Source organism: Rattus norvegicus, chromosome 2, assembly GCF_036323735.1.
Source record: "Rattus norvegicus strain BN/NHsdMcwi chromosome 2, GRCr8, whole genome shotgun sequence".
NCBI lineage: Eukaryota > Metazoa > Chordata > Mammalia > Rodentia > Muridae > Rattus > Rattus norvegicus.
The window spans coordinates 229,612,616-229,735,534 of record NC_086020.1 but is presented as its reverse complement, the minus strand read 5'-3'; the positions used below and the strand labels follow the sequence as shown (position 1 = coordinate 229,735,534).

At 43.4% G+C, this 122,919-nt stretch overlaps 3 protein-coding genes and 2 long non-coding RNA genes across 7 annotated transcripts; 2 read left to right on the top strand and 3 right to left on the bottom strand.

Moving 5' to 3' along the window:
• Positions 1-9,927: 9,927 nt before the first annotated feature.
• On the bottom strand, positions 9,928-15,734 carry LOC102556448 (uncharacterized). 3 transcript variants are annotated; one of them, XR_005501338.2, is made up of 3 exons: positions 15,520-15,734; positions 13,037-13,166; positions 9,928-10,176 (listed from the first exon to the last, which is right to left on the bottom strand). It is a non-coding gene; the product is annotated as an uncharacterized LOC102556448 (long non-coding RNA). The 3 variants fall into 3 exon arrangements; XR_352076.5 differs by having other exon boundaries at positions 13,028-13,166; positions 15,520-15,730; XR_005501337.2 differs by having other exon boundaries at positions 13,028-13,163; positions 15,520-15,730.
• Positions 15,735-37,804: 22,070 nt separating this feature from the next.
• Metap1 (methionyl aminopeptidase 1) lies at positions 37,805-70,858 on the top strand. Its single transcript, NM_001106476.1, has 11 exons — positions 37,805-38,003; positions 43,623-43,674; positions 46,371-46,483; positions 48,400-48,460; positions 52,378-52,469; positions 53,880-53,963; positions 56,611-56,749; positions 60,810-60,941; positions 62,776-62,919; positions 67,318-67,383; positions 69,305-70,858. Exons 1-11 carry the CDS (start codon positions 37,890-37,892, stop codon positions 69,466-69,468), a joined length of 1,161 nt encoding a protein of 386 aa, NP_001099946.1. The 5' UTR covers positions 37,805-37,889; the 3' UTR covers positions 69,469-70,858.
• Positions 70,859-74,570: 3,712 nt separating this feature from the next.
• On the bottom strand, positions 74,571-86,978 carry Adh5 (alcohol dehydrogenase 5 (class III), chi polypeptide). Its single transcript, NM_001126120.1, has 9 exons — positions 86,952-86,978; positions 84,828-84,929; positions 82,964-83,105; positions 82,242-82,329; positions 78,827-79,046; positions 78,456-78,716; positions 76,085-76,220; positions 75,450-75,588; positions 74,571-74,842 (listed from the first exon to the last, which is right to left on the bottom strand). The coding sequence occupies exons 1-9, from the start codon at positions 86,961-86,963 to the stop codon at positions 74,818-74,820; spliced, it is 1,125 nt and encodes a 374-aa protein (NP_001119592.1). The 5' UTR covers positions 86,964-86,978; the 3' UTR covers positions 74,571-74,817.
• An 8,436-nt stretch (positions 86,979-95,414) lies between these two features.
• Positions 95,415-113,443, bottom strand: Adh4 (alcohol dehydrogenase 4 (class II), pi polypeptide). Its single transcript, NM_017270.2, has 9 exons — positions 113,382-113,443; positions 112,081-112,182; positions 110,930-111,068; positions 109,472-109,559; positions 107,416-107,647; positions 105,858-106,118; positions 98,040-98,169; positions 96,905-97,043; positions 95,415-95,595 (listed from the first exon to the last, which is right to left on the bottom strand). Exons 1-9 carry the CDS (start codon positions 113,397-113,399, stop codon positions 95,571-95,573), a joined length of 1,134 nt encoding a protein of 377 aa, NP_058966.2. The 5' UTR covers positions 113,400-113,443; the 3' UTR covers positions 95,415-95,570.
• A 3,332-nt stretch (positions 113,444-116,775) lies between these two features.
• LOC134485688 (uncharacterized) lies at positions 116,776-120,342 on the top strand. The gene is made up of 2 exons (XR_010063957.1): positions 116,776-117,862; positions 119,907-120,342. It is a non-coding gene; the product is annotated as an uncharacterized LOC134485688 (long non-coding RNA).
• Positions 120,343-122,919: the final 2,577 nt, after the last annotated feature.

The window sequence follows — 122,919 nt, the reverse complement described above, 5'->3', positions numbered from 1 at the left end:
AATGCAATCAAACCATTTTTCTCAACTTCTGGATTCATACTTTCACATCACAGTTGCTGTCTTCCAATTAGGTCTTCCCGATGGTGCCAATTCATTGAAAACTTTTAATTTATTTTTGATGTTTCTGTGTGTGATAGCCTGGGTTGGGGGAGTCCTGTGGCAGGAAATGAATTGGAGATCAGAAGGCACTGTAGAATCAAACCCAAAGTTGTCAGGCTCACCTTCACCAACTGAGCCATCTCCTTGGCTCTCTTCAAAGCCCTTTGGATTACAAGTTCATTTACAGGCCTGACAAAAAAGTCTCCAAGAAGTACTAAGTAATAGGAGCCATGTAGTCAATTAAAGCTACTTAAAGACACGTGAAGTGTAGGCACTTCCTGGATTTTAAAATCTGGTTGGTATACTAAATTACAGAAGTATAAATAATTTAGTACCCTTATAAGAAATGTGACTAAGAACCAAGAAGTTGCCACTAACAAGCACTGCAGGCATCCCCATGGTGATGGAGGAGGCATCCCCATGGTGATGGAGGAGGCATCCCCATGGTGATGGAGGAGGCACCCCCATGGTGATGGAGGAGGCACCCCCATGGTGATGGAGGAGGCACCCCATGGTGATGGAGGAGGCACCCCTGTGCTGATGGAGGAGGCACCCCCAGGTGATGGAGGAGGCACCCCCAGGGTGATGGAGGAGGCACCCCCAGTGTGATGGAAGAGGCACCCCCAGGGTGATGGAGGAGGCACCCCCAGGGTGATGGAGGAGGCACCCCCGTGCTGATGGTGGAGGCACCCCCGAGCTGATGGAGGAGGCATCCCCGTGCTGATGGAGGAGGCATTCCCGTGCTGATGGAGGAGGCAGCCTCATGATGATGGGAAGCATCCTCATGGTGATGGAGGAGGCATCCTCATGGTGATGGAGGAGGCAGCCTCATGGTGATGGAGGAGGCATCCTAATGATGAGTGACACAGTCATGTAATTGCTTCCCTCATTTCATTCAAGCCTCTGTCCTGTGTCATCAGAGAGATGCCATCCTTGCTCACCCCTGTAAACTAGCTTCCCCATTACTCTGTCCCAACCCTGCTTTATTTTGCCCTTACTCTTAAGCTTGGCATCATACCAAACATTCTTTATTTGTTGATCACCTCTGTTACAAAGATACTAGCCTTTAATGTTCGGTGGGCATAGTGCAATATTTAGAGGAAACCAAAAGTCATTTTTCTTAAAAATCCCAGCCTTAGGGCTAATTAACTATCAGGGAAAAAAGTCCTACTACATATGTTAGTTCTTAATGCTAATCCATTTGTGTGAATGGACTTAGAGTACTCATTCAAAACAACAGTCTTAGGTAGGCATGTCTGGTTTTCATGTGAGGGAGAGCTCTTAACCAGTCTATGAGATTGACCAGAGTATGACTGTACTGTATATTGAAGACCACGCTCCAAAATGATGAGAAAAGAAATAATCTCTGTGTAACAAGAAAAATTAATGTAAGTAGTACATTAGCCCAACAATAAGGTTAAATAAATATAATTTATACAATTGAAACCTGGAAGAAATAAAAATGTGTGGGATAAAATCTTTGGAAAGAAATCAAGATTACAAGTACTTGTCAGGGGGCAAAATACAACAGTTGGATTTCAGGGTCTTAATTGAGTCCTTTTTCAATGCCAGAGTCAGATATAACAGTTCGTTCTACAAAGCAGGAATGCTCTCATGAGCCAAGCAAAGGAGGTTGGATTCATAGACATGGGCTGATGCAAACAGAAACAAGGCAGAAGCAGATTGGTCATCCAGAGATTGGTCCACCTGAGACAGGAAGTGGTGATAGGAACTGACAAGCATCAGTTCATTTCCATGGAAAGATTAAAGTAGGAAGGTTTCCTTGTTGCACTACCTCAGTCTGGTCTTTGGGGGCTCTTACCTCCCCGGTCCTGATTTCTCCAGAGGTTTGATCAACAGCTTAGTTTCATTATGGTGACGTGGAACATTAGCATAACGGACCGTTACTGGGGTACAGGGTGGGAACTCGCTCCAAAACCACAGCAGCCTTTAATTTTCGTTTCCTGTACCCAAGATTTAACCAAGATCTGGGTGTGGGAAACACAAGTCTTCATCTCTCTATGCTGCCTTCACCACACAGCGCTCGCATTGGCCACGTGTGCGTTAGGAGAAGCTGCTTGACATCCATAAGAAGTGCAGACTGGCAATGCAGACTGGCAATACTTGGGCTGTGTCCAACCGTTCCAGGGCCAAGATTTCCTGGTGTGGAAACAGAAATCCAGTCCTTGGAGACATTGCCTCGGGACCCAACTAATTCACCCTGTCACTTCAGGCTTATTTAGCAACCGTAACGATAAGCCTATATTCCTATTTTTATTTGAATATAGGCCTCATCAGGAAAATCAAATATATACACAACAGTAGTTGGGTTTTTTTTGGTCACTTTCCAAAAGGGCATTTGGCTTCTAGGGTTATTTGCTTGTAATTGCCTTTGTGGGAGGGGCTGAAGAAAGTCTGCTCGTGGCCTGCATATCCTCTGTATCCAGAGACTGGGACAACTCTCTGAGGTAATACCATCCTTTGGGGGTTGTCTGGATGGCTGCCGTCCTTACCAAGACTTGCTAAATGCTGTACTGTCTACTCCAGCTCTTTCACTAGACACCCACAAGTTAGGGATCTTTTTTTTATAGCAGTGTAGTGCCTTCTAGTAGCAGATTTACAAAAGAACACAGAAGACAAAAACAGTAAAGAAAAAAAAGTGTGTGTGTGTGTGTGTGTGTGTGTGTGTGTCCTTGCATACAGGACAACTCATGTTTGACAAGTGTAGAGAACAGAAGCTATTGTGTGGTGAAGGTTTTAGAAATAACATGTCAGACATCCTATCTCATAGGAAGTTTGATTATTTAAAGAAGGAAGCCAAATGTAGGGTTGGAGAGATGGTTCAGCACTTAACAACATTTGCTGTTCTGGCTAAGGATCTGAGTTCGGTTCCCTGCACCTACATGGTGGTTTACATCCATCTGGAAGATGGATGCCCTCTTCTGGCCACTGCAGGTACCAGGCACACATGTGGTGTACATGCATACCTGCAAATAAAACACATAAAACCCTTTACTTTTCTTTCTGGTTTCTCTGTGTAGCCTTGGCTGTCCTGGAACTTACTCTGTAGACCAGGCTGGCCTCTAACTCACAGAGATGCACTTGCCTCTGCCTCTCTAGTGCTGGGATTAAAGGTGTGCTGTGCCACTGCTGCCCGGCAGAAAACCCTTTTAAAAGACATCAATGTTGGTGTTACCCAGAAAAAAAGTAACAAGTTTATAATAATTATGATAAACTATTGAAATTTAGTTGTATTGTTTGCTTCACAAGTGTTCTCATTTCATCTATCATACTGATGAAATGCCCTAACAAAAGCAACTTTAAGAGAGGCTTATGATTCTTGATTCTCAGTACTAGTCAGTCACTGAAGTTAAGGAAAGAACTTGAAGCAACTAGTCATGTCCACAGTCAAGAGCAGGAAGAGAAGGAGGTGTGCGTGCTCAGCCTCTCTACCATTACACAGTCCAAATTCCCTGCTTAGGGAATGGTGCTGCCCACAGTGGGTTGGGGTGTACCATCTTGACTTTAATTATCAAGGCAATCCCCCACAGACATGCCCAGTGATCAACCAGACGTAGAAAATCCCTCATCAAGACTCTTCCCAGGTGATTCTAGAATATGCCAAGCTAACAAATGAAACTATCTGTCACAATGAGTGCCTATATCTTTATTTCAGGGTTTGAGAGTCACTACCTTTTATTCTGTATTCATAACATTGCTTTAAAAACTAAGATATGGGCTAGAGAGATGGCTCAGTGGTTAAGAGCACTGACTGCTTTTCCGGAGGTCCTGAGTTCAAATCTCAGCAACCACATGGTGGCTCACAACCGTCTGTAATGAGATCAGATGCCCTCTTCTGGTGTGTCTGAAGACAGCGGCAGTATGCTTATATATAATAAATAAATCTTTAAAAAAAAAACCAAAAAACTAAGATATGCTCAAAGCCTACTGAGACAGCCCTATGTGTTTCAAAGACTTAATGGCTAGAGATTTTCACAAGTAGTACAGCTGGACACAATGGTGTATACCTATAATTCCAGTTTAGGAAGCAGAAGGATCAGAAATTCAAGGCCAGCTTACATACAACATAGCAAGTTTGAGGGTGTCTCAAAAAATAAAAAAGAAATTAATGTTGAGATAGTTTTTTAGAATATTTTGGAGTAAAAACAAAATCAATACTCCGAATATTAATTAAATTGACTTAGAACTTACCGAGAGATGTATTTTTTTTTAAAGATTTATTTATTTATTATATATATAAGTACACTGTAGCTGTCTTCAGATACACCAGAAGAGGGCATCGGATCTCTTTACAGATGGCTGTGAGCCACCATGTGGTTGCTGGGAATTGAACTCATGACCTCTGAAAGAGCAGTCGGGTGCTCTTAACCGCTGAGCCATCTCTCCAGCCCCCGAGAGATGTATTTTAAGCTATAAAAATATGGCCATCATACAAGAAGGAGGGACTCACATGTTATTCTTTTTCATTGAAAATAGAATTTTTTTAAAGCCAATGTTTACTTCTGGCCCAAATGACAAAGATATTCTGGCTGTGACTCTGTCCCCTGCACGTTGTCAGTCTCATACTCTGTACTAGCCTTGTTTCCTTGGTTGGGTCTGCCCGCCTACTGTGCGTGAGTTACCCCAGTTACAGGTTTTGAGGGTCAAAGCTCTGAATAGTTATGGAAACTGAACGACATACCGGACATTTTTGGTTACTGGGCCAGCTACGTGGCTGAGCAGACAAAAGCACATTGTTGCGCAAGTTGGGTTGGACCCTTGGACCCACAGAAAGCCAGATGTGGTCGGTCACATCTGCAGTTTCATCATCTCTGTGAGAGATCTGAGCTAGAGATACGAGAATGGCTCGAAGCCCTCTGGCCAGCTAGCCTGGAGTAGAGAAAGTCACAGAAACAACCAAAGATACATCTCAACAGGGTTGGAGGAGAGAAGTCACATCCACATGTTACCTCTGGGATGTGAGTACATACACACACTGAAGTAAAAGAAGGTAGAAAGTCTCTAGATATTGACTTACTCATTCATTTAGTGATTCACTCAAAGCCCTGCCTGCACTGCCCACTTGCCAAGCACGGCTCCACTTGCTACCTGGAACACAGTGGCCTGGAGAAAGGGCTGAAACAATGGGTGCTTGCCCCTACCAACCTGCTGAGGGCTGGGGAAGCCTCTGTAAAATCTCTCTCACTGACCCTGCCCCCATTACAGTTTTAGAGTACAATGTAGGGATACAAGCTGTACCCAGGATGGGAGCCTTTCAGAAGCTGTCCTGCCACAGCCCCACTGGTGACATCTCCTCTCTCCCATTCGTGCTGAAAATGCTTATTCCAGAAAGAGTCCTGCAACAACATAAAATAATAAAAATATCTCGTCATCACAACTAAGCAAAGCAATGTTTCAAAGGCGGGAGGAGCGAATAGTCAAGTCTCCATAAACTGGAGATTTGTTCCTCAGAGGCACAGCATAAGCAGAAGAGGAATTACTCAGAGTCTTAGAGGGAATAACTAAAACAAAAGACAGTAGTGTAAGTAGAGACAGAGAGCTTGAATGACTATGCAACTTCCCCTCTTCCCTGGGCTCTGCGTGTCTGTGTCTTTCTCTCACTGAAAACTGGCTTTCTCCAAACTGGAAGAGACCATGACCGCCAAGGATTCTGAACCTCGCATCCATCTTGACAACTTTGCCACAGCATTCACACCGATTCACATTGTCTGTGAATCCTTAGAGCCAAGCAAAAACAGGAATAGCTCAGGGTGCTCACACCTGGACCAATCAGTGACGGCTGGCAGGAATGGGTGGCAGAACCGGCCAAACTTTTGGGCCAGTCAACTCCGCCTGAAAGTGAGACGACATTTGCACTAACCAAAAGCCTTCTCTCTGAGTCAGAGAGTTGGAAGAGGGAGAAGCCAGTTACAGGGGAGCAGAGGAGTGACCCATTACCAGCAAAGTAGTGTCTGCTACAAAAGATGACCCCAGACAAGTGCTTAACATCATGCAGAGAAGAGTTAACTAGCCAGAATGACCAAATAAGTAAGACCTTGTAAAATGAATGATCTCGGGTAGCAACAGAATGAAAGAGAAGGTTGTTTTCCAGGGGTAATTCGAGAACATGGGAAAGATACACATCAGTGTAGCAGCAACAGTAATGTCTGAGAAACAAGCGGTTGAGGGGTCATGGAAAGATGCTGACATTTTGTGCTTGTGTAGGTGTTTGAATTTTTAGAAATCTGTGGCTATATGCGTTTGTAGTATATCAAAATTAGTAAACAGCACGGCCCAAATTTCCTTCAAAGTTTTGTAGGCAGTAGTAACGGGAATATGGTGTCCTGAGAACAGAACGGTTGTCGTGTGTAATGAATAGCACACCAGAATCTACAGAATGTAATGTCATGCATTTGAAGTCTTTGAAATTGAGGTGTGGGGGGGGGTGCAGTTCTACTCTGTAAAGAAGAGAACGGATAAATAACATTCAAGTGGCTATGGTAGGTAAGGTGGTTCTGTGTGATCTGTCTGAGAGATTGTATATTTATACAGTGAAAGGAATTCCAGTCAATAAAAACTTTGATGAGGAAACGGTAAAAATATTTCTTATAACAATTTTATTCATTTTATTTTCTGTGCATTGGTGTTTTTGCCTACATGTACGTGAAGGTTTTGGATCCCCTGGAACTGGAGTAGCAGACAGTTATAAGCTGCTATGTGGGTGCTGGGAATTGAACCAAGGTCTGTCGGAAGAGCAGCTAGGGCTCTTTAACCACTGAGTTCCCACCTCTCCGGCCTGTAAAAATACTACTATGACTGATAGATCTATAGCAAATAAATTAAGTCATTGCCACCGAAATGCTGAGGGTGGAGACTTAGCGTTTACAGAGCTACAGAACAAGGCACGTTGGGAAGAGACAGGGGCGCATAAGGAAACGTGTTGCCTGGTTACTAGGAAATGACCTTTGTTTTACAAGCTTGTAGCCAGCCTGTCAGATGCTACTCCAATCTGAAACAAAATTTCACTTCAGAGTGGCTCCCTCCTTCCTTTTCCCAAAGAATCACTAAACTGATTGCTTTTCATTAAGTGAGGGTAAGAGCCCGGGCGCCCCTTGCTTTTTATTGCGCGCCTGGCAAATACTGCTCCTCCTGGTGTCTCCCCGAGTGCAAATGTTATAGAGAGCACAGAGACCCCCGGGTGAAAACGAGCCAAGACCTTGACCCTTCCTTTCTGGTAATTCTAATTTATTAGCTCTGTCTGATTGGATGGACCTAAAAGATGTGATGTGGCAGAAGAGAGCAGTAAATCCACAGGAATTCATCGCTTGGAAACAGCCATAGGGGCGTGGCAAGGCCGAGTGATTTAGCACACTGAGGACCAAAAGCCATTCACCACCTCACATCTTACTTGCCTTCCGGGATTTGCTTTCCAATATAAGTCAGAATGCTACAGCAAGACCGATCTGGCGCAGTGGCAGATAACAGCCTGGGGTGCTACTGAACGCCTTTACTTCCCCAGTTCTCTCTGACCAGCGAATATCCTGGAATTAAAGCAGCCCCTCTTGTACCAGTAAGTTTGTAGGCTTTTAATTAATTCATGGGAAATTAAAAAAACTCTCCTCCCCAATAATAAGTAGAAATTACCAAAATTCAGTTAAAAATAGGTGTAATTTTTGGTAGACAAAATTGAATTGTGATTTTTTTTTAAAGATTTATTTATTTATTGTATATAAGTACACTGTAGCTGTCTTCAGACACACCAGAAGAGGGCACCAGATCTCATTGCAGATGGTTGTGAGCCACCATGTGGTTGCTAGGAATCAAACTCAGGACCTCTGGAAGAGCAGTCAGTGCTCTTAACCATTGAGCCATCTCTCCAGCTCCGTGATTTTTTTTTTTTAACCTAAGATCCGAACCATATTTTTTTCTGAAAAATTCTTGTCATTCCAACAGTGAAGGTCTTTCCTCTTATTACTTGTCAAAGAATAAGAAAGAGTATTTTAAGATAGATAGATAGATAGAGATAGATAGATAGATAGACAGACAGACAGACAGACAGACAGACAGAGACAGATAGAGTGCGTATTGAGAGAGAGCAAGAGATCGAGAGAGAGATCGAGAGAGTCCATATGCGACCCAAGGATGGACCTCAGATTGCCAAGTTTAGTGTCAGTGGCAAATGCCTGTGTAGACAGACATCTCATCTCATCTTACTCATTTTACTCATTTTAATTGATTTTTTTATCATGTGTATACACATTTGCATTTTTCACGTGTACACGCTGAGAGTCAGTCCCATACACTTCCTCTTTGCATCCCGATGTTTCTTCCTTGGCATGCAATAATCTTCATTTGTCAACCTAACAGGACTTGAGATGACCTAGGATACTCTTGTCTAAGGAGGTCTAGTCGAGGAGGAAAAGCCAACCCAAGTGGGCACGGCACCGTTCTATCATCCATGATCCAGGATTGAGGAAAAAGGAGCAAAGGAGGGCTGGCTGTTTCGATGGCTTAGTGTTTGCCATTAAACTGGCAACCTGAACTCAATGCCCAGGACCCGTGTGCTGGAAGGAGAGAACTGACTTACTCAAGTTGTCCTCTGGCTTACGACAAGTGTGCATGTAAGCAAACGTGTGTACCCTCATACACAGACACACTTAAAGAAATTAATTTCCAAAAAAAGAAGAAGAAAAGAAAGAAAGGAAAGGGAACAAACAAACAAAAAATGATAGAGAAAGAGAGCACCACCCAGCATTCGTCTGTCTCTGTGAGCAGACTGCAGGTTTTGTGGCCAGAACTACTCTCACCACCAAGCCGTCTGCCTTAGTTAGGGCCTCCATTGCTGTGAAGACGCCATGACCAAGACAACTCGTATAAAGGACAACATCTAATTGGGGTTGGCTTATAGGCTCAGAGGTTCATTCAGTTCATTATCATCAAGGGAGCATGGCAGTGTCCAGGCAGGAATGATGCTGGAGGAGCTGAGAGTTTTACATCTTGTTCAAAAGGCCAACGGGAGAAGACTGGCTCCCACATAGCTAGGAGGAGGGTCTCAAAGTGCACCCTCACAGTGACGCACTTCTTCCAACAAGGCCACACCTCCTAATAGTGCCACTCTCTGGACCAAGCATATTCAAACCACCACACCTTCCCTACCCTGATGGACTTTACACATGTAAGTCTATGGTTTTCAACCTTCCTAGCGCTTTAATAGAGTTCCGACCCCCAACGATAAGAATATTTTTCTTGTTACTTTATAACTGTAATTTTGCTATTATAAAATGTAATAGAAATCTCTGATATGCGACCCCCCCCCAAAGGGGTCACAACCCACAGTTGCGGTTGAGACCCTCCAATGTAAACGGTGAGACAAAGTTAACCATTCCTAATCTAAGTGGGTTTTGCTGGGTAGTTTATTACAGCAATGAGAAAAAGAAACAGTCACCTCTGTCCTCCCTCTCAGACAGAGGCTGTAATACTCCCCCACTTTCTCCAAGGCCAGCCTTGTCGCTGGCTTGCTAAGCTTTGCCCATGTCTGTAACTAATCCCCGTATTACCATTCCCCCTAACTACTCAGGTTAACATCCCCTCCCCCCCACTTCTTGTTACCCTGATACTGTAGTGGTGACTGTAAGCAGGTAATATAGCTTTGCGGCGTAGTAATTGTGAAATCACATTGTTTTGTTTTGTTTTGTTTTCATATTCATAGGTTCCATCCTGTCTCTTGGTCCCTGACCCAAAATTGCTTGTTAAGCCAATATTACGTTCACAATCAGTGGCTGTCTAGCACGTAGTAAAATATACTCTGCTGAGAAAACCTACCTTGGATTCTGTAGGAAATATGCAATTCGAATTTTATTCTGTAGTCAACAGAGAGCAATTGCAAGCCTATGAAGAGTGCCATAATTAGGCTGCTGATATAAGATCACACTTGCAGCTGCGGCATGGAGGGAGGACTGAACGCAGGAAGGCCAATTAGGCTGCTGTTGCTATAATTTAGATGAACAAAGCGATGAAGGTCCCAGAGTGCAATTAGAGTAGAAATAAGGACAGGGCAGGTATCACAGGCTGTTGTTGCTGCAATAAAAAGACGCTGAGTCAGAATAGCCCGGGAGCTGCCTCAGGGGCGCAGGGACTCTTGCCGGCCCCAGACCTACCTTCTCCTGCCTTCCAGGGATCTCATCAACCCTTCCAAGGGCTGTGAAAGAGGGACTGGAGAGGCGACTTGGAGGTTAGGAGCGCATATAGCTCTTCCAGAGGACCAGAATTGGGTTCCCACTGCCTACGCCAGGAGGCTCACAGAAATTACAGCTGTAAGGGATCTGATGCCCAACACACACACACACACACACACACACACACACACACACACACACACACACACACACATCATTTTACAGGGACCAAAGAGATGGCCCAGAAGTTAAGATCCCTTGCTGCGGGGGCTGGGGATTTAGCTCAGTGGTAGAGCGCTTACCTAGGAAGTGCAAGGCCCTGGGTTCGGTCCCCAGCTCTGGAAAAAAAAGAACCCAAAAAAAAAAAAAAAAAAAAAAGATCCCTTGCTGCTCCTACAAAGGACCTGGGTTTGGTTGCCAACGCACATATGGAAGCTCATTACCACTTGTAATTCTAGTTCCAGGGTATCTGATGCCCTCTTCTGACCCGCAGCATGAGGCCAGTGCACATAGTGAGCCTAGAGGCCAAACAATCCTACACATAAAGCAAAAATAATAACAGTAAATAAATCTTCAAAGAACTCTGATTGACATAAGAACATACTAGTTACCAGTGGAACATGGTATAGACTTACTGCTGCTTTATAGATGCTTTTATGATATTCATGATAGTTTCCACATTAAAAATAATATATTTAACTTCTAAGATATTTCTCAAATATAGGCTAAACTGGAGAAAAAGTAGGCAAGACCATTAGAGGTTGTGAAATCAATCTCTAAGCAAGACTGTCTGAGACGATTTCTAAATTACATGCCAAGGCCTACAGAATTGTCAGATGGACCAGACTCTCACACTGTCTCTTCCAAGGCTCACAGAGGCAATTATGCTAACAGCCCACATTTGCAGAGCCTTGGCCCTGTGCATGCAGAGCCTTGGCTGAGTGCCAAGCCCCACTGTATGCCTGCTACAAGGATTAACTCATTTTAATCCTAACAGGCTCACTTTACAGATAAGGAAACTGAGCCTCACAGAGACTTTAAAAGGCCCAAGAGCAAAACCTAACAGGCAACAGAATAATCGGACATATCTGGTTTTAGAAGTTGGTTTTGTGCACCGGATGTTGCAACCTGCTGCAGTGGCCATTGTGAGGAAGCATCTATCCTTGATATTATGGAACATGAAGAGATGATGGGAAGTCACGAATTCACCAGCGATATTGGAGGACGTAAAACTCAGACTCGTACAGAATTACCCAGGGATGCAACGAACCTAGTCTGATGCCCAGGTCAGAGTCAGAGAGAATCGGTTCCTACAAATTATCCTTTGACCACCACATAACACTGTAGCATTCAACAACCGCCTATAGAATAGACAAATAAAGTTTAAAAAATTAGAAAGTACAATTTATGGCACAAAAAATTCCCTAAGACAGACAGACACAGACAGACAGACACACAAAGCAGTTAATGCTAATGTCTGTAGGTGCGTGCCACGAGTTTCTAACATCATAAACATGTGACCATTAGTCATTGTCATAGAAAAACGGGCAAAGAAATGAAATCCTCAAAAGTAAATAGACCAAGGCACTGGGTTGACCAACCCCAATTGGGTTGATGGGAACGGTATCTGACTGGTTTTACAGTCTCTGAAAATTATATGCACACAGACATTTCCATCTAACAAATCTTCTTATGGAATCTATTCAACAGACCCACGTGTAAGAGGACACATGTATGTCGAACCATTCTACCCATTAAAAAGTTTCCTTTATCTCTCTTTCTTTTCTTTTTTTGTTGTTGGTTTTGTTTTTGTTTTGTTTTGTTTTTTGGTTGGTTGGTTGGTTGGTTGGTTTTGTATCTTTGAGGCAGAGTTTCTCTGTGTAGCCCAGGCTGTTCTGGAACTTGCTCTGTAGACCAGGCTGGTCTTGAACCTGGAGATCCCTCTGCCTCTGCCCCACCAGTGCTGGAATTAAAAGCATGAGTCACCATCACCCAGCTTAAAAAAGTCTTTCTTAAGTGCACTGAAGACTCCAAAGTACTGATCATAAGTTATTCTTCATCTACAAAACAGAACTGTTCGTAGTCAATTCCAAAGCGAGACAGCGCTCAGCTGGCCAGATGGCTCAGTGTGTGAAGGCGATCTCTATCCAACCTGACCTGATCCTCAGGACCCGTGTGGTGGAAGGAGAGAGCTGACTCTCAGGAGCTGCTGTCTGACTCTACATTCTAAATAAATACATAATAAATAAGTAAAGATGTAAAATAAACGATTTTAAAGAAGACAGCTGGCAGTATTTGGTGGTGTTTCTTATAGATATTATGCAAAAGGCAATACAACCTAAAATATTTATAGAATATTGGAGTACATGTATATATTGGACACGCACACACACACACACACACACACACACACACACACACACACACACACACACACAGCAGTTAGTGCATATTCCTGTAGGTGCATGCCAGATCCTCAGTTCAGTATGTAAAGAATATCCATTCTTCATGTTTCCCACCTTACATGCTGCATTTCTCCATCCCCCCACCCCCTATACTCTTCATGCGGAAGCTTGGGAATGCTGGCCGGAACAGTTACATAGTTACACCCGTTGACAACCGCTAATCAGAAAAAGATGCTCTTGCTTCAACTCTACTCTTTAAGGGATTCTTCCCAGTGGCCCTCTAGTGGACATCCCTTTAAGGCTACTTGGGGCTGTTCAGTCTTAAACTCAAAATAGAAGGAAGATTACCAAAAATACCAGACTAGTAGGTTTCAACCTGGGGTGGGTTTTGCGTTTCTTTGCTGTCTGTCTTCTCTAGAGAGTAATCAGCAGGAAGTGGCGATTTCTTCAGCTGTTAGAACTCAGGGAAAGGTGCGCCTGGTATCTGCTGAACAGAACACAGAGATTCTATTAAACACTCTACTATGTACCACATGGACCCTACATCCAAATGCCAACAACTTGCTGATCATTTGGTGAGCAGCTCCCACTGGGTCGTCATCCTCTGTGACTAGGATGACTTGGACTGGCCAAAGGTCAGTTTTCTGTGTCCACAGTGTCACTGACGCTTCCCTTTCTACCTTCCTAACCTTCTCTCTCTGTCTGAGGCCAGGGTACAGGTATTGTGAGAAGACCCCCCAAGGTTAGAATAAGAGGGGAGGGAGTAGATCCTCAAAAAATGAGAATTGCTGTTACTGGGAGAAAGCTAAAAATATGAGTACAGTCCTGAGAAGAGAAAATAAAAAGAAATACTGGAATTTTCTGATTTACTATGTGTGAAGGAGACCCAGAGCTTGGGAAGAATCCAAGGGAAGCCATGCTGTGTTTTTAAAACATAGCTCCAGTCTGGAAGTTCCTCAGAAAAATTGGATATTGCACTACTTGAGGACCCAACTATACCTTCTCTTGGGCATAAACCAAAAGATGCTCCAACATACAAAAAAGACACACGCTCTACTATGTTCATAGCAGCCCTATTTATAATAGCCAGAAGCTGGAAAGAACCCAGATGCCCTTCAACAGAGGAATGGATTCAAAAAATATGATACATCTACACAATGGAGTACTACTCAGCTTTCAAAAACAATGACTTCATGAAATTCATAAGCAAATGGAATGAACTAGAAAAATATCATCCTGAGTGAGATAACTCAATCACAGAAAAACACACGTGGTATGCACTCATTGATAAGTGGATTAGCCAAAAAGCTTGAATTACCCAAGATGCAATCCACAGACCACAGGAAGCTCAAGAAGAAGGATGACCAAAATGTGGATGTTCCCATTCCTTCTTAAAAGGGGGAAAATATTCATACGAGGGGATATGGAAGCAAAGTTTAGAGCAGCGACTCAAGGAATGGCTTTTTCAGAGCCCGACCCACATGTGGCCCATATATATACAGCCACCAAAACTAGATAAAATTGATGAAGCTAGAAAATGTATGCGGATGTAGATCTCTCCTGAGAGACACATCCAGAGCGTGTCCAATACAGAGGTCAATGCTAGCAGCAAACCACCGAACTGAGAACAGGACCCCCTTGGGGGAAATTAGAGGAAGCTTTGAAAGAGTTGAAGGAGCTTGCAACCCCATAAAAACAACAATGCCAACCAACCAGAGCTTCCAGGGACTAAACCACTGGACTGACCCAGGGCTCCAACTGCCTATGTAGCAGAGAATAGCCTTGTTGGGGCACCAGGGGAAGGGGAAGCCCTTGGTCCTGCCAAGGTTGGACCCCCAGTGTAGGGGAATATGGGGGGCAGTAAGGGGGATGTATAGGAGGAATACCCATATGGGGGAGGGGAAAGGGAGGGAATGGGGGCTTATGGACAGGAAACTGGGAAGGGGAATAACATTTGAAATGTAAGTAAAGAAATATATATAATAAAAAAATTAAAAAAAAACATAGCTCCTCTCTAAATGTAGTAGTAGATTTCTGCCGCTCTCTCTGTTGATCCAAGCTACTTCTTACTACAGTGGGTAACGGTAATGTAGACTTGTACCTGTTCAAAGTGCTGAGAATATGTAGTAGGACTCTCTGTATCATACCCCCACCTCACCATGGATCAGGGAGCATCATGGAAGACGACTGAGAAGAATTAAGAGCCAGACGATGAGGACAAGTGGTGTGGAATGGTGTCCTCTGGACAAGACATGGTTGTCAATGCTGTCCTCCGTCCAGGACATTTAAACCTTAAAAGAATGTTCAAAGTCCGTAGTTTGGGGGTTGGGGGGCTAGGTGTGGTGTCTTATCTCCCTCTCCTTTGATAAGTTATTTCTCTTCCAGTAAAATAAGCCAATTCAAGCCAAATTAGATTATATCAAACACGGGTTTGTTGGGAAGCTGCTCTAGGGCCAGTTCACTGGCCTGAGGCGACAGGGAAGACAAAGAGAGAAAGAGCATGCGCACAGAGAGGGATGGGGAGGGAGGAGAGAGACAGAGAGACAGAGCGAGCACAAAATGTCTGAATTATATAGGAAGAGCCTCTGGGGAAAGAGGGTTGGGGACAGGGTATGCCAAGAAGGCACTGAGGAATGCTGGGAGAACCCAGAGGCCAGGTGTGGTTTGGTATGCAAGATATGTACCTCAACTGCTTGTCTCCAGGGTCTGAAACCAAACACCCTTGTTTGATCTACCTATGGATTTCCAATGAGACTTTGTTTCAAAAAGCTAAAAACAATTTTAAACGATACATTGTTTTCCCCATTTTGGTCAGTTGTGGATTTCTGTGGCAGACTCACTCTGCTGGAAGAACAAGCTTCTGAGACACCTGGTGGTGGTTCCAGCACTCCAGAGGCAGAGGCAGTTGGATCTCTGTGAGTTTTGAGGCCAGCCTGTGCTAGAAAGTGAGTTCCAGGACAGGCAAAGCTACACTGAGAAGCCCCAATCCCATCTTGAAAAACCAAAACCAAACCAAACAAACAAAACAATCAATTTATATGTGAATACAAGGGTAGGTATTTAGAATGTTACCTATGATTTTTAGAATGTTATAGATAACATTTTAACAATGGTTTCTTGTTCAAAATTCCCTCTCCAAGGCAGGTCATAAAAATTAGAATTTCTGTTCCCAAAACAGGTCATAGAAACGGTTACCTTGTTCTAGGCATGGTGGTGCATGCCTAATTAATCCCAGCATTTGGGGTCGGGGGAGGGCCAAAGGCAGGAGGATCTCTATGAGTTAAAAGTCAGCCTGATCTATATAGTAAGTTCCTGGACAGCCATAGCTATGTAAGGAGCTGAAAAATTTCCTTTCTGCATTGGAGTTGGCCAAGAAGAAATTCCATGGCATGTTTTATAAATTTTCTTTTTAAACTTATTTATTTAAAACTATGTATAAGAATATTTTGCCCATATATATACATATATACCCATATATATGTATGTGTATACACACACATATATATATATACATATATATATATATACATACATATATGCACGCTACATGCATGCTGTGCCCATGGAATTCAAAAGAGAGAATTCTATGGTTCTGAGCCACCATGTAGATGCTGTGAACCAAACCAGAGTCATCTGTAAGAACATGTTTTTGTTTGTTTTGGCTTTTTGTTTGTTTTGAGATAGAGTTTCTCTGTATAAGAGTTCTGGCTGTTCTGGAACTCATTTTGTAGACCTGACTGGCCTCGAGCTCACACAGCTTTTCCCCCGAAGCACTAAGATTAAAGGCGTACACCACCACGTTCTGCTGCAACAAGCACTCTTAACTGCTGAGCCGTCTCTCCAGCCCTCAAAGGACACATTTTTTGAGACAGACAGAAACACAGATCAACTATAATAGGTGACATTTGACAAGAACATTGTATGGCAAAGCTCTCGAGACTGGAGAGATGTGTTTGATGCCAGAACAACTGTGTTTATGAATAAGATACTGACAGAAGTCCACCTGAGAGGTAGGTGGTAGCTTGTGCATATCTGTGTTATCACCGTTAGGGTAATAATCAGGCCCAAAGGATGTGGTGTGAGGTGTCCTACGTGTGTGTTTTCAAAATCCACTTAAGAAGTGGAATCAATCTCTCAGTAATTAATAATGATGATGGTGGTGGTGGTAATTGTGGTGGTGGTGGTGGTGGTGGAGGAGGTGGTGGTGGTGCCATTGGGAAGGAGGAATAAGAAGACAGGTGATGTGTATCCTCACAGTACTTGGTTTAAGCGTTTTTTGGTTTTTTTTTTTTTTAAGGAGTTTTTGATTTTTGTGCAGGCCCATCAGTACCAGGTTTTGGCACAAGGATGTCCCCCAAATCCTGGAACTCTCTCATTCTAAGCTCACATCTGTGGGTATCTCTTCAGTATGCATGACATTTTCACATTTAAGTTTTTTCACACTGTATTCACGGGTTGTAAGATGGCTTATCTGGTAAAAGCACTTGGCGCCAAACCCGATGACCAGAGTTCAATCCCCAGAACTTGCTAGGTGGAAACAGAGAACTGACTCCCCCGGCTGACCTTTGACCTCTACTCGAGTTCTAGATAAAACAAGTTAATCATGGATAATTTTGAAAGTCTGAAAATCCTATAAACTTGTTTTTAACTTTGAGATTATTCATACAACAATAAAGGCATATCAGACTAGGTGTAGTGGCTCATGCACCTTTGATCCCAGCACTCAGGAAACAGAGACTGTCTGAGTTCCAGGCCAGCCTGGAGGCCCTGTCTCAAATAAAATAAAAAGCAAGGTACTAATCATTTATGGTTTACTATTAGGCAATTTGCTAGAGACTTGGAATGAAAAATTCCATATAATATACTCACCATAGCTCTATGAGGTATCAGTATGAGTCACATTTTCAGATAGGGAAACTGAGGCACGGAGAGGTTAAGTGCACTGGGTAGGTCTGCACTGCCGACACTTGCCGAGATGTGATGTGAACACGGCTAATCCGCATCTGTGGGTGTTTTAGGGGTAAGTGTGATGGAGGAGGGAGCACACACGTAAGGGCCTGGAGAGTGAGGTAGAGATATGGCCAAGCCTGGAAAAATCTCATCTTGAGACCGGAAGGAGGAAGGATCGCTCCCTTCCTGTTCTAGGTTTCCTTGCATGTAGCCCTAACAACACTACCTCCTCCTCCTCCACCACCTGATGGCCAAATTACAGCCTTAAGCAACTGGAATTCCTCTTCATGCCAACAAAGCATTTCCAGCACCTCAGCCCCAACCAATAACATACGCGGTCCCTGAAAACCTCTACCCACTCCCCAAGGTTTATATAGCCCTAATTCACCGAGACTGAAGAAGAGTTGTTTCACTGAACTCCTTCTAGAAGACCGGTTTCACTCCCTTCTCCATAAACACCACGCCCCTACTTCCCAATCACCTTCCCCCTATTTCCCCCACCCCATACCCCTCCCACCTCCGGTCTATAGCAGTCATTAGGTCAGACCCTTCTGGGCCAGCTAAGCAAGGGTGCCTGCATACCCCAAGGGCAGAAGCCTAGCTGAGCCTGAAGGAAATTCTAGCCACTTTGTCTCACTACCTTGAGAACATTAATCAAAGACTGTGAGGTCTACGTTCTGTTTACAAATGCTGGTCGCTTGTTTGCTCCTTTTGACCGTTCATGCTATTACAAGTACTCTTCTGCACCGTTGCTCTTGTAGAGAACCTGGGTTCAGTTCCCAGCATCCACGCGGTACCTCATAACCCTCTGTAATTCCAGTTCCACAGGACCAGACACCCTCTTCTGCCCTGTGAGGACGCCAGGCATGCTTGTGGGAATATACGTGCAGATGAAACCCTTATGTAGCACATACGATAAAATAAATAAATAAATATTTAAAAAAGTGATTTGGAACATTTAAAAAAAACTTATAGACATTTTAGAAAGCAAACTGTGACACCATCTAGATATGTGAGTTTATCTGTAGTTCTTGATTTGTAATTCACTCCTCAAGGCAAAATAAACTAGAATTTTTTTTTTCTTCAAGTCAGGCCATATAAGCTATAATCTTCTCTCCTGCATTGAAGTTTGCCAAGAAAAAAAAAAAAAAGAATTACTTTCTCTAATCTCTCCTTCTCCTCCTCTTTCTCCCCTGCCCCTCCCCACCCTTGCAAGGTTTCATTGTGTAGCTCTGGTGGGCCTGAAACTCACTATAGAACAGAATAAACTAAAACTAGAGGGGCTGGAGAGATATGGCTCAGCGGTTAAGAGCACTGACTGCTCTTCTAGAAGTCCTGAGTTCAAATCCCAGCAACCACATGGTGGCTCACAACCATCTGTAATGGGATCCGATGCCCTCTCCCGGTGTGTCTGAAGACAGTTACAGTGAACTCATATACACAAAATAAATACATCTTTAAAATATTTAGGGGCTCGAGACCCCAAAAGTACAACAATGCCAAGCAACCAGAGCTTCCAGGGACTAAGCCACTACCTAAAGACTATACATGGACTGACCCTGGACTCTGACCCCATAGGTAGCAATGAATATCCTAGTAAGAGCACCAGTGGAAGGGGAAGCCCTGGGTCCTGCTAAGACTGAACCCCCAGTGAACTAGTCTATGGGGGGAGGGCGGCAATGGGGGGAGGGTTGGGAGGGGAACACCCATAAGGAAGGGGAGGGGGGAGGGGGATGTTTGCCCGGAAACCGGGAAAGGGAATAACACTCGAAATGTATATAAGAAATACTCAAGTTAATAAAAAAAAAAAAAAAAAAAAGAAAAAAAAAAAAGTGAAAAAAAAAATAAATAAAATATTTAAAAAAAAAACTAGAATGGATCCTCCTCGCCTCTGGCGTCTGAGTGATGGGATTACAGGCATATGTCCCCATGCCAGGGTAAACATTTTATAATATTTTCTTAGGTCTTAGAGACAGGTGGTCTTATGTAGCCCAGGATACCCCAAAACTCATTTTGTAGCCAGGATGGCTTTGAACTCTTGAACCTCTGCCCTCCACTTCCTGACTGAAGGGATGTACTACCACGACTAGCCCTAGGACTGTTTTGATAGTGGATGTTAAAAGCTTCCTTTGGGGGTTGGGGATTTAGCTCAGTGGTAGAGCGCTTACCTAGGAAGCGCAAGGCCCTGGGTTCGGTCCCCAGCTCCGAAAAAAAAAAAAAAAAAAGAACAAAAAAAAAAATAAAAAAGTAAAAGCTTCCTTTGAAAGCTGGGCAGTGGTGGCCCAGGACTTTAATCCCAGCGCTTGGGAGACAAAGACAGATGCATCTCTGAGTTTGAGGTTAGCTTGGTCTCAGAGCAAGTTTCAGGATCCAGGGCTACACAGAGAAACTCCGATATTTCTGAAGCAAGAAAGAAGGAATGTGGGAGAATCTGCATGGGAATACTTTACTAGGCCACTAAGACTTATCAGCGTTAGCTTTTTGGGGTTCAGGAAATTGGCACAAAGCAAGGAATCTTTGTTGAACACACACCATAATACTGGACGTCTAGGACCACAAGAAGGAAAAACCTGATTGTGGCATTAGTCTGCTCTCAGGGTAGACTTTTTATATGAGAAACCATGCTCAGATGTTTAAAGGGCAGGGAGGGGAGCAGTTGTCTTCCTAGACAAAAAGAATTATCAGCTAAGCTTAAGCTCATTGGTCCTGAGTAAGGTAAGGGGCAGATGGGTGGTGAACAAGAGATTTCAGAACACTGAGATAACAGAGCATGAGTATTATAACCATAACTCTTGGCTTATTAGTAGCCAGAGTCAGCCACAAAACACCAAGTGAGCTCCCGTGTAGATGCAGGAAGGGCTGCCCAGTGGTCAGCTCTGAGTCAAGTTATTTTAGACATAACGGTTCATACTGACCTTTGATTTGACAGTCGTACATAAAGCTTTATGGAATTTCTTAAGATTAGCAGCAAACCCCATACAGAACATTCAGAACATGCAGAACTAAACAGGGTGTGTGGTCAGCACGTCCTCGAGCCATCTGTGTCAACGACTGGCAGGCATGTTACAGTGAGAACACGAAATAGCTGGCGGGCATGGAACAAAATGGCTACAGCTGTGCTGGGGGAGGGGGTCAGACCACAAGAGTTCATACCTGTGTTTGGTCATCGTCTACATGGTTGTTTGAGCTTCAGTCAGTCAGGATTCTGAGACTTTGCAGACTGCTAATACGTGGAGCGATGTGCCAGGGTGACGTTGCCCAGAGATCTCATGGAGGAAGCTTCACGACTCTTCCTGCAACCCCCCAGCCCCATGCAATTCTTCTATTCCATTCGTAATTATCCCGTGTAATGGACCTATAGACGTTGAAGTGTTTGCCTGCATTCTGTGAGACACTTGAGCAAACTACTTGAGGTTCAAGAAACCCCAGTTTATGATCTGCCAGAAGCACAGGTAACAAAACTCAGGGCTGTGATGGGCCATGGAAGTTGAGGGGAGGGCACGCCTTGGGAACTGGTTTCCTTCACTGTAGGATCTGCCACTTTCCCAGTACGGTGTAAGCACTGAGACAGATGAGAGGACACCCAGCTGCTGCAGAATCTATTGTTGGCTTTGTATGTGAGAATCCCCGTTGTTGTAAAAATATAAAAAATAAAACAGTCTTTTTATCCCCCACTAGGTCCGTCACCACAGTGCCCCAAGATATCTGCTAGATCTCTTAAGTCTCAGTCAGAAAGCCTGACTGCTCCATCCCATATCACACTGCCGAAGGCCTCTGTCTGAGCCTGGGAGCAATCTCTCTACTTATCTAGTTCCCAAAGCAGGTTTCCATGCCAGAAACACATATCCCAACTCCGCAACGGCCCTTGTCTCTCGATGCCGCACACTTTCTTACACTTAAATCTGCACATGAAAGAACACAATACAATAACCTCTGATCCAATTGGTAAGATATAATTGCCCACCTAAACATACAAAGCCCTGTACACATCCATCCCTTAAGAACATTCATAACAACCTGTAAAGGTACAGAGTGGAATCTTTTTTTTTTTTTTTTTTTTTTTTGGTTCTTTTTTTCGGAGCTGGGGACTGAACCCAGGGCCTTGCGCTTCCTAGGCAAGCGCTCTACCACTGAGCTAAATCCCCAGCCCCCAGAGTGGAATCTTAACATCAGCTTCCACGTTGTCTCCGCCACGGCTTCTCTCCTTCCTCCTCTCCGTTCCCGTCTCCTCCTCTTCCTTCAAACTTTTCTCCTGCCCATCCTTCTTCCTTCTCGTCCAGGGACAGGCCTCATTCTATCTTGTACCTGCCTCACCTGTGACATCACCTCACAGATCCCTCTGTATTAGTCAGGGTTCTCTAGAAGAAGAGAACTGATAGAATGAAAAAAAATATATATTCGCATATAATATAATATAATCACTCGGTGGGCCCCGAGATTACATACTGGAAAAAACGACTGTGTTTAGCTGTGTTGTGGCTCAACCCTAGCCACACTCCTTTTGTTCGGGTCCAAGAATTGCTGAAGAATGACGCTACAGACACAAGTCGTACGCAAAAGCAAAGAGCATTTATTCAGCTGAATTTCCTGCACGCAGGGATCTCCCCATTTGGGAATGAAGACCCCTAGTGGGTCCGCAGGCCCAGCTTTTCTTGTCAGTTAGGGGAATTCCAGGGAGGGTATGTTTTTACCTTGATTGGTTAACTCTGTCTCTAGGGGTCTGACTGACTCTCCAATTGGTTAGGCTCTAGGGACCTCCCTGGGGGGGTCACTTACTCATTCTGGCTACCTAGTCTTGCTTCAGGCCAGATGACAAGGTGTTCTTGGATTGGCTGCCTGAGGCTGTGGTTGGGTGACCACAGATTCCTGGATCCAGGTTCTCATTTCTGGGAAACAAAAACTCAGGCCTGGTCTCTCAGACTGCCAGTTTGCAACCTGTCATGGAGTCAGCCTGGCTCTGACGGGCTCAGTCCTCTCGCCTTAATTCAAGAGTGTTGCAAGATATTTTATCACAGCGTGAGACTGGATCCTGGATAAACCCTTTACTAGTTGTGTGTGGCTCAGCCCTAGCGCATGCCTTTAACCTGCAGGTTTTCTGTGTATTGTGAACAAGGTGGAATGAAGTCAGCCGTAGGTCAGGAGGAGGGACAAGCAGCCCGTTGACAGGGAGTGAGCATACGGAAAAACCAGAGAGTGAGAGGAAGTCAGGAATGTGGATAGAGATGAACTGAAAGTAGAAAGGAGGGACAATCCGTTGGAAGGCTTTTGGGGACAGTGTGGAGAATAAGAACTGACTCCTCCAGTAAAGATGGGTTTCCCAACCTCAAAAGGTCTGGATTGGAAGTGAGTTTTCCCATGTCAGATTCTTTAATTAAGAAGAAAATCTCTCACAGGCGTGACCAACTGCTTGGGTTTTATTAATTCCATATAGCTATTATACCCTCCGAATATAGTCAGAGGTGGTCTTTGTAATTGAGAATGTAGATGAAGAAACTGAGATTAAGTCTGGGTCTGTTCTTCCTATATACAAATAAAAAGTGCTTCACTGTAGAGGATTTTTAATTCATCAGTGTGGCTGCTCTGGCAAGTTATCATAGCCAAAGACCCCTTAGGTCTGCGTGATCTGCTGGAACAACACACACACCTTTCTTTAATCCCTCTGGCTGGAATACAGGCGTGTTCTCAGTACACACCTTTAATCCCAAACAATGTCAGTAAGGTTAGTTTGTAGAAGGAAGCAGTCATGTTTGAAAGTGAAGTCTGAATGAGGGGCAGATAAAGTGACAAACCAGAGAAAGTTTTTGACAGAATGAGTCAAAGGAGAGAGGGAAGGCAGTTTTACTGGGAGAGTTTTACAGAGACAGGTTGCAGGTGAAGACAGAACAAGCCAGAGAATGAGGGGGAGTCAGAGATTGGAATAAACGGCCAGAGTAAGAGGTCAAGCAGAGCAATTCAGTGGGAAGTTGAGAGAAGCCAGGTTGAGTCAGTCAGCTTGGAGAGGAGTTTGAGTCAGAACAGCTGAGTTGAACCAGCCAGCCAGAGTTCAGGAAGAACTAGGAAGGATGAGCTTATTTAATGAATAAAGTTACTTTTACCTTTTATAGACAAGAACTATTTAAACAATACAGACTAAAACCATTTAATCAACTGGATTAGTTATTTATTTTAATCAGACTTAAGGTTAACTTTCACTTAGTTTGTAATGAATTGTTCTTGAATCATCAGTGAGCACTTTTGGTAATTTCATCCAAACTTCCCCACTGTCCCATTTAATTTTGTTTAGTTTGGGTAAAATATTCTAGGAAAATCTCATCTAGTCAGTTTCTATGGGTTATCATGGCATAATCTTTCTTTTCCTTTTCCCTTTCTTTCTTTCCTTCCTTCCTTCCTTTCTTCCTTCCTTTCTTCCTCTCCTCTCTTCTTTCTTTCTTTCTTCCTTCCTTTCTTTCTTTCTTTCTTTCTTTCTTTCTTTCTTTCTTTCTTTCTCCCTGTTCCATTAATTATTGACAGCTTTCCAAGTTATTCGAACATTCAAGTGCCAGATGCCTTTGTTGTGAGGTATGCACCAGAAAAGACTACTTAAACATGGGTTAAGCCCATAGAAGTTCTTTATTAGCCAGCCAGCAATTACGCGGAATGTTCAGGACTCCAGTGCAGTCCTGAGCCTTTTTTAGGGTTAGCTTTTAAGCCAAAAACCCACACACATCCTGTGTTGACACATCAGTTAGCAAGAACAGTTAGCTACAAGCAGAACTAAAAAAAGACAAAAGGCAAGGTTAGTACGTTCGGGGACTTTCCAGGAACTGTGGACTTTGATGGATTATGTCGTTGTTCTGGCAGATGTTGCTGCCTCTGTGCTGTGTTCCAGGGACTGAATGGTGCTTCCACCTTGACATTAGTCTTGCTGAGGTCTGGGTCCTTTTAAGGCCAGGGACCCTGCAACAACTTATTATTTGTGACAGCATTTGTACAAACTTGCTGAAAATTGATGAGCCTACAATATTATACTGAATTGAGTAGGTAACCTAACAAACATAGCAGAAATTCTCCTACTTTTTTTTTTTTTGAAAATTTTTTATTTATATATATGAGTACACTGTCGCTGTCTTCAGACACACACCAGAAGAGGGCATCAGATTCCATTACAGGTGGTCTTGAGCCACCATGTGGTTGCTGGGATTTGAACTCAGGACCTCTGGAAGGGCAGTCAGTGCTCTTAACTGCTGAGCCATCTCTCCAGCCATCTCCAAGATCTTTTTTTGGGGGTGGGGGGAGCTGAGGACCGAACCCAGGGCCTTGGGCTTGCTAGGCAAGCGTTCTACCACTGAGCTAAATCCCCAATCCTTCTCCAAGATCTTCTAACCTGCCATTTATAACCAGAAAGACCAAGAGACTTGATAGCATCTAAAACAACAGGAAATGCCAATTTGAAGTTAGCTGAATTTCAGACAAGAACAGGAGTGTCTCACACCATTGGAACCAGGATGCACGAGGGCAGTTGCCTCTCCGATGAAGCACGGCGCTCGGAATGATTAGTGCATTGGGAAGAATGCCTTCGTAGGAGGAAAGCAGACCTGCGGGCAACTTGGTGGCTATCATTCCGCTCATTCTTATTTTTAAGTTTGCAGAGGGGATGTCTGAGACTTAGAACAGGGGTGAGCTGTGATAAAAACTGAAAACGCTTTTCACTCTAAGCGCTTAGATTTATCCTATCAGAAGTGAATCCCAGAAGAGAGGCCTCCTTCTCCGGTACGTTTGTAGCGGTGTTTGGAACCATATGGCGGTGAAGTAATTTGTGGAAGACAGAGGCAGAGGTGAGATGTGTAGAAGCTTGGTGCCTGTGGTGTCCATGCAGGGGGTCCCAGACTTCCCTGGATATCAGGGGAACCCAGCAGACATTCCAACGTAGCAGAAAGGCACAGTGCTGGCAGGCGCCTGGTGGGTTGGGAAGTCAGTGTTTGCGAGATACCACTCTGAGAAACTGAGATTGAAAAAGGGAACCGCGTTGTGGAGGTGATGTCATGAGCCAGAGACTACTGAGTTCTTTCACCTTCTGTGGCCTCATTTACATCAGCGAGGCAGAGGAAGCTGGGCAAGTAGATACCTAAGATAATCTCGAGATCAGAGGTCATCTTTGGAATCTTGGAAGACTTGTGCGGCCATCTGGACGCTCCTGTCATAACTGGATACATTGGAAATATGATCTTTCTTTATGTTTATAGCTTTCCACATTGCATGTGTTCTTGTTGAAGACTTGTCCAGAGTTTGGGAAATCTACCCAAATTCATTGTCTCATAGAGGTCATCCGGCTTTATCAATCAGTGTGGATTTCATTCCAGAAGGATCCCCCCCTGTGTGCGTGTGTGTGTGTGTGTGTGTGTGTGTGTGTGTGTGTGTGTGTGTGCGCGCGCGCGCACATTTGTGCGGTGTGCAGCGCGCAAGCATGCTGAAGGTCAATGTGATCAGTGTTTTCCTTAACTGCTCTCCACTTTATCACTGGAGTCAGTGTCTCTCAATGAACCTGGATCTCGCAGATTGGACTAGACTGCCTAGCCAGGAAGCACCAGGGATTCTCCTTCCCCTGCCTGCCTGGTGCAGGGATAGTGAGTGTGTGCTGCTCCATCTACCTTTTAATGTGGAAGATTGTATTTTCTACTTTTTATATTTATTATTATTATTATTATTAATTTATTTGTTTTTTTTGGGGGGGGCAGGGTTTCTCTGTATAGTCCTAGCTGTCCTAGAATTCACTCTCTAGACCAGATTGGCTTTAAACACACAGAGATGTGCCGGCCTCTGTCTCCCAAGTGCTGGGATTAAAGGTGTGCCCCACCACTACCTGGAATCAGATTCAATTTCTATGCTTAGAATCCAGAACCTGAATACTGACCACTAATTCATCTGCCTTAAAACTTGAAAAGATGACCAGAAACCTGTGGGGCTTTTTGCTACCCATCTTGATTTAAGTCCAGGGACCTGAGGGATCCTGACAAGGTCTCAGTCACACTCTAAGAATAAAATACACCTCGGGTAGAGGGATCATGGTACACGAGTGCAGGCTGAAGTAGAACATCTTTTGTATGTCTGTGTCTGAGCCCTGAGGCTCCCATCCTCTGCATCCACACTATTAATACAGGGAAAAGAACCGAGCTGGCTTCTGAGTTCCCAATGAATCACGGTCACTGCTGTGGCCGGCTCTCTTAAACCACAAACCATATAGACGAGACAGGAGGATCTTATTCTCCCAGATCAAAGAAGACAAATAGCCGTGTTAGAGCCTGACCCTTCCCCGACCGGAGCCGATGCAGATCAGTCCAGTCTTTACCAGTGCTAGCCACTGTGCTCTCTTGCTGCTGTGAGTCGCGGGCGCCGTCCTATACGGTTCTGGCAACTCAGCTACTCTCTAGAGCTGCCATTCCTGCTGTTGTGCAGTGAACTGGCGTCCGTCCATTGTCTTTCTTAGCTCCCACCATTCATAGTTTCTGACTACTCTTGACTTTCATTGTCCTGGAGCTTCTGATCATTGCCTTTTCTCTGGCTTTGGCCTTTTCACTTGATGAGCTCTACTCAGCTGCTTTTCTTTGTGTGTTACCTACTCAGCTTTGTAAGAGTGAATAGTGACGTGGTCGTTCCACTATGGCCACCTCAGTTAGGTAAGGCTAGTATCCCAAAGCGTACGCTTGTCCTAAAAACTAAGTTGTGGCTAGGGTTGGGGCTTGCAGGCATCTCACAAGGCAGTTGACTCTACAACCTCGCAATGATGATGATGATGATGATGATGATGATGATGATGATGATGATGATGATGATAAAAACAGCAGCTTTTACTTCGAGGTAATTGTGGGCCAGAATTGTTTCAAGTATTTCGTCTTTAGTCTCTTCAAACTTTGAAATCATAGTCCCACTTCACAGAGGAGGAGGGGAAGATGACTAACATGGAGCGATGTTTCTGGGATCATGTACCCAGTAGCACAACCCTAGGATTTTAGCCCGTTAATCTAGCTTTTAACCACTGCATTTCTGATGCCAGTGAGCTTCCCCAAGCCTCTGCTGGAGCTTCTGTGCGTGGCAGAGAATAATAGTAGGAGAATGCTAAGGACTCCAACTCCATGTTAGCTGCGTCCAGTTGTAACGAGGGAGGACTTACCCAGCTGAGGACCCTAGAGGAGGCCAGCAGATTTTACTTCCCTGCAAGGAGGATGGGGTGGGGTAGATAGGTCTGTCTGATACCTATTGCTACTGATGACAGTGGGCAAATGAACATTTATTGAGCACTTATAATGTTAGATTAAATGTATGCCACTTTACATTTTTTTTTCCGGAGCTGGGGACTGAACCCAGGGCCTTGTGCTTGCTAGGCAAGCGCTCTACCACTGAGCTAAATCCCCAACCCCCACTTTACATTTTTTTAATGAATTTTCTCCACATGAGGTGGGCATTATTGTTTTTAGTGTTGTCTCTTTTTTCTCCCTTCCTTTCTTCCTTCCTTCCTTCCTTCCTTCCTTCCTTCTTCCTCCCTCCCTCCTTTCTTCCGTCTCTCCCTCCCTCCCTCATTCCCTTCCTTCTTTCCTCTCTTATTCTGATACTGAGAACAAAATTAACCCCCCCCCCCATATTGGAGGCAAGCACCCTGCTTCTGGGCTAAATCCTAGCTGCCCTCGGTTTTGTTTATTGTTCTTTAAAGAAAGAAGTTGAGCCCTGACAGACTTATCACTAGGTTCTCTTAGAATCTAATAGGAGGAATATGGGTACTAGCCCATGGGAACAGGCTGGTGTGCTCTGCCTACAAGCCAAGGGGGTGATCGACTCATGCTCTGGTCTACCATTGAGACCTTATAGCCCGTCTGATTAAGATTGCAACTCCATGGCAAACCGTCTACTAGTCTTTGAGTAAGGAAGAAATAAACTCTTAAAAATTTGACTATCGGGGTTGGGGATTTAGCTCAGTGGTAGAGCGCTTGCCTAGCAAGCGCAAGGCCCTGGGTTCAGTCTCCAGCTCCAAAAAAAAAAAAAAGAAAAAGGAAAAAAGAAAAAAAATTTGACTATCATTTTTTGACACAGAGTCCCTATTATGTAGCCCTGAAATTCTCATGTAGACCAAGATGGTCTCCAAGTCACAGAGATGCACCTGTCTCTGCCTCCCAAGTGCTGGGCTTAAAGGTGCTTGCTGCCAGGTCCAGCAGTTTAAAGTACTGGGACTTGAAGACAGTTATAGCAGTTAGTGTAAACTGTGGGCGGGGCAAGTGAGCTATGCCGTCAGACAGAAAAGCTGGTAAGGTTGAGTTAGCCCGAACGCTGTGAAATTCAGAACTGAGTATGGTAGGCAAGGGGCCAGCTCCCTGCCAAACTCTACCTGCTCTGGAACAGGTAACCAACACACCCACTGGGAGGCCCATAGATAGCAATCAGTCACCGGGAAAACGCCTGCGCTAGCATCTCGTACTGAGCCAATGGGAAGCGTCTACCCCTATCGCACCCTACTCCTCAATGTTTATCAAGTCCCCATCCACACTGAGAATCGTCTGGGAGTGGCTGTTTTACTGAGCTGTAACATTCTGGGGAAGAGTTTTCTCTCCGGAAGCATTCATTGCTGGAACTTAGACTTGCATAGTAGGCCAGGCTCTGCCATTCCTACTGCACATCTTAGCCGCCCAGGATTGCCTGCTGTCTACACCCCCCCCCCGTACCCCCCCACCCACCCCGCTGCCGCCACCAATGCCACTGCTGCTGCTGGCTTTGGCATTGCCACGGTAGCAGGCGAGACCTGGGACCCAGGCTACCGGTTAAACTCATTTTATGAGTAATATAATAGTTCATCGACAAATAGAGAAGTTGTAATTATGTAGGCGGTCGTCTACCAGCCCAAACAAAGGCCTCTGAAGAAATGAAACCTGCCAACACCATAATTGCGAATTCCTGGCCTCTTTGACTGTGAGAAATAAGCTCGTGTTGGCTGAGCGTCCAAGTCGGTAGTGTTTCAGTACGGCACTGCTTTACGTTTCAACTATGGCTTTATTTTGGGCAGTCTACGCCTGCCTCCCAGGAATCCATAGACACTGCTGCCCCTCCCCCAGCCAGGCCAGTCCTCTGACAGTTCCAGTCTTTTGCCTGTTGCTGACAACACTCACAGGAAGGCTTTGCTAATAAGCCACGAATTCATCAAACACGTTTTTTCTTGAGAGAGATAGAAGATGACAATTTGATTCTTCTAAATATTTTCATCCCACCATACTGTCAGGAGCATGTCACTTCTCCGGTCAGCGGTGTCTGTTTTTATTTCTTCTCAAGTAGGGTGGAAGCCCTGGAAGGCTGTCTCGTTGGTCCTGGACTTTTCGGAGTTTCGCAGAAGCATTTTATCTACTCTTATTTAGTTTATAGAAATGCAGGATCAAGGGCTTATAAATAATGCCAATGGTTTAAATTAAAAATGATGCTAGGACTTACAATTCAGTGCTGTTCATTGTTATAAAAGACCTCAACAGTAATGAACACAGAATCACTTGAGAATCCCTAGAGATGCATTACTGAGATTCTTGTTAGAAAGGCTGTTACTGAGAAAGAACGTGCCTGAACGTAGCTAGTGTTTGGAAGAGAAACACGGTTTTATTGTGAGGTGGAAAAGGAGCTTGTGTCATATTATTCATTGTGATGTTGATGAGACTGGGCTAAAACAAAGCAAAGTGGATGGGCAATCCAAGGTTGCCCGTTGCTAGCTTTTGAATCACGGTTAGATTAAATAGCATCGCATAGTCCCCAAGGCCATTCTCACAGGAGCAGCTGTACTCACAGGGATGAAGTTGTGTTCTCACAAAGGCATCCTGACCTTGGTGGTACGCTTGACCTCTTCTTTGAGAACCTCTTAGCCAGTGCCCCACGGATTTCAACTCTTCGATGGCTTTTAGACATGCCCAGAATACAGCTGAAACACAGCCCTGCCATAAATCAATGCCTATGAATGCCTACTATAAAATCCTGATTTACATGCTACATGGTGTGGCTGTGTGAAGCTTCACAAACACTAACTAGAAAGCAACGGCCAAAGAGAACCACTTTGCTAAGACAGGGACCAACAGAATGCAGCGAGCTCAGCACTGCCACAGTGTAAGGCTGTGACAGAGGTGTCTGTCGGAAGCTGGCAGATGTATTTGCCAAATAGATGCTCGTCTTTTATTTCCAAGCCCATTCAGTATTGTGTGCTTATCTAAACCATCTACTCGGAAGACATAACAGATCCTTAGTACAATTTGCAGCCAAGTTGGAAGTATGAAAACGGGTAGTGTTTCCTCTCTCTTCTTGCTAAGCCATTGCTATAAATATCCGCGGACTGTCAAGGGCTGTCAACTCTGAGTAACCAAGGGCTAGCTCCTAGCAGTGTCTTCTACCCTACAGATAATATATATATCTTTCATAGTTAAAATGAGAACGTTTGGGGCTGGAGAGATGGCCCAGCGGTTAAGAGCACTGAACTGAGCGCTCTTTCAGAGTCCCTGAGTTCGATTCCCTTCAGCCACATGGTGGCTCACAAGCATCTGTGATGGGGATTCGATACCCTCTTCTGGTGTGTCTGAGGACAGCGACAGTGTGTTCACATGCGTGAAATAAATTAATCTTTTAGAAAAGAGTTTTAAAAAGTGAGAAAGTTTGAAGTTTGCATTGAATTGATGATGTATATGTCAAATATGCTATAGTTTTGCTTAAGTCCAGTGACTCAGTTTCCCGTCTTTATTGCAAGCACTCAAGACAGAAAACCAGAGCAGGGCCGACTCTACACCTTAGCTACAAACCCACTTGAAAAATTACTTTTAGTTCAACTTGTCTGTAATCGATCTTGGAATTGTGTTGTGATATGCTGTAGACTGTGTCGTGGAGAGGAAGTAAATCCTCTGGGCCTCTTGCCAACCCAACCGGGCCAGACCATGCTACCTGCCATCTTAATAGGCTTGATGGCGTTGAGGGAAACCAGATGTGAACCACGTATTTCCAATGAAACGTTGCTGGGCTTGACTGACATTTACCTTCAGCACTCCATTTCCGACGACAGAGTTATATTTAACACAAAATTCGTGTCAATCCATTTCCAGGCTGAATTATAGAACAAAGCCTTTTTTTTTGTTGTTTGTTTGTTTTGTTTTTTTTCTCTCTTTCAGAAACATACTTTCACTAAGACGCTAGATTTTCTTTCTTTCTTTCTTCCTTCCTTTCTTTCTTTCTTTTTTTTTTTTTTTGATGCTAGATTTTCTAATATTTTGGGCTTCCTTACTCTCTCTCTCTCTCTTTAAAGCCCCAACCCCACCCTCAATGTGGCCGCTTGCTGGTCTGATTTGCCAGTTTAAATATTATGGCTTTTTCCTTCTCTCCTATCTTATGGGCAGCTACAGAAGTTTACATCTTGATTGCCCTGAAGTTTTCTATTTTAAACTCTAATAAAATTGCCCTTGAGCTTCTATTTGAATCTATGATTAAATTCTTTTATTAACCAGACCGAGAACTTCGAGAGCACCCAGATTTCACCTGTATCAGGAAACCCTAGAGATGGATTTACAGGCAACGCTGAGTCATCTAATGTGGGTGTCGGGAACTGTCCTCTGCAAGGCTAGTAAGCCTCCTAGCTCTGAAGTCATCTCTGCCCCCTGACTTTTTTTTTTTTTTAAGTAAATGTTACCTAAAATTGTTGCTAACTGTAACAACAGCACTGTGTCCTAGGTTTAGAAGTAGCACAGAATAGACATTGTTAGATATTGATTAACTGGAACCCAGAAGGTCAGCAAAAGTTTAATGGGCTAAGTAGTCTTAGTGCTAGGCTGGATCTTAAAGAAATAGAATCAAGTGTGGTATCCCACATTTGAAGTACTAACATTTGGGAAGCTGAGGTAGGGCTGGCATAATTCAAGGCCAGCCTGGGCTACAGTTAGTACAGCTGTCCAACCATATCATGAAAGGACCAAAACCGGGAGCTGCCTGCAGAGATCATTAAGGTGTAGTCCTAACTCAGAAGAATGTAACTTCACATCTCTTTTTATTTTACACACACACACACACACACACACACACACACACACACACACACACAGAGTAGTTGTTTCCAGACTCACCAGAAGAGGGCATCGGATCCCCATTACAGATGATTGTGAGCCCCATGTGGTTGCTGGGATTTGAACTCAGGACCTCTGGAAGGAGTCAGTGCTCTTAACCACTGAGCCATCTCTTCAGCCCCATGTTACATTTCTTTATGCCCCTCTCTCCCCAGTACTGGCCAAAGGCTTTCCCTGCCACTCTGAGTTTTGTCACTATTTCTCCTATGCCCTTTATCCTTTTGCCATGTAGACAAGAAGCCTCAGGTGCCAACGGTGTGGTTGTCTCCCTCTTTTCTGTTTCCCTTCTAGTGGCTGCCAACATTTACAGCTTTCCTGCCTTGTTTTTCTCTAAACTCAGGTTTCCTCTTGGGTCGATTTTTAAATTTTTATCGGAAAGACTGAGGGTAATAGAAGTAATGTATTTTCTATCAGAAGTGACCTACAGGAAACTTAACCTTTGGAAGGCTACTTTTGAACCGTCACCTCCTTGTAAAATGGTGTTTCCACAAAGGACTGCACTCTTGAAACTTGGTGGCCTGGAGTGCCTGACCTGGTTCCTTATTTTCTTCATTTCCTTCCCTCTGATTGTTTGAAAATTAGGCAACTTCCAAAGCATATGGGATCAGACTCCACCCAGTGGGGAAAAGACACACTACACTGGAGTTACGATAGAAACCGATCACATTTCCTGCTCTGCACTTGCTGCTTGAATGAAGCAACACACTCTTTTGTAAAAGTAAATGCTGCCTTGCCAATGGTGAAGAAGAAGGAGGAGGAGAAGGAGAAGAAGAAAGGAATGATAGGAGGTCAGGAGGAAAGAATGATGAAGAAACTGTAAGGATGAAATTGAAATTGCAACGTATTCAGCTGACAACTAGGCAATTAGAGATTACGAAGAGGGGTAAAGACTCATGACAGAAGACGCTCACAAATTAAGCCAGAGCCATACATAAACATGTTTTGAACATTGTAGGTGACGATTTTCAATAGCTTTCTGTCTTTTGAAATATGTGAATTTTCAGAGTATAGGTCAGTTATGCTACACACACACACACACACACACACACACTCCACAGTTTTGGTTTGATATTTCCTTCTGATTAGGATTGGTTATGTATTTATGCCAGCTTCTTCATGGTTCACATAAGAAAACGTACAAAATTGATTTGTACTTTCCTGTACGGTTCACTTAGACAACGTGTATCTCCATTATAAAGTTATTCTCTTTCCTTCTCAGTGTTTTGTAGGGAATTACGTAATGAGAAGATATGGTGAGCTGTAAAAGCTCTTTGATCCAGCAAGGGATAGAGGAGGAACACAAAGTTCTAGGCTATTTATTGATACCTTTATAGTAAATAACAATTAAAAATAGCCTATATTTCTATTATTAGTGTATTTGGTTTAGTAAATTATTCATATACTAGAACACATGCAGTTACTAAAGTATGAGACAAAAGTGTATTAGTAACAATAAAAGTAAGTTTACAATATAGTAAAGAAAGCAAGCAAATACACTGCATTATATGGTCTGGTTAAAAATATATTTTATAAATTTATTTATTAGGGCGGTATATGTGTGCATTTGCACTATGGGATGTGTGGTGGTTTGAAGAAGATTTGGCCACAATAGATCTAGGTGTTTGAAGGCTTGGTCCATAGGGAGTGGCACTATTGGAGGTGTGGCCTTGTTGGAGTGGGTGTGGCCTTGTTGGAGTGGGTGTGGCCTTGTTGGAGTGGGTGTGGCCTTGTTGGAGGAAGTACATCACTGTGTAGGCGGGCTTTGAGGTCTCCTATGCTCAAGGTTCACCCAGTAATGGAAGTTTCTTCTTGGCTGCTTTCCAATCATAGTACAGAACTCAGCTCTTCCAGCATCACGTCTGCCTGCATGCTGCCATGCTTCCCGCCATGATGACAATGGGCTAAACCTCTGAAGCTGTAAGCCAGCCCCAATGAAGTGCTTTCTCTTATAAAAGTTGCCTTGGTCATGGTGTATCTTCACAGCTATTGAACACTGGCTCGGACAGGATGCATGTTGGGAATCAGAGGACAACTTTGTGCAGTTACTTCTCCCCTTCCACCTTTACATATGTTCTGGGACTTCAAGTGAGGTTGTCATGTTTGAAGGGCCAGCAGTTTTCCCACTGAGCCATCTTGCCAGTCTTCTCAATATATTTTATACATACCAGGACTTGAGCCTTTCCCAGTTGTGACCCTATCTACCCGACCTTAAGTATAGAGGTATATACAACGGTATACAAACCAGACATTCACTGGTAGTGAATTCCAAAACATTTATTTTGATTCTTTGGGCCCAGTGAGATGGCTCTGCTAGAAAAGGCACTCAATGCCCAGTCACTCGGATGCTGTGTGTATTCCATCCCTGGGACTCACAGGGTAAAAAGAGAAAGACTCTCCAACTTGTCCTCTGACCTCCAAATGCCTGCCACAGTGTAGGTCAACACAATATACACACACTATTTTTTTCTGTGTGTGTGCGTGTGTGTGTGTAGGATATTTTTTAAAGAATATTTAAAATATATTTTAATTATGTGTACTTTTGTGAGTATATGTGTATATACAGATCATCACGGGAGGCAGAAGAGGAGTAGGATCCCCAGGGGCTACCTCACAAGGGTGCTGAGAATTGAATTCCAGTCCTCTGCAAGAGCAGTGAGCTCTCTTAAATGCTGAGCCATCTCTCCAGCCCCTAGAATAATTTAACATGATGCTTTTTATTAAAGATAAAAGCAAATTTGCTCTATTGAGACATGTGTGCTTGTTTATTCTCCATAAAGAAATCTTGAGCTGGGGGTGGTGGCTCTTGCTTTTACAGCCAGCACTCAGGAGGCAGAGGTGGATCTCTGTGTTAGAGGCTCACCTGGTCTATAGAGCAAGTTCTAGGACAGCCAGACCAGGACTACACAGAGAAACCCTATCTAGAAAAACCAAGGAACAACAACAACAATGGAAGAGAGAGAGAGAGAGAGAGAGAGAGAGAGAGAGAGAGAGAGAGAGAGGAAGAAGGAAGAGGAGAAGAGGAGGAAAAGGGGAAGAGGAGAAAGAAGAGAAGAGGAAGAGGAGAGGAAGAGGAGAGGAAGAGGAGAAGAGGGTAGGGGGAAGAAGAGGAAGAGGAAGAGAAGAGAAGGAGGAAGAAGAGGAAGAGGAGGAGGAGGAAGAGGAAGAGGAAGAAGAAGAGGAAGAGGAAGAGGAGAAGAGGAGGAGGAGATCTTGGCTGAATATCTGGTCATAAAGTATCTTTAGTTTTTCATAGTTGATTAGTATCTTGATTTATAGTCGTCAATGCTGAGAATGCAGCTTCTCATGGTACAAAATAGCAGAAGTCTATTTTGGTCTGTTTTAAAAATTGTTGGGAATTCTGTCTACTCCAAACCAAAATCCACTGAACCATTTTTAAAAATGAAATTCAAGCCAGCGACTCAAGCAGCAATGCATGGAAACAAAGATTCGATGCTCTATGCAGAGTTTTAGCCACCACAGGATTGCTGCTATTGAGGCAGCTCAATCCAAAGATAACCTATTTGATGCACAATGAAGAATGACGGCAGGAGAATACTAGCCATCTTCGTCTTCTGTAATGAAACCACGATGCTTAAGAGCAAATATGGTGAAAGTACGGCGATTCACAGCACACACTGGTCTCCAGCAGTCTCGTCCAGGCAGTGTTTGTTGCTGCCTATGCGGCAGCACCCTCGATGCAGAGTGTACGTGCAGTGGGTTCAGAATCAAGGCTGCAGAGGCCACAACGCACAAGCTGAGTGCTGCCAAAATCTCCAAGCAGTTTGCGTTTAATTTTGAAATAACTTTTGGTTGTTAGGCTTTCAAAAACTTTACTATTCCCAAATACTCTGTGACTCCACATTTAGAAGTCGAGAGCCACAGTTTAGGAAGCTGGGATTTGTTCAGTTACATGTCATATTCAAACATATACACATATGTAGTCACTAATTTCCTCAATGTATACATTTTTATTAGATGTTTTTACAGTGGCTATACAGCAAAAGTTACTAAAGAAAATAAGAGCTTTTCTGGTTTATTAAGGTGGGAAAGATTAGAAAACAACAATAACAACAACAACATCAAAATTCACGGCATTCTTCTAGCCACAAACGCAAGATAGAAAACGGTAGTTCTGTTGTCTACTGATTTTGTGTATTGATGTTTGTATCTGATAAACTCTAAAAGCCTTTTACTCTCCCATTTCTTTTCATTTCTCTTTTGGTTTGGTTCTTGAGACAGGGTTTCTCCTGGTAACCCTGGCTATCCAGGAACTTGTTCTGTAGACCAGGCTGGCCTCCAACTCAGATCTGTCTGCCTGTTTCCTCAGTGCTAGGTTTAAGGCATGTGCCAGCACTGCCTGGGTAACCCCCTCAGCTCTTGATTGGTAGAATTCTCTCAAACTATAAAATCAGATTATAATATATATATATATATATATATATGTATATATATACATATATATATATATATCACTAGTATTGAACAATCTGGCAGTTACTACATTACTGATTTCAATGGCCGGGTGTGGAAAGAAAGGCACGAGGAAGGGCGGACTTCAGTCCCATCTCGGCCCATTGATGATTTTTTAAGAATGAGAGTATTTTTTTCTTTTTGAGGCAGGCACTGACAAAGAGAAGCGGAACTCAGAAAAAGGAAATACTTTCCAAGAAGCGCCAGGTGAACCAACCAGAGGAACCCACGCCCTTCCCAACCACTTGCAAGTCAAGGAAACACGGAAGGCTCAAGAATTTCACCGTCGGAGTCCCGTCGTCACTCCCGAGGCGCCCAGTGGACAGAAGTGGGGTGTGGGGTCTCCGTGGACCCTACGTGGCATCGCCACCGCTGCAAGGCTTTGTGCGGGGAAGGCAGAGGCTGCGGGAGGTTGCGGGAGGCTGCGGGAGGGGCACCACTACGCGTGCGCGGAGAGGGCGGGACTGTCGGGGGTCGGCTGGACGGGAGGGGCGGGACAGCAGGTGAGCGCGCGCTTAGGGGCGGGGCGCTGGGCGCGCGTGCGCGGAGTAGGCGGGGCGCGCTGCGTAGGGGTGGGTCCTACTCCTCCGGGTCCGGCGCTTAGGCCTACAATCTGAGTTCCTCCCCCGGCTGGGTCGCTCTCTCTCTCTCTCTCCCCTCCCTTTGGCGGTTCCTCCCTCCTCCGGCAGCCAGGCAGCATGGCGGCGGTGGAGACACGGGTGTGCGAGACGGACGGCTGCAGCAGCGAGGCCAAGCTCCAGTGTCCCACCTGCATCAAGCTGGGCATCCAGGGCTCGTACTTCTGCTCGCAGGTAGCCGCCCACCCCGCGCCCCTCCGGTCCTCCGCCTCTGGGCCTTGTCGCCTCCCGCTTGGGCCTCGGAGCGGCCCGGGCCTCGGGAGCCGGCCGCCGGGGCTCGCGGGGGCGGAAGCTGACCTGCGGCGGGTTCGGGCCACGCATCCGCGGCCCCGAGGGCGGCCAGGTGTGTGCGCAGGTAGGGACGCGCGGGAACCGGTAGCCCACGACCTCCGCCCGAGCCGGGGTCGGGTCTGGACGCCGCGGGCCGCGCTCCCGGGGCTTCTCTCCCGTGCCTGTGCAATCCCTGTCGGAGACGGAAGCGACCTGCCGGGGCCTCGGGGTGGCCGCAGTCTCCTCCGTAGAGGAAGAGCTAGTTTCAGCCTCACTTCTTTTGTGTTTTACTACCATGCTTTGACATTTAAGCAACTTTGAGTGTAGGCGTGGGGGGGGGGGGGTCTGTGTAATTCATTCTTTTCCGTTGGCATCTTAGATTATTAATTTGAGAACTGGTAAGGTAAAGGGATGAGTCACTTCTTCTATTACTGAAGTTCCTACGGAGTAGAAAGGACAGTTCCCTCAAGGGTTGTGCTTTAAGGCTCCGAGGTGGAAGTTTTTGTGCAAGTGAGCAAACCCAGCAGTGAGTGGGGCCCTGACAGAAGTGTGTGTTTATTGAACGGTATTTGTGTTGCGTTGTGTTTCAAGACTCAGAATAATGGCAAGGCAGCCGTAGATAGTTATTATGCTCTTAGTTACAGTTTGTTGAGGACAAGCGTATAAATACGTTGACAATAAACTGACAGGTTCCTGGGAGATGAGAGTTAATCAATAGTCTAAAGGCTTTGGCATGCTAACTCTTCTGAGATCTTGAGTAAGTGAAATTAATTTCCCAAATTCCAGTGCTACTCTTTACAGACAGAATGAGGATACTTTCCCTTCTGTATTCTATAAGATTGTGCTGACAATAAAATTAAGGAAGACACTGTAGCCCTGTAATTTATGACGTTTTGTTTTTTTAAAGGATTCCAGTACAATTTAATGCTGGTATCTAGATAAAGTTAAATAAGACTAATTATGTCATCAGCTGTAGTGACATATGCCTTTAATCCCAGCACTTGGGAGGCAGGCAGGCAGATCTCTTGAGTTCTAGGCCAGCCTGCTCTACAAGCAAGTTCCAGGACAGCCAGGGCTCCATTGAGAAACCCTATCTCTGAGGTGGGGTGGGTGGGGGTTGGGTAGGAGGGTGGTGAGAGAATAGTTATATGAAAATAGCAAAACAACTATTTTCTAATATAAAGTAGATGAAAAAAATAAATGTAAGGTAAAACCTATGACTGAAAGCCTCAGCAGTTGTGGATAAACCATTGCAAGAGAGCGTCACTGTTGTGTGGGTCTTGCTTTTAGAGAGCATATGATCCTTGACCTTGGCTGCCATCACTTTCCAGGCGTTGAACATGGCAGAGAGAGACATATTGCTTGATCTGAAAATAACCTTGGAGCTATCAACCCAGCTCAGGGCCTCTTGTGGTGTTGACATTTTCCAGTTTAACTTACTGAGTTCTGTGTGGAACGTGGATATAAAACAAAAATTGGTTATGAAGGTTGGGTGCCATCTGAACAGATCAATGTATCAATATATCCAGTTTATACAGTGTAAGTTGGGAGGTGCTGGGTGTGGTGGCATATTTCTTTAATCCCAGTGCCTCAGAGGCAGAAGCTGATAAAGCTCTACTAGGCCAACCTGGTTTACTTAGTGAGTTTTAAGGCCAGCCCTTCAAACATGATGAAACTCTTATCTCAAAAAAAGGAAGAAAACAAACAAACAAACAATGGCTGGGCTGAAGAGATGGCTCAGTGGTTAAGAGCACTGGCAGCTTTTCCAGAGGACCTAAGTTCAGTTCTCAGTACCACATGGTTCTCACAACCTTCTCTGGCACCAGGCAACCTGGTACACAGGCATACTTGAAGGCGGAGTCCCCTTACACATAATATAGAAATGAAATCTTAAAAACAACTGGGTGGCATGCATGGATTGATGTGTACTGACGACAGCTCCCAAATTGATTATCCAGTCCCAAGAGGTCAGCTCAGAAGTCACATACACATAAGGATCATTGTATGGACTGAGACAGTGATATTTATGTTTAGACACGAACACACACAAGCACATGCACACACACACACACAATTACAAAGTAATAGAGACAGTGGAATTAAGAGCAAGGTGGTTTATGGGGAGGGTTGGAGGGAGGAAAGAGAAGGGGGAGAGCAGCATAGTTATAAATGAAGAAATTTAAATGCTTACCAGCTTCCTGTTCACCAGGCATAGGTGGCATTCTGTTGTAAAGAATAGGACATCTAAGATTGACTCAGAATGGTAGAATGAGTGTAGCCTGTACTGGAGTCTGTGTGTATATTACTAGTATTCCTGTTATCCATGTAATTAAATGTAAAGCCTAAGGCTTTCCCTCGCCATTGGGCATGCTCTCTTCAGTTTTCCCCCTTCCTCTCATTCTTCAGTTCCCTAATCCTGGAACACTAGTACGCCATGCTAGTGACCTGCAGTTACCCTGGCTGGTGAGCTGTCCTTCTAGCCGAATGCTCCTTCCCCGTTTCTGTACTTTGTAGGCAGTGAGTGGTCAGCACATTTGAATGAATGAGTAACTGTGTGAGAGGGAGAGCAGGGGCTCCTCTGCCGGGTGAGGCCATGTATGTAACTTCTGGTTTTCATTATCTTTGGAAACAGGAGCACTAAGAATTCCTGTCATATGGTTTTGATAGGTAAGGGACTGACCAGAAAAGTAAACTATATAAATAATTTTAATAAAAAAATAAAATCGTTTTTATCTGAGTTGTTTCATTTTAAGAAATTTTCTTCCTTCAATGGAATAAGACCCATTATCCTTAAAATTGAGCTTTCTGAAGGTTTTGTGTTTTCTACTAAGTTAACAGCAGTTCTCTTCACGGGCAAGGGTGCTGTTTGGTTTTTTGAGGTGGGAGCTGAGGTGTATTCTTTGTTGTGTTTTCTGAAGTTCCTTGTGTCAATGTGTGCTCAGTTCATTAAGCGAAGATTAAAGCAGTGGGCCTGATGTGGAAAGTGGGGTTCTACCCTTGCATCACCCTTCTAAAGGATGGATGGTATGCTAGACAAGGTGTCTGCTGACTGTGACGGGACTAGCGTTTCCTTCTCTTCCTTCTCTTCTCTCTTTTTTTTTTTTTCCTTTTTTTTTTTTTTTTAAAAGCAGGATTTCTCTGGGCAGCCCTGGCTGTCCTGGAACTCAGTGTGTAGAGCAGGCTGGGACTACGCAGGTGCTGGGACTGAAGGCACACCCTCTGGGCCAGCTAAAGTTTGACTCTCTTGACTGCTGTTACGTAGCTTCTGTTCTGTTCCTTGTCTTGCCCTAAGCTACATACATCAGCCGAGAAGGACATAGTGTGCTACTGTTTGTGGCCTTCAGAACTTAGAAAGTCAGTGACTGTAGCTAAGTGAGAGGAGATGGCATTGCAGTGAGCTGTGGGGTCAAAGTCTTCCCTGTGTCCTTCTGGGTGGATGGTGGATCCTTAGAGTTGGGAAGAGGGTTAACAAGAACATGTAACCAGTTATATACCAACCAGTGTTTGCTATATAACTTTAAGATGCTGATCGCCTTGTTTATTACTTACCATGTGTGAGCGTGTTGGGTCTGCATGTTTGTATGTGTACAGCAGGGGTGCTGGTATTCTTGGGAGTCAGGAGTGGTCATCAGAACCGCTGGAACTGGAGTTAAGGATGGTTGAGTGCCCAGGTGGGTGCTGGGAACTGAACTAGGGTCCTCCACAACCTCAACAAGTGTTCTTACCTGCTGCCCAGTTGCTTGGGCTCCAGCCTCATGTATCGAAAACAGATCTAAAGAAATAAAAATATTTGACAGTATTGGCTAGGACATTTGGGTACTTTTTTTTTTTTTTTTTTGAGATAAATTCTCATTATATAGTTCAAGCTGGGTCCTCTCAGCTTTTTTATGCTGGGATTACAGGCACATGTCCAACTTATATTCTGGACAAATTCTTACAACTAGTTCTTTCAAAATAGCAAGGACAGAATCCTAACTGTTTAGTCTGTAGATTACTAGTTCATACTAGATGTGCGTGTCAGTGAGCTGGTCATCACCCCCACGGCTCTCCCTGGTCAGTGACGCTACTGCCTCTGTCTCTCGGCTTGCATGGAGCAGGTGCTGTCTGTTTGCTTCTCTCACATCCACAAATGTCCTGTACCATTTCACAGAAGAGGATGGTCAGAAGGAATTGACCAACCAGAAATGAAAATAAGACAAATGATAAATGGGATAATGTTGATATGAAAATAAACCAAATAGAGAGCTGTAAAAAAAACATGTTTTTGGGGAAGCTTGATAAATGGCGCAGTATAAAGGACATTTGCAGCTCCTGCAGAGGACCTCGTTTCTAGCTCCCACAATGGGTGGTGACAACTGCCTTACAATTTGAGCTCCTGAGGTTCTCCTGTCCCCTACAAAATAATGTTAAAAATTATTTAAAAAATGTTGGTGATGTGTGATTTTTTACATTGCAGGCTTTCCAAAGACCATAGATATGCAATCAGAGGGAAGGGGAGTGTGGTGTGCCTGTGTGTGTGTGTATGTGTGTGTGTGTGTGTGTGTGCAAGCAATAAATGTTGCAAGTATACCATCTTTGGGGAGTGGCACCGACTCATGCTGAGGTAAAGTACTGGGTTAGGCATTCAGCAGTAAATATAAGACGGTTCCTCACCATCTTACAATGCATGAAACAAGTAGTAAGATGAACATTCCATAACTAATTCCATAGTTTAAGTTATAAAGAAGTACATAGTGCTTTGAGAAGGGAGGGATATGGGAGGGTGAGATTATGTTAATGATGAGTCTGTTCTAGCAATAATAGATACCACAAAGGCTTCAGACTAGAGAACACCTATAGACTTGAGCACTTGAGAGAGCTGGTTTCCAGATGTACCCAGAGTTAAGACCTGTTTTTTTAAACTTCCTGACAGAAGAATTGTAGAGGTGGGATGGTTGTTTTTGCCTTACAGTTTAAGAAGGGATATTGTCTATTATAGCAATATATAGTAATAACTGATGGGCCAGACATGAGGTGGGCTGGTCACATTGTGTCTGCAGTCAGGAAGTGGGACCAGGCATCAGATCTCAAGGTTAGCCCCCAGTGACCTACTTCTTCTCACAGGGCTCCTCCTTAAAGGTCCTACAACCTCCCCAAACAGTAATACCAGTAGTTAGGGGTAAGTGTTCACACAGTATGCAGGGGTGGGGCGGGGTAGGAATACTCAGGTATCAAAGGCACTATATACTCCATGCAAATGCTCTGCCACTGAACTGAATTGATACTATGAGTTGATGTCAGTTATTAAGCTTTCTCTAAATATTTATGTTGCAAACCTTTGTGTTTTAGCCTCTGTGTTTGTTTGTTTATTTTTGAAGTGTAGTCTCAATGTGTAGTCTTAGTTGGTGTAGAACTCAACGGCATGCCCCTGCCTCCGGAAGTGTGGGATTGAAGAGCTGTACTACTGCCTGACCAGTACTATTTCTTCTGTGTAACAGTCCTTAAAGGAAGGCCTGACACTGATGTCCTTGTTTGCTCTTTTAGGAATGCTTTAAAGGAAGCTGGGCGACTCACAAGTTACTACATAAGAAAGCAAGTAAGTAACATTGCTTATCCTTGTGTCCTTTGCCGTGAGTGGGGCTTTTGTCTTAGTGTCAGGACTTCTTTTAGTTCAGAAAGTATTGTTTGAGAGTTCTGAAAGCATGATCCTGACATCTGGAATTACTATTTTTTGGTATTATGTAATAAAATATGTGAATTATATCTGCTTACTCTTGTTTTGTAGTTTAATATGAAAACATGAGATCTTTGCTAAGATAGGTGGATCTAGCTAGGCCAGTGCCTGATAGTGCCCTAATCTTATGACACCCTCTTGTCTTTGCTAGAGATGTTTGCGTATTATAGGCTGAGGATGTGGTACTTGTTGATTTTACTTGGCCAAATCTCTGTTGCCCTGTAACTGATAGTGGTCTTAAATTCCTGGCCTCCCTGTTTCTACCAGGCATGTGTCACCGTCCATACCCTGCTCATTTTGGGAGGTATCTTATATGACCCCCAATGAAACTATCAACTGTGTCTTAGCTATTGTCAGCCTCACTGACGAGATGTTTATTCATGATAGCCTTTCTGTGTCAGCTAGCTCCTCATCCTGTAAGTTTAGTCATTAGTGTGGCTGACCTGAGACAGCCTGCCACGGTGACCTGGAAATTGACAAGGACTTGCTATGCATAAAGCAGTACCATCTGATGGGATGGCTTGCCCAGGTGGTGTGTGGAGGTTGGTGTGAACTCTGTCTTAATGGTGTTGGTGCTTTGTGCTCATCTGCCTGTCTCTGGGTGTTAGGTGGTCTAATAAAGCTTATTAGATTGCGTTATCTGAGGGTAGGCAAAACAACTTTGAAGGAAAAGGAAATAAAAGTCTGAAAAGATATATTTTTCATGATGGTATAAAGCAGTATCTGTGTTTAGGGAGGGAATTTAGTCTGTGAGTGGGACCTACTGTAAGCGGAAGTTCACCAAAGCATAAAGGGAAAGATAAACTGCTTTTGGCTTGTTTCCTTGAATGGATGTATATGGCTTGGAGGTCATGTATTTTGGGCCTAACACTGAATGAAGTCTGATGCTCTTGGCACACTGCCTGTATCTTATGGACCTGTGGCATTGTGGTTTTTGAGAAATAGTGCAGCATCCTTTGCTTTCAAAGCAAAGCAGTTTACAAAGTTTTGCTAGCAGCCTCAGTTCATCTCAGGATATTAGTGCTTGTCTAGCATTTGGGACAGATGACATGGATCCTGAAATGAAAGCTTACTTAAATTTTCAGGTGTAAATTTCAAGTGAGCTCTGTACAGAGATTAGAAAAGAACCCTGTGTTTCAGCTCTTGTTTGTCTGGGTGGCTTTGTGTTGTCTGTCTGGATGGCTTTGTGTTGTCTGTCTGGATGGCTTTGTGTTGTCTGTCTGGATGGCTTTGTGTTGTTTGTCTGGATGGCTCTGTGTTGTTTGTTTGTGGTCTGCTTTCAGTTCTTTGAAAATAGACTTGTAGAAGGGCAGGAGTGCAGATCATCATGGAGGTTTGGATGTGAAAGGTTTCCCTGCCTTCCTTTTTCCTCCTCCCTGGGAGTGTGGCTAAGCGGTTTTTTTTTTTGTTGTTGTTGTTTGTTTGTTTTGTTTTTTTGTTTTTTTGCATTTATCCTTACATGCAACATGTAAGGAAGGAAGTCATTTGGGGGGGGGATATGGTTTTCTTTGTCTACCGTGTGGGGTATTGGAGACCAGATGTAGGCTTGGCAGGCAAATGCTCCTTTGTACCCTGAGCCACCTCAACAGCCTTGGAATCTAGAGATGTAGCACCTGCTATGACTTGAACTTCATGATCCTCCTGCCTTGGGCTCCCAATGCTGGAATTACAGATTTATACAGATTTATATAGGCTCAGCAAAAGCCTGAATCCCAATTGTTCTAATCTAGATTTTTTAAAATATTTCCAGAACATATTCCCAGAGGCTCCTGTTTCAGACAAACCATCTCATGCTAATCTTACCTAAAGCAAGCATCAATTGTCATTTTGAAGAATTTTCAGTAGTACTTGAATCTAGTGACAGTGAATGGAGTCTCTTTTTGTCTTTCGGTCAGAAATAGTTTATTTTTTATTTTTTTTTTTAAGATTTATTTATTTATTCCATGTATGTGAGTACACTGTCACTGTCTTTTGACAGACCAGAAGAGGCCATCGGATCCTATTAGAGATGGGTGTGAGCCATCATGTGGTTGCTGGGAATTAAGAGCAGTCAGTGCTCTTAACCACTGAGCCATCTCTCCAGCCCCAGAAATAGTTTTATATTGATTAAAAACCTTCATTTAAAAGCCAGTGAATGGTTAAATTGGAAATGGTTTTTTATGTAAGTCTGCTTTGAGGTGATTTAAAGATCACCGATTTTCAATAATAAGAGAATAGAATTCAGCTGTTAAGTCTGATTTCAGATGGGAAGGTATTGTTCCTATTTGATTCCTAAAATTAACTTTGTATGAGTTGATATTATAGAGTATAATATCAACACACACACACACACACACACACACACACTCTCACTCACCGTTGAAAGCTGTTTTGTTTGAGACTGTACAGTATGTGTCTAGGTGGTGCTTCTTCCCTGAGATCTGAGAGTGTTCGAAAGCTTTGTTAGGTTAGATCGGATGCTTGCTGGGTTTTTGTTCCACTAAATGAAAATTAAAGTAAGCCACTGTCTGAAGCATCCTTTCTCTTCTTCTGTTTACGTCTGTCTATCTCTCTTCCAGAAGATGAAAAGGCAAAGCGAGAAGTATGTTCCTGGACTCTAGAAGGTGATGTGAACACTGACCCGTGGGCAGGCTATCGGTACACTGGTAAACTCAGACCACATTATCCACTGGTGAGTATGTAAAGTAATTAGAATGAAACATTGTGTTTAAAGCAATTTTCAGTCTTCTGAAATTGCTGCTTGTAATTTTATTCCAGTGGTGAATTGTGAGCAGGGCTGTCTTCAGAAAGGAATGTCCATTCTAGCTTTCAGGTCGTATTATTTAGGAGCTAAGAGTGACAATTGGCAGCTGTGGAAGAAGTGGAAAGGTTTTAGATGTAAAGACGAAAACTTCATTAATTCCATAGGAGAATGGTGTATGGTACTGCATTTCTACAATTCTTTAATATGACCCATTGTAACCTAATTACAGTGGCTTAGGTACTACTCCTATCCCTGTAGAACTCAAAGTTATTTTAACTGTTTGAGAATTTCATTCATAAACACAATGTGTTCTGTTCAGATTCTCTTCTAACTCTTCCATTGTTTCTCTACTACGTTTCCTTCCTAACATCATGGACTTTTAAAACAGTGACTGACTCCACTTAATTCTGTCTTAGTACGCATGGGTAGGGCTGCCCACCAGAGCAGTGCCCGTCGGGGACTCATTTCTAGCAGGCATCTGCTGCCTAGAGCTCCTCTGCCAGGGGTGGGACTTCATGAGCCCCTCCTTCAGCCCTACTGCAGTTTCTGCTGGTTTGATCTTGCAGGAGTTGTTTGCATGCAATCACAGCTGTTGTCAGTCCTTGTGTGCAGCAGCCTCTGGTGCACAGTAAATGCTGCCTCGCTGCAGATACACACAACCTCTGACTTGTTGGGGAAAACCTTAAATCCAGTGATAAATTGAGTCTTTTTTTTAAAAAGATTTATTCATTTATTATGTATAGAGTTCTACCTACATGTACACTTGCACACCAGAAGAGGGCATCAGATCCCTTTACAGATGGTTGTGAGCTACCATGTGGGAATTGTTGGGAATTGAACCCAGGACCTCTGGAAGAGCAGCCAGTGCTCTTAACCAATGAGTCATCTCTGTAGCCCTGATAAATAGAGTCTTTACTCCCAAAGCATTCGTGCCATTTTTGAATTGGGTACATGGAGTGAGCCTGCTCATTACTATAGCTGGAAGGGTTCATAGCTAGCTAAGACTGTCGTTATTTTCCAGAACTATGAAAACTAGACAGTAGATGAAGCTTCCACTTCAGTACAAAATTAGTTTCTTCTTAGGACGAGTGGTTTGATGTTTGGAGACAAGGTCTCTCCATATAGCACTGGCAGTCCTAGAATTCACTTTGTGTAGACCAGGCTGGCCTCAAACTCACCTGCCACTGACACCCTAGTACTGGGACTAAAGGCATGTGCAGCCACATCCTCTGGGGTTTTCTGGAGTTTTGAAATTTGCTATCCTTATATATTTGATTGGTACCTTTAAAAAGACAAATGTGTCTTCAATATAAAATTTGGAAGAATTCTGTATTCTCCCTCTAAGAGGGTTTACTTTACTCTGAGATGCCACTTTAATGCTATTATCTATCAGTTTGCCAGTTTGGAGCAACAGGGTCCCTGCTGGTGATTTCTAATTTCTTTTTAAAGATTTACTGCTTCTATTACTTAAATTATTATGTGTTTATATCTCTGTGTGGGTATGAGCACAGGAGTTCTGTATCAGGAGAGACCAGAGCAGAGGTATTGGGTCTCCATGGAGTTGGGGTTACAGGTGATTGTAAGCCACCTGATGAGCATGCTGGGAATTGAACTTCTGTCCTCCTGAAGAGCTGACTCTTAAACACTGAGCCATCGCATATATGTGTCACTGAGGCTTGAAGATAAACTTAATCCCAGTGAGCAAGACACGAATGCTATGACATTAACATGTCAGCCAGAACTAACTTTATTAAAAGCTTTGACTTGAGTTCTTTAACTGTCTTCCCAGATTTATCTTCCTTATTAGTTAACTGGTGTCGAACTTATTTCACTCTTGCTTTTAGATGCCAACACGGCCAGTGCCCAGTTACATTCAGAGGCCGGACTATGCTGACCATCCCTTAGGTAAGCTCTTCTTGTACAGAGTTTCCAGTGCTGGATATAGAGTAAACATAGTTTCTTTTTTAAAGCCACATTGGAGCTTTTAAGGTAAAGTTTTCTCGGGCTGGAGAGATGGCTCAGCTGTTAAAGGCTAGGCTCACAACCAAAAATATAAGATAAAGTTTTCTCCCCTCATTAGGAATATATCCAATTCTGAAAACAGTGGTTATGTGGCTACTAAGGAATACATTCAGAAAAATACTGTATTTTGTGTTAAATGAGCTGCAGGATGGGAGGAAAGGTTTGTGTTCTCTTTTTGCTCTTATCTAAATTAAGGCAAATTAAGTAGATTTTGGAGGCCTGAGCAAATGCCTAAAAACCGTGGGCTGTAGCAGTGAAAGGAGGACTAGTAATGGTGGTGCTAACAGTAGCTGTGATGAGCGTGATGTGACGGTGATTCCGTAATAGTAACCCATGTTTATTTTTGCTTAACTGTGTGTCAGGCACTGTGCCAAGTTATTTGCACGTGTTGCTCCATTTAATACTTTGAACATTTCTGAGGTAGGTTCTGTTGTGTTCTCTGTTTTATAGATAATATTAGTGAGACATGCAGAGAAGATGGGTAATTTGCCACACAGGTCAGTGGACTTAGTCTCTGACCTTTGGATGTGTACAGTATTTAGGTTGGACTAGGTGCTAACTGGTTTTGCATGTCAGAAAGGAGGAATGGTTGAATGCCAGCAGTTTTACATGATTTATTTATTTTAAAATTTAAAACATTACAAAATTTTGGTCTGGAGACATGATTTTCCTACCTTGCCCAGGCTGGCCTCACGTGTACGGTCCTTTTGTTTCAGCCTCCCGAGTGTGGGATTACATGTCTGTCACTGAGTGCAGCTAGTGTGCCTGCATATAAACTTAGTTAGCTGCATTGCTCTTTAAACTCACGGAGCCATAGTGTTATTTTTCTATATGTAAATTTTTCAAAATTTAGTTAAATTCATTATAGATAAAATAAGGAAAAGACAGTAAGAATGATAGAATAATGTGGACTTTTGTAACTTTGTTATTCTTTTGAGTATAGTAATAACTTATATTTTAAAAATGTATATAGCAAATAGAGAAGTGTTTTGCATTGAAGAGAAGCCCTGCTCCCTAGAGGCAGCTGCTTTAAGAACATTCCTCAGATATTATGGGCATACATTAGATCCAGTGCTGTTTATATGCGTGCGGAGTGAACACACCACATATACCTTCTGCATTTTAGTTTTCTTTTAATGTTAATCTATTATCTTGGACATATTCCATATGAGTTCATGTAAGTTCTTTGGTTCTATAATTTTAATTTCATCGTGTGGGTGTATCATAATTATCAACTAGGTTCCTTAATAATGAATGGTTGGATTAGATTATTTGCAGGGTTTTGCTTCTGTGAATTTGATTGTAGTTTCTATTTTTGTGTTTTCATCTTTGTCCATATGTAAGAAAGAGTTTTTTTTTTTTAGGTTAATTATCTAAAGTAATTGTTTGAATTAAAGAATGTATATTTTTTTTCTTTTATTTTTTTCTTTTTTTGGAGCTGGGGACCGAACCCAGGGCCTTGCGGTTGCTAGGCAAGCGCTCTACCACTGAGCTAAATCCCCAACCCAAGAATGTATATATTTTTATTTTGAGGTATTAGAAATTTCAGAACATTTTGCCAGTTATTGCCCTCATTAAAAACCCGAGCATGCTTCTCTGATGGAGCATATGCTAAAATTGGAATGATTCAGTGAGGACCACTGTGACCCTGTGTGAGGATGGTCCAATTGAGAAAAGCAAGCGGGAGAACTGGCTTCTCTCCCACTCTCACCATGTTGTTTTCTGTCATGTTAGTCTTGTCTTTATAAATCTGAGAGTTGAATCGTTGTACCTATATTTTGTAGCTTGCATCTTTAAATTCTAAGGCTTACCATCTTTTCATGTGTTAGAGGTTGTATTTTCCATCCTTTTGAATGTCTACTCATAGACTACTGATTCCCCACCCCCAAATTCCTAAAATATTCTTTCAGTTCTCAGCTGAACACTTCTATTTTGTCATTATATAATGACATACTCTCAGTGCTTGTGTATGTTAGCAAGATAAATGTATCTTGTATTATTATATTTAATTCTTTTTTTTTTTTTTTTTGGTTCTTTTTTTCGGAGCTGGGGACCAAACCCAGGGCCTTGCGCTTCCTAGGCAAGCGCTCTACCACTGAGCTAAATCCCCAACCCCATTATATTTAATTCTTACATGTCTGTGGTTGACGTTTGATTAATCTGTTTGACCAATCATGTGCCATGGCCAAAGTTGGCCATTAGGAATGTTTTCATATGTGCACGCCTTGCTGCTGTCACCTTTGCTTTTTTTCAGAATTTTCCTGGGTATCGTATGTTTCTTTTACTGTACTGTTTATAATAAGCTTGTCTTGATATCAAAAATATCTCGGGGCTGGGGATTTAGCTCAGTGGTAGAGCGCTTACCTAGGAAGCGCAAGGCCCTGGGTTCGGTCCCCAGCTCCGAAAAAAAAAGAACCAAAAAAAAAAAAATCTCATTGGCATTTTTAATTAATTAGTAATACAGATTAATTTTGGAAGCATCGATGTCTTGATAATATTTAAGTGTTCTGTTTAAGAATAGGGTATGTTTTCTGTTTTATTAATCTTTTTTGGATTAAAGTGGAGTTTCCAGAGTTCCTTTTTGAAACTCTTACTTTTTTATTTGTTCTGGGTACTTTAGTGTTTACTAGTTTTTAGCTTGTTTGTATTCTGGTAAAGTTACTGATTTTTTTTTTTTTTTTTCCGGAGCTGAGGACTGAACCCAGGGCCTTGCGCTTGGGCTCTACCACTGAGCTAAAAATTTATTTTATTCTATGTATATGAGTTACACTGTAGCTGTCTTCACATACACCAGAAGAGGGCATCGGATTCCATTACAGATGGTTGTGAGCCACCATGTGGTTGCTGGGAGTTGAACTCAGGACCTCTGGAAGAACAGTCAGTAAAGTTACTGATTTTGACATTTTAACTGCTAACTTGATAAATGCTTATTTTCATCCATATACCAGATGCTTCTTTTCTTCTTGGGCTATGTAATATCTGAAATTGATAAAGCTTTTATCTTTTCCTTTAAGTTTTATGTTTTTCTTTCTTTCTAGTATTGCCAGAATCACACTGTGCCAGTGTTCTCTAGTGTTCATTCCTGTCTGACATTTATATTTTAAGGTGGTTGATGCCCACGTTGTGAGGATTATCATTCTGGATAGTCATTTATTTTCTAATATTGAATTAATAACCCTGTATACTGATGTGGATTGGGGGCTGGAGGGCTAGGCCGTATGAAAGGACCCAGCTCCCCATAACTCCTGTTTCAGGTGGTCCAGTTCTCTCTGTCCTCCACGGCAGCACACACATGTGCTATACACATAAAAAAAAATTACAGAAAAATTTGTTTGGGGAGCTTTAATTTTAGAGAATGGCAAACACGATTGATTTGTTACATCCCTCTCTACCCCCAGGATTTTGAAGTAATTGCTATGTTGACTATTTCTTTTAAGTCTCTGTAAAACTTGAATTAGACTAATAAATTCATTAATGATTATTTGGGCAGTATTTTCCAAACTTTTAATTATAACTCAAGTGAGAAATGGGTTTTATGACATGATCTATGTGCATAAGAACAGAAATCAGATATTTCACAGCAGTATTTACCTGGGGCTATGTAATAGAATCTGATACTTTCTATACCTTTATAATTTCTTTTATTAACTTTTTTGTGTTGAAAATACTAAGAAAATAAACTACCCTCCCCCTGCCCCCGCCCATGTGAACTAAGTGTACGTAGGAGAGTCAGCTGCGGCCACCTTCTGCGACTTATGTGCTGCCGTTTGTACTCATGTGTGCTGTGGTCTCCATTCCAGGAATGTCTGAATCCGAGCAAGCTCTTAAAGGGACTTCTCAGATTAAATTACTCTCATCTGAAGATATAGAAGGGATGCGACTTGTGTGCAGGGTAAGACTTGTTCTTTCTTCCTGGGTACAGCAGGGTTAAGAGCACAGACGGGGAGTCTGTGATTTGTTTGCCTTGTAAATGCTTACAACCCATCCCTTTCACTTTCTTTCTTTCTTTTTTTTTTTTTTAAAGATTTATTTATTTATTTATTATATATAAGTACGTTGTAGCTGTCTTCAGACACACCAGAAGAGGGCATCAGACCTCATCATAGATGGTTGTGAGCCACCATGTGGTTGCTGGGAATTGAACTCAGGACTTCGGGAAGAACAGTCAGTGCTCTTAGCCGCTGAGCCATCTCTCCAGCCCTTCACTTACTTTCAAAGCATCTTTTTATATTTAAATAATCTATTTAAAATAAGCTAACAGCAAGTCATCTGTAGTCACATTTTTTATTAACTTCGTATTGTTTGCATGAACATTTACTGAACTGAAAAGGTTGGGAGATGAGCATGACTTTACTCCTCCATCGAGCTTGCATCACTATCATCATCACCACCACTTCCACCATCATCATCACCATCACCACCATCATCATCATCACCATCACCACCATCATCATCACCATCACCACCACCATCATCATCACCATCACCACCATCATCATCATCACCATCACCACCATCATCATCACCATCATCACCATCACTATTTTATTTGCTTATATTTTGAAGGGTCTCTCTCTGTAGCCCTGGCTATCTTGGCACTCACCCTGTAGACCAGGCTGGTCTTGAACTCAGAGCTCTGCCTGCCTCTGCCTCCTGAGTGCTGGGATCAAAGGTGTGCACACCACACCTGGCTTTTTTGTTTTTCTTTTTTGCAGCATTATTTTTTAAGTAGAATTTTTATGCTACTTGTCATTCTGAATTTACAAATATTCTAGCACAGGACAGAGTCCAAGGCTCCTACCCACAGGGTTATACTAAAGTCTTGTGAGATACTTGGAGTATGGAGGGATGGGTGGACTAGTTAGCTGGAATCACATGCATATATTTTTCTAAAGAAGAAAAGCCTTAGATGTTCATTTATGGCTTTTGTGCAGCAGTATTTGAAAAGTGATTTAATGCTAATTACTTGGAGAGTTTTATATTTTTTCACTTGCTATGATTTTTTTTGAGGAAATCACTGTTTCCCTTGATGCTCCCCATTTTAGAAATGTCAGATTAGACCTTCATCAGTTAATTGTTTACCTGATTTAAGATATACATCTTCATTAGTTTACTTATAGTAAGTCTGTTTATCTCAGCTTTTATGTAAATTTGTTTTTACATTTATATATTTCTGACAATTATTATTGCACACAAAATGACTTCAGATGACTTCATCTGACTGATGTTTTCACAGGACAAAGGCAGTACAGTGTATAGGTTCTTTTATTTCATCTTGAGTGTATTTAGTTTTCCTTTTCAGCTTGCCAGAGAAGTTTTGGACATTGCTGCTGGGATGATTAAAGCAGGTGTAACTACTGAAGAAATTGACCACGCTGTACACTTAGTAAGAACTTTACTTTCTTACTTCAGAAGCTTCAAATTATTAGATTTTTATAAACTTCATTTTATAATGCGCAGAATAACTTTTAAACTAGTTTAAAAGCTTACTTTTGCATTGTTTTAAATATGAGTAGCATTCCACAGCTTTTATATTGGTAAGTACATTCTGACACCTGCAAGTGGGAAAAGTAACGTTTACATTTGTATGGACATGTTTGTGTCCTTTATTCCTCGCTACTGTTAGCTAATAGGGAGTACTTAGTGTAATAGTAAGAGATCACAGTGGTGGCTTAAAGTACATGGGAAGATGTGTGTGGCTTCTGTGCAAACACTACTGGACAAAGGACTGGCGTATCTACAGATTTTGATAGCCAGCCAGGAGTTGAGGTGTCCAGTCCTCCACAGAGGACTTAGGCAAGGCGGGGTCTGAGATGCTGAGGTCTCCGAGGGTGCTTAAGATACCTTATTCCGAAACCTCGACCTTTTAATTCAGCTTCTGTAGAATTGATTAACCAGTGTTTCCAACAAACTGTACTCCTATGCCAGGTATTCTGAAGTGCAGAATAAGCTGCAGGAACTGGGCTAGAAACCAACATTCCTTTTGCACACACAGAGAAAGGAAATATGCAGATCACATAGAGGGGTCCTGTCTGAGTCAGTTTCTCTTGCTGTGAAGAGACATCATGGCCACAGCAGCTCTTACAGAGAAGCATTTAATCTGGCCTTGCTTACATTTGTAGAAGGTTAGTCCATTACCATGGTGAGGGTAGGGGGAGGGGGGGAAGAGGAAGAGAGGGGGGGTAGTATTAGGGGAGGGGAGGGAGAGAGAGAGAGACAGACAGGCAGACAGACAGAAAGGGGGAGAGAATCTAGGGGAGGGGAGGGAGAGAGCCACCCCTAATGACACAGATCATCCTCCAGAATTCTAACTGGTGACTCAGCATCCAAGTATGTGACATACGAGGCTTATTCAGACCAGCAGATTATCTTTAAAAAAATCTTCACTAACAAGACAAGAATAGATCAGAAATATTTGTAGTATATATGACATGGATATATCTTTTTGTTTTAAAATAAAGATTGCTTGTTAGCGTCTTTAAGATGTGGACTAGTGCATCCGTCCTATGTCTAAGTTCATAGACAGGTGAAGCAGTGTAAACATGGACGCTGGGTTCTGACAGTGTCTCTAGCCATCCATTATGTGTGAAGTAAGGGTAAGGAGGAAGCAGACATCCCTTGGCATTTCTACGTTGAAGCAAATGTAAATGGGGACAACTTTCCTGAAGGGATTTGACCACATGTCTCTCTTGAGCTTCTAAAAGTAGTTTAAAAATTAAAAATGCTGCTGGAGTTTTTGTTTTTTAACAGTTTAGAATTTATTATATTTATTTATGGTTTGGTTTGTGTGGGTGGGAGTGGGTCAGAAAAAAACTCAAGAAAGTTAGTTCTGCCCTGTCCCGTGGTCCTGAGGCTGGAACTCAGGCTGTCAGGCTGCTCCCAAGTCCCTATCTCCCAAGTCAGTTGTTATGCTGGCCTGAGGCAACTTTTGATATGGGGTATTGTACACGATGATATATCATGAGTAGGCCTTTGATCACCTCCCGTGTGGGTCAGGTACCTTCACATTTAGTCATTTGATGTCGCCAGCATCCTCGGGAAGTAGGTGCTACTGTCACCTCCATTTTATAATTATTCAAGGTCATGTGACTTACAGAGGACGGAATCTGTGACACGATAACAGCAGAAGTGCTCCCACATCAGGGAGGCACCGGAGGGATGCAGTTGTTGCGGTGAGAGTATTTTCTACCTGAGGGAGCTTCAGGTAGACTGTAAGGTAGAACTTTAAGTAGACTGGCTACTTAAAGATTTCTAGAAGTAGAATTGCTAGTAAAGTTATGGACTACTCCACAATTAGTATTTTGTGCAGCCGTTAGAAAGTTACTAGACTGAAAACCACACAGTAGCAGGACACAGTATTTACAGCAGCGCACCGATGGCTGCTGCAGAAAGATTCAGACAGAATTGTTTTCTAAGTCCATGGAATGTAGTGATGTCAAATGTTGCAGGGGTACTTAACCGTTTCTTAATCATACACATACTCGTTTCTGTTTGTGTGGATTAGTGGCCTTAATATAAGAGGCTGTTGTTGAAAGTGCATGTTAATGTGTTATTTTTCCTAAAAATATGTTTCACAAGCAGTAGTTAAGTCAGAATAGAATCTTCATATATATTTTTATTATGTCAGTTTCTCTTTAGCATGCAGACCACTAAACTGGTTTGCATACAGCCTACCAGGCACTGAACAGATACTTTCTGCCAGCCAGGCATGGTGTCATCAGATGTGTAGATAGTTCCAGTTTCTCGGCCTATAAGATCTAAAGAAAGCTTGAGGGCCGTAACACGTGTGTGTGTGTGTGTGTGTGTGTGTGTGTGTGTGTGTGTGTGTGTGTTTGTTTATGTGTTTGTACAATTCATACACATACACATGCACACACATACATATACATGTAGACCTATCAATATTCTCAAGTAAAATATAATATCAGTTCTTTATAGTAGATCTGTCACAAAATTCTTTAGATTTTATTGCATATGTAGTTTTTTCTTTTGTACATTCCAAATTATTTTCTCTGTATTTTCATTTACTATAGGCATGCATTGCAAGAAACTGCTATCCTTCCCCCTTGAATTACTATAACTTCCCAAAGTCTTGCTGTACCTCAGTGAATGAAGTCATCTGCCATGGGATTCCAGACAGGCGGCCTTTGCAAGAAGGTGATATTGTTAATGGTAAGAAATGTGACATTTGTCATTGTGAGCAAAAAAAGAAAAAAACCTCTAAAATTTCAGGAGTCTGTTAAGTGGTTTCTGTTTTCTTGACTTGAATTTTCCCTATTTAAAACTCAAGTGTTGCTCAAAATTGAAGGAACTTTTATTTCCCTTCCCTTCCCTTCCCTTCCCTTCCCTTCCCTTCCCTTCCCTTCCCTTCCCTTCCCTTCCCTTCCCTTCCCTTCCCTCCCCTCCCCTCCCCTTCCCCTCCCCTCCCTCCCTCCCTTCCTCTTTCTTTCTTATTTATTGTATTTATTTACTTTTTCATTTACTTATTCTGTTTATTTATCTACGTACCTAGTATCTCTGTCTGTCTGTCTGTCATAAAGATCTGCCTGCTCCTACCATACAGAGTGCTGGAATTAAATATATCCAACACTGCCACCCAGAAGGAGATCTATTTCTAAGGATTGTATTTGTTGTGTTGCCTTCAGCATATATGTAGTGTGCATTCTCTACAGCCTGTATTTCTTCGTAGCCTATTTTACATGTGATTGGTGAGTAGGCAGAAGTTGTCAATGCAGGAGTAGTGTTTGAGCCTATTACATACTTTGTTCTTTTACCAGCGTTTACTAATGATTATGCAGAGGTCAGGGTAGGTTTTCAGGAGAGATGTTGGGGAGACTCTTCGTTCAGTTTATAAAGACCTTAGGTGCAGAGGAAAGCTCCCACAGAAGGGCCTTGTGGAATGCAGTGGCCCTGGACTCCTGCACACTGCTGCTCTGGAAGCACCGCCCGTGTGGAGGAGCCACAGTAGCGTTTCCCTCTGGGATTGAGTGTCAGGGTAGGACTCTCCCCAGAGAAAAGCAATCAGCAGTCCCACTCAGCAGTGAGGCCCTCGAGCTACACTATGTCTTGGCCCGGATGTGCTTTGGTGCAGTAGTAGCACAAAGGTTGTGGGAGTAACCAGCCACTTTGACTTGATTTAAGAAACAAATGCGTGATAGATAGTGTTACTGGGTCAAAGAGCCATGACTGCCCAAGTCAGAGGCCACAGGGAGAACATACCCTTCTGCTGAGTGGACAGTAACAAGTGATACCTAGGTAGGTTCCTACCTTTACACCCACAGATTAGTACATCTCTCAGCTCTCATCAGGGAAGCTTCTCTTTGTAGTACATGGTGATTAATACAGAGACTCAGAACTAGCCATCATGCAGAGACATATATGAGATTGGAGTGCTTAGCTTTAAATGGGCTATCTGTATAACACCTTCATCCCTTACCTACCCCTGCCCAGGCTCAGGGATCATGTCAGAAGAGGGGACAGAAAACTCCCAAGAGTCAGAGGCTGTAGACATCTGCAGTGAAACAGCTTTGACTGGATATGACAGGGACATGAATTCATAGCCCTTGTGACCGTATACACAGACCTTTATAGGATCAAGTCAGCCAGAATTGCAGCAAGAGGGGCGGAGGAGACTCAGGAAAGGAAGTTCCCCCCTGAGCTGAGCAGCATCAATGGCTTCTGAGTGAGGAATGTGGTGCTGGAGATGTTACTCATGCTGCAGGAGATGGGCCTCCCCAGGCATAGGCTGCAGTACTAGGAGGGCTCTGTGTAACTAGCACTGAGTAGGGAATGGGAGAGAGGAAGGAATAGAGCACGAGTTTACTCAAAGCACATTATATTCATGTATGATGTTCCCAAACAATTAAAAAAAATTAAAAATGGTAGGCTTCCTTAGACATAGTTGTGTGCATATAATGTATAATTATATATGTATATAATTTAGCTTATATGTTGAAATGCTTATAATGTAAAGCTTGCATGCATGAGTGGTCTTTTTATAGTTTAATGTATTTTAATAGCAAACTTACAGGAACAGCACAGAAGACAGACAATATTAAAAGCATGTATTTGCATGTAGGACAGCTCTGTTTGTAGAGTACAGTGAATCTACTGTATGATAAAAAGGCTACAAACACCATTTAGTTGTCCTTAATAAGACACTTACTTATTTAAAAAATCCAAATGCTGGCATTGTCCAGAAAATTTTAACAGGTTTATTTATAATTGTTATAAAGTTGAACTGTTGAAATGTGTTCACTGAAGCATTTTGCTTGCATTAATGCTTTACATCTTGCATTTATATTAAAAATTCACACACAAATGAACGTGGAGAAACTGTCAATTCCTGATTCTGTCCCCTGTGTTTCCACTCAATATCATAGACTTAGGTACCTTTGACCTCATGGAAAAAATATATAACATCTAGAACTATTGATAACAGGAAGAAGAGGGAAAATTTTTCTGAGAATGAAATGTTTCCCCTCATAGTGGACTCTTAAGCATGTTCTCCCCGTATGCGGCGTGCTTGCTGGATATCTTTTGGCATAATTGTTTCACGTTTGGCATGGATAGCACACAGATTGGTCTCTTCAAAAAGGCCAATCAGATAGGCCTCGCTTGCCTCCTGCAAAGCACCAATCCCTGCACTCTGGGGCGCAGGTCTGTTTTGAGGTCCTGAGCAATTTCTCGCACCAGACGCTGAAAGGGGAGCTTGGGAATCAGAAGTTCAGTGGACTTCTGATAGCGTCTGATTTCAGAGTGCCACAGTACCGGGCCTGTAACGAAGAGGTATCTTCACCCCTCCAGTAGAGGGCGCACTCTTGCGAGCGGCTTTTATGGCCAGTTATTTCCTGGGTACTTTACCACCAGTGGATTTTCGGGCAGTCTGCTTTGTACGAGCCATGGTATGGGCACCTCCTTACTTACCCCCTTCTCCTTCGGCTGGAGCTCAGCAAGCGAGAGGCTGTGCTGGCGTTAGAGCGGCCCTGATGACAAGTGTGCTCTTGTCTGTGTTCACCTGTGCATACTTAATGTGCACATAGAGATGACCTTCGGGTGTTTCCCTCTACTCTCCACAAAGTTGTCTGAGGGCACTCTCAACCTGGACCTTACTATTTTAAGTAGCTTGCTGTCTAGTGCATTTCCAGGATCCCCCTGGCTGCTGTTCCGCTGGGGCTGGGTCCCAGGCATGTGCTGCACACCTGACTTGATTTACATGGATGCTGGGGCAGGAGCTCAGGTCCTCATCCTTTCTCAGAAAGCACGTTCTCCATGGAGCCCATCCACAGCATTTCTACTCTCAATGAACCTAGTGTTTTTAGGATCCAAAGAAGCAAAACTAAATGTTAGAGGCCATACAGACTGAGTGGATTAAATATGATACTGCCTTGTTATAGTTGTTATTACTGAGTTAGGTTCCTTGTTCATAAACATTTCATAGGTTTTGAGTTCAGCCTTGATTTTCATATAAACTTACTTACTTTCTCTTTTTCTCTTTCTTATTTGCAACAGGGTCTCACTGTATAGCTTCACTAGCCTTGAATTCAAATCCTTCTGACTCTGCCTCCCCTGTATGGGATTAAAGACGTGTACCACCACACCTGGCTAACCTCATTCTTTCTGTGTTATGTATACAGATTATGGCTTTAGTGAGGAATGACTTGTCTACTCTGCAGGGTCACATGGTGCCTGAAATCTGTGATGTAAGGATACTTATTTAGTGTGTTCTCTAGATAGATACGGAGTTTATTGTAGTGAGACCATGTAATGCAGTGGTTTCTTTAAGCCTAGGGTGAAGATGGATGGTACTTACAGGTGGGTGAAAGACAAATGGGGCTTTAAAGATAAACTAGAACAACGTGAACCTTATTCTTGTGTTCCAGGTGGAGGAAGAGTGAGCTGAAGATAAGTGGAAATGTTTTCTGTTTAATCATCAGTTCAGTGTCACTAACTGGGTTATTACTCTGAACTGCTGTCTTCTATGTAATGTCCTTCTGCCACATGGACCTCATTGCTAGCATAAGGCCCTCATCTGCTTTGCACTGCGTGGCCATATTCCTCTTCTCTACAGTTAGTTTCTTGAGTTGAATCTCCACTGAGGGTTTTCTCTTAGGCAGCTACACTCACTGGTGACTTAGAGAATGCAGATGGAATTGTCCCGAGGTCACATGAAGATGTTCTGCTTGCTGAGAATACAAATGAACATGGGCTCTCTCTGCCTTCTCCTCCCCAGTGGACATCACTCTCTATCGGAACGGCTATCACGGGGATCTAAACGAGACCTTTTTCGTTGGAGATGTGGATGAAGGAGCACGGAAACTCGTTCAGACTACATATGAATGCCTGATGCAAGCCGTCGATGCAGGTCAGCCCAGCATGGCTCGCACTGCTGCTGCATTGCGGTGGGCCAGGTGCACCAGTGTTCAGCGCTCACCAATGACCTGCCTTTAGACTCTTCACTTCATTTTTCTCATAGGGAAAACAGGACAGGGATTGGGAGGCTGGGGACGGATGAGCCTTCTTTATGCCTCTTCTGTTCTTTTCACGGCTCTTTACTGCAGGCTCCTTAGTACCTTAGGGTCTTTCTCTCTCTCTGTACTCTTCTTTAAGCTGTGTACAGGTAGAGTATGGAGGTCGGAGCGCTCAGTCTCTCTTTTTTCTTTACTTTTATCTCATGTGCACTGGTGTTTTACCTGCGCGTATCTGTGTGAGGGTGGCGGGTTCTCTAGAACTGGAGTTGCAGTCGTGAGTTGGGTGCTGGGAATCAAACCTGGGACTTCTGGAGGAGTAGCCAATGCTCTTCATCACTGAGCCATCTCTCCAGCTGTACCTCCTTTAAAACACTGTTTAAAATTAGACCTCTATATGTGTGAACATGGGCATATAAGCCACTGTAAGCCTGTGGGTGTTGGAGGACAACCTGTGAGTTCCTTCCTGTCACTTGGGCTCTGGGTTTGGACCTCGGTTCCCGAGGCTTGGCAGCAAGGGCTCCTGTCCAGTGGAGAGGCTCTGAGGGCCTTGTGCTCGCCTCGGCTCCTCATCGCTGCCCTTTTCTTACCGAGTTCCCTTGGTTCATAGGCATCAGGACCGTTTAACGTTATTTTGGACATTGGTGGTTTCCTGCTATTGCACATAAGTGCGTTTCTCAGGCTTAGTCCGTATGACTTGTCTTGGCCTTTTTTTGTTTTGGGGATGGCAGAACAGGGCTCATGGTGAGGCTACTGTTAAAAGGATAGTTGGGAGTAATTTTCCAGAAAGTTCCACGGCCTTTGAAATTTTATGTTTGTTGTGTTATCCTCACCACACACTAAAACTCTGGCCTGTCATCAGCAGAGTATTGAATAGAGTGGGGTTCTTTGACCAAGGCATGGCTAAGTCTAATAACATTGGTCCTTTCGATTGGTTTCAGTGTACTGCTTGAGATAATAAGAAATGATGAAGCTTTTACTGAGTCTTTAAAGGCTACATGGGTTCAAGTAAAGATGATAAGTACTTGTGTGGGGAAGTTACCTTCCCCCAAGTCTAGTCACTCTTGATTACTTAGAAACTTTAGAATTTAGGTGATATTATAAGAACTTTAATGTTATTATTGATTTTATTTATTCATTTTCCACTATTTTTTAGGTTTTTAACTAAATAATTTGTTCAGCAATGTTGACTATCCCTGTGGCTGGTTCCTCAGACATTTAATTATATTACTAATTACATGGGGAGGATTTGTATCCTGTAGGGGAAGTTTTACTGAACCCTCTGGATGAAGTAGCTTAGTAAGCTGAGGAAGAGAGGAGGGTGTGGAGGAAGGGAGTCCTCTCTCTGCCTTCCTGTCCTCATCTGCTGGTGAGCCGTTCCTTCGCTGGCCTTAGAGCCCGCCTGTGGGATTCCAGCATACATTGAAAACCAGTTGTTCTTGGACCTCTCGTTGGTAGACGGTCATAATTGGACTAGCTGAGCGACAGCTGTTAGTGTTTGTTCTTAGAGAAAACAAAGGGTGCTTGCCTTGGCCCTCTGGTGTTCTCTTTTTTTTTGCGTTAAAGAATGTTTTCCTGATTTTGAGTCAGCCTTGTCATTTACTGGCCATCTGGACTTCCCTGGGCCTTCATCGTAGATTGAGGCATGAAGGAATAGTGTTAACCAAGATCCTCGCCACAAGGAAACCAACCGCTCTGCCCTTCCTCACAGCTCTTTCCTTTTCCTTCCAGTGAAGCCTGGCGTCCGATACAGAGAACTGGGAAACATCATTCAGAAACATGCCCAGGCAAATGGATTCTCAGTTGTTCGAAGCTATTGTGGACATGGGATCCACAAACTTTTCCATACAGCCCCCAACGTACCACACTATGCCAGTGAGTGCTGTCCTAATGCTGGTTATTTCTATTTATGAACAAATACTCAAATATGAGTCAGGGTCTTTTACTTGGTATTCACTGAAGTAATGTGTAAGCTGTGAGTATACCCTTTTCCTCCCGATGTTACCTGTTCAAACACAAGCTGAGTCTGTCTCGCATGACAGTCTAAAGTGGGTGGTCTTCACCTCATCTCCTCAGGTCACCCTGGGATTATCTCCTAGTAGAGGGAGAGTAAGTATGTCAGGAGAGGAGTGCTTAGACTTGTAGTCCGCCATCTTGGGGTTGGCATAAATCACCTGTATTTGTTTCTACTTGGAGAACTTCAGTGTTAGTTGTGTCGGGCTGTGGGGGATGTAAACAGGAGGTGCACTCCAGTTAAGTACACCTTGAGAAATGTAAATGGATTTTGGCAGTCAGTGTAGTTGTCCTGTGAGTGTCCTATTTCTGAGGTGAAATCAGTTGATCTTACTTGGTTTGCTGGGAGCTGTTTGTATATTACTTACTGGTTTAATAAAGGAGAATAAGGTATTTATTTCCTGTTGAGAGTGGTGTAGAAGAAAATCACAGGAAGTCTAAGACATTGCGTTCCAGCCATTTGCAGGCGTGTGTCTGTTCTCAGTGTTACAGGAGTGTATGCAGTTACACACATAATTCCTGTGTCTCAGAACTTCTGTGAGAACACTCAGTAATGTCTTTGTGTTGAGTTTCTCATCCTGCAGTAGTAGGGTATGATGACATCCAGGGATTGTTAGCGATTGAATTGATACCTGGGAGCACTTAGAATTCGGCCTGACATTTGTGACCTGGGTGTGGAATGACAGTGACGGTGATACATGTTTGGTCCTTACATTTCTATTGCATATTTTTTATTTACATTTCAATATTTTATTTATTTATTATATATGAGTACACTGTAGCTGCCTTCAGACACACCAGAAGAGGGCATCAGATATCATCACAGATGGTTGTGAGCCACCATGTGGTTGCTGGGATTTGAACTCATGACCTCTGAAAGAGCAGTTGGTGCTCTTAACCACTGAGCCATCTCTCCAGCCTGGTCCTCACATTTCTAAACCATCACTCTCAGCGTTGCCTGTTATCCCAGTGTCGAGTTGAGCGAGGACTGTGCCTGCTGGTCAGGCAGCACCTCTGAGCTGCATCTCCAGTGTCTTTCAGCGCCTTGTCAAAACATATGACAGGCTCATGTAGACACTGAGCCATTGCTCAGAATTAGGCAGTCTAAGGAACAAATGCCAGGGCTGACCTTTGGGACCAGTTTTTTCTCCTGAGTTTAATGCTTCCCACAGTGAGGCCTGAGTCCTGGGCATTAACTGAAGCATGTGGCTGCAGGAATGAGAGAGCAGTGCAGCGGAGGGGCACTGTAGACTCCGAGTTGGGACCCAAGCCAGACTTGGCTGCAGGTTGCTTGAGGACTAGGAACAGGCAGTGTGAGAAAGAAAAGGTGGGCAGGGAGGACGCTTTAGAGCTGCTTTGGGAGATGCTCTCCTACCCGTGACACCACAGTCGAAACTTGGAACACACAGCAGATGTGACTGTTCACATGGGTCCGAGGAAGCTAGGGAAGACAGCGAGAGGTGGAAAGGATGGCCCAGTTGGGAAGCAGAAGAGGACTGGCACGGAGGGGGCAGAGAGAGTCTAGAGGGCTGAGTATAATCAGAGTGCATCCTGTAGAGATGTGGTACTGTCATGAAGTGAGATAGGAAAATGTTCATAGACACACATGCAAATATGAATGCACGCAGCTGTAGTTTGGGAAGACTGAATTGGCAAAGGGGTCTGGGTTGTCTTAGAGTGGAAACCATTCCATATAGCTGGTCTCGTGGGCAGTGACACTGTGACCAGCTGTGTCCTAGGTGCATGAGGACGGAGAATGAGAGGAGACCCCTGGCCGAAGCTAGAGTGTTGCTGTGGTGCAGCAGGCAGGGTATCCAGTCGGCGCTCACTTGTTGGCCACGTCATTGCATGAGCATTGGAAATAACTAGCAACTGTGCATGTTAAATGCTGAAGTAACCTGAGTGCCCATTCTGTTCTCAACACTGAAGTGCGGAGACTACAGAGAGGGAATGAAATTGTCTTTCCCAGTACAGGGGCAACAACCTGTTTTAAGTCTGGATTAGTGAGGCTGAAGACAGTGACGTTTGTGGGAGTGGGGGTCCATAGTGGTGATGCAGCTGAGACACCTTGGATGTTAACACGTTTACATAGCTATACACAAGGAAGGAGGCCTGGAGAATGGCTTCCTGGCTGAGAGCACTGGCTGCTCCTCCAGAGAACCCAGCTTGTCTCCCAGCGCCCACATAGTAGTCATTACTGTGTGAAGCTCCAGGTGTGATTCCAAATCACCGTGGTAGAAATTGGGGTGACAGCGCCCTGCATTTGCATGTGCACTGAAGCTGCTGTAGAGAGGTAGAAGACACGAGCTTTTGATTTTTCGTTTTTTAAAGACAGGGTCTTTCTGTGTAGCCCTGACTGTCTGGAACTCACTAGACCAGGCTGGCCTTCAACTCGCAGAGCTCCTCCTGCCTTTGCCTCCCAGGTCTGGGGTTATAGATGCTTGCCGCTATTCTCGGCTCACCCTCAGGTAACCTGTGTTTGTCGAGTGAGTTGTTATCAAAACTGGAACTTTGATTCAACATTCTTTGACATGAATAGTGAAACAGCGGGACCGGAGTGGAGTTTCTACCTTAGCTATGTCTGTAGCAGCAGTCTGAGGTACAGAGTACTGTCACCCTGTAGTAGCTGTGTTAAACGCACTCAGTGGGGTTTAACCCGGTATCCTTTGGAACCCATTCTACTTCATATATCCTAATACTTAAAGTTATGTAAGTTACTGAGATCCACAGTACCCACTGTCTTAGTTTTGAGTTTTGCAGTGTTCTTTACATCGAAAGTCCAGCTCTGCTGGTGTAGACAGCACAGCTGCAGGTCCCTTCACGTAGGTCCCTTTTCTGTGACCACCACACAGGAGTTCTTTTTTTTTTTTAAAGATTTATTTATTTATTATATATAAGTACACTGTAGCTGTCTTCAGATACACCAGAAGAGGGCATCGGATCTCTTTACAGATGGTTGTGAGCTACCATGTGGTTGTTGGGAATTGAACTCATGACCTCTGAAAGAGCAGTCAGGTGCTCTTAACCGCTGAGCCATCTCTCCAGCCCCACACAGGAGTTCTTAACATTTTGCTTTGATAAACCAACCAACTCCTTGTAAATCAGAAGTCGTAGGCCATTTTGAGAGAAAGTTCATATTATTATAAAATCTAATTTTTATAAGTTATAAAATATAATATAAATTATAAAATTAATTATAAAACACCAATTTTTATAGTTCTTAATTGATTTACGCTTCCAGGGCTTGACATGAGTTTAAAAACAAGATTTAGAGTTCTCAGTGAGTGTACTTTTGCAAGCGCAAGGCAATGGAGCAGCAAGGCTCCTGTCCCCTAGGAAGGGCTAGAATGGGGGCGTGTGGGTGAGCTTCCCTCACACCGAGACAGTAGCCTTTGCCCCTGAGCTGGAGCAAGTACAGGTTATGTTTGTACCGTGTGTTCCTGCTGCTGGGAAACCTCCCGTGGGGAGAGTCCTGTGCTTGCCCTCTGGTTGCCAGCCGGGCAAGTGTGTATGTAGCTGGTAACGTCAGCATTTTTTCATACTTTAAAAATTTAAATTTAAGCCAGTGGTCCATATTTGTCAGGGTCTTCCAAAAAGACTGTTTCTAGTTTTACATTCTGACTTTGGAATACAGCTTGTGAACTTGGACAAAGGCCAAAGTAAATTCAGTTTGTTTTCAGATAGAAACAAATGTCTCCTCATTATTTAAACAAATTGCCTGCTATGCACAGTTTTACTTCCATTTTGATAAGAGATTGCTTACAAACCTTTGTTTCTATAATCCATGCTCCATTACACAAACACACTCCCTTCCGAAGAGGTGACAGGTGTCCAGTGTATGATACAAAGCACTCATCCTTCCGTCCATAAGTGGGCGGGTGGGTGATGGGTTGTGGGCTTCTGTTTGACAGCCGATAGCACCTCCAACACGCCCACCCCGGTGCTGGGAATTAAGGTGCACTCCCACATCCAGCACTGGGGCCTTCTCTAATCTGTATTAGCACAGAATAGGGTCATGTATGTTAATTAGTGATGTTATTGTTGCTGAGGCCTGTGGCCATCCCTGTATTTTACTGGAGAAAGCATAGGCAGGCCTAGAGTAAACTGACTGCAGATGGTGGCTGTTGGTGGTGGCCTTTTTGCTGAATGAGACTGAGGCATTGATAGAGTATTGGAGGGAATTAGTGGACACGTCAGCCCTATGTTGATTGAGTGCCTGCTGGGTTTGCTGTCATTTGAGACATTTTCTTTTAATTTCAGAAAATAAAGCGGTTGGTGTGATGAAGTCGGGCCATGTGTTTACAATCGAGCCAATGATTTGTGAAGGTAGGTGTATGTGTTTCTAATGCTCTGTGACTTAGGGTTTTATTGCTCTGAAGAGACCTCATGACCACTCTTACAAAGGAAAACATTTAATTAGGGTTGGCTTACAGTTCAGAGGTTTAGTCCATAATTGTCATGGTGGGGAACATGGCAGACATGGGGCTGGAGAAGGAGCTGAGACTTCTACATCCATACTGGCAGGCAGCAGGAGAGAGACACTGGGCTTGGCTTGAGCGTTTGAAACCCCAAAGCCCACCCCTAGTGACACTCTTCATCCAACAAGGCCACACCTACTTCACACCTCCTGGTAGTGCCATTCCCTGGCACCAGTCACTCAAACACATGAGTCTCTAGGGGCCATTCATATTCAAACCCCAGCACTTTATAACATTTCTTTTCCCCTTTAAATGTTTATGTATCCAGTTTCTGCAAGTGCCCATGTTGGATGTGGAGGTGTGGAGGTCGGTTCTCATCCACGTGTGGCCCAACAGTCTACTTTAGGTTGTTAGGCCTGGGGTCAAGCACCCTTATCTGCTGACTCACCAAACCTTGTAACGTGTTGAATTTTAATGTATTTCTGCTTACTCATCAGATCAATAACTGGTTCAGTTTTCTTCAAAAGGCTTCATTCTTCCTATTGGCACACAATTGATGATGTGTAGAGAATTGAACATCCTAAGCGTTTCTAGTGAGATGATAGTTTGTATATGGTCTTACCAAACGATGATTTATAGTAACAAGATCCTACATCAAGCCTCTGTAGAAGTTCTTGCTTGATGTAGGAGGGTGAAGAGGAGACACAGTCATAGAAGTTAATTTCATTTTTGGAGAAGGCGTTAGAAGAGGAAACATCCTTGAAGAATGTACTTGCCTAGGTCACACAGTGGATCATGTGGCAAAATTTGCCAGACTGGTGAGCCATCACAGTCAACACTCAAGTCGTGTAGTTTCATGCTGCATCACAAGGAAGCACATCACAGACACAGTCTCTGGTAGCCAGTCTCTTAGATCCTCTGTGATGGCACAGGCTGTAATGGTGGGGGCATTTATCAGATTACAACTGGGAAATAGTTGGGCCAGTTCTTCAGTGGGTTTGGCAGGGCAGCATGTTGGTGCTGCTGGCAGCGAGTGCTGAGCCCTCTGTGGAAGCACACCCTCCAGGTGTGAGTACTTAGTGACCAGACCCAGATGTCAGCCTCACTTTCTGTTTTTCAGGAGCCCTCCACTTTGTTTTTGAAATTCGCCTCTCATTAGGACATGCGATTTGCCAATTAGGCTAGGCTGGCTGCCAACAAGCCCCGGGAGAGATCTGTCTAACACCCAGAGCCTGCTAGCTTTTTACATGAGGCTGGGTATGAACCTCAGAGCCTCATGCTTTTAAGGACAGGGCTTTGCCAACTCAGCCATCCTCTCCTCATGTTTAGCCCTCAGAACCCTGTTTTTCTTTGCCACTGTTTCTCTGGTTCTCAGGGTTTTATAGAACAGTCTGTTGTCAGCCTCTAATTGTGTGCCGGTCAGTTATTTACAACCCAGGCGTGACTTGCGTTCACGTTGTACCCTGGATACTTCAGCCCATTATTCTGGAGAGTTGCCAGGTCTGAGTTTCCGATCAGTTTTGTGGGAAGAGTTGTTATATGTTTGCTGAAAGGAATTCTCATACCTTTATTTTGGAAATGCCATCTTGACTTGATATTGAGAAATAAAAAAATTGTCAGATTGATACACATGAGGAAATTCAGACATTGTTACTTCATTAGTGCTACAGATGGAATGAAGTTGGAAAGGCTTTGGCCAAAACGAGGCGTCAAGAGGGATCTGGATGGTGTGTTTGACTCTCATTTCCTCTGGATGTGTACTTACCTAGCACTCACTGTCTGTTCAGGAATGTGAGTGCAGAACTAAGCAACTGTTTTCACTTGTTCAGGTGGATGGCAGGATGAGACCTGGCCAGATGGCTGGACTGCAGTGACGAGGGACGGGAAAAGATCCGCTCAGTTTGAGCACACTCTGCTGGTCACGGACACTGGCTGTGAGATTCTCACCCGGAGACTCGATAGTGCTCGGCCTCATTTCATGTCCCAGTTTTAATTTCTCTCAAGATGCATAACATCCGAACACCATCTCGTACTGTGCATTTTATTGAAAGTACAGAAATGAAGTGTTGTTGTTTTTTTTTTTTAAGTCGCCCGTTTTGTTTTGAGTGTGGAGGAGAGTGGACTCCAGCACTGGGTGTGTGTCCTCAGGGGCAGAGAAGAATAAAGGAAACATTGCTTACTGCCTCCCGTGCCTGGCCTCACCCCCTCAGTTTTCTGTACTGTGTTTTCTTCTTTGCCCCTTGCGCACTTGACCTAAATCTGCCCGTCATTGCGTTGTCACTGCCACAGACCAGCCGCCAAGGGCCAGCTGCTGTCCAGGAGAAGGTGGAAGATGAGAAGTCTTGAAACTTTAGCAACATGTTGCTCCAGATTTTTATTATATATTGATATATATGGAAATATATATGCATACATTTTAAATTCCATACACGTGATTACTGAACACTAGATGACTGTCGGTCTGGGTTGATTCTGCTTTGACAGGATTATCTGTTCTCATAAATGGATCCATAACTCGCTAGTGAGTAATTCCTAGTCAGGACCTGGTCTGCTCCCCTCACCATGCTGATTATTTATCTTGTCTGTCTATAGGGAAGCCTGCAGTGTGGATGGTGTCAGTGAGGGAGTAGTTAGACTCACTTGGGAGGTTATCAGACTTGTAAGGTCTGGTGTGTGGCAGCAGCTGTGGGGAGTTTTACAACGCACTGCTGCTTCAGACCTCTGTTTGGTCAGAGATGTGAGGGAAGAAGCCCCCTTTCTTCAGAAACTTGGGTTGTAAGGGCACCCCTCTGGAGTACTCAGAGAAGAATGGGCTGTCCTGTGGCAGGTGAAGGGGAGAATTCCAAATGTCCCCAGTGGGAGCACAGTTGTGGGTGGCTGCGAGCTACCATTTTGTAAATGACAGCAGTGAGAAAGGAACGAGTTGCAGTGCTGTAAGCACTCAGTATGCATGCTGCTACCCTGTATGCAAATGCACTCACCTCTGTAGTTGAGAGTCTCGTCAGAAATGACCGTGGTGCCTGGAATCTGGGCTCCTCAGTGGTTGTTCAAATACAAGTGGAGACACACCAGATGATAAAGTTGTCATGAGAGTATCCTTGATTTCTGGTTGTCTCATGACTTTATTCCAGTATACTTTGATACCGCTGACACATACTTCAAGACATCTTTCCCAGAGTGCCTCAGACCTTATTGCTTTAAGAGAATGATGATAATGTTTTCATGACTTTATTTTAAATGATTTAGTAAAGTGATTGAATCTGGTGTGGACTTCTGGGTGTGTGTGTGTTTAAAGTTTTTATCAAACTGTAATATTTGTGAATGGAATGCCTTGTAATATGAATGTTAATATAATATGTAAAGGGAGATTAAACGTTTGAATGATTATCCCACCTCCTCTAGTTGCTTTTGTTGGGATTTCAGAGGGAATCGATGGGAATGAGGCTAATTCTGTAATCTCACCTCATTGCCATTGGAGCACCTTTTCAGGTATATTGCTGTACCATAACTGCATGTCCTTCAGTCTAGCAAAGTGCCAGCACCACTGGAGATGTAGCTGTGACAGGGGAGCTTTTAAGACCAAGAGTGTTTAGGGGAACATTTTATATTTTGACAGAATTGTAACGGGGGTGGGTTCAGTACCATTAGAAACTAAAGCTCCAGGAACAAAATCTTGATGTAGTTTCGTGAAAAGATGGTTAGACATGCACGTGGGAATGCTTTCCTTGATTTTTAAACTGGGCTCAAGTCTAATCTTGAATTAATACTGGATTAAAAGTATTAGATTTAGTTTACAAAACATCTACGTTCATTCTTGTACAACCACAGTTAATGTATTAACTTACTCTTAATTAACTTTTTTTTGTCAGGGCTGGGATTGAACTGGTGGCCTAATACTCTGTAGCGACACAGCCAGGTTAAGCTCATCTTCCTTTTCCCTCCAGTCCTTGCACTCCTGCAGTTATAATTTGAAAGACAAAAAACATCTCTGCCCTTTGTGTTAGTGCTTTTCTTGTTGCTATGACAACACTCAACCAAAGCAGCCTAAGGGGAGTTGTGCAGTGGGCTTACGGTGAGTCTACTGGCCCCGGTGGCAGAGCATCCACCTGCTCACTGGTCACCTTGTGTCCCCAGGAAGTAGGCAGGTGACGCTGGTGCTTGGCTGGCTTCTTCCTTTTCTTCTTTATATTCAGTCCAGGACCTTAGTTCATAGGATGGTGCCATCTACATTCAGCACAAATTTCTTTCTTCACCTCAGAACTCTGCAAACACTCCGAAGACTCCCATAAGTGTGTCTCTTAGGTGACTCCAAATCCATCACATTCCTTCATTTTATATATATTTTTTGCTGTTAAGTAGTTTAGAACCCTTACACCAACATGTATAATACTCATCTCCCACATGTTTTAAATTATAGACAAGAAGGCTAGGGATTTCCTATTGCCAACTAGTGTTTTCTAACTCACTTCTGGTTTTGTTAAAATGGACAGAATCCTCTGTAAATGAGGCTACAGAGAGCTTAGCAGCTCCGTTGCTTGCTTGATGCACAATCATGAGCACCAGTGTTGTGATCCCAGCATCCATGTAAAAGCCACACGTCCCACACAAGCCTGTAATCCCAGCAGCAAGGGAGGTTGCTGGGGCCAGCGTAGGCAGAAAATGTTAGAATAAAAACTTAGAATAAAATGTTATTCTTGGTGGATTTTACCACCTTTGATTCCCGAGTCTATGTGCATACTTTTCCCTGACTTGGCCTTGGGGTTAGGACCCGGTCTTTAAAAGGGCATTGTACTTTACCTGTTGCTACTTCAACCTGCATTTCTTTTTTTTTTTTTTGGTTCTTTTTTTCCGGAGCTGGGGATCGAACCCAGGGCCTTGTGCTTCCTAGGCAAGCGCTCTACCACTGAGCTAAATCCCCAACCCCCAACCTGCATTTCTTTAAGGATATTTGTGCCAGGGGTATAAGTAGTTGATAGAGTGCCTGACTAGCACATGAAGCTTTGTGATTTAAATCTCAGTAATTACCCCTGTAACTCAGTTATACAGACTTAGTTTCCTCTAAGTATCCCTCCCTGTTTGTCATGTAGCAGTAGTTGTCCTTGTTCTAGAATAACTCCCCTGTCCTTAGCGTTTTAGGAAATTAACACTTGAAAAATTGTGTCAGTAGCATATAAAAGTCTTAATTCTCATGAGGCTACTCGGAGAAATCTGGACGGAAGACTTCACAGATGGCATGCTGCATTCATTATGTCCCACGTGAGCTGTTGATCACTTGGTGTCTACCCCTCCCTACTTTTCTTTAGACAGTAGACTGAGAGGAGCTACCTGGAGATAATACAGATATCACGTTTATGCAATGACTTCAGAATTCATTGATGTCCTTGTCTGCGTTTGCCCGACAAGATGGTTTTCCCAACTCTAGCATTCTATTTCCATTTATTAACATTTTACGAAGAAGCACTAACGTATATTATCCCTTTATTTTCATTATCGGACAGTCCACTGCTCCACCCTTAGCAATCCTCTCAACCCCAACTATCACTAGCTCATACATTTTTGTTGTTTTGGTTTTAGAGACAGGGTTTCACTGTGTAGCCTGGCTGCCCTGGAACTCGCTCTATAGGACAGGCTCAGAGTCTCAGACATACACTGGTCTCTGCCTCCGAAATGCTGGGATTAACCACCCACAACTCCCTACCCATTCGACTTTGCTTTTAAACCCACTGAGTCCAATTTATGTTGCCCAACCACTCAGTGGAGGCCTGCCCTGGGGTATGACCCAGCTGCCATGCCATTAAATGACTTCATCTGTTAGCCACTCCCAAAGGCAGCTTCCTGTCCTCACATTCCTGTCCTCATGCTGTCTTTGTCCAGCCTGAGCTTGTGGAGGTCTTAGGTGAGTTGTCACAAACTGCTTTGGGTCTCTATGTGCAGATTCTAGGTTTTTTTTTTTTTTTTGGTTCTTTTTTTTTGGAGCTGGGGACCGAACCCAGGGCCTTGCGCTTCCTAGGTAAGTGCTCTACCACTGAGCTAAATCCCCAGCCCCCAGATTCTAGGTTTTGTCTGGGAAAGTTTCCTTGCGTCATCACCCTTGGCTCTTAAGTCTTAATTCCATCCTCCACAAAAGTCTGAGCCTTGGAGAGGTGTGATACGAGCATCTCATTTAGGATGACCACTCGAGGGTGTGAAGAGGGTCGAAAGGCATCCCTGTGTCCAGCTTTTTAAAACCTTGGGAACTCTTTTCTTGAGTAATGAGGTTCTTAGCTGTTAGCTATTCTTCCCTTCTCCACCTGACTCCTAGTAATGAGCCCAGGATGCTGTTTTCAAGAACGTGTGAGTACATTAGCACTATGATGATTTGAGAGACACACATGACCAGACACCAGGGATCCTGGTTAGAACCAAGGGGACAAATTAGACTTTGTGCACTGATGTCACAGCTTAGCAACAGTTTATATGACAATATGACTCTGAAGCCAATTTGCATTATGAAGAGCCAGGTAGGTCACCAGCAGTGAATTCAGGCCCTCACTGTTTAAACTTAAATCAGTGTATCCGAGAGCCAAGGAAAGAAAGGACAGGCCATGCATCCGAGCACTCTTTGTGATCACAGCACGGCCTCCTACCTTGGGCTGTTGAGTAGTTGAATAGATTTAAGTGGGGGGGTAATCCGGTGCTGCAGACTGTGTGCCCCTCACTTGAGCGTGTGTGTTTCTAATGCATGTGCATGTTTACCTCACTCATGTGGAACTGTCAGTGTTCAGTTGACTGGGAGCCCACTGCACTGTTTTGTTCTCAAAATTGTACTGAAAGAAGCCCAGTGGAGCAGGCACGGCTGCCCCACTGGCCACTGGGCTGTCGTCAAGATGCTACTGCATGTTTACTGTCAAAGTAACTCCAAATAAACTTAACAGACGTTTCCTGAATACTTGGTAGTATACATTTCTAAAAGGTATTTGCTGAGAAAGAATATTCTGATTTTGGCTTGTTAACCCATGTGGATCAATTCAAAGTCAGTCTTCATTTTGGGTTAGCACCTTTTCTAGACCCGGCTAATCATCTCTGTACTGGGCAGCCTCTAAGATGACGAGATGCTCGGCTTTCACACAAACACAGAGTGTATTTTTATTACGTAAAACGTTGCATTGGTGAGCAACAATTATTTGTGTGGAGAGCTCAGAAAGGCACGGCGACCAGTTGCCTCATTCATGATTGCAGCCACGATTTTGCACCTTCCTTCTAGTGGGTCCTGAAGTCTAAGTGGCAGTTAAGCTTGTAAATCCTGTCTGTTTCTATTCAATCACAGGAAAGAGTGCAGGATGGGCAGTACTCTCTTCAGAATTTACATCTTTAGAACAGTTCGAATGCTGTGAGACAGAAGCGATAAGAATTAAAATGTGAAAGACGAACTACAAAGAAGTTACATTTATTCTCTGTGTTGTGTGTGTGTGTATGAATGTGAGTGAGCATGTGTGTGTGTATGAATGTGAGTGAGCATGTATGTGTGTGTGTGTGTGTATGAATGTGAGTGAGCATGTGTGTGTGTGTGTGAATGTGAGTGAGCATGTGTGTGTGTATGAATGTGAGTGAGCATGTATGTCTGTGTGTATGAATGTGAGTGAGCATGTATGTATGTGTGTGTGTGAATGTGAGTGAGCATGTGTGTGTGTATGAATGTGAGTGAGCATGTATGTATGTATGTGTGTGTATGAATGTGAGTGAGCGTGAGTGTGTGTGTGTATGAATGTGAATGAGCGTGTGTGTGTGTGTGTGTGCGCGCGCGAGCGCGCCTCAATGTGAGTGAGCATGTGTGTGTGTGCACCCTGGCATGCCTGTGGAGGTCAGGCCTCTTCTGCCATGTGGACCTAGGGATCAAACTCGGGTCATCAGGCTTGGCACCAGGCACCTCCTTCTGATCCACCTCACGGTGATCAAATAGTGATTCTGGAACACACAGGTAAATTGAAACCTCACCTGTTTCCCGAGTGCATCAGATCAAAGGCTTTGTTAATCTGGTCGAAGGACAGATTGCCAGTCACAAATTCGTCAACTTTTATCTTTTTGGACATATATTCAGACACCAGCTTCGGGACACTCTCCACACTCTTCCAGCCTAGAAGAAAGCACGTCCTTTTAAACTTACATACGACAGTTTCTAACTATGCCTAGCTATGTCCTCTTCCTGGTGGCATGGAGGCAGTTAGGGATTATGGAGACATTCTAACACTGGTGCGACGTGAAGGGGAGCCAGACATCCTTAGTTGGGAAAGAGTAAACAGTTTAGAGTGACTGTTCTTTTCCTAAATTACGGTTACTTAATGCTTGCCCGATGGCTTAGGCCTGAAGTGGCAGCTACACTGGAGGCCGAGGCAGAAAGGGTTGTCTCAACAACAAAAAAACCCAAATAAATTGCAGTACTCTGTAGACAGCACTTGTGAGTGTGTAACTGGCTGATTCTGAAAGCCTCTTCAAATCTCCCATGGAACAGTAATTCATGAGATCATAACAACACATGCCATGGTTTGTGTTAATACAACAATGTGAGACTGGATTTTAAATTACACCAATGGAAACAGGGTAGAGAGAAGTCTATGCATCCACTGAGTTACCTCCAAAGGCAGTGCCTTTCCACGTGCGTCCTGTCACCAGTTGGAACGGACGAGTGGAGATTTCTTCACCTGAAGCGGCCACACCAACCACCACACTGACACCCCAGCCTTTGTGGGCTGCCTCGAGGGCTGATCTCTGCAGGCATAGAGATAAGAGGCAATCACAGGAGCTCACAACCTGCCCTGAGCATCCCTCATCTCCAGAAACCCTAGCAGAGGAGGAGTGACACACACGCAGCCTTTCAAAGAAACGGTAACAGAAACCCAAACTTAATGTTTAATAATTTTAAGTTTATTGAGTTAAAATATTTATATTTATCAAGCATCTTTAAAAACTAACCTATTAACAGAAATTGAGCAAATCTAAAGCTTTTATTTGCTTTCTATTTTAATTTACATCATATATGCACATATAAATGAATGACTCTAGACTACTTCTCTTTTGTGAGTTATAGAAATCAGCTACACATAGACTCAAATGTCAGCCCTGAGACTAGAAGAAAATATAAGGAAAATATAGACATTGGATGGGGAGACATTTTTGGGGTAAGATCTTTTTTTTTTTCTTTTTTTCGGAGCTGGGGACCGAACCCAGGGCCTTGCGCTTGCTAAGCAAGCGCTCTACCACTGAGCTAAATCCCCAACCCCTTGGGGTAAGATCTTAAACAACATAGGAAGCAAAAGAAGAAATAAACAGATGGGGGCACAGCAGAGGGAAACAGTGCAGGGGCAGAGCACAGCATCTGACGATGGGCTGATACCCAGACTTTACAAGAAACTCCTAAAACCTTAACAACACAAGGCCAAGCACCCTGAGCAAGGGATAGAAAAACACATTTCTCAAAAACACACAGACAGCAAATGAATACACGAAAAACCGTTCAACATCACCAATCCAAACCACAACACATCAACTCGTTCCAGTATGAATGACGGCTGTCAGGTTGCAAAGGAACTTTCTAGAACTCTCCCTGAAAGAAGACGTAGCAGGAGCTGTCTGAGCTGTCCACCCCTCTGTCCTCAGCATGCTCATTGGCTACAGGAAATGAAAACCATTGACTGATTTTTTGGGGGGAGGGAGGAGGCTCAAACACAATGCCATCTAGGAAGGTCAATAGAGAATCTAAATGAGGGAGAAAGTTCGAACAGACTTCTCAAGCGTCTGAGATTCTGATCCCAACAGAAGGCAATCTATGACAAGGGAGGGAACAGGCAAGTAAGGACGGCGCACCTGGGATTCAGGCCATGGCATGGACAATGGCTTCTGGAAGAGGAGGAAAGACAGAGAAAGGAGAGATCGAGTGTACACCAGCTCTGTCACCCTGGAGAAGGTCCAAAAGAAAACAGCTCTGCAAGAGTTGGACAATGTGAAGGCCACAGGTAAGAAAGGAGCTGGTGAGAGTGTTGGCTCTGGGATGCCAAGGTATCCTCATCAGATAGGATGGGCATTCAGGCTGTGCGCATGGGTGCTAGGGTCATGGCGAACAGAGCAGCCTCAGACAGACTGAACTGCAATGGAAGAGAGATGGTTCAGGAGGAGATTCTCCAAGTCCATGGTGACAATGAGATATGGCTGGAAGGTAACACTGTTTGCTGAAGGAGACCAAGCACCAGGACTGGAGCCAGGGGATGCTGTTGGGTCAGAAGAGCTGGGCTGTTTCTATTTTTCACTCGATGAGAAGATCTTTATTTATGGGCACAATGCACAGCTTCCAAAAGTGAACACCCGCTCTTCACAAGCAAGTCACACTCATCACCTAACACCCCAGCCACGCTGTCAGGCTGCCTGAAACGGGCAGAAGTGAACAACACAAAGACATGCCGATACACCACGAAACACGTGACAGAGACCACGTGTTTCCACATCAAGTTGAAGCTAAACTTCCTAAGGATAACTTCTCTTCCCATAAACTCTCCTTGCCTGACAGACTCCTCCCTGAGAAGGGAGCGATGAAAGGTCAGGAAGGCACAGCATTCATACACATAAATACATCCAGAAGTTTTTTAAAAGACTTCAGTGCAAGAAGCTGTCAGAAGTAACTGTAGGACACTCACTAATGTTGGCAACCTGCTATTAGACCTGCTTCCTCTGCTCAAAGACCGCATCAGGATGTGTGTGCACATCCAGTTCCAAGGCTCATGCTCTCCACATGAAACTTTGCCTTTCAGTAAGCATGCACTCAAAGACAAACATGTTTGAAATCCATCTTTCCCAGAACCCCTCTTCTGTCACTTCCCACTCAAATAGTTCCAAGTAGTTCAAGTAGCTATTTCCAACCCCTGCTTTCCTCAGAAGCAATCCCTATCAAAGTGTTCCTCCCACAACAAAACCTTTAATCGCAAGGACACCTCAGCCCATGCACACACTCACCATGACCTTCACGTTACCGATACACTCAAAGGAGAAGTCCACTCCGCCATCTGTCATCTCGATGAGGACTTCCTGGATGGATTTACTGAAATCTTGGGGGTTAATACATTCAGTGGCTCCAAATTCTTTGGCCTTCGCGAATTTATCTTTATTGATGTCAATACCAATGATCCGGGACGCACCAGCCACTTTACAGCCCATGATCACCGCCAATCCAACTCCTCCCAGGCCAAAGACGGCACAGGTAGAACCAGGCTCCACCTACGACCAAAGACAGTCTGTCAGCCGCCTGCTACAGTCACAGCCTCACAGGCCGGCCCTGGTGTGCCAGCAGTGTCTGAATGAAGTCTGAGCCAGGGCCAGTCTCTCACCTTGGCAGTGTTCACAGCGGCCCCGTAGCCAGTTGAAATGCCACAACCGAGAAGGCAGACTTTATCCAAAGGGGCGGAAGGGTCAATTTTAGCAACAGAGATGTCTGCCACCACTGTGTACTCGGAAAACGTGCTGGTTCCCATGAAGTGAAGAATAGGCTTCCCTTTGCAGGTAAACCTGCTGGTCCCATCGGGCATCAACCCTTTCCCCTGAGTGACTCTAAAGAAGAGGGAAAATGGAAGGGTAAACTCATTTTCTTAACACTGTAGAAAAAAAAAATAGTTTTAAGAATGACCAGCAAATACTCAGAGAAGTATTCTAAGACAGAGGACTTCAAAGCAGCGGTTCTCAACCGTCCTAACACTTCCTCATGCCGTGGTGACACCAACCATAACACTGTTTTCATTGCCTTTCCGCCCTGTTTGCGACAGGGCGTCTTTACTACTGTGTTAGTCAGGCTGGGGGAGCAGCCAGACTGCTGGGTCTCCTCTTCCCATTTCCCTAGGGGCACACTGGGATCACACTTGTGCCTCTGCTGCGGGCTGATGTGCTTTCTGGGGAATCTGAACGTTCCTCATCTTCTCAGTCACAACGTCCATCCTCCCTAAACACAATACCCAAGCTTACGCTCAGAGGAGTAATCTAAAATACACACATGAGTAAATGTACGAGTGAGGAGACAGTTCTTCCGTACGCTGCTGTAGTAGTACAAAGTCATCTGTCCACAGTGGAGAGCTGTGTGTGTACATCTCACACCTTACCAGCCAATCAAATCACAGGAAACCACAAAGAGAAAGTAGCATGCACACCTAACACACTCACCTAAGAATGCAGCACTCATTTTAACAGCCGCATCTTGGTGTGACCTAGCACCCACCGATAGGCGAGTGAATAAACATGGGGATTTAGCGTGGGACAGGACAGAGCTAGGCAGAGTAGACTTGCACTCAGGCACTCAGATACTGCTCACCAGCTCACAGCTCAAGCCTCCTGATCCAACGACACAGTTCTACAGGGACGCTACCTGGACAATGGTGACCGCTGCAGGAGTCAGGTATTGACTTGGAAGAAACGTGAGGGGCACGGGGGCACTGTTAGGGACCTCTAACAATTTCTGGGAGAAGGATCTATCCAGCAGGTATGTACACATGTATACATTCACTGAGCTGCACATTTACAATCTGTGGACCATGGATGCTGTAGGCATGTATGTTCTACTGCAATAAAAAAAGGTGACAAGATCTACACGGCCTCAAAGGGTCTTCAAGTGGCTCTCCACACCTTACAACAACCACCCTTTCTGTGTCAGGGTGTTTGTTATCTCCCAAAGGCATCACACTAATCTTATGTGGTAACTTTTATCACTCTGATATAATGGGCAATAAAATAGCTCATAAAAGGACTTCATTTCACTTTTAAAAAATATGTCTTTTCTTGCAAATTTAGCTGACTGTTACAGAAAGAGAATGTATTCAGAAAAATCTGATTCCCTCTTCTGCCCACTCTTCTTTGACTCTTTGAACAAGATCACACAGTCTGGGCTGGCTGCAAATCTGGGTTCTTTTCCTGAGCGTGGAGATTACAGGAACGGGCACCATGCCTGGTAACAAGCTTTGTTTTATATCTTGATGGCTGCTGATACTAGGCATGCTGTGAGATTTCCGGGGCTTGGTTTTCTCATCCCTGAAAAAGCAGAGCTTGGTAGCACTAACAGCAAAGCCTCTTTAAAGACAGATTTAAGAAACTCCTGGAAAATGGGCTGTATAAATCACTAGTTACTTGCTATGGTCTTATTTTTGTATGTATATGGGTGTTTTGCATGTATGTATTAATGTATGTATGTATGTGTATGTATGTATGTATGTTATGTATGTACACCATGTATGTGCCTGGTGTTCTGAAAGATGGTGTCAGTTCCCCTGGAGCTGGAGTTATAGAAAGTTGAGAGTTACCATGTAGGTGTTAGGAATCAAACCTGAGTTCTATGGAAGAGCAGCTTGCTTGAGTGCTTTTACCTGCTGAGTCATTTCTCTAGCACCATGAGATCTAAGAAGAAAGAAGGACAGAATATGGCTCAGCAGTTAAAAGCACTTACTGTGCAAGCATGAAGACCTGAGTTCAAGGCCCGGAAGTCACGTAACACACCTGGCACGACTCTATAAGCTTGTAACCATAGCACCAAAGGGAAGGAGGAATGGAGCCAGGCTGACCCAGGGGCTTACTGGCCAGCAGAGATGAAATGGAGAGCTTCGGTTTAAGAGATTCAGTCTCAAAGGTATGGGTTGCTGAAGTGTAACTGTTTCCTCTGAGATTCAAACATTTCATTCTGCAGGAAGGTACACAATTCAAAAAGCACAGGAAATCCCTGAAACTGGCCAGATTCATTAGGCTCCTCCCTGCCAGAGTAAGCAACAGAAGTTGAGAGTCCCCTGCAGACAAGAGAGCCAAGCTGCAAATAAGACTCTCAGATCGGGGCTGGGGATTTAGTTCAGTGGTAGAGCGCTTGCTTACCTAGGAAGCGCAAGGCCCTGGGTTCGGTCCCCAGCTCCGAAAAAAAGAACCAAAAAAAAAAAAAAAAAAAAAAAGACTCTCAGATCAGAGCAGCTGCCTAGAAGCAGCAGGAGTCAGCTGAGCTGCCTGGAGGAGGCTTAGGAGGCTTAGATTAGCGTTACTTGGAAAGGACACTAACTTACTTGTTAGTTACAGTCCATGGCTCCTGAGGCACAATGTGCCTTCCAGTTCCCCAGAGTCCTATGTATTCCCTCAGGCAGTGAGGTATCCAGGCCGCTTTCTGTTTCTCTGTACACTTCCTTAGTAGTCAATAAAGCACGGAAGCATGACGGGACAATTGACTGTAGCCATTAACCCTGTGTACCCTGTGTAGCCTGCAAACTTCATTGTCTCCTGGCAACTACAACTGTATTGATCCTCGCAATTGCCATTATATTGTTTCTGATGAAGGCATAAAAAGCCTGATTGCTTTCAATAAAACTGCCACAGCTTCCGTTGTGTTGTGGACCCTCCAACTGGCGTGACTTAGTTTCTCAAAGCTGTACCAGGTGACCTAAGCCCGGTAAGTAAGTGCATGCTGGTGCGGCTGTCTTTGAGTAGTTCCGTTCCTCTAAGTAACCCTCACCCAGACTCCTGTAAACAACCCCAATAAAACTCCACCATTTCACCATGTTGGACTTTGGTGGTATCTGTACTTCAGTCTGTTGTGGGCTTCTATCTGGGATGAATAGACATGAGCTGAGTCTCCCCAGGAAAAGTTTTGTCACATAACTCGGGGAGCAGGGAGGAGATAAGCCTCACTGATGAACTGCTGTGGCCTCTGCGTGTATCACAGACATGGGTGGATTAGATTTTTTTTTTTTAAAAGCTATAATATATTAAAAAATATAAGAAGATACTGACCTTATTTTCTGGCAAAGGTTTGTTTTAGGATTCAGACAGAACTTGCATTCTCCACACTGTGGGATGTACAGCGGGATGACGGTATCACCTAAGAATCAATCAAACGTGAAGTTATTATTATCCTGAATAGAGCAGCTAGGTTTAAGTCAGTAGTTCTCAACCTGGGGGTCGTGAGCCCTTGGGTCTTTTACAGGGGTTGCACAGCAATTATTTACACTACAAGTCATAACGGTGGAAAAATTAGTTACGAAGTAGCAGTGAAATAATTTTCTGGCTGGGGTAACGACAGCATCAGAACTGTGTTAAAGGGTCACGGCATTAGGAAGGTTGAGAACCGCTGCTCTAAGTGAACACAGCAGAACTCTTACTCTTGTCAGCTGATACAACTCTGGAAAGCAGCAACCTCAAGGCTTAGAAACATTATCTACAGAGCATGGTTCAGACACTGACCAGCCACGCACAAAAAGGTAGTTTCAAAGTTTTTGATCTAAACAAAACTTGAAGTAATAGAGAATGATGGGGTATTTCAAAACCAACAACTCATTGTTGCATCTCTGAAAGGCTCCCTAACTTGCCCAAATTGGTTTTGGTAATGTATGTAAAACTGTTTCAAATGAAAAGCAGCCTGGAAAATCAGAGTTAAAACCAATCCAAATACTTGTTCTTGTCCCTTACAGAAACAAGCCAAAACCATCACAGGGTGGTTTACATGCCTTCCTTACCTGCCTTCAGCTTAGTAACCCCTTCGCCAACACTCTCCACAATGCCAGCGCCTTCATGTCCTAAGATCACGGGGAAACACCCCTCAGGATCAGCTCCACTCAGGGTATAGGCATCGGTGTGGCAAACAGCAGTGGCAATGATCTACCAGGATGGTCAGAGAAGAGGCATCTAAGTGTGCACACGCGGCTAGAGAGACAAGTCGGGTACAAGGCCCTGCTTCCTACTGTACTGCAGATCTTCCTTTTATAGATTCACTTCTCCATAACTAGCATGTTTACAACCCACAGCACCTTCAGACCTGGTGGGCTTCCTGGTAGTGACGAGGACAGCGGTGCACTGATACACAAGGGGGTGGCACAGACCCTTTTCCTTTTCGGTGTGTGTGAGTGAGTAGCAGTAGAGCCGGGTGGCTTCCCGAGCACTGTGCCTTCAGTTGTAAAGAGGATCGGAACAGCTGGGGCCACCTCACTGCTGGCTTCCTAACTCAGGGAATGTGATGGCTACAGAGACATCGTTTCTGAGAGATGCCTGTCTGTATGGCCTCTGCCAAGACTCAGAGATTTCAGTGGACCTTTAGTAGTCCTTTTGCTGACCTACATAACTTCTACTCACATAAGCCTTTCATTGCACTCTCGGGCTTCTAAAAATCATGTCTTGGGGCTAGAAAGCTGGCTCAGTGACTGAGAGTGCTACGGCTCTGGCAGGTGATCCAGTGTTTGGATCTCAGCACCCACATCAGGCAGATCACAACTCCCTGCAACTCCTCTGGCCCCCAGTGCCCTCTGCTCACCATGGGCTCTTGCATGCACGCAGCGTATATAATCTCAATCAGGCACTTAAACATATGCATTAGAGAGAAAAGCAATTAAAGGCAAAACCTTGTTCGTGTCTCTGCTTTTCTGCTTCTGCTCTACGTATCCATTCTTGCTGTAAGCCAGCAGTTTCCCAGGGATGAAAGCTGTCATTGTACCCACACCACTCATCTTAGCTCCTAATCTAGGACGAACTGTCTTCCGAACATGAACATAAACACATAAAGTATTGTAAGGTTTCAGATTCTTAGCTCTTTTTCTTGAAAAGCACTAGGCTCTGTGCTTCTCGATGGGACACAGGCTAGTGTGCACTGTGTGTCTGGTGTCGCGCTGAAGTAAGAGACTCTTTACCTTCCAGGAGACATTTCCCCGGAATGTTAAGGAACAAACACATGCACTGGTTATGACTTTAAAGCATTAACTCGGTGTCATAAACAAGCAGAGAGCAGAGAATAAAACCAAAGTTTTACAGACGTCAAGGCATCAAAGGTCTCTCCAGAATACTGCCTTCTTCCTCTCTCTATAACTTCTTAACCAAAGTGGAGGGTGAGGAGCGGGGGAGGGGGGGGCGCGGGCAAATGGATCAACAGAACCCTGGCCTTGTCCACCACGGGCAGGGCACTTTAAAGCTCCATAGGCGAGGGGACTTCATTTGTTTACTGCTCTCATCAATCAAGAACCTCTTTCCACTTTCCGAAGCAACACTGAGGACCGTGCCTATTCTTTGATTCTAATACAACGCCAACGCTCTTGTGTGTTACGGGATTAGCAGAAAGGGGAGGGTCATATAGAGCCACCCTAAACCCAAACTATGAAAGTTCTATTGTGGCAATCTACTAATCCACAGGCTTGGCTTCTTAGCCCTCCCGAGAGCAAATACAAAAGGACAGAGAGGACTGCTTTGAGGGAGGGCAAGGGGGAAGACTGATTCTGCGGCTGTACCTCCTCCCTGACACCGCCCTTTGGGGTTTCTCCTCTGCGGCCCTCAGGTCTACTCATCTATCCAGACACCCAACTAAGCCTTCTCCCACAATGCTTAGCTGGACATTACCTTAATTCGAACTTCATGAGCCTGTGGAGGGGCCACCTCTATCTCCTCTATGGAGAGAGGCTTTCCGGCCTCCCAGGCGACTGCAGCCTTACACCTGATCACCTGAAGTGGGGGAAAACAGAGTAAAGTTTATTCTCCCAAATTAGTAATTACTTCATGGGCAACTCAGATATGATGAACGCTAATGCTAGTGCACCAGGCTGTGGAGATGGTTCCGTGCATAAGCTCCTGCTTGCTGCAAGCACGAGGCCCAGAGTTCAGCTCCCCAGCACAACACCTGGAGGGAGGGGCCTGCCTGTAATTTCAGCAGCCAGATGGTAGAGCTCTGAGTTCAAGGGAAAGACCCTGACTCGATACATGGTGGAGCAATTGAAGAGGACTTCTGATGTCAGCCTCAGATCTCTACCTGCCCGCTTGAGAACATGCAAGAACACACTCTGTTTTTAGGCTTTCATATAAATAATATAGTGAACAATGTATAGTTAAAGGGCCAGATATAGTGAGGTGAACTTTTAGTCCTAGCACTTGGGCATAGGCAAGTGGATCTCTGTGAGCTCCAGGAGGGCTAGATCTACATTCAAAGTTCCAGGACAGATAAGCCCTCATGGAGAGATCCTATCTCAAACCGTCCACCCCCAAATACCATCAACCACAAAAAAAAAAAAAAAAAAAAAATATATATATATATATATATATGTATGTATATGTACACACACATATATATTATATTCAATATATATAATTGAAGGGCTGAAGAGATGGTTTAGTGGTTATGGGCAACTACTGCTCTTACAGAGAACCCCAGGTTCAGTCCTATGCGTCCCTACTCTCACAACTTGTAATTCTAGTTCCAGAGGGCCTGTGCCGCCTTCTGGCTTCCACAAGTTCCTGCATGCATGTGGTGCACATAAACACACACAGGCACACACACACATACATATTTTAAAGCATGTGGAGGATGGCAGGTGGGGAAGAGGAGGAGAAAGAGGAGGAAGAAGAGGAGGAGGAGAAAGAGGAGGAAGAAGAGGAGGAGGAAGAAGAGGAGGAAGAGGAAGAGGAGGAAAGAAAGAAAAGAAAGATGGGGTGTAGCTCAATGGTAGAGCACATGCCTTGAATGCACAAGGCCCTGGATTCGATTCCCAGCACAACAAAGGGGAAGCCAAGCAAAGAGCAGCAAAATCCCACCTGGGTTCTGTCACTAGGTTGGAGAGTAATTCAAGGAATCACAAGTTTACTATTATGCGTCCTAATAATCTTTTCCTTGGGATAGCTTATACATCATCACTTTAGTGCAACACTTCGCAGTGGGAAGGATCCGAAGAAATATCCAAATGGAGGATGTGTAAAAATACCAGAACCATCTTTTATAACTGTGCTAATTAGTGCATTAACTATTTGCCACGAGTAGAAAGAACACTAGAAAGAGGTAAGTGTGAGCTGAAGTCGGGTATAATGTAAAAATTTGAAAGCTTCGAAGGGTGGAAGAAATCTCAATTTAAAAATACCGATATCGTGGAAATAATATTCTGAGTGTTAGGTTGGGTAAACATACCACTAGAATTAATTTTATGTGGTTCCTGGAAAGTTTACAATTCCATATGCAATTTTATATCGTGCAACTAAAGCAAGGAGCTGCCACAGCGCTTACACTGCTAACCACGGAACCAAACCTAATGAGAAATGCTGGGTTTTGATCAGTTCACTTGATGCTTAGGAAATGTGTTGACAGGCTAAAGGTTGCAAGTCACTCAATGGGTTTACTGGAGATGGACTTGAAAGTCAATAACGTGATTTGAAGAAAACAGGTACACGGTGCTGCACATAGAAAGCGAAGGCCGAAGGGAGAGCCTAACTTTGCTTGGTAGATTTGAGCACCGCCTGCGCTCCAGATCTGATCCTGCAAGCGCGATCCCAGCAAGTTACTCCATTCCGTGGGACCCGCGCGGGCCTGTTCCCACCCAGCTCCCGCGGAGCAGAGCAGAAAGCAAAGCTGCTCCCCAAGTCGTGGGGTTGAAACAAAGCCTTCTTGCCCTCGCAGCGGCTGCGCTCGCCTTCCCCGGCGGGCAACGGCGGGCCACCCGGGCGCTCCCCGCCTCTGCTCCGGCCCACCGCGCGCCTCCATACCTGGTTCGCCATGTCCGCAAGTTCGGGATCGAGCGAGCGTAAAGGTACAAAAGTGTAGCGGAATCCGGGTATGAGCCCGGCGTGCGTGAGGGGAGGGGCTGAACGCCGGAGGCGTGGCTTGATGTAGGCGGGCTTACGTGGGGGCGGGAGGAGGTGTCTGTGCGTGGAGCGGGACTTGGTTGGGAGGCGGGCCTAGTGCCGGAAGGGCGGGGCTTGCATATTGGCCTCTGTGCTCCGTTGCTGCAGAAGCTATAGTGTTTGTACAGGAGCAGCGAAGCTCTTTATTCCCGGTTGGCTTGCTCGAGTCTCTGCAAAGCATCTCTGTGGTATTTCCCTGTCTAATTTTACTGCAGCCTTTGTACGTTAGGAGTGAGAGAAGTGTAAGGTGTGGTGACCGGAAAGCCCGTGTAGAACAAGCCACGCTTTCGTGTGTCCCTGTCTTTGGTCCCCTTCCTCTCTTCTCCTGCGCGCGCACGCTCTGCTGAGCGAATGCAGACTCTTGTGGTTTGCGCGTCTGGGTCCAGGATGAGTCAACATTGCTACCCTGTACGACTTTGAAACTCCTGATAACTTGGAACACAAGAGGGAGATGTTTGCCCATCCTAGAAACTGCCCCAGCTCAGATTCCAGCAGTTTAAGACAGGGTCCAGGTTGTGTCAGGGGCCACAGGACACGGAGAGAAGTTTGAAAGAAGGGAACGAGGGAGCAGAATGGGCGCCTTTTAAGAGTAGACCGAGTACTATATTGAATAAGGGAGAGAGAGGGCAGCCTTGTCTAGTCCCTGATTTTAGTGGGAATGCTTCAAGTTTCTCTCCATTTAGTTTGATGTTGGCTACTGGTTTACTGTGTATTGCTTTTACTGTGTTTAGGCATGGGCCTTGAATTCCTGATTTTTCCAGGACTTTTAACACTATGGGGTGTTGAATTTTGTCAAATGCTTCCCCCCCCCCCCCAGCATCTAATGAGATGTGGGTTTTTTTCTTCAAATTTGTTTATGTGGTGGGATTACGTTGATGGATTTCCATATATTTGAACCATCCCTGCAACCCTGGGATGAAATGCCTTTTTGATCATGATGGATGATCGTTTTTGATGTGTTCTCGGATTTGGTTTGCGAGAATTTTATTGAGTATTTTCGCATCAATATTCATAAGGGAAATTGGTCTGAAATTCTTTCTTTGTTGGGTCTTAATGTGGTTTTGGTATCAGCGTAACTGTGGCTTCAATGGGTTAAAAAAAAAGTACATCAACTGTATAGAGACCGAAGATGCTGCATTTGTCGATGTAATCCCAAATGTTGCTTGTGTTGAAATGTATCTACTAAAACACCGCATTTTCTCTCTTTTTCAAGGCTTATTTCCTGAGAACACACCTTAAGGGTTGACATTCTCCATGGTACTGTTCAAAGTCCTTCCCTCACTTCACGCTGACACACATCCTGGCTTATGTAATAATTATAGGATGATCACCAGAGTCTGACTCCAGTCGGGGGGGCTTTCCTAAATCCCAGGCTTGGAAGTGCCAAGCCGTGCTTAAAACTCAACTTATGGACTGGAGAGATGGCTCAGGGGTTAGGGGTTAAAGAACACTGACTGCTCTTCCAGGGGTCCTGAGTTCAGTTCCCAGCAACCACATGGTGGCTCCCAACCATCTGTAATGGGATCTGATGCCCTCTTCTAGTGTGCATGAAAACAACTCCAGCATTCTCATATAAATAAAAAAACAAGAAGAAAAAAAACCTCAATTTATATAAAACTAGTTTTGTATTTTCTCCTTAAACGAACCTTTCTCTATATCTTGGTGTTGATAGGGTCCATCTACTTGCCCCAGTCAGAAACCTGAGAGTCACAGCTTCTCCGTCTCCCTTGGTCCCTGCATTTGTTCTGTCATTAAGCTTTTATCTCTCGAATCTTGTAACTCTTCTCATTTTCTATAGTCCAGGAAGCCTCTTCCCTGATTTCATTTGATGCCAGATGCCTGAATCTCTAACATATCTCTAAATTAATGCGCCCCCTTGCAGTCTTTCTAAAACATTGATTGATCAATGCGTTTCCTCTCCTCCTCTCAGATTTGAGTCAGATGGGTAGCATTCGAATGCCATTACCCTAAGTACCTAAGGGCAAAGGTAGGGATAAAATTCGAATTCGGTGGAGATCGCCCCCTTGCAGGTTTTATTTCAACTTTACATTTTTATTTGGACTTCCTTAAACTGACACACAGCAAAAGTCCAGTCGGACTTCTGATTTCTGCTTTGACAAATATGGTGTCTTAGTCGTTTTACTGCTGTGAAAAGACACCGTGGCCACGGTAACTCCTTAAAAAGTAAGCATTTAATTGGGGGCTTGCTTACAATTTCAGACAGTTAGACCATTATCATGGCAGAGAGCATGGTGGTAACCATGTACTGTACTGGAGAAATAGCTACTGAAAACTGCATTCACGGAGGGGGTGGGGTGGGGGGAGGGAGGAAAATGTTTCTGGGCCTGTGATATACTTCCTCTAATAAGGTCACACCTCCTAATCCTTTCTAACGGTTCTAGACTCTGGTGATTAAACATTCAAGTATACAAACTATTTTCATTCATTCAAACCACCACACATGGATATTTTAAGTTATACTTATAAGAAGTTGAACAAGTTGAGGAATTCACAATTCTTACAGAAGTGACGTCACACTCGGAGAACTGCTGCCCCCAAATTAGAGACAGGAACAGAGAGAATCAATCACAGTGCATCAGACTAGAAACTCACTCACTGCAAGAAGCAGCACAGGAGCCAGACACTGAAGTGTGACTGACATATTGCTGGAGGGTCTTTGAGTCTGACATTTGTAAACTATGGAGGAGATGGTCATGTGAAGTGGAGGGAAGTATTCTCATACTTTTATTTTCATGATTTCTCAGGGAAGGCGGGAGAAAAATTTTCCTACTGTTTCCTTAGAACGACCCTTTCATGGGGATCACATATCAGGAATTCTGCATATGAGATTTTTACATTACAATTCACAACAGCCAAATTATAGTTATGAAGTAGCAGTGAGATAATTTTATGGTTGGGGTCACCACAATATGAGGAGCTGTGTATTAAAGAGTTGGTTGTAGCATTAGGGAGGTTGAGACCACTGCTCTTGAGGGAATAGAAATGCAAACATTTCTGTTCTTAAGGAGGCTTGCCCTCAAAAATGATTTGACCAGGGCTTAACTCAGCATGGGTTTTCCCTGTGCTCATCCAGTGGCGGACAAGGGAGATGGGTCGGTGCCAGTTCTCTGTAGCTCTAGCATTCTATACCTTTTCCGGGGCTGAGAATAATTAAAAAGAAAAAAAGAATATAGCTGAGAATAACTAACATTTATAAACTCACCTAAAGACTCAGATAAAATAAAGAATTAAAAACTGTAGAATGTTTTCCCTTTTTACACAGTAAATTATATCTGTCTTTTAATTTAAAAAAATTGAAAGGCACACAGAAAGGCAAACCACAGTTTGAATGAACTTGGCAAGCCTCAAAACCAGATGCAGGGGCTGGAGAGATGGCTTAGTGGTTAAGAGCACTGACTGCTCTTCCAAAGGACCTGAGTTGAAATCCCAGCAACCACATGGTGGCTCCCAACCATCTCTAATGGGATCTGATGCCCTGTTATGGTGTGTCTGAAGACAGCTACAGTGTACTCATATATAATAAATAAATAAATCTTAAAAAAAAACCCCAAAAACCAAAAAGCCAGATCCAGAAGATGGCAGGTGTGCTGGAATGATCAGACCATGGGTTTTACTTTTTCTTTTGTTGAAAACAGATTTTTCATACAGTACACTCTGATTACACTTTTTCCTCCCTCAACTTGTCGGAGATCCTTCTCACCTTCCCCCAGTTTGAATCTACAACCTTTCTGTTTCTTGTTGGAAAACAAGCAGGTATCTAAATAATAATAATAATAATAATAATAATAATAATAATAATAAGCTGGAATAGGACAAAACAAATGAGCAAGAAGAAACAGAACCAAAAAAAAAAAAGCATGAGAAATACATATATACAGAGACCCAAATAGGAATCCTATAAAAGCAACCAGAAGCCATGATATATACACAAAGGATCTGTAAGTTAAAAAAAAGGCTGGCAAGACAGAGAACTCTGTTGGCTGTCTACTGCTGGGTATGATGGCGCATGTACTCAATAGTGCTTTGTGTCCCCAGTGAAACTTTGTTTGGTCTGAACTAATTTTTCATTTGTGAGTGGTTATCAACTGGAGATAGCTTCAGGGTTAGGGGTGGGAGCTTGTGTCCACGTGCCCATCTCTCATCTGGCTCTTCCCTGAGCCCTGAGGGAGGGCTTTGATGGAGACATCCACTTAGAAGTGTTCCAGGTCTCTTACTCTCTCTGCTCATCGCCCAGGTGTGGGTCTGCGTTTGTTCTCATTTACTGCAGGGGTGCGCTTCTCTGATGGTGGCTGAGCAAGGCACTCAGGTTTGAATATAGCACAGTGCTCAGAAGTCATTGTGTGGCGATGTTTCTTCAGCAAAGAAGTGGTGTTCAGTTTTCCCTTAGGTACCTGGGCTATCTGGTCTCATGTTCTTGGCCACCTGAGCAGTGTTATGGAAGTCAATCCAAAGCTTATGTTGTTCTGTGGTTCCCACTGGCCCCTTTTGCCAGCGACCCAACTATGATGTAGGTCACTTCTGATACTTCATTTGATGATGAGAGATGTCCATTTGGGTACCTGTTTCCTCTGTAATTTGGTGATTTTATTTAGCTTGCCTTCATATATATGTATTTTAGGAAGCTTCTACTGTAGTGAGTTTCCATACAACCACTCAAATGGCTCTTAGTTTTAGATACCCTTCCCCATATTTCCTCCCACTCCCCATGATCCTCCCACCCATGTATCCCCTTGACCCCCATCCATCCATAACTATACTGTTTTCCCTTCCAGGAGAGATCCATCTCTCCCCTTGATCTCAATTCATATGGATAAACAAAGAACCCAGGGTGGCTAAAACAATCATTTAGAATAAAAGATCTTCTGGAGATTTCACCATCCCTGATTTCAAGCTGTACTACAGAGCAATAGTAATAAAAATCACATGGTATTGGCATAAAAACAGATTGATCAGTGGAACAGAAGATCCAGAAATAAACCAACACACCTGCAGACACTTGAATTTTGACAAAGAAGCCAAAACCATACAATGCAACATTTTCTATATCTATTCTTTAGTTGAGTTTTATTCAAGTTCCTAGCTATTATGAATAGAACAGCAATAAACATTGTTGAACAAGTGTCTCTGTAGTACAATGAAGAGTCCTCTGGGATTTGCCTAAGAGTGATAAAGCTGAATTTTGAGGTAGATCTATTTCCAGTCTCCCGAGGAACTGCCAGACTTATTTCCAAAGTGGCTGAACAAATTTAGACTCCCACCAGCAGTGGCTGACTGCTCTTTTTGCCCCTAAATCCTCAGCAGAATGAGCTGTCATTTGTTCCATTGATCTTGGCCATTTTGATGTGTATAAGATCAAATCGCAGAGTTTGATTTGTATTTCCTTGATGACTAAGTCCAGTGGTTCTCAACCTGTGGGCTGTGAACCCTTTTGGGGGGTTGTATATCAAATATCCTGTATATCAGATATTTACATTACAATTCATAATGGTAGCAAAATTGCAGTTATGAAGTAACAATGAAAATAGATTTTGTGGTTCAGGGTCATCAAAACATGAAGAATTGCATTAAAGGGTTGCAGCATGAGAACCACTGACTAATGATGTTGACTTCCTTAAGGGTTTCTTGGGCATTTGAGTTTTCTCTATTTAGAATTCTCTGTTTAGATCTGTACCCATTTTTAATTTTGTTACTTTCTTGTATCTAGTTTCTTGTGTTCTTTATGTATTTTAGATATTAGCCCTATATTGGGTATGGAGTTGGTAAAAAAACCATTCCCCGTTCTACAGGCTGCTGCTTTGTCCTAATGACAGTGTCCTTTGCCTTAAAGAAGCTTTTCAGTTTCATGAGGTCCCATTTATAATTGTTGATCTTAGTGCCTGCATTAATAGTGCTCTGTTCAGAAATTCTTTTCCTGTACTAATGAGCTCAAGGCTACTCCACTTTTCTTTTCTATCAGGTTCGGCATATCTGATTTTTTGTTGACCATTTTGATCCATCTGGAGTTGAGTTTTATGCAGGATAATAACTGTGGGTTAATTCGGATTCTTCGACATGCAGCCATCCAGTTGCCCAGCACCATTTGTTGAAGATGCTGTCTTCTTCGCAGTGTATATTTCTGGCTTCTTTATAAAAAAACTCAGATGTCCATAGATGTGTGGATTTATGTTTGGTTCTTCAGTTTGGTTCCGCTAATCAAGGCGTCTGTTTTTATGCTAATACCATGCTGGTTTTATTACTATAGATTTGTAGGACACATTGACATCAGAAATGGTGATAATGGTGAAAGGTCTAGCCGTTCTTTTATTGTTCAGGATTGCTTTAGCAATCCTTGGTTTTTGTGTATCCATTTGAATTGGAGAATTATCCTTTTAAGGTCTGTGAAGAATGATGTTGGTATTTTGGTGGGGATTGCATCGAATCTGTAGATCTCTTTTGATTGACAGAAATAGATAGCTGCATGACTTTTACTGGTTACTATCTAGAGTCTTCTCTTTAATCCCAGATAGAGCATTAAGAGACCAAGAAAATGAGTTAGCCCCAAGTGTCAAGTTAGTGAACCAATGGGTTTATTGGACTTACTTAATTAAGTCTGTTACAGGTACACGGTCTGGGGTTGGCAACCTAGATCTTTAATTGTAACACCAAAGAGACAGAGGCTGGTGGGTCTCTGTGAGTTCCAGACCAGCGTGGTCTACATTTTGAGACAGATTTCTAAAGCAAAGCGAATCAAATCAAAATAAAGTCAAACATCAGTCATCAAAACCAACCAAACAAAAGCCGTTCAGCCAAGAGATACACCATCATCATGAAGCAGTTGGAGGGGTAGTGTATGTGTCCCTGTAACAAGACTTACTTTAGTTAATTAAGTGCAATTCATACTTAATTGGGATTGGATGGCTGGAGGGCCTGCTCTCTGTAAGGTGCTTAGGGTTAGAAACATGGCCCATCTTCAGGGGGCTTATAGCAGAAAGTGTTTGAGAATCACATTATATAGTACATACGAAGGGACCCTTTATAATGACAGCTTTGATGTCAATAGAAATTGCTATTCTTCCTGAGTTCTTTCTCTCAGTGAAAATGGCATCTAGGAAATGGAAAATTGAAAGGGACACCAGAGGGTGCTGTGGTAGCATTTTGAAAACGAAGGTGCCAAAGGCATAATGGCTATGTGGAAACTGTGCTTTTCAGACAAATGTGTCATAGTACTGTGATTAGATTGCCTTCTAAACTTGTCTTCCCACACTTACTAAAATGGATGGATATTGTCACTAATATTAGACCTACAAAATCAGCTTTTTGCAATAAGACATATATATGCCTTGTTATGTGGGGGAATACATATTTTGATAGCAGGTTTAATATCCTGAAGATGGTGAATGGTATATGTGCATTAAAATCGTCACCTTTGGACTAAAGCATTGGCAAATAGACAGCAGGACAGTTCTTTATAACAGCGGAAAGTGCATTGCCCCACAAACCATTACCATAATATTCTTGGGTTTTCCCCTTGGAGGGAATCAAGTTCTAGTCTGGTACAATGATCTGACACCCTAGAAATGTAGTTTGTGTTGCATCTAGCCTTTCAAAAAGCAGCATTCACTAGTGAATGTCAGCATGTAGGAAAAGGAGCCGCTGTCAGAATGTAGACTTTCATGTAGTTTACTCATTGAATACTGCATTATTTGTATGTGATTTTTTAAAAATAGTATCTCAATCTGTAGTCAAGCTTGGCCTTGATTAGGGAGAAGACTAATGTAAAAATTTTTTTTGAAAAATTCCACTCAGAACAGGAAATCTGCTTCCAGATAACGTCTTCTACAGATTACAGGGAGCCGCATCCATGGATTCCATGTGGTATGGTCTCCTACACATGGCCTGGACAATGACAATACCTGCTGAGATTCCAGTGTAGACAAGGGAAATCTCACCAGGCACACCCAGATGACAACCTGCAGACAATTAATGGCTATTAAGAGAGGAAGACCAGTCTTCTCCAGGGAGGACTCACCCAGTAGGTTATCCAATCCCAATTGGTTGGCCAACTCCTCATGGAGAACATGATTAACACTGAACAGACTGAGCGATTTCTATCTGTATTTACATCTGTGTACATGTATGTATGCTACAGTGGAAGAAGAGAGGTCATGAATTTGAGAGTTAGGGGAAGGGATGTGAGAGGTGCGGGTGAGGGGAGGCCATGGGATGGAAATCACCTAAGTACAGTGCTCATGTATAAAATTCCCAAAAATCACCACCACCACCAACAAAAAAACCCCCACCACACCCTAAACAGCAGCAAGCAGAAAGAGTGACTATATAATTTATAGTTCATTTGTGTTGATACGAAGTGTGAACACATGCTTAAACTCATAGCTTTCCTTGGCTCATCGTGGGAAGTGGGAAGTCATCTGGACAAGCTTGGATCCAATCTGATGACATTCCAAGTTCCTCCTGGCGTCTTCAAAAGGTCAGGATTGTTCGGATGCTGATAACAGTAATACAACAGTAAATGCTACTTATCTGAACATTTTATCCAAAGTCCATGGGCTGGTTTTCTTTCCAGTTTAGAGTTTGATCTAGTCTTTCTTTAGAGACACCCTTTAAAAATCAGCATGATTTATGTGCAACAATGGGGCTCATAACAGTGTGATATTTTAGGCATGTATACAGCGCTCTTTGGTCACATTCACCCCATCCCCCTTCTGGCTGCACGCCTCCCTTTAGCAGAAGCCCATGCATCGTTTCTTTATTGTCATCTTTCCCCATCTGTGACATCAATAATATTTGTGACCGTGTTAATACACTGGGAGGAAAGTTGGAGTTTTCTCTTCCTGTGACATTCATTCTCTGTTTGCAGCTCTTACCACGTTGACTATCACTTAGTCTCCTCTACTTTATTTACCCCTCCTCTTTTTGCTGTGTCTTTTAAGTTCTTTGCCCCATTTCTCTTCTAAATATCATCATTCTTGGTGTTTACCCTTTTTTCCATTAATAAAGGCTGTAAATTAACTAAAACAAGTAATCCCAGTATTACACAGTCCCCAGACCCTTGGAAGCCCTCATTCTGAGCACCGATATAGATTAATACCTAGGAACCAACCCTGAGATGCACAGTACAGCTAAAACTGTTGGCCAAATGGATAGATCTAACGGGAGCCCTGGGACAAGGCGAGACAGTGGGAGTTGAAGGGCTTGTGTGTACCTGATTCCTGTCACTCTCTGTGATATCTCAGCAGCTGCACGGGGCCCTGACCATGAATGCTCCTTGTCAAACCACAGAAAACAATTCTAGACGTGGGCACACTGGACAGGGGAAGGAAGACATCTTTCCTTCCAGGGAATAACCAGCTTGAGTTAACAACTGTTTGTGAGAAGGAATTCATCTATCAGCTTATGCCTCTACTGCATAGTCTATAGCACTGTGCAAAAATGGAAGCTTTTCTTTTTTTCCAAATGGCCGTTATTTAATCTGTTAAGCGTCTACATCTGTCTGTTGATTTTGACGTAGTCAAGAGACACCTGGCTGGCTGTTAGAGTAAATGAAAATCATAACGACGGCTTGCTGGTTAGGAGTGTTTGATGCTCTTGCAGAGGAACCAGGTTCGGTCCCCAGCCCCCACCTCAGATGACTGCAGTTCTACTCCCAGGGGGGTCTGACATCCTATCTTGGCTTCCTTGGGCACCTGCCTGCTCATGGTGCACACAAACGCACACAGATAACACATCAAACAAAAGTCATGAACAGAAATCATAAAGGATTTCTAGTCCACCGAGTTATAAACTTTGCAGTTTACCTTTTTCCTTGGTTCATCAGGTCAATCGCGTCGTTGATTTTGTCAAAAGGTAGGGCATGGGTCACCAGTAAGTCCAGATCGAATTTCTTATTCTTGTAGTCAGTAACCAGGTTTGGGACAGAGTCTACACTTTTCCAACCTGTAATTTGGCCACAATGTCATATAAAGAATGGCATGCCATCTGACATTACAGAGATAGTTTATTTTTTCCTTTAAAGACATTTTAATGGCATTCGTACATGTGCATAATGTACTATTATCTACTCTCTCTGAATGTTCTCTCTTGTTACCTATCCAACTCCTGCTGGTCCACCTTTAGTTTAATGTCTTTGTTTTGATCTACATAAGAGTGTTTGTTGAAGAGGTGAAATTATTAGGTCAGGTTTGGGTTGCTTTAAATACGTACAGCTTCACTCTCCCCTTAATTTTTTTTTCTTTTTTTCGGAACTGGGGACCGAACCCAGGGCCTTCCGCTTGCTAGGCAAGCGCTCTACCACTGAGCTAAATCCCCAACCCCTCTCCCCTTAATTTTATGGCTTTATTATATTTAAATGTTTTCCTTTGCCAGGTAATGGTGGTGTATTCCTTTAATCCTAGCATTTGGGAGGCAGAGACAGGAAGATCTCTGAGTTTGAGGCCAGCCTGAACTAGAGTGAGTTCCACTACAGCCAGTGCTACACAGAGAAGCAGTCTTAAAAAAAAAGTTTTTCTTCATAAGGAAAATTCAAGATTATCCACACTAGCTAAGAAATTATCTTAATTAGATCAAAGTTTCTCTTTTGTTGCTCTCAGTTGATTGGTTCTTTTCAATGCCACTTGATTTTTTTCCCCCTTTTCTTTTGAGATGGTTCTTGTTACACAGCTCAAGTAGGCCTTGAATTTACTATATGAAGACTTGTCTCAAACACATGATCTATCTGCCTCATCCTCTTGAGAACTGGGACTATATGCTTGCATTACTAACCTAGCTGCTTAAATTGAATTCCAATTTGTAAATTATAGTCATATTTGCATATAAACTTCATTTATTTTTCAAATCCTGGATTAGTTTTTGTACACTCAATGTTTATACAAATTATTTTTGTTTCAAAACTTTTAATAATTTCATATTATAGCAAAAAAATTAAAAACTGACCACCAAAGAACGTTCCCTTTACAGAACGGCCCAATATCATGTCCACGGTGGATATATTCATTTCATCAACCTTTGCTCCGACCACAGTGCATGACCCCCAGCCTACGACGGTGCAGTCTACAGCTGCTTTCTGCAATGTCAAACAAAAGATTACCCGGGTGAGCAGAAAAATAGACATGACCTCTAGTGCGACTGTATCCAGTGCTCCAGGGGACATTAGTACTATGTTGCCAGTTACATAATAGGATCAAGTTCAGGGTGTCAACACATCATTCAATGGACTTTGAGACTCTAGTGTTCTGTTTTGTGTAAAATGTACAAATCATTCTTAGTACATCAAAAAGATATTAAAAGGGAACAGGACACATTTTACCCTGCACAAACACCATGGTTTGGCTGAAGCTGCATCTTATAGCACGGATACTGAGAAACGTGACCATAGAATTAAGAAGAATCTGTAGGGCGAGAACTTGAATCAGGAATGGTTTGGCAGTCTACCACAAACGTTTACTAAGATAGGAGAAATTCCAGGGGCTTGTGATGAAAACACTGAGAAGTTTGAAGAGAGGGCTAGTAAGTGATTCTGTAGAGCCTTCGAGATGAGGCACACACTGATTACTTAGATCTCAGACTAGGATAAAGATAGAGAAATGCTGTTTAAAACTGGGCAAAGATACTAGAAAATAACACTTTGTTTCCATTTTAGCCAACAGTTAGAATGTATTCTGCCTGCTATGCCTGCACTTGCTGAGATTGTGAGGCCGTGGATTGGAGTTTTCTTAATTGCCGAGTCACCACGTGGTCTTTAAGAATAGCCCAAGAGAATTGCCTAGACATAAGGTAATCCTTGATTGAGACAGAGAACTGCTGTGTTAGCCTACTATAGGTCTGAGGCTGATGGAAAAATGCTAAGAATTGAAGATATAAGAATCAGTGTGGAAGGCCATTCCCTGTAGAAACCATAGGCAAATATAAACTTTTTGACTGATAAGGAAGACAGGTATAGACCTGGTTGGTTCCACACTGCTGAGCGCTGAGGAAGACAGAGTTGTTCTCGCTCCTGGAAGGTGACACATTCTAGAAAATTAGAATGTGCTTTGAAGTTTTTATTTTAATGTGTGTTTATTTTCCTATTTTGAAAATTCCTAATGCTTGAAAATCAACTCCAAGCTGGAGATGGTGGCACATACTCATAATCCCTGCTCTTGGGAGTCTGAGGCAGGAGGATTGCAAGTTCCAAGACAGCTAGCTGTAAGACTCTAAAACCAAACCAAAACCAAACCATCAAATCACCAAACCAAACTAAACAACGCCCCCCCAAAGCCAAACCAAACTAAACCAACAACAACATCCCCCAGTAACCCAGGGATGACAACAGAACCACAGCCCCCTCCAAATTACTACTTAAAAAGAAAAGTGAAAAAGAGAGATTAACCCTTATATAGCCCTGGATGTCCTGGGCCCCACTATTTAGATCAGGTTGTTCTTGAATTTACCAAGTCCTGCCTGCTTCTATTGCCCAAGTGCTGGGATTAAAGGCATGTGACACTGTGTTCATTTTCTGTATATTTTGTATGACACAGAACATTTTTATCTTTACACAAGACATAAAGGAGAGGAGAAGAGTCCGTGGGTGTCACTTTTCACTTTAAAGTCAATGCTTACAGGGACTCTTTAAACACTACTGTTCTTTTTTTTTTTTTTTAAGACCTTACATATTTAATACAGTGTGTTACCCCTATACAAATGGAAAAAACTTAAGTTCAACATTTCTAGACCAATATGGCTGTTAATTTCTGTACAGTGCCAACTCAACACAGTAAACGGGGATACTTTTTTCCAAAGTTGACAGCACAGCTAAAGTTTCAAAAAATTCAAATTATATATCTGTATATATATATTTATATTTATATAAAAAGACCAATAATAGCAGTGTGTTATGCATCAACAGCAGCAACAGCTTTTCCAGGTTCTGCAGTCATCTGAACAAAACTGTAGAGACATCCAGCACACTCCATTAAAAAAAAAAGTAAAAAAACAAAACCCGAGAAAACAGCACAGTTCTGTTACTCTTGTGGTACCTGGCACCATTTTTTTTTTAAATTAGCTTCTCAATCATCATCTGGAAAGAAAACATTCTGAGCAACATCATTAAAAACAGCTCTGATAAAGCACAGTCACTACTACGTATCATAAAGCAGGTACAAGCTATTTTACATCCACAGAGGTATGATACAGTACTGTCCTATATCTATAATACTAGAGGATACAATTTAAAAGGCATTATTTGAGACTTGATTCTACTTTTCCAGCAGAGGGCCCAAAGGATGGTATGACACAGCTTTGTAAAGAAACATACTCTAGACAGGATTTCCTTTCACTAGTGGCACAGTTCTAAGGATTCATTCTCTCCATGAATGTCAGCTAAAACCGTTATTAAAAAAATGAAATATCCCTAGAACAAAACCATATAACCACCGGATTCACATGAAGATGACCTAGTGGAGACAAGCTGGACCTCACCTTACCAACAAGCTATCAAATCTGTTATGTTTAAACAGTGAGACCTCCAAGGAAGGAGATGCCAAGTAGTGCTTCAAAGCTTCGGACCACAATCAAACACAGCATCCTTTTCAACAGAAGCAGAAGCTCATCTGAATATGCTCAAGGATGCTGACATCAACATTTAATCATCTCCTCACTCATCCAAGAAGAAGGGGAGATCAGTTACTACTGTACTTTATTGTGTTCAACCAAATCACCATGTTACAAAAATAGCAAGCTGCCATAATAAAAAATAAGGCTCCTCTATCCAGCACCAGATAGCATCATTTTACTTTCAAGCCTAGAAATTGCACACTTGTATATAAACCAACCGAAGATGAGGATTGAGAGTTCGTCTTGGTGGATTTTTCCTTTGATGAATATGAAGTGTCCTTCCTTATCTTTTTTGATGACTTTTAATTGAAAATTGATTTTATTTGATATTAGAATGGCTACTCCAGCTTGCTTCTTCCGACCATTTGCTTGGAAAGTTGTTTTCCAGCCTTTCACTCTGAGGTAGTGTCTGTCTTTGTCTCTGAGGTGTGTTTCCTGTAGGCAGCAGAATGCAGGGTCCTCATTGCGTATCCAGTTTGTTAATCTATGTCTTTTTATTGGGGAGTTGAGGCCATTGATGTTGAGAGATATTAAGGAATAGTGATTATTGCTTCCTGTTATATTCATATTTGGATGTGAGGTTATGTTTGTGTGCTTTTCTTCTCTTTGTTTTGTTGCCAAGATGATTAGTTTCTTGCTTCTTCTAGGGTATAGCTTGCCTCCTTATGTTGGGCTTTACCCTTTATTATCCTTTGTAGTGCTGGATTTGTAGAAAGATATTGTGTAAATTTGGTTTTGTCATGGAATATCTTGGTTTCTCCATCTATGTTAATTGAGAGTTTTGCAGGATACAGTAACCTGGGCTGGCATTTGTGTTCTCTTAGGGTCTGTATGACATCTGTCCAGGATCTTCTGGCCTTCATAGTTTCTGACGAAAAGTCTGGTGTGATTCTGATAGGTCTGCCTTTATATGTTACTTGACCTTTTTCCCTTACTGCTTTTAATATTCTTTCTTTATTTTGTGCGTTTGGTGTTTTGACTATTATGTGACGGGAGGTGTTTCTTTTCTGGTCCAATCTATTTGGAGTTCTGTAGGCTTCTTGTATGCCTATGGGTATCTCTTTTTTTAGGTTAGGGAAGTTTTCTTCTATGATTTTGTTGAAGATATTTACTGGTCCTTTGAGCTGGGAGTCTTCACTCTCTTCTATACCTATTATCCTTAGGTTTGATCTTCTCATTGAGTCCTGGATTTCCTGTATGTTTTGGACCAGTAGCTTTTTCTGCTTTACATTATCTTTGACAGTTGAGTCAATGATTTCTATGGAATCTTCTGCTCCTGAGATTCTCTCTTCCATCTCTTGTATTCTGTTGGTGAAGCTTGTATCTACAGCTCCTTGTCTTTTCTTTTGATTTTCTATGTCCAGGGTTGTTTCCATGTGTTCTTTCTTGATTGCTTCTATTTCCATTTTTAATTCCTTCAACTGTTTGATTGTGTTTTCCTGGAATTCTTTCAGAGATTTTTGCGATTCCTCTCTGTAGGCTTCTACTTGTTCTCTAAGGGAGTTCTTTATGTCTTTCTTGAAGTCCTCCAGCATCATGATCAAATATGATTTTGAAACTAGATCTTGCTTTTCTGGTGTGTTTGGATATTCCGTGTTTGCTTTGGTGGGAGAATTGGGCTCCGATGATGCCATGTAGTCTTGGTTTCTGTTGCTTGGGTTCCTGCGCTTGCCTCTCGCCATTAGATTATCTCTAGTGTTACTTTGTTCTGCTATTTCTGACAGTGGCTAGACTGTCCTATAAGCCTGTGTGTCAGGAGTGCTGTAGACCTGTTTTCCTGTTTTCTTTCAGCCAGTTATGGGGACAGAGTGTTCTGCTTTCGGGCGTGTAGTTTTTCCTCTCTACAGGTCTTCAGCTGTTCCTGTGGGCCTGTGTCTTGAGTTCACCAGGCAGGTTTCTTGCAGGGGAAAAGTTGGTCCTACCTGTGGTTCCGAGGCTCAAGTTTGCTCGTGGGGTACTGCCTAAGTCCTCTCCTCGGCGGCAGCAACCGGGAAGATCTGCGCCGCTCTTTCCGGGAGCCTCTGTGCACCAGGGTTCCAGATGGCGTTTGGTGTTTTCCTCTGGCGTCTGGATGTGCACAGATTGCAGTCTCTTCTGGTTTCCCAGGCGTGTCTGCCTCTCTGAAGGTTCAGCTCTCCCTCCCACGGGATTTGGGTGCAGAGAACTGTTTATCCGGTCTGTTTCCTTCAGGTTCCGGCGGTGTCTCAGGCAGGGGTCCTGCCGCTCCTGGGCCCTCCCCTACGGGAACCCAGAGGCCTTATACAGTTGCCTCTTGGGCCAGGGATGTGGGCAGGGGTGGGCAGTGTTGGTGGTCTCCTCCGCTCTGCAGCCTCAGGAGTGCCCACCTGATCAGGCGGTGAGGTCTCTCTCCCACGGGGTTTGGGAGCAGAGAGCTGCTGCGGGCCGGGATCCGCGGGTCAACACTACTGTTCTTAAGGAGAACAGTGATCAAGGAAGACTCTTAGACTTCAACCTTAGACCTCTGCATGCACACCCACATACATGTAACATGCATACATACATGTAAGCATATCACATACACGTGAGAAAACAGAAACAACCATTACCATGTTTTTTTTTGTTTTTTGTTTTTTTTTTTGTTCTTTTTTTCGGAGCTGGGGACCGAACCCAGGGCCTTGCCATGTTTTAAAGGCCTTTACTGCACTGTGCTTGTATTTCTGACCTTTCCTCTAGTTCAGCAGTTAAGTTCACGACAGTAAGTTGGTCTGAACGGGGATTGTATGCAAATATAGGGTTTTATTTAGTAGACAGATGACTCTTGATAAGAATAGGTCTTGGCTGCATGTACTGGTACATATTTTAATCCCAACACTTGAGAAGCAGAGGCAGGCAGAGCTTTGTAAGTTCAAGGCCAATCTAGTCTACATGGTGAGCTCCATGACTTTGGGACTATGCAGTGAGACCCTGTCTCAAACAAAGAAAGCTTTTGTTTGAATTGGCAAAACGTTAGAAACTTGCTAATGCCATATATATATATATATATATATATATATATATATATATGTATGTATATTACTTGAACTCTTCTGTTAGGTTCTTTAGGCTGCTTCAGAAAATTAGAGGTAATTTAGATCCAATTTATACCTATAATTAGAAGTTGCTTTATAGTCCCCAAACAGTTTTTTTTTTTTTTTTTTTTTGGTATGGGAGGTTTTAGTTGAAGACTTAAGTATTTCATTTTTCAAGATAAATCTATCTTGTTTCATCTGAATTCTAGTGTAATTCTAATTCATAATCTAAAATACCCATAAGTCAGCCAGTAATAGAACATGTAAATTTAACAAGTTAAAATTAACATGCTCTATTAACTGACTTATATCTGTTTTTATTTGAAAAACAACAACAATAGCAAAAACAGCAAAAACAATGACAAAAAGTGACAGTGAAATTCCCCCCAAAACTGTGGCACAGAGCTCAGGCTCAGGCGAGTGTGCAGATAACGGCTCAGTCATGCATCCTGGAGTATGGCTCAGGCATCGATTCTCCACAAAACAACAAAATCATAGCAAACAACAGGAACTTTTAAGAAGCCTGTACTGGATAGTTTTATGTTATCTTGACACAGCTAAAATCATCTGAGAGCCGGGAACCTCAATTAAGAAAACGTCCTCCTCACAAGATCAGTTGTAGGCAAGACTTGGACATTTTCTTATAATCGATTGATGGGGGAGGGCCCAGCCCATTGTGGGTGGTGCCATCCTTGGGCTGGTGGTCCTGGGTTCTATAAGAAAGAAGGCTGAGCAAGCCTTGGGAAGCAAGCCAGTAAGCAGCACCCCTCCATGGCCTCTGCATCTTGGAGCTCCTGCCTACAGCTTATCTTGTTTGAGTTCCTGTCCTGGCTTCCCTCAGTGAAGTATAAGCCAAATAAATCCTCTCCATGGTGTTTGGTCATTGTGTTTCATTGCACACATAGAAACTAACATAATCATAAGCAAACAAATACACAAACAAACAAACAAAGACTGTGGCGGGTAAGCTGCTTTTCATTGTAAAAATGAGCTGTGAGAAGTGAAGAACGTGGATGTGGGGCACTGCAGGGTGCAGGGTGGGAAACTCAGAACACCGTGTAGCAGCACGGGGTAAGAATCCCTGAATGCTGCTGTCCCCAGCAGCAGCTGATGTTTACCACCCTTTCCTACCTGCAAGAAAGCTATTAGGCGGTGTGTGTGTGTGTGGGGGGGGGGGGGAGGGGCTGTGATTGCTTTTTTTCCCTGGATTCCATTCTCTTCCGGAGAATGCCCTATTCAGGTCAGACCTAGGAAAGGAAACACCAGAAAGTCTATTTCTTTATAGCTTTTATTCCTTTTAACCATTTCTAAGAGGAGGCTTAGTAACCAGGCTGCATGACAGTGCCACTCAAAAGGAAAAACATCACAACTCCTTCCCACTCACAGCGAAACAGGAAGAACCAAGGCAGAGAACTAAGGTGACAAATTCTTGGTCAGCGGTAAAGTCCCCTGGCTAAGTAAAGGGACCCCCAAGTTATCTCTTAGCAATAGTTCGAATCATCATGGGAACAAATATTTGAAACTATTGTTTTCCGCCCAAGAAGAGATCCCAGAAGAGCGAGCCCGTGGAAGTATGGGATATGGCTGCCATCTTGGAGGCCTGAACGCACAGAGTACGCCGGCATGGGGAAAGCGCTCACGTGACTCGGACTTGGTCTGACTACGCCTTTGAGGGAGTCATGCGCGGGTCTTCTGTGAGCTGATAACTGTTGGAATCTTTAGAGATCCCTAAGGGACCACACATTCTCCCGCCATCAGCCCGTTCAGGTGAGGTGATACCGATGGGAGAGTCACCCAAGTTGGCCTTGTGCTGTGTAGACTTTTTCAGCTTCCAAAATGTAAGGTAAATTACCCTCTTCTCCTAATAGGCACCCCAAACACAGGTAGTTCATGACAATAGCATAAAACAAACCAGTAGAAACCACATCAGTGAGCTTTGATGGAAAGTTAGCATGGCTGAGGGAGTGGGTGGTGACCTACAGCAGAGGTTCTTCTCTGTCTGCCTTTGCAAATATTAAGAAGAACATCTACTGCTATAAACATGGCTCATTTCCCCTTGCTATTTTGGTGATTAAAGAACTTATTAGAAGTAAGAATCAAGGACTGGGGATGGCGGGAGAAGTCCACGTACCAAGGTCTGAGCTGTTCCTGCACAGTCCAGGGAGAAATCCACACCTCCACCCGTCAGTTCAGTGATGACATCTTGGACAGGTTTGTCTAGGTCTCTGGGATTAAGGCAGTCAGTGGCTCCCAGGGCCTTGGCTTTTGGGAACTTCTCACTGTTGATGTCAATAGCTATGATTCTGGAAGCACCTGCTATTTTACATCCAATTACAGCAGAAAGACCTACACACCCCAGGCCAAAGACAGCACAAGCGGAACCAGGGGTGACCTGCAGGCGGGAAAAGTACAGAGTGATTTAAAGTTGCTGATCTTAGCTTTTTCTTTCATGAGCGAGGGCAAGATGAGGACCCAAACATGTAAATGATGTTGATGATGTTGATGATGATGATGATGATGATGATGATAATAGAATGCCTGTTATAAAACTCTGACTGATGTATCCAGTCGTGACAACTTGCCAGTGTGAAGACAGATACTTTCCTATCAAAATTTGTAGAGTTACTCAAGGATCATTCACATATCAGTTCAGAAGGAGCAAGCCCAACTGGAAAAAATTCTCTTATTTCACCTTTTCCTTCAATGATGTCAGAAAACAATTTAAAAGTCCACACAATCTCAAAGGAGTTTTTTTTTCCCCATTGAAATTGGGTCAGACGCATGTATATTTCTGCATCTCTATATTTCTCCCCCTCTCTTCCTCCCTTCCTCCCTCCCTCCCTCCCTCTCTCCCTCCTCCCCCTCTTTCTCTGAGACAGAGTTTCTCTGTGTAGTCCTGCTGTTCTTGAACTTGATCAGTAGACCAGACTGACAGATAGATAGATAGATAGATAGATAGATAGATAGATAGATAGATAGGGATAGACTGATAGACTGACATATATCTGGTGTGTTGAGTAAAGTCAGCAGGGAGAGATGGGAAGAACCCTGCAAGGCTTCAGGGATGCCTAGGAGAGCTTTTCTTTTTACCATCTTGTCCACTTGACTGTAACCTAGTTAGCCTTAAGAGATTTCCCAGGAATACATCTTGCAAGAATATACTCTCTTAAAACCGCAGAGGGATGGGAAATTGGTAAATTATTATTGATTGTGGGAGAATAATCTATAGAATCAGGGAGAAAGTAGGGTGACTAAATGGAAATGGGGGTTCCTCCATTTGCTGTTGTCCCCAGATGAGCATTCATAGTCAGAGGTCATGTTTAAATGGGCTTCATATAAATCAGGGACATCTATATAAAGTCAGAGTTTTATATATGCAATATAACGTAACATGCTCATACCTATTAATATTATTATTTAGAGACATCTAATAATGCACATAAAATCACAGAGGCTAAGGTAGAGATGTTAGTTCAATGGTACAGCACTTTCCTAGCAGGTGCGGGACCTGGGGTTTAATCCCCAGGACATATAAAAAGATAATCACAGAGGTGGTAAATGATCTAGTTATTTATAGTCTGAGTAAGCAACGGAGCCAGAATGCGAAGACGGTCCTAACTCCTTTACACAGTATTGTCTCCCAGTGACCTCTAGTAACCTCAGTAACAGCCTAGCATTTAACACTGTACCTTGGCAGTGTTGATCGCAGCCCCATAGCCTGATGTGAACCCACATCCAATCAGACACACTCTCTCCAAATTTGCCTCATCATCCACTCGGGCAAGATTGGCTTCTGAAACCACAGTGTACTGAGAGAAGGAACTGACTCCCATGAAGTGGTAAATTGATCTTCCTTTGCAGGTAAACCTGCTGGTTCTGTCTTCCATGAGCTCTTGATCAATAGTAGGGTATTTAAAATTTCTAGAAAAAGGAAAGCACACAATGGAGAAGATATGTCAGAAACCATAGGTTTGTGTTATGGAATTGAATGGAAAGGCGGGAAAATAATTGATCTTTTTTACATACACACATAGCATTTCTGAGTTATGTTAGCATTAATACCAATAGACCTCCATTGAGTGCTTTCTGTATGTCAGGAGCTCTTTTAAGGGCTATGTTATTAATTCGTTTTTTTTTTTTCTGATAGAGAGCTCCAATAAAACTAAAAACAGAACAGCACAATGACCCTTCAGACGCTAACCTTCTAGCTTCATTAACTGTCGAGTTTCACCTGTCACCCTCCACAACACGTGCCTCTTCTCCCATATCACATAATTTCAACTGTGCTGAAATATCTCTGAACCTGTTTTTCAAGGATTCCTTTAAGTTGGCACGGTGCATTTATTAGGATGTCTTTCCAACTTCATCGCTCCCTTGTGGAACTGTAGTCATCAGCCCCATAGTTTCCCCCCCATGAGTGTTGCTGATCATTCTACTGAGATCCGGGTTAATGTGCCTCTCTGTTTCAGTATTGCCTCTTAAATCCAAAATTTTTAATGAACCGTCTGATTCGGATTTTACATTTTTTGTGGGACTACTTCGAAGGTGCCGTAATACATCTAGAGGGAGTCATGATATCTGATTATTTCTTTTTTTAATGCTATTAGAATTCACGGCCATTGTCTAAATCCATCATTTCATTAAAGGATGAATGGAATTCGGCCCTGAAAACTGACATTAGTATCTTCTTGTAGATGGAGAAACAGAGGCATAGAGATGAGCGATATGGTTTTAATTTATTTTTATAAAAGATTTGCTTGTTATGTATGTGTGTGAGTTTATATGTGCCACATGTGTAGGTGCTCACAGAGGTCAGACGAGAGCATGGGATCTCTGGGAACTGGAATGACAGGAGGTTATGAACGCCTGTGTAGGTGCTGGTAACTGAATTCAAGTCCTCTGCAAGACCAGTGACCACTTCTAACTGCTGAGCCCTCCAGCCCAGATTTTACCTTCCTAGATAACAAGCTTCAATCAGCATTCAGGACAAGCACACCTTCAATAAAATCAGTCTGAGGTGACTAAGACCCATCCTGTTGAGCCCGAGTGTTTGTGTTAAGAACCTGTTTTCAGGACCGGAAGTTGCCCTGGAGTAAATTAATGTGCCTTTCTCTATTCTTTCTTCCTTCTCTAGAAGTAGATGTGATTTTAACTCAGAATTTACCATTCCAGTGATGTGTTTTTACTTTTGTTACAAACACACATAACCATAAACTCTGGTACTGTCTTCTTGGGCCATACCATATAATATGTCCTCTAGCATTTTTTTTTATTATATATAAGCTGTCTTCAAACACACCAGAAGAGGGCATCAGATCTCATTACAGATGGTTGTGAGCCACCATGTGGTTGCTAGGATTCGAACTCAGGACCTCTGGAAGAGCAGCTAGTGCTCTTAACCACTGAGCCACCTCTCTGGCCCATCTAGCGTCTTGCTTCTCTCCTTTAACATGTGTAAAATTAGGCTACTGCGTGTATTTTAAGTCTAGCTATTCTCATTTTACGGGAGTCCACTGTGTGACTGCATAGCAGTGGATCAAGCTATTCTTTCACTGGAGGACAGACACTCCAGTGGTTTTTATGCTCTTACAAGCCACTGTATTCAGAACAGTGTCTCATAGGCACACAGAAGTAGCACCAGGAAGTGGAAGGTTTTCATTTCTTCACCTCCATTTATGTTTGGCCAGTTGTGTTCAAGACAATGCATGCCTACTGATACTCTTACTATCGGCGAAGAGAACTTACCTGAGCTTCCCACAGAGGTTCGTGAGAGGACTCAGACAGAGCTTGCACTTTTTGCACTGTGGTGCGAAGAATGGGATTACTTTGTCACCTACGAAGGAAGGCCACATGTTAGGCAGTACCTATGATGCCGGTGTTGTGTTTCCAGAAGCACAGCTGGGCTGTGAATCAGTGGTAGAGACCTTGCCTGCTTTGTGCAAGGTCTCAGGCTTGATTCCTAGCCCCCCAAAACCTTCTCTCAGATAAACCGGTGGAAAACATTTTTTTCATAGCATACATTTTATATTCAACGAGAATATAAGCAGCAATATTATTTTATTTCAGTAAGATTGGTGGATTCTTTCAAGTCCTGCACTTTTTTCTTTTTTAATCTGCTAGGCAGCCAGGCAGTCTGGACTGGTACTAACAGGTGCGGAGTTCTGGCTGGGAATCTGTTCCCTGAAGTCTGTGTGTATGACCGTTATTTACTGTCTTTTCAAACACAACTCTGTATGAATGCAGAACACCATTGGAGGACTGAGAAGGTGGGACATGCTAGGCTAGGACACTGCCCGTATTGTACCTTTCAGATTCACCTTTAAATCCCACGTTTTCTAGCTCCCCGTCCAATTCCCATTTAACGATGGCTTTGGTTCTCTGATGACCACAGTGGTGACAATTCACATGTGATCGGCAGTTCACGTGTGGCAGCACCGTGAGCATAATCATTATTAAATAATTTGATTTCTCACATCTGCCATTTTGGAAAAGAGACATCCAAGTCCAGTCACAAAAACCATTGTTAAGTGGTACCAGTCAACGACACAGTCGGGACTAAAGGTTTGCACAGGTCGCGCTTTCAAGGCTGCAGGTTTTGAGAGAGCAATCTGTTTTTGCCCTCATACTTGGAATGAAGAAATAGTATTATACCTCCTAGTTTGAATGCAGGGCTGATAGGACTCACCAGATTGTACATGGCCTGCACACCAGTACGCACTGTATATGTTATAAAATATAATGAGCCTTTAGCTTGCTTCAGGGTATTAGCTTTTATCTTATGAACTTCCAAGATGACACCTAAGCTAACATTGACATGTGTGGCGCTTTCCCCTTAAGCCTCCCTCAAGCCTTCACTCTTTACATAGCCATAAAATAAATTTCCATTTCACATAGAGGAAGGATCTATGAACCACAGCAGCTCTAGTTTACATTAACCAGAGAGCTTTGCTTTACTGGACATTTCCTCTGTTTGTGTAAATAAAGTGGCCATATTTTTAGGATTTTATTAGGCTGTTCTGTCTTCAAATATCCCACTTCCTTGTTACACCATGACGGACTGTGTCAGTGCCCCTTTGGGGAAGATGAACTGGGTAAGCAAAGCGGAAAATCCCAGTCATAGCCCCAAAAGCAACGGCAGTTATCAGGAGCTATCGTGGAAAAAGCTAGGGCTCCCTGTTTCCTTGAAATCAGGAGGTGGAATACCTGGTTTGAAGTTGGTCACTCCTGGCCCAACGCTTTCTACAATTCCTGCACACTCATGGCCGAGGACTACTGGGAAGAGAGCTTTCTTCTTAGGATTGGTGGCATTGATGTCAGTAGGGCACACGCATGTGGCGATTACCTACAAAGGAAGGCAGACCTGAGTTGTGGTTCTGCAGTGTGTTCTTGGGTCCAGCGTTATCTCGAATTATTACAGCAGCCCTAGAATTCAGTAAAAGAATTGCATTTCGAGGGAAAAAGAGGACGTGTAAAATGTACTAGGCCGTATACATTCCTTTCTTCCTAGCATCCAGTTTAATTTACCGGTTTTCATCGTTTCTGGAGGAAAAAAAAAATCACAGGGTTGGTGATGTCATTATCTCTAGGAGACAAAGATCAAAGATAAAAGGGAAAGAGACTAGACACCAGGCAGTGATGAGGACATAGGTCTGCGTGGTGGAGACTGCATGGACTGGAGTAGAGGAAATAGACCTTCTGTAATTAAAAGACACTAAATCGCTCTTCAACTTGTCCCAGTGTGATTCTTCAGATTTGTCCGTGAGGCTTCTTCCCACATCCTCACACACAGACCTGTGATGGGTTAGTCTATAGGGAAAATGGATGACTGTGGACTTGCTGTTAATGGTTCTGCTCTTTCTTCCCTACTGACCTACCCCTAATCCCCTAATCCCTCTTTTTGGCACCCATGGCCCTATGTGGCCCTCTTGGGGAGGCTCTCCAAGTTCTTAACCTCCTTTGCTTAGGGTTTTCTCTTTCTCCTCTCTCCCTCCCTCCCCCCTCCCCTTCCTCCTCCTCCTCCTCTTCCTCCTCCTCCTCCTCTTCCTCTTCCTCTTCCTCCTCCTCCTTCTTCTCTCTCTCTCTCTCTCTCTCTCTCTAATATTTCACCATAATTAGCATTTGGAAAATAAAAAGAAAACCTAGCTAATTGCAACACAAAACAAATTACTTTGCTAACACTTAGGTTTGGTATCAAGATTAAGACAGCTGAATTAGATTTCAAACCCATAGTGAAAAAAAAAAAAAAGAATGATAATGCCTCCTTTTAAATCTGGATTTTAAAAACATAGCTGCCCATAGGGGAAAGTCAGTGTTCCAGGCCACGTCTATACTGCCTGGCTCACCCACCCACTCACCTTAATTCGAACTTCATGAGCCTTAGGAGGAGAAACTTCAATTTCTTCAATGCAAAGGGGGCTGTCAGTTTTCCAGGCAATGGCTGCCTTGCATGTAATGACCTGAAGGAGAAAGGAAGGAGAGAGGTAAGGTGGAGACTGAAGGCGAGGGAAGGAAGGGAGAAAGAAAAAAAAAAGTGTTATTATGTATAAAAAAGGAGTTGGTAACGTACTAATTCCATATAGACTTAACATTATTTTCAGGAGAAGAGATCTTAACAAAAAATTAATGTCTATGTTATAACAATTGTAATTTTTATATTTTGAGAAACACATATATGGAAAATTACCCGGATACTGTTCCTACATATTGGTCTTCATAACAAAGGCTCCATAACGATAAGGCTTACGATTTTGGTAGGTAGCCAAAGGCATTAGTAATCAGCTCGGAATTACCTGGGCTGAGGTCGGTAGGTGTGTTTGTTGATTTGCTACTTGGCGTGTGGTCTTTGGACCAGCAGGTATATCACTCTGGGGTTGTTAGAGAAGAAAGTCCCATCCTAAATCCATTAACATGATCAACTAAGGTCTCCAGATGGTAAAACACCTGGGAAGTGAGGCTTACACAGTCAGTTTACTAGTAGATTGTAAGTTAAGTAAAAATTGTTCTCTCTGTAAGACTTGAATAAAAGTGCATTTAAAAAAATTAAACACCTAAGGTTTTATAATTAATTCCTACATTATAATTTTAATTACATTTTTAATTTAAAATATAAGTAAAGTTGAAAGAAAGTTGAAATGAAGTCTATAATTCCTTGTCCTGATCACTACCTAACCACTGTTGTAAATTTCTTTGACTATTTGAACACTTGCTTCTCAATGGTCCTTAGGCAATGTATAATTTGGGCTTAAATTGTTATTTTTATATCGCAAATGCCGTGTATATTCACTACAAGAGATTTTGAAGTGGAAGAAAAAAGCCCACCTCTACGTTTATCACTTTCTCCTTACATGGAAAAGCCTTTGTGTGTTCTCACATGGACTCTACTTTCCCCATCCCTTCACATGCTTTAAACACATTCTCTGCATGGATAACTTATTTTCTCCCAGCCGCCCCCGCCCCCTTTAAATCACGTGGGACACCCTGGACACTTTAGCAATCAGAGTTGTTTTGCCGCAGAGCAGAGTTCTAGCTTAGGGAATGCTCCTATCCCTTCAGCTGACTTCGGTCGCTGTGCCTCGAGTGTAACCCAGAAGGAAGCATCTTCAGCAAAGACACAGCAGAGGCGGTAGCCAGATGCCGAGAGAGGTTATACACTTACCTTTCCCTGGGTGCCCATTTTCCTTGGGAAGCTTGCTTTGGAAGTGTCCTTCTGACTCTGGCCTTTCACCTCTACCCAGAATGCTCTGTGTCCTGTGCTGTGAACTCTGGATAAATAGCATTCGTGCTGGCTGGTTCTCCAATCACAGCCCTGCCTGACCTGTGCTGTGACATTTGTACTGTTATAGTTCATCTATAAACACATCACTCCTAGCTGGCACCGAGGTGTTTGTTTTTAATTAGTTTTTTTTTTTTTACTTTTATCACAATATATCAAATAGACAAAGTGCATTAATTGTGTAAGGCTGAGTTACAAGTAGCTACTAAGCAAAGGTCATTTCAACTGTTCTGGAACTTCCCTCCCACCCATTCGTTTTTTTACACCCTGAGAATTTCCTTACACATTTGTGGTTTTCCTATCAAATAGTTTAATTCTGTTTAATAACAAGTTTGTGTGAATAGACTCGAAGTGTATATACCCTTCCATGTATCTATCTCCCCACCCCTTAGTTCTGTTTGTTGATGGTTCGCAATGCCTTTCTTTCTTTCTTTCTTTCTTTCTTTCTTTCTTTCTTTCTTTATCTATTTATTTATTTACTTACATACTGTGTTTGGGTATTTTGACTGCATATGTGTCTGTGGTACCACATGTGTGCTTGGTGCCCATGGAAACTGGAAGAGGTTGCTGGAACCCCTATGACTGGAGCTATAGGCAGTTGAGAGCTGTCGTGTAGGTTGTAGGAACTGAACCCAGGTCCTCTAAAAGAGTGGCCAGTACTCTTAATTGCTGAACCATCTTTCCAGTCATTCACAATGGCTTAGTTGTAGTTTATTTTCTTACCGTCGAACTCTCTACTGTATGAACCCACCATAATTCATGCACCCCCTTTCCTCTCTGGTTCTTTTCTTTCTAATCACGGAGAGTCAGCGGCTACATAAAAACTCTCTTCCTGCGCCCTGCTGCACACATGCTCCAGTTTGCTTAGGGGACATTCAGGGCTGACACAGACAGCGCATGCTAGCAAGGCAGCACTGACTGTTGGACAAGGAAGCGCTTTTGCTCAGGATGCTGAAAGCCATTGGCTCCAAAGCTGCCAGAGCCGCTCTGCTGCAGTTGGGGCGCCCTTTAGTCACTGATGGAGGACAACACCCACTGTCTCTTGCTGTGGCTGAGGGGCAGCCCCAGTGGCTCTGGGTCTCACAGTGTCCTCCAAGGACAGGAGGAGTGCTGCAGCCTGGAGGACCAGTGCCTACCTGAGCTACGTGGGGTCTGAGCACTGGTGTCATGGGCCAGAGTTCTCCAGAGTCACACATGATGGCGGTTTGAGAAAAGGAATGTCTCCAAATGGTTATCAACTCACAAAATTTTTAACATTATATTTTATCTTTAGGTTTACAAACTTAGACCAATGCAAAAAATCATGTATCCTCTCACAGAGGCTGAACCACCAACCAGAGAGCATGCATGGGACAGACCTAGGCTCCCTACACATATGTGACAGATGTGTAGCTTGGTCTCCGTGTGGGACCCTTGACAATGGAGCAGGGGCTGTCCCTGACTCTGTTGCCTGCCTTTGGATCCCTTTTCCCTAACTGGACTGCATGTCCAGCCTCAACAGGAGAAGATGTACCTAGTCTTACTGCACCTCCATGTGCCTAGGCAAGTAGCTGACACTCATGGGAGCTTCTTTCTGGAGAGAAAGGGAGGGGAAGTGGCGGGGGTAGGTGAGGGGAGGGGAGGGCCTGGCAGAGGGGAGTGAGGGGAGGTTTCAACTGGGATGTAAAGTAGATAAATAAATTAATAAAAAATCCCTAGTTATACTTTCCAGACAGACCATTGTATAAAATGAGCCTTATATAGTCAATGTTTTGTAATATTCTTCTAAAATAAATTTTATTCATTATTTAAAAAAATCATCTACCCATCATCCTAGACGGTGTGTAGAGGAGTTCGCTGTTCCCAAGTTCCTCATGCTGTCTCCTGCTTCAAAGTTCTGCCCCACAGTTGACAGTTTCTCTCTGAGGTCTGGCTGTCCTTTTCTGACTTTATCCTGACTGACAGCTCCTTTCTTTACTACGGGAGTTCCCGGATGTGCAACTGTGGTGGTCAGAGCAACTCATGGTTACAGAGTGACTGGACCTCTGTGACTGGATGCAGAAACCTCTGCTTAGGTCAGCAGAGTTGAATGTGGTACCGTGGTGGTTTGCAAGGATGTGCAGCTCTTTGTGATCTTGATTTCCCCGATCATCACCGAGGATGAGCACTTTGGTGTCTGGGGTCAGGTCACACAGCCTATACATGACTTAAGGGGACGACGGTGTAAAGATCGTCATTATGTGTGTTCTTTCCTTATAGACTCTTAGCTCTTTGTTTCACATATTTAAAGTTGTCTTATTTAGTGTGTATGTCTGTGTGTGAGAATGTGTATTTGTGTGCGTGCGTGCCTGTGTACGAGCATGTGTGCGTGTGTGCGTATGTGTGTGTGTGTGTGTGTGTGTGTGTGTGTGTGTGAGAGAGAGAGAGAGAGAGAGAGAGAGAGAGAGAGAGAGAGAGAGCTGAAGGACTCAGTTCTCTCCCTTAACGATGTAGGCTCTGGAACTTGAGCTCAGGTTTGGAGGCAGTTGCCTTACCTGCTGGTCCGTCTCACTGACCCTGGTTTACATATTTTGCATTTTGGTCATGTGAAAGCTCTGTATTGTGTGGTTTAAGACTTTAGTGCATATTTGCCATCTTTCTTTGTTCTCTTTAGCTGTCAGTTTTTCGTCTTCTCATAGTATTCATTAGCTCTTCTCGACTTCAGTAGTTTCATATTGAATAAAGCTATTTTACTCAACTTTTCAAAGTACAATTCATGCTTTCTCTTTCACATGCTTTCGGTTTGTTTGTCTGTCTGTTTATTTTTGAGGAAGGTTCTCTTTCTGTAACCCTAGCTTTTTTGGAACTCATTATGTGGACCAGGCCGGCTTGGAACTTACAGAGATCTCCTTGCTTCTGCCTCCTGAGTGCAGATTCTTATGCCATGCCTGGCCTCTTAACTCTCTTACCAGTCACCCTTAATGATTCATTGGATTCCATCTTTATTTTTCTGTTTAAACCTTTTAAAAAGTTGTTACTAGTCTCCTTGTAAAACAATCAAACAAGCCAAACCTTCCAAAGACATAGCTTTTTATAAAATTTCTCTGCAGCGTGAGCTTTTCTGGAATTTATCATCTCTATGTACTCCCACCACAGTTCTTCTTCCCTCCCTCCCTCCCTCCCTCCATCCCTCCCCCTCCCTCCTTTCTTCCTTCCTTGCTCCATCCCTTTATCTGCTTCCTGTTTCCCATCTCTCTTTTCTTCCTTCCCCTCCCCTCCTCTCCCCTTCCTTCTTCCTTTCCTTCCTTCCTAGCTTTCTCTGTGCTTTAGGCTGGACTTGCTAATTGCATAATAAGAGTATGTCTGTCTCTCCCTCCTCAGGGTTCTACAGCTCCCTTGGCCAGAGTCTCTACAGCACTGAGAAGCTCCGTGCACCCCCTTTAATTTCCTTCTTCCCACTGTTACTAATCTGCGGATAGACTTCTCATTATGTCTTGTTTGCACTGTTGTAGCAATATTGATACTGAGTCTCCTTTGGCACAGCTCTATCTGCAGTCCCTGTTTCAAAACGTTAGATTCATATCCATAATAGTTTAAAAAAAACATTTTCACATTTTTTTTTCTTGGTAGTATTTTAAGTTAGAAACGTTTTCTTGTCTAAAGGCACGCAGAGCTGTCTAAATCCTACCAAGTCAGTGGTAAAACTCACCCAGACTTTCAAGGACAGTTATCTCCATATTAAATTAAATTGACTCTTACCCTTCAGGTTTCCTGGTTTGTGTTTTGCCCCCCACCTTCCCTTCTCTGTGACCTCCCCTGACCCTCTAGCTTCTGTGCTGATGTGATGGAGCTGTCCGGTAGCTGTCTTGTGCACTGAACTCCGAGACACCCTTCAGACATAACAGGTTCTGTTTCACCCACTCCTTCTTGCCCTGCTCTTTAAGAACACGATACCCTCATGAGCCCAACTGATGCCTTGATCACAACCTGTTGTTTGTACCCATTTATACAATCCCATCCACTACAAGAAGAAACTTCTCTGGTGATCTATGGGTATGACACATCATTAGGATTGAAATGATATTTTAGTTACATGCTACGTCTTTCCTACAGAATTTCAGAGTCCTGGAAGACAAGAGATACTCTGTAAATGTTGGCCAAGTTGTGTGTGTGCCTTGGGATCACACTAACACCATCAAATATCTGCATTAACACATCTTCCTGTGAGCTTGTCATAGTGCTACCTTTCCACCATCCTCTTTGCTTCTGTTTTTAACGTAGCTCAGTATCTCTGGCTGTCCTGGAATTCACTATGCAGAGCAGACTGTCCTCGAACTCACAGAGATCCTGAGAGCTGGGATTAAAGGCATGCACAACTACACCAGGTTTTCAACAGCTTCTTTGAAGTAAGTGTAAACTGAAGTTCCCAGAACAAAGTTATAGGTAGGTTGAAGGGTCTGCAAACGATGAGGATTTGATCCCTGGAGCCCATGTTCTAGGCCCATGCTTGGCACGGTGGCATTTGCTTGTGACCCAGTCGCTGAAGAGAGGTGGGCTCCCTGTGGTTCACTGGCCAGCTAGCCTCGGTGAGTCTAGGCCGATCAGAAATCCTATTTCAAAGTCATGAAAGTGAAGAGTGTTCTAGAAGATTTCACTTGAGGTTGACCTGTGTCACCTCACACACATGTGCACCTCCACCGCTTCTCCCATCGACACGCACACTGAACATACATTAAAATAATGATATCATTGTCCTTAACACAGTGGGATGAATGTTTGGCATCTGGCTTGGGGCTGGGCACAGCAGCGGTACCAGGACGCAGAGAAGAGCACGGGGAAACTACAGGTCAGGCCTGAGTGAGCTGTGATGGGGAAAGGCCAGTGATCAATCCGTGAAGGGCTGTTCCCTGGGAAAAGCAAACCCTTTCCTGCCTTTAAGCACAGTTAACATGTGAGTTATGTGGATGCCTAGGCTCTGTCATTTTTCAGTGTTCTTTCATTTTTAAAAATCAATAGATCTCTAGAGGGTCTTGAAGAAATGGAAAACATTTTAAAGAACCAAGAGGCAGGATCTTCAAGGCATTTTTTCCCCATGGTTGTCCTCCAGGTTTTTAGCCTATTTTCTGAAGGCACACGCCATGTCTACATCTGACTCCCCTATCCCTGTCCCAGTCATTCCCTGTTTTAATATGCCAGCCCCCTTGAGAACTGACTCAGAAGGGTCACTCAGATGTACCTGCTCCTTAAAGATCATTCACCTAAGTTCATGTCACCTGGTTTGCAGTTCTGGTGGCTTTCCCAAAACCCTGGCCAAAGTATTACTAGGATTTCAGGATAAGATTAAGAGTATAATATGAAATTCTGTCTGTCTGTCTGTCTGTCTGTCTGTCTATCTATCTATCTATCTATCTATCTATCTATCTATCTATCTTCTATCTACTTAGTATCTATCTATCACTGTACAATTTGTAGAGTGGCAGCTTTATGGTTCAGGGGTTCTAGGACCATCCCTTCTATGCTGTCATTGCTGCGTAACACTTCTTTCAGGTTGGAGGCCCATCTCTTTTTTCTCACTCAAAGACTGATTTTGTCACTTGTCAAACATACATGGTATACATGCACTTGTAATCCAGGGGTAATCATTAATTCTTAGAGCACGTATGACATAAAACTACGTGGAAGAAAAGAGAGGTCGGTTTACCACACGAGTAGCATAAAGTCATGATGTGGCTTCCATAAGTTTATATTCTAGAATGTTGAAATCCAGAACGGTGAAAATGGAGCTATTGACTCTTCAGTACCAGGTCTGATTCCCAGAAAAAAGTCTCTGAAGGACCCATTCTGGCAGGGTCTCAGTTGAGTTCCTAGCTGAGGACCTTTGTTCCTTCAGTCTCAGTCCCAGGGGAAAAGAGAAGTGCTCGCTCTCTTTCTTTCTTTCTTTCTCTCTCTCTCTCTCTCTCTCTCTCTCTCTCTCTCTCTCTCTCGTAGGTTAATTTTATTATGAGGATGGTGGCCATTTTAAGCTGCTTGTTGTCTCCTCACTGACGTGAAGTAGTTGCTTGCTTTTGTTAGTGAGTCTTACCTTTCACTTCACGTGCAAAATCCATCAATGTAGGGGACCTGTTTGCTTAGTGGAGCAGGAGCTCTATTTGAAGTTTGTTTGATTACAAAGTTTATATTTATTATCCAGCTACTGTTTTGGCAGTTTTAGGCATTTGATAAAATTTGGACTCTGTAATTTTCCTCTCTTTTATTACTGGTGGTTAGAATTTTGAACTCTGGAACATTGTCAATTCACCCTTATTATTTAAGTTAATAATTGCCTGGTGATATTGATATACTGGTCCTGTTTGGAACTCTGGAATAAAAGATAACGTTTTTCTTCTTCCGGTGAGTATATACAGAATAACATTGGCATACCAAGTAAATATAATTTTTCTAATCATTCAGATTTCAGATTATACAACACCTCTTCAGGGGAGAGGAATTCTTTTCCAATGTTGGTGGGATTGCAAACCGGTACAACCACTCTGAAAATCAACCTGGAGGTTCCTCAGAAATTTGGAAATAGATCTACCTGAAGACCCAGCTATACCACTCTTGGGCATATACCCAAAGGCTGCCCCACCGTGCCACAGGGGCACGTGTTCCACTATGTTCATTGCAGCTCTTTTTGTGATAGCCAGAAGCTGGAAACAACCCAGATGTCCCACAATGGAAGAATGGATACAGAAAAGGTGGTTCCATGGTGTGGGGAGGTCTGGTGGGGACATCCCTTTGGAGACAGGTGAGGAGGAATGGGATAAGGAACTGTTGGAGGACAGGGTGGGGGATAATGACTGGACTGTAAAAAATATTTAATAAATAATAATAATAATAATAATAATAATAATAATAGGTTCAAAACTAAAAAAAATCCTAGGTATGGTGAGGGCTGAGAGAAGGCTAATTTTGGACATTGTTGGCCCGTTCCTTTTGACCCTATAATGATTGTACATAGTGGAAGAAACCTCCTATGGTACAAACTTAACAGGAAGGAAGGAAGATCCAGGCATCCTCCAATCAGTTCAAGGCCATGCTCTTACTGACTTGAGTCCCCTCACTACACCTCAGCTCTTGAACGTTCCCCTACCTCCCAATAGTGTCATGCGCTGGGGATCAAGGTCCTAAGACATGTACTTTGGGGAGACACTTCCCTAGAGGGTCACACGGTCTACTTGGAAGACCAGACCCATCTTACTTCTGATGGTGAAGTATCGTTTCCTGGCCTGTGTTATTTCTGACTCCTATCCTCCCAGGAGCCCAGGAAATTTCCTGACTCTTATCTGGCTTATTCCAGACACATCTAAATTTCCCTCACCCCTGTCTTTGTGGCCCCTAAATCATGATATATTTCTTACTACTTCAGTGAAAGAGCTGTTTTCCTTGAAGCCACCCAAGGAATTTAGTCAGATGCCAGGCTTCAGTTCTTATAGACCGCTACACTGCCTGCTGCCCAGAGCCTCTTGACTTCTTCGTGGTCCCGTCAAAGCAGTTCTAGCTTCTCAGCCCCATTGCTTGTGGGCTAGTGTTCTTATCTCAGAGTAAGGGGCTGGCCCAGCAAGATGGAAGTGATGTTGGATCTTAGGGCATCAAGTCCCCAGGTCCAGACGGCTGTTCCCATTTCAACCTCTCCCTTTCATCCTGCTCTCCTGGCCTAGTGGGCTCTTCATCAGTCTCGTTTGGTTTTCTAGGCCTCACAGGTACCTATAAACCAAGTCTCTATTTTTCTTTGCAAATTATTTTCCTAGTCAAGGAAAGACTTGACCTTTGGCCTTATTTCGTGGCCTAGAAACCATGAAGGGGTGTAGGGGCATCCTCCAAAGAGAGTTAGCATGTCCTGTGAGTCATTGACCTTAGGGTGGCTCCTCGTGGTCTCTAGGCCAGGAGAGGCTGGAAGCCCATAATAAGGGGAGAAAATCAGTGTGTCTTTTACTGGCATATTTTGTTTGCACAAAATAATGTTTTTCATTGTGATGTTTTCAGGCATGTAAGCAAGTTTTTAACCCCCCTCCCCCATTGCCGCCTCCTGTCCCTTTGCCTCCCGAGGCTGACTCCCTCCCTAAATAGTGTCTTCCTTCCTGTCCTTTAAAATGATTTACTTTTGTTATTTTAAATTATATCTATGTGTATATCTCTGTGTGGGCAAGCGGACGTGAGTGCAGGAAGTCATGGAAGGCAGAGGCAGCTGATCCCCTGAAGCTGGGGTTCTAGGCATTGTGAGCCACCTTTTCTGGGTGCTGGGAACTGAACTTGGATCTCTGAAAGAGTAGAGCCATCTCTCCAGCCCTATCTTGTTTTAAAAATATATTTTTTTAAAAAAATCATCTGCATGAGATGTGAGAGAAAACTTGACATTGTCTTTCTGTTCCATGCCTACTTTCCTTACTGTGACGATTTATAGTTTATCCATTTTTATTCAAATGGCACGATTTCATTCTTATGGTTAACAGAGACTTTACTGGGTATATGTACATATTTCATTCCCTCATCCATCCATTGACAGATAGATAATAGGTTGATTCTGTAGCTTGGTTGTGAATAATGCGTGTGGTGATTTGAATGATCATAGCCTACATAGCCTCATATATTTAAGGCTTAATTACCAGTTAGTGGAAACTGCTTAAGAAGGTATAGGAGGTGTGGTCTTGTCGGAGGAGGTGTGGCCTTGTTGGAGGAGGTGTGGCCTTGTCGGAGGTGTGGCCTTGTTGGAGGAGGTGTGGCCTTGTCGGAGGTGTGGCCTTGTCGGAGTAGGTGTGGCCTTGTTGGAGGAGGTGTGCCACTACAGGCTTTGAAATGTCAAAAGCCCATGGCAGCCCCGTGTCTCTCTTCTTACCTGTAGATTAGGATAAAGGCTGATGTTCCCAGGCCATGTTGGCTTGCTTCCTGCCGTGATGATTATGGACTAACCTAAAACTATAAGCAAGTCCCCAATGAAATGATTTTCTTTGTAAGAGTTGCCTTACTCATGGGGTGTCTTCACAGCAGTAGAACAGTACCTGGGACAGCGCAGCAATAAACAAGGGTCTTACGGATCCCCAGAATGACGACTTTGATTCCTTTAGGCATGCACTCAATGGACCACTAGCATAAGCTAGAAAGGTTCAGGGCAATCTGTAGTCCAAGTTCTCAAGATAGTCTCATTTTAGTCCCAAGATTCACCTCATTTTCATCGGGGCTCTGACTCTAGTCTTAGAGATTTATTGCGAATACAGATGAAAAGTCTGCAAGTTGGATAATCTCATGGAAAAACCCTAAGCTTGATTTCCAATCCAAATCTTCTTCTAATGATGGGAGATCAGCAGAACTTAAGTTCACTGTGTTTTGTTCCCATCCCAGTTCACCACAAGGGAGACTCTTACAGGAATGCGCCACAAGAGCATGCTGGGGGATTACTGCCCCCTGAATTAACGCCTACACATCA

Excerpts from the sequence above, each read along its gene's own strand:
- Metap1 (NM_001106476.1), top strand. The coding sequence starts at position 37,890 with ATGGCGGCGGTGGAGACACGGGTGTGCGAGACGGACGGCTGCAGCAGC. Across the intron at positions 46,484-48,399 it reads TCAGACCACATTATCCACTG|ATGCCAACACGGCCAGTGCC; the intron begins GTGAGTATGTAA and ends TCTTGCTTTTAG. Across the intron at positions 52,470-53,879 it reads GGATGCGACTTGTGTGCAGG|CTTGCCAGAGAAGTTTTGGA; the intron begins GTAAGACTTGTT and ends TTTCCTTTTCAG.
- Adh5 (NM_001126120.1), bottom strand. Across the intron at positions 79,047-82,241 it reads AACCTTTGCCAGAAAATAAG|AGTCACTCAGGGGAAAGGGT; the intron begins GTCAGTATCTTC and ends CCTCTTCTTTAG. Across the intron at positions 75,589-76,084 it reads GAAAGGCACTGCCTTTGGAG|GCTGGAAGAGTGTGGAGAGT; the intron begins GTAACTCAGTGG and ends GCTTTCTTCTAG.
- Adh4 (NM_017270.2), bottom strand. Across the intron at positions 97,044-98,039 it reads AAAGGGAACGTTCTTTGGTG|GTTGGAAAAGTGTAGACTCT; the intron begins GTCAGTTTTTAA and ends GCCAAATTACAG. Across the intron at positions 95,596-96,904 it reads CTGATGAACCAAGGAAAAAG|CATCCGAACAATCCTGACCT; the intron begins GTAAACTGCAAA and ends TACTGTTATCAG.